The 144,179-nt window shown below is 38.0% G+C and overlaps 2 protein-coding genes and 5 long non-coding RNA genes across 11 annotated transcripts in view; 3 read left to right on the top strand and 4 right to left on the bottom strand.

The window, feature by feature from the left end:
• Nucleotides 1-3,748, bottom strand: part of LOC147653497 (uncharacterized) — a 6,784-nt gene extending 3,036 nt beyond the window's left edge. The window contains exon 1 of the long non-coding RNA XR_015285895.1: nucleotides 1-3,748. This exon is cut by the window's left edge and continues 1,860 nt beyond it. This is a non-coding gene — a long non-coding RNA (uncharacterized LOC147653497).
• A 27,026-nt stretch (nucleotides 3,749-30,774) lies between these two features.
• SAMTOR (S-adenosylmethionine sensor upstream of mTORC1) lies at nucleotides 30,775-65,528 on the top strand. Of its 3 annotated transcripts, none has more exons than XM_023938295.2 (5): nucleotides 30,775-31,231; nucleotides 43,999-44,140; nucleotides 53,994-54,167; nucleotides 57,558-57,672; nucleotides 62,232-65,528. In XM_023938295.2, the coding sequence occupies exons 2-5, from the start codon at nucleotides 44,070-44,072 to the stop codon at nucleotides 62,859-62,861; spliced, it is 990 nt and encodes a 329-aa protein (XP_023794063.2). In that variant the 5' UTR covers nucleotides 30,775-31,231; nucleotides 43,999-44,069; the 3' UTR covers nucleotides 62,862-65,528. The 3 variants fall into 3 exon arrangements, with proteins under 3 accessions (XP_023794063.2, XP_086743219.1, XP_086743220.1); XM_086887093.1 differs by lacking the exon at nucleotides 30,775-31,231 and adding an exon at nucleotides 31,641-31,842; XM_086887094.1 differs by lacking the exon at nucleotides 30,775-31,231 and adding an exon at nucleotides 43,256-43,398.
• Nucleotides 57,277-67,436, bottom strand: LOC147653498 (uncharacterized). Its single transcript, XR_015286275.1, has 2 exons — nucleotides 66,867-67,436; nucleotides 57,277-62,609 (listed from the first exon to the last, which is right to left on the bottom strand). It is a non-coding gene; the product is annotated as an uncharacterized LOC147653498 (long non-coding RNA).
• TMEM168 (transmembrane protein 168) lies at nucleotides 66,987-90,237 on the top strand. Of its 3 annotated transcripts, none has more exons than XM_023930359.2 (5): nucleotides 66,987-67,303; nucleotides 70,466-71,731; nucleotides 79,360-79,502; nucleotides 81,885-82,159; nucleotides 85,821-90,237. In XM_023930359.2, exons 2-5 carry the CDS (start codon nucleotides 70,538-70,540, stop codon nucleotides 86,366-86,368), a joined length of 2,160 nt encoding a protein of 719 aa, XP_023786127.2. In that variant the 5' UTR covers nucleotides 66,987-67,303; nucleotides 70,466-70,537; the 3' UTR covers nucleotides 86,369-90,237. The 3 variants fall into 3 exon arrangements, with proteins under 3 accessions (XP_023786127.2, XP_086743221.1, XP_086743222.1); XM_086887095.1 differs by having other exon boundaries at nucleotides 67,035-67,585; XM_086887096.1 differs by having other exon boundaries at nucleotides 67,287-67,692.
• Nucleotides 82,158-85,182, bottom strand: LOC147653499 (uncharacterized). The gene is made up of 3 exons (XR_015286276.1): nucleotides 85,014-85,182; nucleotides 84,170-84,315; nucleotides 82,158-83,826 (listed from the first exon to the last, which is right to left on the bottom strand). It is a non-coding gene; the product is annotated as an uncharacterized LOC147653499 (long non-coding RNA).
• An 8,192-nt stretch (nucleotides 90,238-98,429) lies between the features above and the next one.
• On the top strand, nucleotides 98,430-105,163 carry LOC111931663 (uncharacterized). Its single transcript, XR_002865707.2, has 2 exons — nucleotides 98,430-101,927; nucleotides 104,529-105,163. It is a non-coding gene; the product is annotated as an uncharacterized LOC111931663 (long non-coding RNA).
• A 27,311-nt stretch (nucleotides 105,164-132,474) lies between these two features.
• Nucleotides 132,475-134,183, bottom strand: LOC147653500 (uncharacterized). Its single transcript, XR_015286277.1, has 2 exons — nucleotides 134,048-134,183; nucleotides 132,475-133,727 (listed from the first exon to the last, which is right to left on the bottom strand). It is a non-coding gene; the product is annotated as an uncharacterized LOC147653500 (long non-coding RNA).
• Between the last annotated feature and the right edge of the window lie 9,996 nt (nucleotides 134,184-144,179).

Below are 144,179 nucleotides of genomic sequence, written 5' to 3' on the forward strand. Positions count from 1 at the left end.
TTTTCTGCTCTAGTTGCTAGCATAAAGATGTGCATTTCTTAAAATCCCAGCTATTTCCTTAATTTATTTGCAAAGCAAGATAAAATGGTAAAAAAATCAGTTGAACACAACAGTTTTATTGGAGTTCACCTGCTACAACAATGTGTACGAACACAAAGCTTCTAGCAAGACAAGCAAGCAATCCTGGAGCTGCTTTCAAAGATATCTGCTGTTTGCAGCAATGTAGAGTGGGCACACAGTCAGTTTGATAGGCTTCCTCCTTGATCAATTATTTAACCTTCCTTTTCATTTTCCTGAAAGTTTGGGTTGGTTTGTTTGTTTGTTTTATTTAGTACAATCAGTGCCTTTAATAAAGGGTGTTTCTCTGTACTTCTGCATGTATGAATTTGGAAAACCATATATCCCTGCTTTTATATCTCTGTTTCAATGGTTCCTGTCTATCCCCAGAAGTTTGTCAGGCAGGAGAAGGATAAGAAGTCAATACAAATTCCAGCAGATCAAAGAATAGGCTATGTCAGGTCTCCACTGCCTCCACATCCAATATTGTGTTGCAGTCCCCAGGGGCCAAAGCAGAACCTTTTATATGAGAAGCTGAACCAAAGAAGTTCCAGAATGCCAAAAAATGGATGAAAGCCAAATAAAGTCTGTAGGCTTGGGATTCACAGGAATAAGAGGAGAATTAAGACCATTGCACACAATCAGAGTTGCTGTATTAAAAAAAAGATCTAGAAGATATCTGAATAAAATTAATTAAAACTGCACTGTAGTCTTCAAGAGAAAAATAGATCATTTTAAAAAATTTCTCTCTAGAAATCTCATATCTTGTATTTATTTTCATACATTTTTTTGGTTTTTTTATTCAAATACTTTATATACACTTAAGATGCAATTGATATTTAAATTATTTTCAATCCCTATGGGTTTCTGTAGACAGTAGCAATTCAATCAGAAACAGTGAATGATGTGAAAAGCAGTGAGGGAGTGCTTATTCATTCAGTGCACAGAAAAATTAACATCCACAAGACAGCTGTTAAACAAGGAAGATTTTTTTCATTGCTTCAGTACTAAAAACTACACTGGTTTTTTACAAAGCAAGCATAATATGCTCAAGAAAGATGGGTGACAGAGATGAAATTTGCTAAAAGGTGGGAGGGGAGAAAATGGTCTACTTATTTGCAATGAAAAATACCACAGTAAACTACTAACAGCTGTTACTCACATTAATGACTTTTGGTTTTTTTAATACAAAAACAAAACAACTGATTTTGTCAATAGAACAATACACAAATCTCCTAGCTGCACGCTTGAACAGCAGACAGTGTTGAGTAAGATGTAATAATTAGTCAAACTTACAAGTTTATATCCCCAGTTAGAAGAAGGAAATTATCTTACCATTAACGATCAGCAATGAAGTAAATAGAAATGGCCTTCCTTAAAGACCACAGGACCAACAGTAGTGGAGGGAAACTAGACAAGCAAAGCAGCAAAAGAGACACAAGCACTCTGCAAAAGCTGCAAACCCACAGGAGCCCTCAAAACCCAAGCCAGGTGCAGGCAGGTGCTCGGTGCTGGACTGCAGGGGCAGAGCACGCCAGGCACCGGCCTCGAGTCACTCCTGGATCTGGACGGCTCCTCTAAGCTCAGCAGGGTCAAAGCTGGGACTAAAATACCAGATAGTTTCACTCCACCCTGTTTCTTGTCAGAGGAATGAAACAAGGTGCTGTAACAGCTAAAGCTGGACAGTAGGAACAGGAGAAGCCCCAGGCTGGAGAGGACTTTCCCAACACATTGAGCAGAAATAGAGTTCTGGTCAAAGCAACTGACTTTGTTGGAAACTGAATGATGACAAATAGCTGAAACTTTAACTATTCAAATAGCTTCATCTTCTAATGCATTGCCATGATACACCTTACTCTCAACAAGAAGATTCTGCATAATGACACCAGCTTTAGCTCCTCAGTACAACTGTCTGAAAAGAGAATTTACAAGTACAGGCCAGGAAAAATCCTCTCCACAGCTCCAGCACAAACTGGGGTAAAACCAAATTTTTTCCATGGGTCCCAAAACTTCTTGCAACATCGAGGTCATGTATCAGCCAATGCAACACACCAGATCTAAACTCTCCTCCCTCAAAGGGAGGACCACATTTTCAGCACAGTATAACAAGAAGTTTTATAACTAGTTTGAATAGGGAGGAGAAAATGGGCCTATTGTTCCTCATCATCTAATCAATGTTTCTGTCAGTTGAGGGCATTAAAAATATAATGTACTGCCTCATACTTGCATCAAAATATAAAGAAGACATCAGCAGAAAAAAACTTACATTCTTCTCCATGCAACACTAGAGCAAATTTCCTATATTATGGAAAAAAACCCTATATTTGCACAGAATCCACAATAATGAAAAAAAAATTTTGAAAAATTAGATTTTCCTCCTAAGACTAAAACTAAATATGGAAAAACAGTTGAGGGTAAGTTGAAGGGAACATTTACATGAAGTACTTTTTCTCAGAAAAGTGCCAGAAATTTAAAATAACATTTGAAATTCCACTCTTACAGCTACATTTCAGTTTCTCACCCATTTTGACATACTAATTATAGAAAGACAAGTTATTTTAATTTAAGCTTGCATATGAAAATTCCTATAAAATGTACAGATGTAACACCCTGATGTGTTACAATGGTTTATAGGAGTGTTGGCTTTGTGTACGGTGATGACATCATATATGACACTTATATTCTATTGAAGTGGTTGGTAATATTAACAAAGCCTATACAGCCCCAGTTTTAGGGTTGTTTTAAACACAACACAGTGTTGTTTTAAAAACTTTATAACGAATCTACATAGAGGCAGTGTGCTGCTGAAGAAAAATGGATATGCATTTGTTCTGTAGCAAAGCTATAAAATTGGGGTATTTTTTAAATCCTACTTCTGGGCCACACAGGCATTCTACTTTCTAGCTTTTCATTTTGTTACTGTAGGAATATACAAACAGGAAAAAGGCTTTTCTTAAGTACATTGTTTTCATCAATTTAAAGATGCATTAGTTATGAATATACAGTGGTAATACTGATAAATAAGTTATATGTATATTTCTTACTCTTTCACTAGAGAGTGGTTTTCATGAACAAGTAACTACTGGAAAATTTTCATTTTTTCATGTTTCCTAACCAGATTGTGGAAGAATGCAGCCATGCTGCCACCTATTAATTTTTATAACGCAATGGAAATAGAAAAAAAAGTTACAATTTTTAACAGGTAAGGAAAAAAAGCCACAATAAAAACCAAATCTATAAAACCTAAAATCCTGAATGCAGCTTCAACACTATGAAACCACTAGCCTTTTCTGACAGTTTAACATCTGAAACACAAGTGAGAAAAGAGAGCACATCACCTATAAGTAAGCAAGGGAAGATAACATAAGGGAAGCTAGCTGATGATTACCATGTAATCATGGCTGGCGAAAAAGAGGCAGATTTCACATCCAGATCTCTGCTGACTGGAAGACTCAGTGAAGGCTCATTTCAGTCCCAGTTAATGGGATCTGTAAGGAGGAAGAAACCACATGCAACACTGACTGTGCATGTCCCTGTTAGAGCAGAATGGCTGCTGAGCAGGAAAGGACAGAGAATGTTGGTGTGGCCCCCAAACCCCTTTTGCGCTGAGTGCTCAGCCAGCTGCCACAGCACAGCTGGACGTGGAGGACAGAAGGACGATGTGCAGGGTGCTCCTCACAAAACACAGAATGGGTGTGGCTCTGGGAAGCAGGTGTTTGTCCTTGGCAGGGAGGTGCCAGCATGGCTTAATGTGCTCTGTGCTTCAGCTGGCTGATACCAGAGGGCTCTGAAGCCTAACACCCATCTAAACCAGACCCTCACACACAGAGCCCATATGGAGATAGCCCAGCCAAGCTGGAAAGAGCCAAACAGAACAGCTAAGCCACCTCTCCAGAGCCACCAAGTTATAACACACCTCACAATCCCATAAATACATCACTTTTAACTGTAATTTGTAATGTAAACATATAGATTTACTTCATTTGCAAAAAAAAAAAAACCCAAAATCAAAAAAACTCGTCAAACTCCAAACTCTTTCCCAAGATTTCTGGGGTGTTATCTGAAAACAAACTGTAATTTTACTGTTCTATTACCTTCTCTCTTATGTGTCACACAAAAATGATCTCTGGATAATTTTTATATATTCAGTTATATATTCAGTTATATTCATATACCAAAATGTATCCCTTTGATGTACCCCTTTTGAGTTTCACTGTACTTTTTCTTATGAGCCTGGAGAAGTTAGAAACAAGGATATGCTCTTTTTAGAACAAGAATCAGCAGATTTAATATAACTGCATTGGAGTATTCAAAGTGCCTATTACCCACGATATAATAAAATATATGAGGTTACTTAATTCATTAAAAGCCAACAACACAGATCCAAGAGTGGGAGAGGTCTGAGCTGAAGAGGTATGGCAACAGTTGTTTATTAATTAGTGAGAAAACAGAGCCATTAAACCCCAGCAACCTCAGATTTCTATGCCAACAAAACCAACCCAGACAGTAAAGCAGGAAAGTTCAGTTCATGCTTGAGAAAAGTATTAAAAGTTCCAAAAATGGATTTCAGAAAAGTTTACTGTTAGATGGGTGATGGCAAAAAAAGGATTTAAATGTTTGAAGAGAGAGCCTAGCTGAACAGTCTTTTCCCAGTTACTTTTAGCTAGCAAGACATTCTGGCAAACTGGTGTCTGGTAGAATCAGATGTAAAATATGTTAATTCTTGAATTAGTTTTCTACACAAACTGAGGGGAATCTGAGGTACAAAACAAATGTTATACTACCCTTTATGAACCAGTCATCCTTATTAGGGCACAAAGCAATTTAGGTGATAGGCTGAAAATTGGCCAGAGCAGAATGTAGATAAGACCCAATTAAAACAAAAAGCAATTTGAGTCTACTGAATAAACTACAAGAGCAAATGACAAATTAAAAAAGTTAGAGAAAATTATATGTAGGTTTTGCTAGTAGTGCACAACTGGAAGTGCTGAAAGAAAACAAACAAAATAATACCAACTAATTAGAGTGGGGTAACTTCACATTGATTCTTCAGTAGTGAGGGATATAAAAGGTATCGTCAATTTAAATAGGTTTCAGCATTAAACCAGCTGGTTTTTTTGTTAAATAGAGGAAAGCTAGGACAAATCAAAATATATGAAATGGCCCAAACCCAAGACATCAGCCAAATGGTCTTACAGAGTTTATGCCAGCAGCACACCTGACCAAACAGGTGCTCACATGTCTGGCCACGCTTCCCCATGTCCTAACCCCACTCCAGGGTTGAGGATGTTGGTTTTCCTCATCTTCTCTTAATCTTTATCTCTGGCCATCTCCTTTCACCTTCTCTCAGACAGTGGCTGCACTAGAGCCTTCCAACAGGAGTGTGGGCACAGGACCAGCTCCTGCAGCCCCGGGAATCCGGTGGGCACCGCCGCGGGATGAGCGAGCGGCCGCCTGCAGCCCCCGGCACGGCCCCGGCAGGCGGCACAGGGGACACAGGGGGCACCTACAGCTTGAGCAAGGGAAAATAAAGACAAACAATAACTCAAAGCTGGGATTGAGTTATGCTCGTGCCTCGAGCTTCCTTTTCCTTTTTCCTTGTTGGAGACACGGGAATTCTTGCCATGAGAGAAATAACTGATCTCCCCCAAATCAAAGATTAACCAAAAAAAATTTGCAATTTATTTTTTTTTTTTTTAACTGGAAGATTTAGGCACGCCCATAACTGTGTGTCCTGGCTCTTGTGTATCTTTTCTGAGGCAACTCCTGCATGTTCAAGAAACACAGGCACTAAAATGAAGGTGATTTCTACAAAGACACTGAATTCAAATCTTACCTGCCACCACGAGAGAACATAAGTGTTCCATCAATGTATGACTTTGCTCCATCACTATTAACATTAGCAGTGCCAGTCTGAAATACCGTACCCCAATTCATCAGCTATGCACAAAGCTATGAAAGCTTATTAGCACTATTTACTTTTTGGCATCTACATTTCACAACATTGAAAGTAAACTCTGAGTGCTCAGCGGGCACTGCCTGGAATTCCCAGAGGCACTTTGGTGCCTTGGCTGATAACCGAAAGGATGACTTCACAGGTTTGGTTGCAAGTCAAGCCAAGAGTTATTCTTCAGACCCTCATGAAGATTGCTCCACCATAACACAAGCACATGTTTTCTCATCCAGCATTAAGTCTGCAGGTATAAGTACAACCCAGAGGGTTCCTTTGAACTTGCAAGGCTGAAGCATGACTAGAGAGAAAACAGAATAGGCTTTTTTCCTTCACAGTTCTGAAAACAAGTTCTAATAATTTAACTACTAGGTAATAAATTGATATAAGTGAGTAAGGATAAAACTTAAAAGACACAGAAAATGATGATTTGTAACAGGATTGTGATTGCCTGATTTATCTTTGAGTATACATTAGAGTAAAGTTACACCAAAGAACAGAAGTCCTTAATGTTAACATTTGGTACCTATTTCTCATGGGAAAGAAGCCGTATTATTATTGCAGTACTTAGTAGAATATTCTACTGCAGTTTCTTATTAAATTTCTATTTTAGGTAGGTCTTCCTTTACCAGGAAGAAAATATAAAAGACCAGAAGGATATGCTTATTAGGGCCAGGAGCTTTCTGGAAAGAAATGTAACATGTGAAATTAATTTAATCTCTTTTTGTTTTGAAATATGTTGCAAGCAGATTGTGATTTTCTTCAACACATTATACAAAACTATTCAAGGATTCATTTCAACAACAATTGACATCCTGAACCTCATTAATAAGCAGTTTGCTGCCAGTAGTCAGTATTAAAAATGAACTATTTCAATAGATTAGTCATGTTGTTTTGTTGGGCTTTTTTTTAAACCTTGATTGCACTGATGTAAATCAGAAAATAAATAATCCCATGTGAAGACAGGAATTCAGTACTACGCTTCACCAATATTTTTCAATATTCAGTTATTCTCCATTTTGGCAATTACTCCTACTAGCTAGATTAGTTGCTATTCCTGCAGAATTAAACCACCAAAACAGTATGAAAATAGGCTACACGAGTCTCTTAACAAATGGGGTAACTAAAGCATCAGCCAATCTCTAGTCACTGTAAGTTAAATTAATTTTTTGCTGGTTTTTTTTCACACTGTGTATTCATTTACATGAACATCATGGAGGTATTGCTTTCTGTTTGCACAAGCGACTGCAGTGGTAGAGAACGCAACACCAGGCTTCTCCACCTGCAGACCAGAGAAATGTTATCAAAAGCAGAGCAGGGCTTTAAAAGTTCCAGTGACAAATAAGGCAACTCAACAGAAACAGGAGCTCTCTAAGAGCAGTGTATTTCATAAAATCATATTTAGTTTTTTACTTTTATACATGTAATTTCTAGAGTGTCGTGCTGTGCTGGCTTTTCTTCAGAAGGAGGGAGGGAGCTGCAATACTTCACCTTCTCTGCTGCTGTGGCTTCAAAGAGCCCATTAAGGACACAGAGCTCTGCTTTGATACCAGTGCCTTGTTCTTGAGGACAGGTAGACAATGGTCTGCCCTTCAGGTCATACAAGCGGAGTCCCTCTGGATCACAAAGACAGACCTGCCCTGTGTCAAACTCTGGGAAATTGAACTCTGCAGCTTCTATTATAAATTGCAATTTTGCTTCTTGTAAAGTCACTGCTACCTTACTAAAACAAGCCTCAGCATCCTAAAAGTCATTTCAGTAGCATAAGACTTCCTAGGCTCAGCAAATGCACTGCCTATACAGGAGCTGTTTATAGGGCTGACAAACATAAATCCAAAATGTACCACAGGATTATGTTTTGGTTGCAGTTTAAACAGCTTCACAAGTAACAGTTTCCATCCTCTCTATTATTTAAAAAATTTAGGAGAAAAAAAAATGTAATAGGAATTTTCTTAATATGTAATTGTGCTGTTGGTTTGTTAGCAATTTTTTGCATTATCACAAACATCTGGAGCAACCATTCAGTCATGAAAACTTAGTAATCTGCAAAGGGAAAGTTGCCACATTTTAGTAGTCCTCCTTATGACTCTGTAGTACTCAGTACTTCAGGTCCGTTGTGAGCTGAAGTTCACAAAAATGAACTAGATGGGGTCACACAGCAAAAATTTTATATGACATTTCCCTTGTGATTTCCAGAAGGGAGCTCATCTCTTCTTGAAAAAACACTGTGAAGCTAAAAGCAATCTATCAGTCCTTACTGTTCCTTTCTGCTAAGATGTTTTCTTCTTCTGTTACTCTCTGTACTGGAAGACAGCAGTTGAATTTTGAGACATCTAAACACTGATGTCACACCAAACTGTTACATGAATTACAGCTGTTCTGCTGAAGAGGGTGTCTCCCCCTTCATCACCCAGCCCCTCTTTGTGGAAAGTCAGAGCTGCAGACTGGATTTCAGCTTCTCACAGTATGACTCTGCCAGCCCTCCCTCAGGCTGCAAAGACCTGACCTTTCAAAAGTAAAAATAGAAAACTGAATTCCCTGGAGAGAGAATACAGCTAGAATTTGAGCCAGGAGGATATTTACTTTGTTTTCCTATCAATTAAATAGATTCCTTAGACTACATATGCCCTTCAAACTCTCTTAATAACATTCAAATCTTAATTGCTAACCAGCCTCTTCTACTTCCCCCAGGCAATTACAACAGAATTAGACTCAGGTAACTCAATTAGACATCAGACTAACCCATCACTCTCCAAGAGGTCTCTAACCAAAATCCTCCATGAGCTTGATGAAAACAGTGTTGGGATTGCTTTGTTGAGGTCAAACTGCATATGCTTTCAATAATCACTGAAGGCAAAATGATGCCTCGTTGTTTAGTCTATAAACCTCTCCACCTGGCACTTGAATCTGTCATCCATTCCCACACAGAAATTGTGCTGATCTGCTAGGTCCAGTATGAGGTTGACCTTGTGCTTTTTTCCCTTCAGTCCTGTTTCTTCCCCAGACAGCACTGCTTCAGACACATACATAACACACAAGGGGGCAGGTAGCAGCAATCCTGAGCCTTATTTCAACAATCTGCCTTGCCTTTCTTCTTCTGCACATCCCCCCTTTGCCACCTGAATGCGGCAGCAGGGCTTTACCTTACAAATGAAAACACAACATGAACACGAAGGAGGTGTAAAAAAAGGGCAGCTCCAAATATCTGCATAGGCAAGGCCTCAGACCTCAGCCTAAGTAAATTTGTGGCCATTCTAAAATGAATCCTTAGTCCTTTGCCTCTAAAGGGAGATCAGGATAAGGCAAAGAATCATCAGTGCAGTACATTGGGAGAGGCAGGTGCCTCCAACCAGTTGTCCTGTTCCTGAAAACTTGGTATGTTGCGTGTTGGTTCACATCCACTACCTAAAACCCTGTGACTTTCTTGTTCTGGGGAGGCTCCCCACCTCTGTGTTACCACCCCAGACTCACAGCTATTTGCTCTCCAAACACCTCATGGCTGTGCTCCTTGCTCCCTGGCATCCCAGAGCTGCAGAAGGGGCAGGAGGTACCTCCCTGGTGAAACAGGCAGTAACCAGTGCAGTTTGACAGGCTGAGAAAGCTGATACCTTGGGCTTGCTCCCCTTCTCTGGGCAACTGCTCCGTCTGCTCAGCTGTTATGCAGAAAGTGGGAAGCACAACCAGACAGAAGGCAAGGCTTCTAAAATTATGTATGTTTGCAGACATCCAAAAATGGGTTGGAGTTCTTGATACAAGCTCACAACCTCTTTTTTGAGGCTAGACATTAAAATTCCAAAAAGGAGCAAAAGTTCACACATAACTCTGTACTTGACATCCCCCATCACTAAATCAGAGGAGATTCCTGTTGCACAAGGGCTGGTTCAAACCTCATCTCAGGCACTTAATTCTTCCTGCTGCCTGAACAAGGAGCTTGGATGCTTTAATACATGATTGCAATTTATTCCAAGCACTTAGAATTTGGGCACTGGAGGACCTAATTCATGGGTATTAAGCCGTTTATAATACCTGCACATCATCAGTAACTTACCGACACAAGCAAAATTGATATACACAAGGGTTAAAAGGATTGATAGAAGCCTACATTACAGATCTGCACCAGATGAACCAGATTGATTTTTAAATTCGCTTGATTAAATGGGTGTACTTTTTCAAGACTGATTCATTTAGCAATTTCTCCCTTTAAGGTTTCACTGGTATTTCACATACAGTGACTAATTACTTTTCAGAACACTGTGTACTTGTTCTCTGCTTCTGTGGACTTTAGTGACTTCTGCACAGTCACTATGTCTGGGTAAAGTGGGTATAATGAACTCTTCTGCTTGACAGTGTTCCATAGCACTCTGCAGGGGTGTGTGAGGGATCACAAAAGGGGCAAGAGAATGTCTGACAACTGCTATTGGAGGTGGAGCTGCAAACAGTGGGAAAATACATTGCCAAAGCCATTCCAGGTGGTGGGGCTGTCATACTGGCTCTGTAGGGTGAAAAATGCAGTCGTGGTGGGAGCAGAGCCTAGAGGTAGTTGAGCCCCTGCTATGGAGAGCACAGATGAGGAGGAGGAAGAGGAGGAGGAGGAGGAAAAAAGGGAAGAAATGCAGCCCTTCACCACCTGCCCACTCCACCACCGCTGTACCATAGGGCACAAAATCCTGTCTCCAGGATACCTGTACGATTTGTGACGGGCACAAATGACAAGTGGTGATTAAATACCTGCTCTTCTCCTTTTCAGCATTCTTTTTATGCTAAACTCTTGAACTCTCTGCTCTACCACTGTGCCTGGGGTTTACTTCCCCCCCTTTCTTAACTTCATAAGCAGTTTTTGTGCAGCTACTTCTAAGGTTTTCATAGCTCGCTTCCCCCCCCCCACCATGCTTCCTTCATGTACAAATGGATTTCAGTATAAAAGTCTGCCAAATTTTAAAAAATCTGCTGAACATTTACTCCTCAGTCAAATGCACATCAGTAAAAAAGTCTGCAAAGTCTTCTAAAACCTAAAACTTCTCCTCCACAGAAATTCCCACAGAACCTGGGCAGGTTTGGCTGGCAGTCATACCATTGTCCATTATTCTCGCTGCCAGCTTGTGCTCCCTGATACTTTTTTATTTTATTTCTGTGCTGTGCTTTAGCTTACACAGGAACTGCTTACTTCATGGGGCAGGGGCTGAATTTATGTTCAGAGAATCATATAGTCTTAAGGTATCTCCAGCTATGAAATACCTGGGTTTTACCATCCAGTTTCCTTATGTAAAAGGAGTGTGCTCAGATATTCAGGTGCTCCCCTCCAGAGGAAAACAGGGCTTGTGGACCAGTGTCAAAGCATGTTTGTAATGGACAATTAGTCCAGCTGAGGACTCACTGAGGCTGTGCCTGCTTTGACCAGCAGGGAGATTTGCATTCACTCCCCTCATTCTCACCCCAGTGGCAGAATACAGGATACAGTTCTGGAAGAGCTGACATAGCTGGACATGAGCCAGCACAGCTCTGGGTTTAGCCTATACTTGCTTGTCCACCATGGGCACAGTAACTGCCCCAGACAGGACTCCAACAAAGACATTCAGATGTCTGCATTCATCCAAGTTATGGTAGTCATATGCTGCCCTAAACTGGTCATCTCATTAAAATTAATGCACCATACTAATGTACTTATCTAATACCAACAGTCTTACGCTGCCAATGCTGTCATGAGCAGGAGGAAGAAAGCCCATGGCCAAAAGAAGTCCCACAAAAGTGTTTACAGAAGAGATCTTATTTCTTACATTTCACTACTTTGCTTATTGTAGTGGTTAATTTCACATGCCCCATAATGACAAGAGAAGCAAAACTGGGACAAAACCTCCCCAGAGATTTATCTCCAAAGCACTGAGATATATTCTTTTGCACTCTGTTGCAATGTAGGAAACCTAGCTGCTCTGCCTGACATTAGCACTAGCTCACCCAAGCTCACCCAAGAGGAATCTGGTGTTCCTAAGCCTTCCCAAGCCAGACTCATTTCAGAGCTGACCTTTGAGTTACTCTCCTGCTTCAGAATTGCTAGAAATATTAAAATTCACTTCAGGTGTGTTCACAGATCTCATAATGTTCTGTACTTAACAGACAAAGAGTTCTCTGAAAAATTCATTTTAGTTTTCTTCCATGTAGCCAGGCAGGGCTGAAAGGGCAGTTTATAGCTACAACTCCTCTGTTCCTTGAAGGCAACTTGAAACCAATTTTGAAATTTCCAGGGCTGTTAGTGCCACCACCTGCTCCTTGCTAAAGCTGCAGGAGCCACTTGTAAGTATACATAACCTCTATTCTGACCAGCAGACAGCTCAGTCTAAAGGAATAAACACTAATAGTTCAGTGAAGGAGACGTGTACCGAGACCCAGCTCCAACTGGACTCTGCTGCTGACAGAAGTTCCTGTTCCAGAGTCCTCAGCTACAGAACAAGGTATCTGCCCACACTGGGATGATGTAACACTTACAGAACAATGTAAACCCTTGTCATACTCTAATAACTGACTTTAACATTGATGGATAAGATGTGAATCATAGTGGAAATAAGCATTTCTAAATTGTTACAAACACTGAGCAATAGAAAGAAAGGTAACAAAGGTCATGTCTGACCTCAAAGAGACAAAGCTACAGAGACAAGGACTTTTCAAAGTAATGGAGCTAGAGAGGATGGGAAAGAGAGGAAGTGGATAAGGAAAAAAATAGTTTTAAAATTTAAGCAAGAAAGGAAAAAAGCCAAAAATAGGAAAACCTTTTCACAGGAGAAAATAACAGATTAAAAAAAACCAAACCCAAAATGTTGAGGAAAGCCAACACACACCAATTTAAAAAAGGAAAATCAGACCAAACAAAAAACCAAAACAAACAAACAAACAAAAAACCCCCCACTCAACAAAACAAAAACCCAGCACAAATAAAAAGAACAGAAATAAAAAGCTCCCCAAACATTTGCAAGTGGTTTTCCCACAATACTCTTTATTCCTCCTGTTAACACTTTGTGTTCATTCCTAATGTTCTTTTAAAATCAAACGATCTGGTTAATTTAATATGGAATATATAGCTAGCCTCCTTGCTAAACAAACCAGGAAAAATACTGTATAAGTTCTAGAATATGACTGGTATCTGCTTTTCCCATTAGTCTCACAAATTTGAAGAGTAAATTAATATGATTTTAATACATAATGATTTTATTCTCTTATACCAAACCAATCACCCATCAGAATTCCTGATTCATTTTGTCAGACACCACTCGTATGAGTTGAAAACACTTGATAAAAGAAGACACTCAAAACATTTAAATAATCACTGGGTGATTAATCCCAGTTTTGAGGTTGTTTTCCTTTATGATTGACAAGGTTAGCACTTCCAGGGTCCCTCCTCTTTGTTCATATTCTGATTGGACTAATGACTTTGACACGACATAGATTTTGTTGTCCTACTTTCTACTTTAGATAGTAATTCACCTCTTCCTCTGACAAGTAAGATTTATCTTGGAAAATTACTAAACTATACACTACACTGAACATAAGTCAAAACAATTTTCCATTCAGTTTGCTGGCCGCAGAGGAAACTGCTAGCATGTGCATATTGCACCCTCCATAAATGAATGCATGAATTATACATCAACGTTATACATCTCAATTCTTTTTAGATTATGAGTTGTTTATAGAGTACATTAAGATTATACAGAATTTAGCATGCAAAGTCACACAAAGCCAGTCTTGCTTACAGCAAGAATAAAGGTACCAGATCATATCTTCAGAGAATATTGCTATACCATTTACAAAACTAGAAACAATGGAAAGCTTCAAAAAGCAAAACAGAAGGAGTTCACCTGCATATCAGAAAAACTCCAAGGCCCAACTGACAGACCATCAACAGAAAACAGCAAACATAACTGTATCATCATAGGCCTTAGGTGTACGAGTGAGTATCTCGTCTAGTCTACTAAAACCTCTAAACCTCACATCTTTCCCTGGAAACCTGTGAAAGTTAACAATAGATGTGGAGATGTGGAATCTCCAACTGCATATTTTTTTCTGATCATGAGTCGAAGCTAGCATAAACCTTCAAGGTTACACAGGCTACAATTTTATGATCCTGGAATCAAAGATTTCGAGCAAGGGAGAATCCACCTTTCTGAAGAACTAATCCAAATTATCACCGTTTTCTTGGCATAACATGAAAAGTTCTATTTTCAGAATGCAAACAGCTATATTCCAAGAAGCAAATTTCAAGGACTTCAGAAAGAGCAAGAACATCAAAAATAGGAAACCATGTTAGTAATGCTGGGAAAATGGGTAAGAGGATTATGAAGAGCTTTACCACGTACATATGCGAAAGAGTAATAGGTTGAGGATTGGGGCAGAAAATAACAATGATTGAGAAATTATTACAGTTATTTGATATTGAACTGAGTCTGGAATCCAAGCATCATGTAAGAGAAAATGAGCCATTAATATAAGTAGAAAAATTCAAGTAAAGGCAAACATGAAGACCTTCACATTTAAATGATGCACTGGGAAAAAAGACTGCTTTTTGTGTATTTAGGGAGAGCAGTCATTGAAAGAAGGAATCAGAAAATAAATCCACCTCAAAAAAATGGATTTGAAAATTAATGTCAGGTAGAAAAAGACACTTTCAAACTATCCTCAAAGGTCTAATTTTAGCATTCATAAGAAGGACTGCCAATAATTTATCACTACCTTTAAAGTAAATGGACATACTGAACACTAAATATAGAAAACATTTTTAGAGATCGGAAATTACAAGCAGAAAGGCAAATCTTGAAATAATTACAACTGGTTTGAATTAAGTTTTAATGGTTTTTTAATTAAAACAATTGTCATTCCAAAATTACAGTTTCATTTCCAGTCAGAATGATACATTTAATGTGGAGTAAATCCAAACAATTTTAAATCATAAAGATTTAATCATAAAGATTTTTATGCTTGCCCCACAACAATATCCATTACTCACACAAGTCTGGTAAGTGCCTTTCATTCAGATGAAGGAAGGAGCAATTAAATATTCCCATGTATGATGACACCTGAAACAGCAGCTCCTGCCTAAGGTTAAAATTAATACTGTAAGCAGTTAAGCCAGCTCAGTCAAAAGGCTTCTCTGATTTCTCAGTTGATTGCCAGGCAATTGGTAGAGGCATAGATGTTTTTATCTCTGCATTATTAAAGGGTAAAAGCAACCCAGCAGACAGCACAAATTTTGTTCATTGGGAGCAAATGCAGGGCTTAGTGCTGTACAGAACCAGTTGGAAAGTCATACTTGCCTACCATAAGTTAAAAAGTTGCTTGTGAAAGTCTATTTGTATATTGTGTTAGGGAAATTAAGCTAATAGAGTTGCAAAATATAATGACCAAGGATTATCAAAATCTGATAATTATTGAAGGAAGCCAGAATAGCTTCCAAATATTGGCAAATGATTTACACCAAAGGACAATGAATGAGTATGAAGCCACTGTTCAGAAAAAAATATCCATATGAAAAGGCATAAAACCCAAGAAACAGAACCTCATCTGAACTGGCCTCCTAGGTCACAAGGCCTCCATACAAATGCAGTGTGAAGGGGGAGAAAGATGCACCCACATACCTAGCAGATATTTATACGTTTGTGTCTGCACAGAACCCTTTCTTCTGCCTTACACCACACCTTTGAAAAAAGAACTGCCACTACCAGTAGGCCTGGCTATGCAGCATCATTCAGGTTTTTCTGTCATTTTTTGTGCCATGCTTTCAAATCATAACACACAAGAAAAACAAACAAAAATGAAAAACCACAAACCACAGCATCTGTCATGTACACAGTCCATCCTATTTTTGCAATAAAAGTTGCATATGTGTTCATTCATCATCAGGTCCATGAGCTTTTATACATGAAGGCAGGCCTTGAGCTCCACATCTGTCTAGCACAGAGAGTAATGAGATCAGAAGTCATCCTGGACCAGTGTCCAGGAAAGAGCTGCCTTGTCCCCTGACTTTTCTGTTGTCATAGTCAGATTCTTTATACCTGGGTTGAGAGCTCTGTTGTCCTAACCCATAAAATGTCTTTAAGGGCCTTATAGGAGAGGAAGGTGACCTTGAACCTAATGTATTTATTTTGTGGTGAGAAGTAAAACTGTGAAGGTAAGATAGGTCACATGCTCATGGAAATTTCTGTACTTGATGAGATGTATATATCTTTCATGATATTATCCCTGCCTTTGTTGTAGCTTGTGTGTAATAGAGGAAATGTTGAGAAAATGATGGCAGTAGAGTTTGAATGCATCTAACATAAATGTTACTTCTCCTTATAAATAAGGTAAAAGAAAGCTTATGATTGATTATGTTCACAAATATTTGTTAACTAAGGAAAAATATCCTCCTCAAAAGGAGAAGTTGGTAATTGAAACTTTGTTCAGCTTTTCAACGTTTTACTTTTCTTACATAGAAACTTCTCACAAAAAGAGAGTTTTTAATTCTCCCATTGGCTATTTAGTGAGAGATTATTATTTACTAACTACTTAGGCCTAGAAGCAAAGATTTTTACTTCCAAATATCAATTTTTTTTTCAGCTCCTTCTTTTGGAGTTTGGAGCAAAACTCTGTTACATTAGCATGCAATTTAAAGACTGTATATTTTTATTGGCATTAGCCACATAACCTTTACTTGTACACTAAAGCAGCATCAAAATATGTCTGGCATCATGTTGGTGTTTGGCATCCATGATGTTTTTATCTCCAGAAGATATATTAGAGATGTATAATCAGACTAGGTAAGGGTCTGCTTTTACCAAATTATTTGTAAAGCAATTGGACAAATATAGAGCTTAGGTTTTTGGGGGTTTTTTTTGGTCTCATGTTATAGATAGATCCAGTATTTTTATGCATTACATATTAAAACCACTGTAAACAGTGATAACTGATGAAAGCCTGTGAAAACCTTGAAGCTGTTTGGAGTTAGTAGATGCATTCAATCTGGCAGCTCCTAATTACATCATCAGCTGATTGCCTGTTTTTAATCCACAATGTTAACATCCTACTACCCTAAGCCAATGGCTAATACCACAAGCTAGCAAACATATTGGTCTTTAGTATTCTACTAATACTAAATACAGTTCTAGATACAGTTCTAGACCTGTGTTTTTAGGTAAAGCACTTTTCATGGCTGATATACTGCTGTCTCCATGCATGGCTATAAATGGAAAGAAATATGCAGTCTGCATTTAGGTTTGCTCAGGAGTAGTAACTCACATGTTGTAAAATTATGGAAAAAGAATAACTTGTATTTTTAAGATCTGCTGGCAGACAAGCCGATATGGGGGTGTTTAGTGCCTCCTACCATCCTGGTTTTGATGCATCTGTGACAATTTTCTGTGATACGGGAAATACTTCGCAGGCTTAAAATGGTACAAAAAACACTCTTGAAAGAGGGCAAAATCACCAAAGCTCATTTAGAATTAAATGGTGGGACAGTTATTTTTATTTCAGGACATTCTCTTTGTTTTACATCAGCAATAGTTTCACATGACTGAAATATCGTAGGTTATTCCAGGATAAGGAACCAGAGCAAAACCTCAGCTTTTTCTTTTTATACTTAAATTCCTTTTTAATTCCACAGGAATGATTCCTCAAGACCTTAAGATTACTGTCAACTGTCCAGGATTCCATCAAATTTCCAAAACATTTTTAAGCCTGGACACAGTATTCCTAAGTGTAAGCAAAGTTGCATGAAGAAGAATTATTTTTCTGTCCTTATAAGTCACATTCTATTTATATATCTGGCACAATACTAATTTTTTTGCAACTTCATCACATTGTGAACTCCTGTCTCATTTGCTCTCCATCACCCTCAGGTCTTCCTCTGCATTTCTGCAACTTATGATTAGGGAACTGGCCTTAAGTAAAAATAACCAACTCAATCAACTCTTACCCAGAATTTTGAGAATTCAGACAATCCAACAGAATATCCCCCTACTCTCCCAACTCCATCTTTCTAGTCACACTGCAAATAAGCACATTTACTCCCACCACACAGTAATCCTATTATAATTACTTCTCAGAAACCCTTTGCTGTGGGTTGAGAGGAAATAGAGAAGAACATAAAAAAAAAGTCCAAAACAGAGCCAGAGGCTCCAGTGCTATCAGAGAAAGGTTAAGTGTTCCTTCAAGCACCTGCTACAATCCTGCCATTCTTTACACCTCAGAGGAGAAATAAGAACTACTGCTTTATTATCTTTTGCTCCAGAACCTTTTCATTAACAACTCCTATCTGAAGCATTTCATTACTATCTCTGGTGTCCCTCCAAGCCCCACACAGCTGGAAAATTCCTGCTTGGCACCAAGAGGACCATTTTCTTCTGCTTGGCAAGGGCACTATACTATTAAATTTGGAGTACACCAAAGTTACATTTTGTATTGTATTTCTGCAATCAATAACATCACAAACTTACACATAAAGCAGAGTAAGATGACATTCTTAGTTGATATGATTCTTAAAGTTGATGCTTCATGAAAATTAAGAAAATAAAACAAAACCCACTTGACAACATAATTTACTTTTTATGCACAAAGTTAATTGCTGCAAATTTAGCTTCCTGATTTGAAAGGCAGTCTCTCTTCTGCTGATTGCATTTCTACCAAGCAGCAAACTTGTGAAAAAGGAAACACTATGGTCAGCTTGTTTTTACTCATGTTATACTGCACACGCTAATAAAGGCAAAGGGATCCTCATCCCTGGAAGTTTTCCAGACTTGGCTAGACAAAGCCATGGATGAGCTGATTTAGTCCCAGGATAAGTTCTGCTTCAAGCAGGAGATGGGGTAGATGACATCCACAGGTTCTTTCCAAACACTCCTGAGAATCTGGTCTGTCTGTGAAAGTGGTAGGAAAGGCAGTTGTATCCCAGTGCTTTATAGATGTGAAATACTGAATAAGGCAAGAGGAGCAAATGTATCTAAAAATAAAAACAGAGTCAAAGGATTTGTTTTTCCTGTCTCACAACAGCAACAAGAGCCAGGAGCAGGCAGAAAATACAAAAAGATCTTTTTCTCTCTGGCAGCTTGGGTGGGTGACTCACAGCAAGTAACAAACTCTTTGCATACTGCTCCTGTCAGCATTGAGCGAATTCGCCTTTGAGCCCTGACCTGAGCCATGTAACTGCAGATGGAAAGAGGGAGCTTGGCTTCTTCCTACAAGTTTTGTCAATAAGACATAATGCCAAGGACAGCTGAGGACAGCAATCACTGAAACTTAGACTTTGCAAAGCAGCTAAAAACCAAGTGATGAGAAAGCGGGTTGAGAAAATCCCAGCATTCTTGTATCCCACAGCTGCTCTGAATTGCAGCATGCTTAGTCTCTCCCAAGACTTTTCTCCCCAGAACCCAGAGTGCCTTTGGATCCTTTTACACCTACCTACTTCAAGCCAGAAAAATGTATGATGTGTGTTCTTGTACTTCTCTAGCAGCTAAGCTCCCCCCCCCAAAATTTGCAACTTTCCTTGTGACTTCTAACTCACAAACCAAACCTAAAGATTGAACATAGGCAGCATTTGCTTGTGGGGAGCAGGAAACAGGATTTGAGTATGATTTTGTAATTAACTCATTTTTGTCCAGATATTATATAATGTAATTGCACTGATGAGGCACTGATGGCACATTTCTCTGAGAATGTCATATATTTTCACTGTGCTTATAAGTCTCAAGAAAGCTATTCACACTCACACTCTTCCACAGTAATAGGAAGACAAAGTCTCACTGTAAAGATCTGGGTTTTAATTTCCACTTGTGTTTTCAAGAACTGATGCACTTGTGTATCAGCTAAACTTGCTATTACATTTATTAGATACACACAGTGTAATTGTATTTCATTAGACCTTCATCCATGGGTGCTGGCTTTCAATCTCCATAGCTCAGACACCACCATCCCAGCATCTTGCTTCTCCATGTAAATAGGATTTTTCATATATATGTAAAAACAATGAGCAGTATGGCTGTGACATCTGCTCCAGTGCAGCTGTGGCTCCAGCTTATTTTCTTCCCCAGGGTAAATGAACAGCATGAGGCTTAGATTCTGGGCAGGAGGTGGTGGGAGGGTGAGTTTACTGTAGACAATATCTTTATAAACACCAATAATATCAGTTATTTGTTTTCAAACAAGTTGTTTCACAAGAAGTATAATTTAAGTATAATTTAAGAAGCATTTCCAAAATTTCTCAAGCTTAAGAATGAGAAACCTGGGTTTCAAGTCTTTAGCACACAGTCTGTTGCTGCTTGCATACCAGGCAGAACAAGAACATATTTTGCCTGCTTTGCACAGCTCATAGCTAACCACAACCATCTCTACATCATGCAGGCCTTACAGCTGAAAGTTTCCCTGATGAATTCACCAACACAAGGACCAAAGTGACTGTTAATAGTCAATGCAGGGCTGGTGGAAGTCTTTAGGTTCATACCCTGAAATGGATCCTTCTTTCCCACATTCTGGAAATGGCTCAGGAAGTGGCAGCTCACTTTCCTCTTTCCTGAGGATTTCCTCCTTTATATCAGAGAATAAAATATTTTGTAAAGAGACATGCTTTTATTCTGTGCTAGAACAGTCCCTCCTAAGAAGTCCCTTCCTCATTTATGCTTTCTAACCCCCTGCTTCAAATCTACTTCAGTTCCATTTAAAGAGCAGCAAACTAAAGAGTTGCACATGACTTAGGATGACCAATGGATGCTGAGAACACACGTATCACAGGCTCTCCTGTGACTGTGGTGCATTGGTCCTGCTGAACACAGTGCCTCTCTTCACCACCCCTTAAACAGCCTGCAGACACCATCAGTGACCCAGCTGCCACACAGGCGTTTACCCAGTTGAAACTGTCCCTGACAGATATGAAGCTACTGAAAATCTCTAAGAAGAAATTATTTTTAATTCCAATTAGGGTAGACCTGAATCTGGGACTTTAGCATGAAAGAGAATGAGTTCTGTGAACTTCCTACAGGAAATTCAAAGGAAAGCTGCGTGATATCAGCAGTTACCTCCTTTCTGGCAGCCAGTCTCTGTTCAAGGTCAGGTAAGGGCAAAATAAGTGAATACAAAAGCAATTGTTTAAGGAAAAAAAGAGGCAACACCGACAAGACTTGGAATTTTAACTGACATGAAAGGAGTTTATGCTTGTCCTAAAGATGTAAATGTTGGTACATAAACACACATTTTCAATGGAAGATAGAACCATTGATCTGTTTACCCTTGCCATGTTGTCTAATTGATCATATCTGGATGATTGGATTTAAGTGTTCCTGGCATGTGATCTTTCCTCCTCTTGGTTTCTATTTCTCCAGTTTTTAGAGTATATTAGAAATCAGTTTGCAACTCTTTTTTTCTGATTGTAGACCGCTCTTACATTATCTCATTATTTTAAACACATTATGAGCTTTAGAAAAATGTTCTATTCCTTTGTTTTCTGTCTTTAAGTACTGTATTTATTTGGTCACTTTCCATATACTGATAAGAAATCTAGTTTTTACTTACAGGAGATCTACAAATGCTACAATTCAGCATCAGCAGTATAAATCAAAAATATCTTTGTGAAAATACAGTCTCTGAATATAAGTATTATATTCACTTAATATGTAAATTTAAAATTAATCTGATGAAATCTAGAAAGACAGATATTTCATATAAGTTTTAATTGTTGCTTTTCTTCTGTGGTTCATTAGGTCACTTCCAATTGTGTACAAGGCACACTGTAAATTTTGGGTTTTTAAAATAATACTTTGCTAAAGTTGCCATTTCAAACTATGTACTCCTCAAAAATGAAGTACAAACTATGTACTCCTCAAAAATTAAGTACAAAGTATGTACTCCTCAAAAATGAAGTGCAATTAAAATACCAAATTGGGAGTCAGAAATATTAGGGTATCAAGACTAAAAGCCTGATTCATGGCAAGTTGCTCCTGCAGCACTCATGACCATATTAAACACAATTACATGAAAGGTAAAAACAGTGTAAAGTGCCAATAATTCATATATAAAATCGAAAAATTGGTTTCGTATTTTTTTGTTTTATTCTGTTTACAATTCTCTTCTGATTACAATGTCTTCTGGTCTTCTTATTTAAGGACTCAACTCTACAAGTATGTTTATAAATAAATTTACACCTACTTCTACCTATGTGAAATTATAAAACCACACAAGAAACAGTGAAGGACTTAAGTGAGAACGTACTGACTCATACTGTTCATAGTTTAAACACACTGACAACTATTCCTCCAGTCCAAATTGCAGCCTCTTGCAAAATTGTGAAGCTATTTTGCCTATTTATCAATCAAGATTTACACATTTACACACCAGATGCCAGCAAGTGATTTAATGACCATTACGAGTTTTGTGCTAGAAAAAAGATTGATTGCATTAGGCTGGAGCCAACTGTTTGTGAAAGTGTTGTAAAAAGAGTGTATGCAGAGGAATAGTGATCACAAGTGACTTACTAAGCATATTGACCGAGTCTTGCCACTGAGTTTAAGAGATTCAAATTTAGACCTGATAAGCACCTGCTGTCAGAAGTGGTAGCTGCTTATGTCAGTCTTCTCCAAGATCCAGCAAGTACATGTGAATTCAGCAATCTCCAGCAGCAAAAGAAGGCCTCAGACTATAGTCATTTACTTGTCACCTTCATCTTCTGCAGGAAGAGGAGTCTCAGAAACATTCACAGATGATCTGCTAACTTGATATATCAGAACAGCAAGTATAACAGTCACTGAGCATATACCCTAGAGTGGAGAGAAGGTAGAAGGTAGAAGGTAGAAGATAATTTGTTTAAAATAAAATTCCATTAGAAATGTGACTCATTGAAGATTAGCTAAGTCTTTCTGAAGTCTCTTACTCCATACCAGTAACAGGCATTTTGGAAAGTCTCTCTCTTCATAGACTCAAAAAGGAAATCCTAGCAATGAAGTCTCAGCAATGGAGAGCTTTAAAAGCTCACCATTGTGTTGGTATTTCTCTTATTCAGGATAAAAGAGGAAATTATATTGGTGTACAATTCAAAATAATAACAGGATCAACCTCCATATTCCTTCTCACCATCCCAAAGATTACATGTTCCCATTACCTTCAGGGTGTGTTAGAAAAATCCCTACTGTGTAATTGCCAGCTAATCTTCAGAAAGAAGTCTAGTTCCTGTCCTCCAAAGGCCTTAAGTAATGTAGCTTAAAGAACATCAAATGTAGGAGATTCACAGACAGGGGCAATTCACATCATAGAAACATTTATGTAGTGCTCTCAACTGCTAATGTAGGCAGACCCATTCAATCCCCAGAAGCAAGCGTTTCTTCCAGTAAAAGGAAGTTGGCTATGGTCCCATTCATGACCATCTGCATGAAACAGCTATTGCAAAACTTGCAAGTCAGGTATGAATTTGAAGTACAATAGCCATTTGTCTTGCTTCTCTCACCGCTCTGTCTCCTGCAGGTTACACTGGGGTGGCTACAGAAGCTGCTGTTCACAGCTGGACACATTGTCTCTCATTGAGAGGTTTCCCCTCCATTATTCATGGATGGGAATGGCAATGGCTGGGCCACTACAAATTGCATACTAAAATTAAGGAAAAACTTCAGGCACAAATCATAACTAAGAATGCATATTTGTCCTAGGTAATCCTAGGCATCCTAAGCAACATCAAGATCATAGAATAAATGAGATTTGTAGATAGCCTAAAAAGGAAACTGTCAACAAGGATTCATAGGATGCCTCATGCTGGATCTGAGAACAAGGTGAAAATACAAGTGACCCCAGGAGTACTTGCCAAACATGATTTAAATATAACTGGGGTCCATACCAAGTAGAAAGTCTTTCACATTCCATCTCATCTGAGATGCCTCTTTCATAAATGACCCTTCACAGGCCAACAGAATTCTATTTTCCCCATACAGCAACTTCTTTTGAAATAGCTAATTGTGTAAAAATAACTACTAACATGGACAGCCCTCCAACAACAGTAAGATCAGACAGATCTTCTGATATATCTGCTAGTCTTTAGACTTCAGTCTGAATGGTAAAAAATGGATGGGGCCTTTTACCAAAGGAATGTACCATCTGCAATATTTTTAAACCAAAAATTTCTTCCCACTTGTTCACACAGAAAGAAGAAGAAAAAGAAAAAGAAAAAGAAAAAGAAAAAGAAAAAGAAAAAGAAAAAGAAAAAGAAAAAGAAAAAGAAAAAGAAAAAGAAAAAGAAAAAGAAAAAGAAAAAGAAAAAGAAAAAGAAAAAGAAAAAGAAAAAGAAAAAGAAAAAGAAAAAGAAAAAGAAAAAGAAAAAGAAAAAGAAGTTAAGAAAATTACTGTCTTCAATATTATTCTTAAAATAGATTTTTGGTTGTGCTTCTGGTTCAGGGACCTTTCAGGTAATGATGGATAAAATTCACCTTCATGAGTACAAACAGAGCTTGAAAGGTCACAAGTGACTTCAGAAAACTGGCCACAATTTTTTTGATGCTTCAGATTTCCATGTCTCCTAAGAAAATGCTGTTTCTATTTATGTAGAAAAGCCTCCAGGAGACCATTCTACCTTCTAAAAAGGCAAGGACAGCAATACTTCAAGTGCCTGTCAGGCTGTGTGATAGGCCACAGGCTGCATTTTTCTGACCATGTTAAGCTCCAAAAGAGGAAAATACTTTAACTTTACAATATGAAATTATGTTCCTGCTGAGAATATGTCCTGGTAGCTGACAGCCATTTCTCCTGGATTTAAAGCAGTCATTCAGCAAAAATCCACTGGTCACATTTCAGCAAACAGGAGCGCGGTCTCTGATTATTGCATTACCTCCCATGTTATAATTTTATCTGTTTTGTAGCATGTTGTCATTATGACTTCCAAAATTAAGTCTTCTCCTTGGTGAGCAGTGCAGAGAAGTGAATAGCCAAAACAGACTTTTTTATTATTCAAGCATTCTTTATACCATCTCCCTGTCATGAAGTTATCAACATTTATAAAGAGCATTTGCATTGGTTCCGAAACTTTTCTGACAAAGAATATCACATGTAATTAGTTTCAAGAAATATGCAAAATGGCAAATGTGAGGACTTCAATACTGGATCCCCAGAAAAATTTAGCCTCTTTTGAAAAACAGAACATATTTTCTGTAAAGACAAGGGATTCACTAGATAACCACAACACTGAAGAAACTAAGAGGTACTTGGAAGAGCTGAAGAAATATGCAAACGCGGTACTGAGAGATATCATTAGGTGGTGAACTTGGAAGTGCTGGGTTAATAGTTGGATTTTATTAAATATGAGGTATTTTCCAGTCTAAAGTTTTTCTAGGCATTAATGAGATGGGTAACATCCAGGAACACCTTTGCACCTAGAGAGGGGAATAGATAATTTTATTAGCCAGAAATCTGAAAGACTTAAAGTGTTAACTAAAATCTGAACATCAGTATGAAATGGATGTCTCCATTAACTGCTACATACCTTTCTGTTCTATTTCATATCTTTTTAAATATAACAGTCTATCAATGTATCCTAAATAAATTGAAATGGTTATTTAATTTTATCACAACTCTACCTAGCTTAAAATAAGCACTTCAGAACTGCCTTCTTCTGCAGTCAGTAGTATAACTCATACCTCAGGGCAGCTGCTATCAGATCATTCCTAAGCCATAGTAATGGGGATAAAATATTGACAAAATCTAGTGTGGAGGATGCTCACTTCATAGTATTTATGTCACAGTTGTTTTATGAGATATTCTGGAGAAGTCAAAAGAAACCATTCTTTGAACAGATAAAATTTATCTGTGGAGCTCATATGGGAAAATTACTGCAAACCTATGTGTACTTGCAGTCAAAATTTCTGAAGCAGCATTAATATTAATGACTTCATTTTTCCAACCACCATTCTTCACACTCCTTCAAAACGATGAAGAGAACAGGAGCCCTTTTAATTTTATTGATAGCATCTTAGATACTACTGTCACTGAGGCCAGACTTAACCAAACCTAACACATGATCTGTGCACAAGCCAAATGCCATTTGTGCAGGACAAGATAGAGCTTTGGCATTCCTCGCTCTTCCTGAAGTATATCATACCGCCTGCAATATGTTGTCCTGAAGATAAAGCTCCGTTTGATGCTGTATGAATAGACTTTGTTGTTGTTCTCTCATCTGCTTAGCTGAAAATTGACTTGAACTTCTGTAGAATTCCAAATAAGCCACATGACAGCATTCAAGAGGCAGGAGAGATTAAAAGGAGTTGGGCAATCATTGGAACAGACAAGAACACTTTATTCATTCTAGAGATATTTCTTTTATAGGTCATATCTCAAGATACCTAAAATATCTTCTCTCACTCCTACCCAGGACTTAGAAGGGGAAAGGAGAAAAGTGAAATGACACAGCATACCCTGATCTGAACATGGCATCACAGAAATAGATTATTCCTCACAAATTTCTTTCCTTTCCTGACTCAAAAATTCACATGCACTTAGCCTTTCTCTGGGTAATTTTTAACATCCAATCCAATCATACTTTGAGGTCATCTTAGTTTATGAGTCAGGCTATCATACCTGCAGTACAAGGTTACAGGAAACTGCAGTGTTTCCCAAGGTGAAAATGACCTACTGTACACCTATATTGCTGTTGAGAGGTACTAGAATTATACACACCTGACCTGTACAAGAAGGCTGGAATTTTAAACCCAAAAATTGAGAACATCTTTAAGACTATCAGGTTTCTCAGATGCACAAATAATCAAACAAAAATTTTTCTAGTAGTACCAAACTTTCTTAAAGTTACTGTGTCTGAATCAGTTACACAGCAAGTTTCTACATAGCAGCTGACAGAAACATGAACCAGTGCTAAAACCACATACTATTTTGACTGACATTGGAAGAAAACCAGTTAGACCTGCTGGATGTTTTGACATCTCTTGCTAAATCAAAGCCATTTTATGAGTTAATCTTTCATGGCAGCAAGAAATCAGCTAAGAAGAAATTTGATGTAGAAAGAGTGGCTAGCTGGTTTTGTTAAAGAGATCATAATATTGACTCTGGTCATTGAATAATTCATACATTCCAAATAACAGGGGAATGTGCTCAGACTGAAATCTATTTTAAAAAACTAACAGATTTTTAAGGGAATTTAGGATTGATTTTTAAAAAATTATATTTATATTTAATGATCTTTGTTATTAGAGAATTAAGTGCGTTTGTGATGCTCATGTTGCAAAGAAGTCTCAGTGAATACAGCAATTATTAGAAAGTGCATTGTCCTCAGCATTAAAGGCTTGTTTTACTTTTTACTCATGCACATAATGTCCAGGATAATTTAGGTAAAAAGTGCTTTGCTGCTTTTCAGTACATATTTCAGTAGTTCCATGAAATTCAACTCCCACTTTACCATTACACAAGTGATAGTCTGAAGGGATTTATAAACTCTTAACTTTTCCCTCCTGTGTAAAAAGAAACAGCTCCTTTCCATGGACGGACACAGATGGTACCTGCTGGCCAGAATGGAGATAGAGAATGTACTGTTTATCAGAAACGCTGGCTGCTGTTAAAACTAATCCTGCCATTTTGCAACACAAGCTAGCAAGTAAAAGACACAATTTCAATTAATAGAATCTTTTATCAGTATCTAATTTTCATGATCTTAAAGATACTTAATTAGATTCCACAATAAGCGCCTCTGTGGGAAGTATTTTAACCCTTCTACAAGCTGGGTGTCTCTACCTACTTGAGGAGCAACTTTAATTTGTCCTGCAGCAGAAAAATCCTCTGCTTTCCAAAAGCAAAATGTTTATTTATATAAATATTGGGACTTCAGATGCAAACCAAAGTCAATATCAAGCCTATTTTTTTCCACTAAAATACACAGGGCACTAAGTAAAGGGACTGCTGGTGTGTACTTTTAAAGTTGTCAGTCTCCAGAAATGGAATCCAAGATCTGTAGTTATAAAATTATTGTTATGGGGGAGCAGTTTTAATTACTATGTAACTTTAATTACTAAATTACTGCAATGTATAGTCTGGAGAATGTAATAATGGACCGACTCTAAATAACCGTATCAGTGCAAATTCAGGGATGTGACTCCCACTTTTAAAACCAAATTATCTTATTTTCATGGCTTATAAGACTCCATGGTTAATGAAGAAGAAAATCTTAATTTCAACCCAAATATTTCACTGCTGCCTGTTTGTCTGCCATCAGATCCATATAGCAAAACCATTTCCACATTTAACAAAGAACATTTTATTCCTTTTAAATTACCACCATGTTTCAGTGTTCCATTAAAACAATTACATGCTTTCGGTAATATTTTTGCAGATTACATTGCATTAGAGAATCTTCTGATGATGTCATCACACTGGACAGAGTCTTCTCTTTGATGCCCTCTTTTGGGTTCTTTTTCAAACAACTAACATCTTTAAGATAGAAGAGATGAAGAGGCTGAGAAGACTTGATTGTCAAAACTGCTACCGAAAAAGATGGAAGCAAAGCATTGCTGATTCACAGCTCACAAAGTTTTTGTTACTTTTCCTCCACAATTCCACTGGGAGAAAGACTGAAAATATAGGCTGCTGTCACCCTTCCCTCAGGAAGGAAAAGCACTTCCACTTCATATAATCTCATAGTGAAGATGTGGGTTCAGATCCCTGCGGGCAGAGTAGAGATGTGAACTGGTTTTCCCACAGCCTCAGTGAATGTTCCAGCCACACAAGTACTGGAAAGTGCTGTCATTTGTCCTCCCAGTCTCTGAACCAAGACTTATGATTCCAATGCTATTCATGAAAAGTGATGGGCATTAAAATATTTCAGAAATGTCAAAAGAAACTATTTTAGTCTTCCCTAAATTGGCTTTTTTAATTAATTTATTTATTTAGAAAGCCATTATAATTTATGTAGAAAGCCATTATAATACATAGAGGATCATTCATCCATTTTCTACATTTAAGGTAGTAAGTCCTGCTGCTCAAAACTGTTTTTTCCCAAAGAGTGAAACTCCATCACCCCTATCAGGACACAAGTAGTTTATTGCTTTATCCCCTTGGAGTAAGTGCATGCGTCCTTATTGCTCATTCTATTCTTATGCCTCATGGACAAATACATTTATGTTCATCTTAATTTGTTCCTTGAGTCTTCCTGTATTGTGTTCAAGAAATGTATAGATCACACATGTTTTTTCTCCACCTTGACAGAGCACGAGGACAGCAGTTCCACCAGGCCTTAGAGAACCAATCCTGCTTTAATTGCCCACTCCATTTCCCACCAACACCTCCGTGCAGCGCTCTGGGGAAGCACCTCCTTCAATCATTTTGCATTTGAAGCCTGTCACTGGGACCCAACTCCAATCACATATTCCAGGGAAAATATCTGTGTGTCCTGTGAGTATAATGCCTCTTCGTCAAATATTCTTTAATTTTCGTGGCCAGAAAGACTTGACATCTGACAAATGCTCCCTACTTGTTTATTGAAACTAAACTTCTGTGTTACTTCATTGTGATAAATTAAAACTACTTTGTATTTAAAACCACTTTGCTAGTTTTAGAAAGAAATCCTGTGAACTGAAAAACAACAGTGATAACATAATTCAAATAGCAACTTATTCTGAGAGAGTATATTTCACATAAGTGTAATTTCACCCCAGTTTTCCAATTCTACAATTAGATTTCTCATTTTCGAAACCACAGGCACATTCATATTTTGACTGTGTAACCTACACTTTCAAGTCTGGAGGCTCATGACTGGGAGTGTTGATGCCACAGCAGTATTTGTCAGGCATCCTCCAAATGCCTCCATCTCTCTTCTGTCACTCTGATACTCCTACTCTTCTGAGATGCCTCCCTCAGTACTCCCCTAGTATAATGCCACACACACAACACTGGCTCATGCTTTTCCTCCTCAGCCTGTGCTTCCCCAAATCCTACACAATATAAAAATGTAAAGAACATTAATCACCATGTAGGCTCCCTGTTAACTGAAATGTTCCTAGTAATTATCACTCTAATCTCTTTTTACACTATCTTAATCCTTCTTGCATATAAAATTAGAAATAAAAATATTTCAGAAAGATATAATTAACCCCAGCATAAAGTTTTATTTCTGATTCAGATGTAACTTCCTGAACTAGTTTGATGAGTATGGAATACAATAAACCACACTAGAAGATGACTCTTGGAGGTTCTCCAAGTCAAAGTAAAATTAATATACACTGGTATATTTTTTTTCATTAACACATGATCAGTTATTTCAGTTTCAGAACTTAAAGAAAAACATAACTAAAGGAAAAACTCGGTCACTACATTTATTTTTTTCTTTCTTAATGCTGATGTTAGCAGCAAAAATTTAAATTCTCCTTCCATTTTTCTCCTGTATTTTGAGGGGAAAAAAAACCAACAAAAAAAATTTAAATACTCTGAAAATAAAATAGCACATAAATATAGTGATGAAAGGTCCAAAATACAATGAAGCTGTTTAAACACTCTAAAAAAATGTCAGCACAGAAAAAGTTGGACCTTTGAGCATTATGTGGGGACTTCAAGGTGATGGGCGAGATCAGTGTTTGCCTATCTCAGTGAATGTAAAAGGGATGACTTTGCAGTCAGTAACAATGAAAACCTTTTCTCTGGACATTAGAATTTTGCCTTGATAATTGCACCTCCAAAAGAATTTTATCAGAACAGCATTAAACGACCATGTTCTGTGATTAGCTGTAATTTTTTTTTTCTGGCAGGACCATCATGGTGCTGATAAGAACCTGTTACACGTCCCACACAAAGTTGTGTATCACGGACTTCTCATCAGGATGAAATCTCAACCCTACCTACTGCCAGACTTGTCACAGATTTACTTGTAGCCGCAACTACGCCCTTAATGTTTTTTAACATGTTCGAAGAAGACAATTAGCAGCTTCTGGCCGCGTCAAACAAGCAGCTTCATGGTATACTTCCCCGCTATGATCTCGTAAGGAATGAATGGCTTTGTCTATAGCATTTCCGACAGTCAGTAACAGAGAGAACTTAAGTCCTTTGGAAGTGGGGAAAGGCTGAGGCCGGGCACAGAGAGCTGCAGACAAAAGCGCCCGCTGTAAGGGGCAGTTTTGCTGGCTGCAGTGTTGCTCCTGCATCGCCACCCAAATCAGTGCCAGAAACTGGCCCAGCAGCTCCATGAAGACATCAAAAAGCTGAACAAGACTTGTGCTCTTCAAGCGCCCACACCACGGACACCCGGCCGCCCAGGTGTGTTCTGAATTCAGGTTTTTTCCGCAAGGTCGTTTGTAGGTGGGGAACGGGATTTGCCACTCTGCGTTCGACGGACTCCCAGCCGGCTCTCTCACGGGGGTCTCCAGGGAAGGCCGTGAACTGGGGTAATGCACACAAGCTACACGGGAAGTCGCACTGCCCCAGACGCTCGGTGTGTTTTCCGCGTCACAGTTTTGCTAAGCATCGCGGAGCGCCCAGCTCCAGCCGCGCTGCGTGGGAAGCTCAGCCGGCAATAGCCGGTCTCGCAGGCCGGGCCGCTGGCAGCGCGGCCCCGTGCGGAGCCGGGAGCGCGCGGAGAGCCGAGACGCGGGGCGCGGCCGCGGACTCCATGTCCCGGCAGCCCGCGCGGCGGGGCGGTGCGCGCATGCCCGCCCGGCGCAGCCCCGGCCCGGCGCGCGCCTCCCCCTGGGCCGGGCGGTGCGCGGCGAGCAGCGGGAACACCATGGAGGCCGCTCCGCAGCCCCGGCCCGGCGGGGCCGCCGCCGCCCCGCCGCCCCCCCCGGAGCAGGAACGGAAGCTGGAGCAGGAGAAGCTGTCGGGGGTGGTGAAAAGCGTCCACCGGCGGCTGCGCAAGAAATACCGGGAAGGTAACGCGGGGGAGGGGGCCGCCCCGGCCGGGCCGCCCCGCTGCCCTCGCCGGCAGCGGATCGGGGTGTCCCCCGCGGGCGGGGGGCCGGCCCGGTGCCCGCGGCCGCTGCCGAGGGGGTGTGTCGGGGGAGGCCGGCCGGGAGCAGCTCCGCGCTCGCTTCCTGCTCCTCCCCGGGAGACCGTGGTCGCCGCTGCCGCCGGCTTCCCGCAGCCCCGCCGAAGGCACCCGGTCGGGTCTGCCGGGGTGATGCCGCTTTCTTGGAGCTGCTGGCAGTAGAGCCCTCTTCCTGGCTGAGGAGGGAGCTTCCCGGCCGTATAGCAGTGTTTTCCAAACTGAGGATCTGCAAGCGTGAAGACAGTAGATGGTGAATGCCAAAAGAGATTGAATGGTGATCTGGAAAGGCACACGTCTTTGTGAATTATTTGTGCCTCCTGCCTTTCAGTCGTAGTGCAGTAGTTCAGGCAGGAGCACTAACTGAAGGGGTTGGGGTAAAGCTGTTGTAATTACTCGTCGTCTTTGCAAAATCTACTTTGTCATCAGTATTAATGCCCTTATGCAAGGTTTTTATGGGTGGTATTGGAATGTTTTAAAACCTTCCTGAAATGGTAGCACCGGTTACGGAAAATTCATCCACCCGTTCTTTTAGTGAGCCCACAGCTCACCTCCAGAAGAGCACACATGAAATGGGAGCTCTTCCTAATCTAGGCACAAGTTCTTGCCTCTCCTCTGTGTTTGCATATTACACTTCTGTTAAAGAAACAAGGTCATGCTGCCTTCTGGACTCCCAAAATCTCCCCTGGAGCAAGTTCATGGGATTTGGGCACAAATACCGATCTATCTAGATACTGATCAAAAGTCACTGTTTATTTTGGCCTTGGTGAGGCAAAACTTAAGGGAGGCTCTCCCTTCTTCACTCAAATGTTGGGAGGATGAACACAGTATATTTAAACATTCAAATCCTGGCAAAGCAGTCCAGCTTTTAGTAGTACACATTTCTGTGTTATTTCAGAGTGCCTGCCTATTAAGACAGACAAGGATTGGTTTAGTTAACTTTTTTTATTGAAGTGAGCAATCTCTGTAGCAACTGATTTTTTTTAGATGAGAGCCTAAATAAGGAGGAAGATTTTGTAAGCCTGCTTCTTAGCAAAAAGCAAGTTCGTACTCAAGAATAAGTTGTGTGTAGCTGGTTAAGTGAAAGAGCCAACAGTGTTTTTATTTACTTCCTATGGCTAAGTCATGCATTAGTGAAAACTTTACCGTGATTTTTCTGGTCAGTCCAAAGTAGCAACTTGATATGTCATTTAATTAAGGAAGTTAAAACCAAACAATTCATCACATCTATGCAACAAGAAGTTGCATGCTACCCATTACCTACCATTACCTACTCATCCAGTAGTAGGTGGTCCTTACAAGGACCACCTTACTAGTGCTTAGTAGCCAGTAGTACTTCCTATATTTGGTTCTTTCAGTTTAAGAATTTTACTTTTGGAGTATTTTCTACCTACATCTGCCTTTGTTTCTAAAAGAGGACTTGAGAATCTCCTTAAATGCCTTTAATGTCTTTCTGAAATTGTAATACCGGGGATATTGATCTCTGAAAGATCTTTCCTTGGAATTTTTTTTTTTCTAATACTTGGTGATTCTGACTGGCAAGTATGTTACCCTGACAAAATTAAAGTTGACAATTTGTTAAATAGAAGTAAAAAAATCAATATATCATCTGTAATTTTGCTGTACAATTTGAATTATGACTTGAGTATGTAAAAGCAAAGAGCAAAATCCCTTCATCCTTACAGCTTTTTACACTAAGAAAGCCTCTTGACTCCACAATTCTGTGCTCTCACCTCCATATGAAGCAGAAACATTATTCTATAGTCTTGTATTGGTTTTTTTTTCTCATTTTTTTTCCTACTTTGCCTCCTCTTATGTTTTACTAGAGTTCTATTAAGCTAGTTTCCATTTTGTTTAAATAAGCAAACACTACTAGAATTGTTTTTGCAAGGACTTCAGTGCTTTGTCTGCAGAAGCCAGAGTAGAATCCCATATTAATTTTGTTGGTAGATGAAAAATCATGTTCGTTATCCTGAAAGCTATATGATTATTTTGCACAGAGTTGGTATTGTAATATGATCCTAAGTTACTGTCTTCTGTTAGAAGTGTTGAAAGCAAATAGATGCATCCTTGAGACACTGAGATATGTGTTGATAGATTTTATTTGGACTTGATTTTAATAAGCTGATTTCTTAGCTATTTCATTTGCTTTGGTGACAATATCAAGGTTTGTGTTTTAAAGGGTAATTGTAACAGGCAAGCCAGTATATTATGTGAGTTGCTTGTAAGGGCACCATTGTTATAATTTAATTCCATTTTCTGCAATGGTTCCCCTCTTTTTTGAAGATGAGCCAGTAAAAAAGTGACAATATGCTCCAAAATTGCAAGCCAACATGTTTTTGGAAAAGTTGCATACTTGTCAGAAGTGCAAGAGCAATATTTCTTAATTAGGGAAGCACTGCAGCAAATTTTTTGCAGTTACTAGGGAATTACTAAAATAAAGTTTAGTCATCATGTCATGTAAAGGATTTGATGTTGATTTTTTTTTTTCCTGGTGAAAAACTGTAATTCTGGAGATTAATCAAAAAAAAAAGCTGAACCTTGATTTATTTTTTAATTTCTGCACTTGCTGAATCGCTTATACTTGTAAATATGGTGGATGGATTTTATATGTAGTTCTGTACTGTGCCTCATGTCATATCATAGCTCCATACCATTCATGACAAGCATTTACCATTTTGATGCAGCTGAAATGCTTTTAAGCTTGCATTGAAGTGCATTTTTTTTGTTTTCTTCAACAATTTTAGTTTTTTTGCTATGTGGCTAGTATTTATCTTTTCTATTGTTTGGATATTACCAGTGTGACTTATACTGGGAATATTTAATTTTTTTTTCTCCTCTTTTATCTCCCTTTTATCCTTCTTTATTTCCTTCTCTTCCCCCCTCTGTTGTTAAGAAGAAAATAAAGGGAAGCATGTTGTTTTAAATGCCATGGCAAATTTGGTATTTTGAAATTGTAGGCTGCTTTTTTTTTTTTTTTTTTTTTTTTTCTACTGTGGGTCATGCAGTAGTATTCTACATCATATTTTGAAATTATTTCATGAAGTTTAGCAAATGAGTGTAGGTTTTATATTAAAGTGATTGGTTCTTGTCTACACTGAGTGAATGTGTCAAGTAAATCAGCCAGGCATTAAGAAGTTGTTTCAGGCTAATTTTAGGTAGTGATAGAGAAAGAGTACCTATATAGTGATTCCTAAAAATAAAGATTCATGAGGTTAGCCTATAAACTTTATCATCATAAAGAAAACTTTAAGTGAGAATAACTCTGAGCTGTAATATGTTCACTTAGGAGTCTCTCTCATTACTATAAGGCTCATGGGGTTTTTTAGTTTTATTCCTGCACCCTGTTCAGACAGAGTAATTTAATCTTAATTATTTTACACACCACAGTAAAATCCAAAAGCTGAAGCTTCTCTCAAGTAGTGAATTACTCACTTATCAGAAATTTCAGGGTGGTTCTGGATGCTTGACACCAGCACTTAGGAAGTACAGAAATTAGGGTTTTCATGATGTTTGAATTTCTGTTACTATGTGGAGATGGGGAAAAAACAATGTTTGATTTAGTTGCTTCCTGTTGGTTCTGTTGCTTGGTACCACAGGTGACCCCAAGTTGTACAGAGCTTTCCTCTATGCATCTTTCAGGCACCTGCAGCCATGGGCTGGAGTGTGTTTTATGGGTTGCATATATGCATGAATGTTTCATATGCATGAATGTTTCATGTAGACTGTGTGTGTCAAGCCTGACAGACAGACCTGTAAAAGCAGATTTAGTGGTTCCTAAGGAACTGTGCAAGATCTACTGAACATCTGCTATGTGATCTATGTTTGTTTGCTTCCTGTTGCTTGTAGTAACCAAATAGGTTTAATTTTTACTGGGATAAAAATCCCTTCCCCTGATACAGAGGCATTCTGTTTTTCTCTCAGTTGTTTATTAATTTTGTAGTGATGCAGAGCTGTATTTATCAAGTAAACATTTTTTCTGTAGCATGACCCGCAGTTATAGATGGTTTTCTGTATAGCCTGAAAGATGATTTACAAGACTACTTTTCCCTTAAAATCTTGTAATAAGTGCAAGCAGAAAAAATTGCTGAGGTATCTGTAAAGGTATGTTATGAAGTGTTTTCCTGTGTGTTCACCAAAATAGTTCATTTCTCCTAACATATGCCTGCTAAGGCTGTTGAGACTTGGAGAATCAAACAGAATTGTTTTTTGTCCAGTTACTAGTTAACACATCACAGAAGCTGACAAAAACATTTCAAGGTGGCAGTTTGATTCCTTAAAAGAAATATTTCTTGAAACTTCAAAGAAAAGGAACTTCTTTAGTTTTTTTTTTTCAGAAAATTAGGGAAAATTTACAGGAACCTGCCTGATGATAATAAGTAACCCAAGTAGATAAGTGGTTTAGGCATTTAGACAGAAGGGTTGTTCTGAACTCAGTTGTTTCATGGTCTCTTCATCTCATGTTTTTCATGAAAAACCATGAGAGAGCTTAAGTTCTTCCTGATGTGAAACAGGAAATATTTTGAAATGGTGTCATTTTTCACAGGACAGGAAAAACTTTGTCATTGAACTCTACACAATAGATTAATAGTTGTTACTCCTTTTTGCTTAAATATAACTAGTTTGCAGTAGAAATAAACCTAAGTTTTCAAGATATTAATTTGTGTTTTACCACTTGCATTAATTTCCTGGAAGAGGAAGTAATTTTGTAATAATACTAACTGTTGAATTTTCCAGCAATAGAAGCTAAATTTTATTTAATTAAAATGAAAACTTATTCTAGTTTATGACATGAGCTTTAAGGTATGATTACCCTTACAGTTTGCGCACCAGTTTTGCAGCAAGGCTTTCATCAGAAATCACATAAGATTTATATTTTGGGGGATTTAATTATTGCTATCATTTAGTTAGCCTGTGAATCTGTAAATGTACTGCCTTCAGCATGGGCCTGCACTCACTGAACAAACAGGTCTGTGTCACCTTCTCTGCTTCTTTGTTTCCCGGGCAGGGAAGACGGTGTTCCTGTTAACAGGGTCAATATAACAAAATCTGTACTTACGCATCAGCTACTTGTAAATTTGCTCCTGCATTTGCAAAAATTACCAAAATCAGTAGTTTCTGTTGAAATATTCATCTCTGTGTTAGTTGTGTTAAGGTACAGCACATAGTCCGTGCCAGAAAGTCAGGTTTGGGAAAGAGGAGAGGAATGAAGTTTCCAGTAGAGTCGATCCAACACCTGGGGGCAGTAATTGCTTAAACTGTCACATACATGCTGTTTGTGTGACAGCCATCAGAGATTTATAGCAGATCATAGACAAAAATTATTCTTCAGAGAGATCTAAACTGACCCCAGTAGATGCTGAAATATCAGTCAGTTGGGCCCTCAGAGCCTGTTTCATGTAAACAGATGGATAGGAAGTTTACCTGAGAGGTCAGATATAGAAATCCACATTTTGTCAAGTGAATCCTTTCCATGTAAGTTGAAGGGAGGAGCATTGATACTGAGATAGAGAAAATTAGATTCTTGCACTTGAATTTTTAAAAAAATATTTTATTCTGGAATAGTTGCAGTAAGTCATAAGAAATGTGAAGCAAATACTAGTCAGACATAAGAAGGAAAATATTAACTCTGATTGCTTGAACTTTGTCCAAGTTGAAGTTCATGTTCTGTATATAGACATGTAAAATTGGAAAACAGACAAGCCAAAAATACCTAGTGTTGTTTGCAAGGAATGCTGAATATGCTTTTAGTAAGACAGATGTTCAGTAAGCTTATCTTCTATACAGTGAAAATTATGAATGTCATAATATTTGCTGATATTCCTCATGTAATTAATTTTTCTTATCATTGCCACAGCATCCATACATTAGTAGTACAGCTAAATTTCAACTGACAATGTTAATGAGGAAATTTTGTCAGATACTCATAGGAATTTGATTTCAGCTTTAGCCTAGTAAACAGTATAGGACTGCTTTCCTCATTTATTATTTAGCATTTTATAGAAGCTAGTTTATTGTTTCCAGCAAGTGAGAGGTGATCTTAAGAGACTGAAAATTAGATGGATTCTTTTCATTCTGCAGTCCATTGCCATCCACAAACAAAATAGCCTCAAAAATCCTGCTAGGCATTGCTATGGCCAGCAGCTGGTCATCTGAAGTTATCCAGCATTGTCATAGACACTTGTTAATTGTGGGGATAGGTTTCCTTTTTACAATAAACAATATTTATTTATTTTTATTAAGGTAGTGTTAATATTGTGGAAATATTAATGTGTCGGTTTTGGTTTTGCCCTTTGTTGTTAGTCAATATATTAAGGTTATTTTCTCTTCTACTAGAGCCATCAAAGTTCTGGTGGATGAGAAAATAGGAAGGCAGTGTGTTTTTAAATAAAGGTATTGAAAAGGAAATGGATTGACTATTACTAAGTTATACCAGTATGTAGAAGACTTCAAACCTTTAAACACTTAGGGGTGGGTTTTGGTGGGTTAGGGCGGTTTTGGGTTTTGTTGTTGTTGTTTTGTTTGTTTGTTTTTGTTGTTGTTGTGGTTTTTCCAATTAGAACTACCTTGAATTGAGAAAATTTTAGTTTTCCAGAAGAAAATAATGACAGTTCTAATTACCCTTTTCTCAAGTGTTTTTTGTTTGTTTGTTTTTGGTGGGGTGTTTTGTTTTGTGTTTTGTTTTGTTTGGGTTTTTTGTTTAGATTTTTTTATTATTATTGTTGTTGTTTTTTTGTTGTTGTTTTGGGGTTTTTTTTGAGGAAGTTGTTGCTTAAGATCTAAACCTGCATTATATGTACCTGAAGACTTAAATGCACAATATCAGTTAGCTTTTGGTTTGCAAGGTCTTGTTTGGTGATGGATGAAGTATTCTGTAGTTAGGTTTGAGATTGTACTGGAAATGACAGTGCTGTTTTTCCAAAGAACACCTGTGGACCTATGGAAAATAGTAATTACAAATCTCTTGTGGGTGCAGATAGTACTTTTATAGCTGTATGTGACAGCTGTTGTGTTGCTTGATAAAACCAAGTTGTTCAAATCAGTTATTTTGGGTTTCGTCCCATTCCAAAATGATAAATACTGCCTTTAGCAGAACTGAGCTATATATCTTTTCTATTACAGAAGATTGTGTTTTCTTAAAATACCAGTAGATGTAATTTTTTCTGTCAGAAGTTGAAGAAAAACTGCCTAATTAATTTTTTTTGTTTATTTGATAAGCATACCTTAAATGAAAGTTCAATTTAATGCTCTAGAAATAAATGCCTTTTTTAAATAAAATATTTTTTTTAAATGGGATAGAAGAAAGCTGGATTTTTTTTTTTTTTTTTTTTTTTTTTTTCTTAATGGCAGACTACTTGGAGAGAAGAATTATGGTGTAGGTTTCTCTCACCAGGAGTGTCAAACCTGATCTTCTCATGCTGTTCTGGGAACCTCTGATAAGGACTTGTAAATATATGTGGGACAAGGAGAGTTCTTACAAATTTTGTATGATTCTTCTCCATTAAAAATGTTTTTGGTTGTTGAAAATTACAGCTAGCATTTGGTCTCTATTGCTGTTACTCACAATTAAAATTATCTTGTAATTAGGATCATTTAAAAATAACTTCTACGTGCCTGACCTGTTCTCTCTGTGACAGTATTCAGCAACTGCTGATTAGTCTGTGGTTGAGTTCAGGGTTATGACTTGGCTATTCTGTGGACAATATTAATGTGGGTGGAAATTGCTTAGAAGGATTCATCTGTTCTAGGTAAGTAGTATTGGCTTTTTGTTACTGTAAAGTCTGTGTTACAAAGAGCATGTTGATCAGTCATTTGTTCAGCGATAGAATTCTAGGAAGCAGTGGGCTTTGACCTTTTTTGTTTTTAAAGGAATAATTAATCTTCAGGGTGAAGATTAGGTTATTTATTTTCTGGGTAATTCTGAATGAAATAGAACAAGCATTAATTAATTTTAGAATAGCATGAGTATAGTGGTTTGAGAGGTGTGTGAAACTCCTATTATGAGCTAGTTTTGCCTGTCACATTTTTCGGCTGGATAGTGGCATATCTGGCTCCTTGATGGAAATCTCAGGCCTATGAAGATTTCTAAAGGATTGGCATTCAAAAGAGGTTTTAAATTGCGTAAAAGGTAACCTGTAAGTGTAGAGTAGAAGTGTTTAGTACCTTAAACTTTATGTTTGGTATGGTCATGAGTACAAAAAGTTTAATACACAAAGTATTAACTTTTAGATGTGTTCAAAGACTCAAGACTTTTTTTCTATTAGATTAGCCTACCACAAACTGTTGTTTATTTAATTAAAAGTGTTGCTGACTGCTTAATAGAAGACTTTATCTATCTTATTTCTCTAGTAACTACTAGTTTCATCATGAAACCTTCCTGCATATTTTGCTGCCTATTTGTTTACATAGGCAAAAATTTATTGATTCATAAGTAAGTGTTTAGAGTATCAAGTTGCCATATTTGCACCTGGATTATAATGTATTGCTTGAAAAATTAGTACACAGTGGATTATAATATACTGATTGAAAAAAAAATAAAATTAAAAAATGAATACCTGTGTTCTGGATGTCAGTTTGAAATTGAATGTTACAAGACTTACTGTAGTTCCTATCTCAAGGTCTCAACAGATAGGAAGGCCTGTTTACATTTTCAGCTCATTGCGGAGAAAAACTACGGCAAAACAGTGCTCTGCTATGCTACTTGCTCAAATGAAATTAGACGCCAGACCCTTTGAAAGGCCCTGCACAATGGTGCCAGTACCTTAAGATGACCTATTGTCTGCAGTGGGTTGGAGCTTGTATTCATAAAAGGGCAGAGAAATGGGCATCATATCAAAAACAGTACTGACAGTGGGCCAACAGCAGATGCTTGGACAAGAATAAGTGAAAAATGCTGCTGGAGTATCACTGTGTGCTTGCTTACCATTCTGTCTTTCAGTGATACTGTGCTTTAGGAGCTTCTGAGTTAGAAATCCCATCTTTCAATATGGAGTTTGTCATGGATTTTCTTCCCATAGTTTGTCGAGCTGCATGAACTTTGTGAACTTCAAGCATACATTTTATGGGGAAATAACTTTTTTTTTTGTCTTCTAAGCTGCTCTTTCTGGATTTCTCATATTCTTGGAGGAGCCAGAAGTTGTTCCATATTTGCCTTCCCTCTGTCAGTTGTGATCATGTGGAAGTTGTCCTCTCCTTGTTTCATCTACCTTTTTCCTTCCTCAATTTCAGTGTTCCTCATATAAAAGCAAGGCTGAATATCTCTAGTGCAGACAATTTCTGTGTCTTTGTATTGGTAAATGAAAATAAATCAGAAGTGCTCACAGAGTTTATTTAATATAGGATGTGTGACCAAATTACTCTGTGTTGATTTTTTTCACTTTTGTTCTTCATCTCTCTCCTCATTCAATCTGTATCATTCAGTTTTATTTTCTTGTCATCTCAGAGCCAAGGAGCTGTTACTGCTATAGGCATCTCCATTGTAACCCAAAGTTCATGTCCCAGTGTGCTGGTAGTCAGGTTTGGGTCTGTTGCTATATATCTCAGTTTGAGATCCCTTATCTGTGGATGCTTTTAACTCTCATCTGACTTCCAGGGAGAGGTGCAAATCTGTGCCTTGTTCAGAAGGAAATCAGAGCAGCTGCTATGAAAGCAGGATTCATTTATAGACTGCATTACTGCTTTGCTCTTACTAAGGGTAGGCTAGTTAAGAACATCTGGTCTTTGCATATTTCTTCTTTCCCATCTGTCTTACTTCTTAAGTTTTAAGGAAAGGGGGCATTTGGAAGTACAATAATTGCTTCAGGATAGACCAGATAAAGTGAATAAATAAAAGAACATTAATAAGCTTTAGATTTTGTATTTGTGATATTTTCCTTCAGTAAGCGTTCATTCATTTACTATTTATCTTTCTAATCAACCGTGTATTCAAACAAACCTTTAGCAACTGCAATTCATTGATGAATTTCACAGTTGTCTGGAGCATGCAGTAGGATTCAGAGTATTGTGTCAGAGAAACTATGACACTTTATCTAAATTGCACCAGGATTAATTTGCTATTGAGAATCACTTTGAACTTTGCTAATGCTTTCTGGCTTGGTGTTATATAGGTTCTGCACTTTGACACAAAAAATATAGATTGCTAGGAGTTGTCTTTTGTCAGTAGGCTATGTTCTGTTCTGTGTGTTTGTTACTGCAGAAGGCTTTCCTGAAACCTCTGGAAAAATGCCCCACAGGTTTTAGCAGAAGCCCCTGTGGGGACTTGTCTGCAACTTGGGTGTTTGCTCTGGTGGTCAACCTCTGACCTTGCTGATACCATTTCTTATAAAGCATACCTCTCTGAACTTGATTCATTTGGAAAATAATGAGGGATGCCATTCAGTATTATACCCTTTTCTTTTTGTCCAGTGTAATAGCTTTCTTATATATGCTTGTTGAATAGCAAGTAGAACACATAATTTATTGCACAGCTTTTCCGTTTTGATAACAAAAACATTAACATTAAATTTTGGCCACTCCCTTCCCGTCCATCTCAACTGCTATCTCAGACAAGGGAGTATAAACACCTAATTTTAAATATGACTCACTTTGATGATTGTACAAGTGTGCTAGATGCTATTTCTGAAAATTGCTGACATCCCTAAACCAAACCTAAGTAGGGAGTAACCTGGATGGTTGATTTAAATCTTTTAAGTATACATCTATACTTGTCCATCAGGGCCAGTCTTTCTGCAAGTGGACGACAAATGAGGTGAGGATTGTTGCTGCTTTGCACAGGAGGGAAAAAATAAAAAGGTTGCCACTGTAAAAAATCCTTCATTTGCTGCTAATTAAGACAAACTATATCAAAGAAATTGCCATAAGAAATCTCATACTGGTGTGAGGACAGGTTATACTGTAAGCTATTTTCAGGCTTTAACAAACATTAATTGTTAGCTTATGGCTGATATACTTTTAAAATATTTCCTTCTCATATAAAGATGCTACAAGATGGAACCATGTGAAAAGTGTGTTGTTTGTCAGTTAAAGCTTAAAATATAGCTGTGTTCTTGAAAAGTTATTTTTAGCTGTATTAGCTTGTAAGTTCAAAATCAGTACGTATTTTTTATTCTGCAGATTGACATATATTCTACATATGTGCACACATTTGTGATTGAGAAACACAAAATAAATTTATGAACACCATACCAGGAAAGTGTTTTTCTTAGGGCAGAAATACCCTTTGAGTAAGGTACACCAAGGGTTTGCATGCTGTATAGGAATTGGGGCTAGCCGTGACTAGCATTTATCTTGTTTTTGTTTAGCAGCACATTATGTAAAAGCAGGCTAGGAGAAGTGGATACTTAGGAGCAAAGAAGGAAAATCATTGTTTAATTCAGAAGGAAAATCAAAGTTTAATTACTGTGCAGTGCCAGAACTTAAACCTGCAAGACTTCTTTTCAGCAAGGTGAGCATCATGGAAATACATCTGTCCCTAGAGATCAGCAGAGGAGTTTGAGATTTCCCTATCATAGTTGGTTTGATTCTTCAGTACTATCCTTAGAAGCTAATTTACTGAGCCTGGCTAGATTAGACAGCAGTCAATGAGAGTTTGAATTTATTTTTCTTTTTCAGTATACTCAAAGAAATCTATATTGTGGATTTAACTTTCATGGCTTTTCATATGATGTCATCTACAGTATTTGCCATGGATGTGAATGCTAGTAGAAACCTTTAAAACTTTCACTTCTAAAATGTTTGTCATGTTAATGCTCATTCACAGAAATCTGAAAGCAAAACTTCCCAGGGACTTTAATTTCACAGAACAAACTGAACAAAATCCATGTACTGATATTTCTAGTTTCTCAAGTACCTGACAGCCCCTTCCTGTCCCAAAACTTGGAATTTTGTGTTTATGACTAGAGAAAGGAGGGCTTGTTTTTGTTATGTGCAGGTAAAGTAGTCTCTTGGTGCATTATGCAACTTTATAACTGGATGGGGATTTTGCTGTGTAGATAATGAGAGACTTTGTATCTGATGTGCAATTTTTTTGTTTTGTTTTGTTTAGTGGGAGACTTTGATAAGATCTGGCGTGAGCACTGTGAGGATGAGGAAACCCTGTGTGAATATGCTGTGGCAATGAAAAACCTTGCAGATAATCACTGGGCAAAAACTTGTGAAGGGGAAGGCCGAATCGAATGGTGTTGCAGGTAAATAATGTATTTGAAACATGCAACTGCATGCTTTTACTTGCAGTTATTTATAATACAAAGCGTAATTAGTTTGTTTTTTTTTTTCTTTTTGCCCATGTTTAACATTTGTCCTATAGCATACTAATTGTTTATTGCTTTCTTAAAGAAATACCTTCTTAGTGTTCCAGCTTACTAAGGAAATAGCTTAAGAAGTGGTTTGGTGATCCTTTTTTGAAGTATTTTCAACAATTTTTTTCTCAAATACTGAAGCTGTTTGCAAATAAACCTATGAAGTAATTTTCCATGCTTTTGAACCTAAGCTGAATAAATGCAGTGAGTGTAACTTGAGTTTAATTTCAATGGTTTGGTTTGATTTGTACATATAATAGTGTTTGATCTCTAAATGCAGATCTCTCTCTGCTGCTTAATTTTCAATTCCAAATCTCCTGTGACAGACTTTAGCGTTGTGAAACTTGTTTTCAATGTATTTAAAACTCTAAAATTCCTATTAGTCATAAACATCTAGTTTTTGTTGGGCTATCTGAACTGTAAAGTCATGAAATGAGGAGCTAAACTATTTCAGTCCCTGAGGAAAATAAATAGGAAAAAGAGGAGAAATGCTGGTCATTCAGAATTCCTGCATACAGTTGGCATCCAAGACATGCTATGGAATCTGTACAGCAGAATAAAAAAAAAAATGCTCTTGAGATTTAAATGGGAAGAGAGTGTATCCATGGTCTTGCCATTGGGAAGGGAAGGACTTCAGAAAGCCAAAAAGTAATCCTGTGTGCAAGTTTGTGGGTCCTGCAGGTGAGTGTTGCAAAGTGCTGAGCAAAGAATAGGTGTGGTTTTGTTAAATTTAAATTTTCTTGAGCCCATAAAACAAAAAAAGACAAGAGGGAATTGACTGAAATGGTTGATCTTGGTGGCAGCTTCAGCTGTTCTGTGCCTTCTGGAAATGGAGCAAGTAATAATAACCTGAGGTTTTTTTCCCTAACATAAACCCTTAAATATTTTAAAACCATTCCTTTACTTACCTTTGTTTTATCCTTTAGCTTAGAAAAAAACTGTCATAGTGAAGTGTTTCTTTATAGACAATCTTCTTTGTGCTTTGGGTATCTATATCCCAATTTCATGAGAGGTGTCTCAGTTATAAAGACCTAAACCCAAAAATGGACAGTGTTTCAATGGCTTTGTCAGGGATAAATAAAATAGATTTTATTGAGGTTGTAGTAGACTCTCATTTATGCTATTGACCTTGGTGGTGGTGGTGGTTTGATATTGTTGGTTTTGAGTCTTATTTGGCTTTTTTTGTTGGTTTTGTTCTTTCGTTTGGGTGTTTGTTTTGTTTTTTGGTGATTGGCTTGGCACTGACTTTCACTCCTTTGTGATCCCCAGCAGCTTATTTCTGTGTTACAGGCTTCCTGAGTTGTTAGTTGTTTATTTGTATTTGTGCTACTCATTACTTCTGTGGAAATGCTGATACTTATATTTCTCTTTATTACATTGCACTCCTTTGAATCGTACTGAATTCTAATACAGTGATTTCTTGCAGCATCTTCCTCCCACCCTGCCTTGATTTGGCATCATTCTCAGATCACTTGTAAAGGAACTGAAACTGACTGTTCCACAGTTCAGGTTATCTGTGAAAAAAATAGTTGTTCTGGACCAAGGGGAGATGTCATGGAACATTGCTTGGTATTTTCTTGCAGTTTGATTGTCAACTAATATATGAAACATTTTCAATAGAGCTGTGTGTTCTTTAATTTCAGCTAAGGAGTAATCCCTTAGTTTGTGGCAAGTTTCTGTAACCATATAGGACGGGATAATGTTTCTTCGGACAGTGATGACTTGTTTTATAGAAGGTTTGGGGCTCTCACTTGGTTTCTGTTGTAGATCATGTACAAAGTAAACATTGAAGTAAATGCCCAGTTTGGGCTTTGCAGCCTGAGCTCATTTTAGGAAGAGAATCCACCCACTAAGAGACACTAGAATGCTCTGTCTTAGTATAAAGCTTTAGATAAAGCACATAGCAGCTTTCATTTTGCAAAGTCAAGGGATCAGGAGTTTTTACAGAAAAGGAGAGTGTACTTGTCAGTTCTCAGATTTTTCTGAGGCCTGGATTGCTATATACCAGAGCATATCAGATTGGTTTTGTGTTCTGCAATTTTTTGTTCCTTCCCAGGGGGCCAAGAGGTGTGCCAGACTGGTGGCAGGTCCCATTGTTGTTACTCCTCCTTGTGCCAGGGTGCAGAACTGCATGCAAGAGAACTGTGAGACTGAAGTGAAAGCTTTTGCTCAGTGCTTATTACTATGTTACCATGACAGCAGGAAGGTAGCTGTTTTGTATTAAGATGAATTTTAGTTTGTGAGTGCAGTGCTGAAAATCATTTGGAGCCACCAGTGTTTACCTCCTGAAGAAAGGAGAGACTGTTTTGTTTTAATTTGAAGGAAGATATTTTCAGTGATTGGAAACTGAGAAGTGCTTTTTCCATTAGTTAAAAGGGGAAAAAAAAGTACAAAAGACTTTGTGTGTTTTTGTTCTTTCCTTCATTTTCCTTGTATTCTCCTAGAATCTGATAAAATAAATCTGATAGTGTAGAATAACCACTAGAGAAGCTGTGTGTACTTCTCAGGATCAAGAATAACAATTTTGTTTTTCTTTCAAAACTCTTTCTAGCTATTTAGTTGAAGACAGTGGAAAAAATCTGACATTAATTCTTAAACCAGATGACATAAAACTTACTGTTTTACTTCTTCATTAGTGTTGATTGAAAGAACATGTACTCTAGAAGGTGTAAAAGATGGAAAGCAGTACATGATAGACTGTGCTGGTGGCCATATGCTGAGTTGTATAGGGCCAATTTTGTTTATTGTTTCAGGGAAACATTACAGAACTGTTAAGTGGGGAGAGGTATGGGGGAAGAGGGATTAAAACTTTATCCGCTTTCAGATCCAGGTTTAGGATCCCGAGTGGTGGTGTAAATAGCCTGGGCAACACTCAACTGTTTTTCCTTCTTTCCTTTATATATATTTAGAAAATTGAATGTGAGTAGCAAGTAGTATTTGCAAATTAACACTTCTGTTTCTCATTTATTTATATTACAACACAAAACTTAAAACAGGTTAAGATGGTGTTTACCCTGAATAATTGTAACTCTTTAATTTTTGCTGGCATAGATAGGCTGGTGTACCTTTGTACGGACAATGAATGCCAGCCTGTTCTGGTTCTAGTTAAAACAGAATAAGCTAGACCAGCAGGTTTGTTTCTTTCTGTTGCTTTTGCCTCAGTGTTCAGACTTGTGTTGACTTGACTGTTTTTTTAAAGGACAAGAAATAAAGTCTGCTTTTCTAATTATCATGACAAAACACTACCTAGACCTGCATTTAAAAAAAAAACAAAACAACAAACCCTTCTGACTGCTTAATGAGCAAAGAAATACAGTTCTGATGAAATAAATGACAGGCAAGTACAGAACTGTTTGGAAACATTTGCAGAGAATAGATGTGAAAAGATTATTTTTAAAATATTTTTAAATATATTTTTTAAATTTTTAAATTCTATTTTTAATTTTTTTACTGAGAAAGATTCTGGCAAGGTTTATCCCTGTATCCATAACTAATCAATACTTTTATTAGCAGTCTGCTAAAGTGTATTAAATTTGGAAATGAGACCAAAGAGAGAGAACTGTCACTCTGAGTGCAGAATTAAAATTAATACAGTTATAAACTATACTAAACATTATCTACTGTATTAAATATCAGCTGTACAAATAAAGGCCAGGGAACAATTTATTGTGACAGTCTTCCAAAAAACTATTTGGATTCTGAAGCAGACCATAAACTGAATATGAAGTGGTCATGGGATGCTTTTGCAGAAGAAGCAAGTATCATACTTGAGTGTGTTAATGAGATTGTCCACGAGATATGTAAAGTACTACTCTGACTTTATTTAGCATTGCTCTTAACCAAAATATCACCTCGGCCACTGCATTTAAAAAATAACAAACAGTTGACCAACTCTAAGAAAGATAAAGAAATTATCAAAAACCTTCTGTTTCTTCCACAAAAGCTTTGATGTTCTTTTCTAGAAACTGGAGCTTTCTAGTGAAAAGAAGAGAAGGCCAAGTAATCTATTGGAGGATCTTTGAGAGTAACAGATCTCTGCTAGAACTGGAAAGCTGATCCTGTTTAATTGGAAGATTGAATGAATGTTTTCAAGTCTCTTTAATCCATTTTGCAGGTTTTTTTGTTGAATGCAATTAGTTGAGCAATTCACTGCAAGGAGAAGGGAACTGAGGAAGGTGGCAGAAACAACAGGAGGGGAACCATTTAAAATGGGAAAAGACAATGTTCAATGTTTATATTTATATGACAGTCTTAATTTTTTGCTATTAAACGCATTGTTTGCTGATGATACTAAATTGTGAGGAACTGTTAACTCCCTTGAAGGCAGACAGGCTCTCCAGAGAAACCTCAACAAGTTAGAGGGCTGGGCAATCACCAGCTATATGAATTTAGCAAAGACAAGTGCCAGATTCTGTAGGTGGATGGTGTAACCCTGGATGTATGGATGGACTGGGGAATGAAACACTGGAAAGCAGCACATGGGAAAGGAACCTGGGGGTCCTGGTTGATGGCCAGTTGAATGTGAGCCAGCAGTGCCCTGGCACCTGGGGGGCATCAGGCACAGCATGGCCAGCTGGGCAAGGGAGGGGATTGTCTGAGCTGGGGCAGCCTCACCTCCAGTGCTGGAGGCAGTTCTGGATGCCACAATAAAAGAAAGATACAAAGCTGTGAGAGAGTGTCCAAAGGAGGGCAGCACAGATGGTGAAGGGCCTTGAGGAGAAGCCTTTTGAAGAGTGACTGAGGTCACTTGGTCTGTTCAGCCTGGAGAAGGGAGGGTCTCTGAGGGGAGACCTCATTGCAAGTACAACTCCTTGTTGAGGGGAAGGGGAAGGGCAGACACTCATCTGTGGTGCCCAGTGACAGAACCCAAGGGAATGGCCTGAAGTTGTGTCAGGGGAAGTTTAGGTTGGATATTAGATAAAGGTTCTCCACCCAGAGGTTGGTTGGGCACTGAACAGGCTCCTCAGGGAAATGGTCACAGCACTTGGTTCAAATAAGAGGTGTTTGAACATTACTTTTGTGCATATGGTATGACTCTTGGGGCTGTTCTCTGCAGGTCCAGGAGTTGGACTTCAGTGACCCTGGTGGATCCTTTCCAACTCAGGATATTCTATGACTACTTTGTTCTGAAGAGAGCATAATTTGTTCGTTGAACACTAGAGCTAATTAAAGCAATGATCATATGATAACTGCTGACTATTTTCAAGTTCTTGGAATCCTCTGGCAATAAAAGATGTTTCCTTCAGAAACTGGCTTGGGGTGGCCACACCCCAAGAGAAACATATGATTACAGATCTAGTTGCGTTTCTCAAAAGGAAAATGTCTCAAACTCCTAGAATTGAGACCAAATATCAAAAAAAAAAGGTGGAAAAATGTATTATATACAAGTTTGTCAACTTGAAGTTTAAAAATATATAATTATGCTGATAAAAAATTCCAGTACTTTACACTGAGAAACCTGGTGTTCTTACCTATGCTGAACACTATTTCCTTAACTTGAAGCTGGATTGTTGCACATGACAACCACAAAATATTTTTAGTCCAAGGGAAACTTGACTGCTCTTCTAGGTATGATTAATGTGTACAAGCACAATTGAGACTCCTCCCTCCCTTCACTTTGGAGGTTGGGAGGTAGATGGTTTAAACGTGCAGAAGCATTTGCAATTTTATTTTTTTCAAGCTAGCAGCTCTGAGAGTAGCCATTTGTGAACTTCTTCCTCAGTGTGTGGAAGGAGGAGATATGTTTTGCAGCAGAAACCATGATGAGAAGTCCAGACATTCCTTCAGCTCTGAAGGGAAGTTTGCTATTTCTCTGTACCTTCACTGAAAGCCATCTTTAGTATTAGCTTTTGGTTAGTAAATGTTCTAAGGAACATAAATCAAGCTCACCTTTTCCTCATGATAATGCAGAAAGAAAGAGTCAGTCAATAAAATTGTGTGCTTAAAATCCTCAAGTATTGATTACAGCTATCAGAAACTGCTTTTCGCTGTGATAAAAGCTGACCACACCAGCTTTAATTTAGTTACTTGTTATTACTTGAGCAGAAGAATTAATTAAGGATTCTGTTATGTTTTTTAAATTTCATATGGTGTTTCTTGGCAATGTCCCTCTCTTTTTTTTTCATTTTATATTCTACTGAAAGTCATGGATTTAGTCTTTCTTTTTGAAAACAAAGCTTCTCTTTTATTGCTGGTGAGTATTAACAAAATCATGTGTATTCATATTGTCTTTTCCTGAGACTTCTTTTATGTGTCCAGCCCAAGTGGCAGACAGAGCAGGGGAGGCAACTGGAACAGGTTATTTACTGTTTGAGATTTGAAATACGGAAGATAAGTTTCACTGAGGAAATACAAAGATTTGATTTTTTGATGTTTGTTAAAGCAAAGACATGAACTGCACACTTCACCCAGAAACCTAACCTGTCTCCTCATCTAGGAACTGAAACAGTTTAGACCTGCAATATTTATTTCACAGTTTGTGTGAACTGTAGCAAGTGTTAGCTCAGATAGTATTTACATTGCACAATTCTTCACAAGCAAGTATGTTATTTGTAGAGCTAATATTGTGTCATCAAACTGAATGTTTGTCAGCTAAAAATGGAGCTGTGTCAGTTTTTAGAATTATAAAACAGATTGCTTAATTTTCGCTTTGTAGGTAATTGAGATGCTCTGTTCCTTACTTGCGACAATTGTTTTGTAGAGTCTTATATAACTGCATATTCAAAACCAGAGTGATCTATGATGGATTTTAATGGCTGTGAAGTTAAACCTCTGGCTACATCAGCAAGTTACCATGAGGTAAACTACAGAGTGCATTATCTCTGCTAACTGCCAGTGCAGTGAGTGTCAGTGTACTCACTGTTAACCCACAGGAGGTGTGGGGGTCACTTCTACAGAGGAAGTACATAGACAACTCCTCTGAGAGCTCAGGAGCCAAAAGGGCAACATGTAGTAATCATGCCAGAATGACTGTGATGTCAGAAAAGTGTAAAGGGAAGATGACCCTCAGTGACTATGAAGTGCAGTATGATCTGAGGTTTTTTTGTTTGGATTGGATGGATTTGGCTGGGGGTTTTTGGTATCCCTTGGTACTGAACCAGTAGGCAGAGCCTGGGATCTGAATGTGAAGAATTTTATCCATTCTTGGGCCTTCCTGTGGCACTGGCCAGATGTCCACCAGAAAAAATGCAGAAGTAGATGGTTCTCTTTGTGGTTGACTTTGATAGTGTCTTACATGCAAATGAGGAAGGTCTGTTATGAAGAATATAGAATTAGGAGAACTTACTTGACATGATAGGGGTAGAAGGATGGAAAAAACACTCACATCAATACCAAGAATGAGGAAGAAATGGCTTCTCAGTGACAAGAAGAATTTGCACTTTACAAGTAGGTGGTTCTCCTGTGCTCATTAAGTGTTAAGCTGGGTAGCATACCAGCTTCTAGGGAATTAAAAGGTTGATAACATGAATAGTTGAGAAGAATGAGAACACATTCTTCCAAGGCTGAGAATTCTCTAGTGTCTTACATGTCAATGCAACACTACTTAAGCTGCCGTTGATTTTGGATGTTTTAAGACATGTAATGAGAAAAAAAGACTTAGAATAAAAATAAAGAGACTGCAGGGTGATAACAAAGTGGTGCAGTAGCTGATAAATGGACAAAAACAGTTTTTCTTCCCAAGTTTAATTTCTTTGACTAATTGATACACAGAACTAAATTGTTCTAAATTGATCACCTGATTATAAATAAATAATAAAATGTGTAAAATACACTTTAATTAGCATACTAGCAGTAATGTAAATGTTTTTTTCTGGTTTTCTCATTTGTTTATTGATCTCTTTAAAATCTCTTTCCTGCTAGTGACTGGCTTCTTATACTTAGTTAATTTTAGAATTGTTGTCTTTCCATACATGCAGTCTCTAATGGATGCAGCTGCTATAATTTTGCAGTCTGTATGTCTGGTAGTATTGCAGATAGACTGGAGCATCTGTTTTATGAGGAAAGGTTGAGGGAGTTGCACCTGTTCAATCTCAAGAGAAACTGAGAGGGGACCTCATCACTGTCTATCAGTATCTGAAGAGAGGGTGTCAAGGGGATGGATCCAGGCTCATGTCAGCCAGTGGGACAAAAGGCAGTGGGCAGAAACTGATGCACAGGAAGTTCCACCTGAAAATGAGGAAAAACTTCTTTACTGTGCAGGTGACTGAGCACTGGAACAGGTTGCACAGATAAGTGGAAATTCTCTTTGAAAATATTCCAGAACCCTCTGGACACAATCCTGGTCCATGTGCTCTGGGATGACCCTGTTTGAGCAGGGAGGTAGGACCAGGTGACCTGCTGGGGTCCCTTCTAACCTGACCCATTCTGTGACTGCACATTTCTGACTCAAGGTGCTTCTTTCCTACCTGTCTTGGGGTAAGTTACTTCTATCTGTACCTGTTAGTGTGTATCCATCTAAGAAACTCAGTGCCACTCCAATGACATTTTTTTCATTGTCCTTCACATCTTATATGATGGAAGAGACTGGGTATATTTGATGCCTAAATTATTACCAAGCCTTAGATAAGCCCTGTGTATTCCAAGTCCTTGTCACTATTTGTGATTTAAATGCACCATTATACCACCGTGTTCATCCTTAAGTCTGTGATATGAAGTGTTACTATCTTGTTCCTGCTTTGTATAAGATATTTTGTATATCTTTGTATAAGATATTATTAAACTACACTTGAATTTGTTTTTTTGTGGAATGTTGCCTTCAAACTTCTGCAGTTTTGTTAGAGGAAAATGAAGTGAATTTCAAGAAAGCATCATAAAAACGAGTTGTTCAGAAAACATTATTCAAATAAGTATTATTTCTGTTAAAATTTCCATGCAAATACTTGGATGGCATATTTAATTTAAAAAATGGAATTGTTCAGGGTGAGTCCAGCTTTTTAATTTCACAGCAACTATTTTTTCCAGTTCTAGTTATATTTTGTGGATGAAATTCAGTTATTCTCAAACTTAGTGCTTGCTTCTCGTACACTAATGCTGACTACTGATTGAAGAACACAAGTGCTCTTTAACTTCTTTTGTTACACTAATTTCTTAAAACTGGATAATATTTCTGTTCTAGTATGATTAGATTATTTCGTTCTGGTTCCTATGAGAAAAATAAGTAAATATGGGGAAAAGCTGAAAGCTAAAATAAGTCTTCCTCAATAATACAACTACTAGCTGTTACTTAAAACCAAAATCACCCAGACAAACTCAATTAAAAGTGAAAACTGTTGGATGTAAGTTTGCACATAAATCTGGATTAGGTTTCTTTTTCCCCAGCTTATGTGCCAGCAAGACACACATTTCAAAACCTTGTATTGATGGGGATCTAGCTGATAACTCCTTGCACTATAGTGGAGAACTGAGCTGAAATTTACTGTCTGGTGATGTTCTGACAAGACTTCTTCTGTCTTACTTTAAAAGTCTATCCAGATAAAAATATTCTGAATCTGTTTTCTCAGCTGTGATTTACAGGGTAATTCTGGAGGGGGGAAAACCCCAAACAACTCGCCACTCAATTTTGCGTCGCTGGGTGTACTGCATCTTTTTTAAAGCTGGTTTACCAAACTTGAAATAAAACCCAGATTTGTTTAAAAGCCGACAGCACTTGTATCTCTTAACCCTCTGGTATGTATCTTAGCTATAGTAGTGACTAAGAAGAGCATTCTGTTTTCCTGGGGAAATTTTTTTTTTGTCTTTTCAGTGTATGCCGAGAGTATTTTCAGAATGGTGGAAAAAGAAAAGCACTTGAGAAAGATGAAAAAAAAGCACTTCTTGCTTCTAAGACCACTCCAGCTTTAAATGTTCCTGAGACTCCCAGGATTGAAGATCCTTTGCCAAACTTCGGCTTGACAAATCATGAAGCTATGACAGAAGAGTAAGTTTTACTTGTTTTGACTTCTTTCCCCTTTTTTGAGTGTTAAAACTTACCATGACATTTTTTTGCCGTGACATGTTAGATCAGTCTGATGTATTTTTAATAGTTAAGAAGTGGAATTTTCATGTGAACATATGCATTTCAAGAGCTGTTTATGTTGTAGTATATTTTGGTGAATGCTATAAAAAAATTGCTAGAGAATGACAACTTAGTCATCTTCATTTTAGTGCTAGAGCAATTTCACTTTAGTATGTCATTGGTGTGCAATGCAATTTATATTAAACCTTGAGGTGAAATAAGGGAGATGTTAATTAAGTTAGAATCTAATGGCTGTTCAGCACTGTTGAAAAGTCAATTGCTTATGTAAGTACTAAGTGCCAAATGTAAATATCAGAGTACTTAAAACTTTCTCTTCATAAATAATTGCAGAGAAACTCTTGATTCCAATTACACACTTCAAAAGCAATTTGGAATTACAACCCTTAACTTTTAATGTGCTAACTTTCTGATGACTGGCTCTGCAGAACTTGTAGTATCCTTGAGGTATTTTCCAAACAACAGTTTTAATTTTGTTTTTGACCTTCATTCAAGTAAGAATTGTATTTTTGGCACCCAAGACTAACTTTATTATTTCTGGAATGCCACCCTCCATTTTTTTTTTCCTAAATAACATGTCATGTTTGTGACTGTTCCATGTGTGATGGAAAAAAATTCATATTTTGCAAGCACAATGAAATAATGAATGCATAAGCATAGAATCTATAAAAGTTATAACTTGTTTCACGTTCTTTATGGGTAGTTGTTATGACTTCCTGCAATAGTGTTTTTTCTGTTGCATAGAGATTTTTTTCCTTTACTTTAGTATGTCTGCTGTGATCAGCTATTACTTGAAGCTAGGTGTAGTGTCAATTAGGGAAAGAATGACATGTTATTAATGTAACTAGTAGGTGTGTCTGTCCTTAGGACCTGGTGCCTTTTGCGTGTCTCATGTTTGTTTAAATCAATAGGTTTGATGATCATATATGCTTTAAAGCATAAAGAGACATTAAAGAGACATTGTCAGGATAAAGCATTGGTTCTCTCTTTGCATTTCTTTGCCCTCTCTTTGATCTGTCTTCATACTTTCTGCAGTTAAGAGTGGCTGTTGCATAGCTAGCTTCACCTGCCTTCTTGCTACCAGTTGTTTGTAGCCTTCCTTTTTGTTCTAATGCGTACAGAAAGGAGTTAATAGAGAATTTTTATGAATTATTTTAAAAGTATTTGTTAGTATGAGTGCTGATAATTTTTATTTTCATTCTCAAAACTTTAAAAATATACTCACCCCTCAAGACATACTTGGCAAAGGCAAGTTTTATAATATTTACTTGAATAAGCTGCAAATAATAATAATAAGTTCTTAGTAGCCACACAGACCTTGAAAAACAAGGCATAACTGGTCTAAGTTACTGCCCAGAGAAATCAAAATTCTTGGGGTTTTTTTTGATGCCTTACAGAAGAAATTACAGAGTTTATCAGAAAGAAAATGGTCTGTATATTACACATAGCAGAGATCTCTCCTGAAATGCTTTGTCATGTCTACACTGATCTAGTAGTGAAGTCTCAAACTTGTATCCCTTGGTACAAGGGATATGGGGGAACCTACACAGTGTTTAAATACTTTCGCTCCGTTTTGGTCATGTAACACTACAAGTAAGAGTTGTGGGTTTGGCTGTCGGTATGACTAAGCCTATGACTCTTTGTTTTACTTTGCTACGTGTAAAGACAATAATTCTGTTCATCCCATATATAATCCTCTCTCAAGTAACATATAAATATATATCATTAAGGTAGCTTTTGTAAATAGGAAGAAAGTACACATCATAGTGATTTTTTCAGTGTACCATAGGTGAAGTGGCTGTCCTGGAAATTAGAGGCTTCTGGGAGTTGCTGCTTAATTTTAATCTGACAAGTATTTCATTCAACACTTAAAAGAGAACATGTTTAGATCTCTAGAGGCTCTCTCTTTTTTTTTATGGGAAGTTTTCTCTGCACTGTAGCATCCTGTTTCCTCTTGTTATGCTTCCTGTGGTCCCATGTGTCCATTGATTTGTTGTTACCATATTGGACTCTAATATAGAATGCAAGCATATATACAGGCATACATTTTTGTGTTTGAATGAGAAAGGATCTGCTATTGATGTCTCCATTTGCTAGACCAGGAGATATACTGGTCTGAGAAACCTCAGGCTACCATTATGTAGGAAAAGATACTACTTGACTTCAGTCCATGTTTGAGATTTATGGGTACTAGGATCTGTATCCAAATCAGTATCCAAATTCCTGTTCCAAGTCTGGAAAAATTGTTGCTTTCATCTTCATTTTGAGGTCTCACTCGGTACTGATTGACTTACAGGGTAGCTTGGTAATATTTGCAGCTTTAACTTAATTGTTACACTGTTTGCCTTGGTCATGGTGGTATTTTGAGAGAAGTATGCCCTGGGTATCTTCTGTTCCATGTAGAAACAAAAAGCTTAAACTTGCCATTATTATTTTGCTGAATGCAACAAAACATTTTCTCTTGCTTTTCCAGCATCCTCTCTCAGGTAGGTTACTGGAAGTCTAGAAGGAGCCCAGAGAGCCTGGATCTCTTACTGCTGCTTAGAGGTTTTTCGTTTTCTGCTTTGCTGTTGCTATGAGCACAGCCATGGCTTGGTTTTATTCCATCGGCCCTGCACCTCTGTTTCTGAAAGTCTTCGCAGTTATCTGTCTCCAGAGCTGAGCCTTTCCCAGAAACAAAACAAGTTATAATTTGGGGATGTTTTGGCTACAGAAACTTGAAACAAAAGAACATTTTCTTTCTGGAAGGTTATTAGCATTCTCAGCTATGTGAAGTCCCTGTGAAAGCTGTGACTTTGTCTGCCCCTGTTAACAGATTTTGGATATTCTAAGATGTTACAAATCATCATGGGACTTTTTTTAGATTGCAGCCCTGTAAATGATGCAATTTATGTAGTTGTTCTCTGTTTCCCTTTTCAACTCATGAAATTTTAACTCTGGTATCTAGTGTGACTTCAAAATCAGTAAGTACTGCAAAAAGTTAAGTGAGAAACACAATATGAGAAAGCCTGTGTAGAGGACACACAATTTGCCATTTTATTTACTTACTACCAGTGCACAAGTTAATAGTACTACAGCTGCTCTGAACAAAATTCTTCTGCTTGAGGACCATCTGCTTTTATTGGATGGAGCTTGGTTCTTTAGTATCTCAGCAATTGAAGTAAGGCATTCATGTCTATTAGTCACTACTGTGGTGTTCTGTGAGAATCTTTTGTATTAGTTACCTGAAGTTGTAACTCAGAATACAGCTTTAAAAGTTACATTTGATAAAATTTAATTCTTGCTGCTTCTTAGGTTCCTTCATTCCTTGGGAAAGATCAGATTACTTGATGTTGGTAGCTGCTTTAATCCATTTCTGAAGTTTGAAGAATTTCTGACAGTTGGCATAGACATTGTTCCAGCTGTTGAGGTATGTAATGTTTCCTGTATTTAGTATAAACTTGATCCTCAGATTTGTGGAATGCCTCAAAATGACTGTAAAAAAACTACATTGAATAGTTAAATGCTTTCTAAATATCTGTTTTAGTAGGAACTAAACATTGCATCATTTCCCATAAACAGGCTCTAAAGTTCTAGTGTTTTCTTTTAAAAATAAGATTTTTTTTCCCAGAGACATCTTTATAATGGTGTTATTAATCTCGTAATTGGAAAATTTTAGTAGCCGTCTTTTAATGGTATTTCAGATGAGTCCTTGCATCTTAGAAGGTGCAAATAACAATTAAGTAGGCATATGCTTAGGCAAGAACCTGTCAGAAGCTGCATTCACTGACAGAAGAAAATGATCAGTGACTGTATTTGGTGAGTTCTTCTGGAGAGATTTAGTAATCAGAAGTACACCGTAAGGGAGCATTTATATTTATTGCTAAAAGTATTCTTGAGCTTCCAAAATCCAGAGGACAAATTTATCAGCATATTTGGGGTAAATTGCTTCATTTTCCCTAGGCAGTGAGGTTCTCAAATGCCCTAATTCTGCTGTAGTCACATCTTCTTTGTGTCTTTTACTCTTGACCCAACTTCTGTCATCACTAATTGCATTTATCAACCACACAAAAGGATAAAATGGATTTTTTTTTTTTTAAAAAGACACAGAAGTACATTTCTGACAGAAAACAGAAAAGCCTTTGACTACACACACCTTGACTACTTACAGTTAAAATTCAGGCACTATTAAAATCTGTAGCCTAAGATAACCCTCCTTAGAAGTGGAGAACTGAAAAGAAGTATACAGGTGAAATAATGCAGTTAACTGGAAAGTAATGTCCTCTTATTTGCTGCAGTGCTATTTACATGCTAAATACCTGGTAGTTTGTTGTTGTTACAATGTTTAGTCTATTAACACCTCAATTGTATATTTGCATATATGCTGAGAGATACTGAAAGATAGTCTTTAAAAATTTGAGTCTGATTAAATTGCTTTCAAAAGCAATTCAATGTTAGTGCCGTCTAAAACACAAACTTTGAGTAGATTTTGTCTTGCCTAATTTGAAACACAGGCATCACAATGGTTTTCCAGCACTTTGGAGGCTCAAGGACTGTGTAGGGTTGTTGGGCATGACACAGGAGGTAAAAAAGACACATGCCACTGAAATGGCAGCCTGTGGCATCTAAAATAATAATACATGGGAAGTGAATTTCTAGCTATGAAATTTCTAGCCTCAGTGTCTACATCTCAGTTTATAAGTTCTAATTACAGTCACTGAAGATCTATTAAAAATAATTATTAATTAAACCTAAATATCTGCTGTTCAATGGTGTGATGAATTGGGTTCTGTATTGACTAACAATAACATTACATGAGTTGAACCTCAACATTAATTTTTGAGTATGCCTAGTTATTTTTTTTCTATCTTCTAATCTCATATAGAAATAATGCTTTCATAAGAAAGCTACATTTGTTCTCATGAAAATCAGTTTAACTGTACAGTGACCAAAACCTTTATTGGGAAAAGTCCTGAAAAAGTAACATCTGTGGATTTAATGAAAGAACATATGCAATTTCTATGTACTAACCAGTTCCTTAGATTCTCTCCCAGCAAAAGGGAACAATAAGACAATTGATTTCTGGTCGTCTGACATGGTTAGTACCATAGCTTCATGCCAGGAGCTTCCCAGAGTGCTAATTTCATGCTTACTCTGAGGCCTGTCTCAGGCTCACCAACATCTTTGATTCTCTTGGATGCTTTGGCTTGTTCAGGGCACCTTGAAGCCTGGCTAGCGAGTGTTCTTGGAGGGACAGGGAGTACAGTTTGAGCAGTCAAACGCATCGACTAGAATAAGCTTAGTCCTACCTCCAAGACAGAATTAATGATCCCTGATGTACTGAAGATGACTCTGCTTTGAGCTATATCAGCACCATAACCTTCTGAATAAATTTATCTTTAGGCCAGCAGTTGCCTGGGCTGATTTAAGATTTTCAGAGTTAACAGCCAGAGGTTTATTGTGATAGGTAATGTCATCTCCTGACTTGAAAAATGTATCTTGGTAAGTTGTGGTAAAAGCTGAAAATAAAATAAACTGGTAAAATTCTCAGATTTAGCAGATTTCTTAGGTAAGATACTAAAGTACCTTTTAAAACAAATTGAAGCACAGAGGCTTCTTAGAAAGCCAGTTTCTTAAATAATGTTGATTGGGGGTTTAAATAGTTCCTTCTTTAATAAAAAAAAAGGGTTATCCACTTTCATATAGAAATGCTTTGGATATAGACTAAGTTGAGTAATACTTCCATTTATTTGGAGGAATAAGAGGGATGTACTTGTGGAAATACAAGAAAAGGAACTGAAATGTTAGTTATGTAATGAAAGGATAAGTGTCTTCAAAGTTTTTAGAATCTGTGTTTTACATACAGAGAATACAAACGAGGATTCCCTTTGAAGGTGTGTATCACACTGGAGTGTGAAGTCACTCCAGGACAGAAGGGTTCTGGGTTTTGAGACAGAGGGAAACTGGTTACCAAGAAAAGATTAATATTTTCGTTAGTTAGGCACTATGCACTCATTTCCAGTGTCCTGGTGTCAAGTATGCTGAGGGAAATGTGCATTATTAGAAGCTGGGGGGATGGAAACTGAGACTGTAGTGTGCAGCAGATGTTGTATTGGAGTGTAAATATAGTCTGAGACAAAAAAGAAAAAGAGGCTGGAAGGATACTGGAGTTAAAAATTAAAATATGTATCTCAATACTTGAGGGTCCCTTCCAACTCAGTGTATTTTGTGAAATACCTGTGCACATTATTCACATAAGTAGGATTGTGTTCTTAAATGTCAGTGGATGCACCGAGATGTAACTGCTGCTTCCATGGCTCTGAGGACTTAAACATTAGTTCAAGACTTGTATATCAAAAGTTTAGTAGCAAATTCCACTTCAATAGCATTTTTGTACTAAAGCTGATTACAGATTCCACTTGAAACCTGTCTTAATCTTGAAATTGTCTATAACATTATTTCTACGTTACTGATTTGTGTTTCTCCACTATTCAGAAATACCTGCAGTCTAAATTGTTTTTTTCAGCAGGGTATGTGTGACCGCTAACTTTTTAACTCTTGAAGTTTTGAAGTTCTAAGTAAAGTTAACATGCCACTCTGAGCAATCAATTTTCAAAATGCTTCTTTCTTTTAAAACTTACTAGAGGATATAATGAAATTGCTACTGTAATTTCCTGTTCTCAGTATTACAGGGAAACAGAATATAGCCCTACAGGTATAATGGTTGCAATTAAAATTTCTTGGTTATAGCCACACAATGCAAATCTTTTTCTGGATCTTTGCATATCAAAGGGCAAGATTAAAGCTAACAAAAAGCAAATCAAATTTTTTTGAATATTGTTTACATTTTGTAATTTTCTCCTTACTCTTGGAAGAGAATGTGATTTTATATGAACAGAAATAACGTTCTGTTCTGTGTGAAAACAATTGTGCATATTAGTTCCTTTATGAATACCCTTGCAATACTGTTCTAGTAATCTTTGAATGCTGCTTCATAAAATACATTTTTTCTACTATTTTCATGGTATTCAAATGCAACATAGTTAATTTCACCTTTCAGGTGTGTTCCACAGAATGTTTTGTGCCTGCTTTCATATTTGCTAACCTATTTAGTGTCTGTCATTCGCTGCACATTCTCTAGGCATTAAGAACAATTTTTGCTGCTATCGGATTGCAGCATTATATGTTAATACCATTTTTATGAAAAGTCAGTCCTAGATTATGATGAAGTGTCAAAACTTAGATTCACTAAAGCACATGCATTTACTTTTTGAATGCTTTGTGATTAAGGATGTTAAGAATTTATTCTTCTGTATGTTGCATTGTGGTGTGATTTCTAGTCTTCGACAGCTTGAGCGCACAAATGATTAACAGATGATTTGTAGTCTTTAGCTTACTTTGATAACTGCCTAAATGTGTACCACTACATTTTACATTTACAGCAAAGCTAAAACACAGATCTACATTATTGCTGCAAATCAGTATTGTAACTTCAGAATCTATATTGCCTTGTTATTCCCTGAGTCTATACCAGTAAAAAAATTACACTTTTTTCCAAGTGACCAAACTAGTGAGTTTTTTGGATTCTTTTTAAAGAACTGGTAGAAATTCTGAGGTATTAAATTTAGTTTCTAATTACTTATTTCAGGTTTATAAAAACCTATAAAAGGCTTTCAGCACCTGTAAAAACACAAGCAATGTTCTGAGTTCTTAAATAATTTCTGAGATAGTTAATTCAATGCTTTTTTCTTTTGGGGATAAGTTTGGTTTTTTTTAATTAACTGTTCTCAGCTATCAAATCTCTAGTAAAACATCTAAAATTTTGCATATGTACTAAATTTTTATTTTAGATTGATTTAATAGCAAGAGGAATGTTCATCAGGCTTGACATTTCTTTAAGGGAATCATTGATTTTTCTGTGGATTTTGGTTGTTTAAGCTCTTTAAGCTAACCTTGATGTTTGGTTTTCTATTTTTGTTACTCCACCAGAGTGTATACAAATGTGACTTCCTAAATCTTCAAATTCAGCAACCTCTTCAACTGGCACAAGATGCTATAGATGCCTTTCTTAAGCAACTGAAAAATCCCATTGATTGTCTACCTGGAGAACTGTTCCATGTTGTTGTTTTCTCGCTCCTCCTTTCTTACTTTCCATCACCCTATCAACGATGGATATGCTGCAAGAAGGCACATGAACTCCTCGTATTAAATGGCTTACTGCTTGTAATAACTCCTGATTCATCTCATCAGAATCGCCGGGCTATGATGATGAAAAGCTGGAAAATTGCCATAGAATCCTTGGGTTTTAAACGCTTCAAGTATTCCAAATTTTCTCACATGCACCTGATGGCATTTAGGAAAACTTCCCTGCAAACAACAAGTGACTTAGTTAGCAGGAACTACCCAGGAATGCTGTATATCCCACAGGATTTCAACAGTATAGAGGATGAGGAGTATTCCAACACTGCCTGCTATGTTCGGTCAGACACAGAAGATGAACAGCTAGCTTACGGTTTTATGGAGCTACCTGATGCTCCCTATGATTCAGACTCTGGAGAAAGCCAGTCTAGTTCCATTCCTTTCTATGAGCTAGAAGATCCTATATTGCTTCTAAGTTAATGTAGTCGTTGAAATGCCCTTTCAGTCAAACCTCTTGCTTAACTAATTTTGCTATACTAACATGGGCTCAACACAGAAAAATGGTTTGCATAAAGAAAATGCAAAGGTTTACAGAGTTTGCTATTTTTTTCTACTTTTGAATTTTAAAATTTATTCTTGTATGAAAGTGAAAAAATACAAGTTTTATGCAAATGACTCATGTCATAGCATAAATTGCTGTTACTTTCTTTAGATTTGTATCGCTATTTTTTTTCCAGAAAGGTACCATTCTTTTCTTTAGTGCTGTGAAGTGTGAGTTCTATTTAATTTGTTAAATGTTGTTTCAGTATTTTAAGTCAATGTGGTTGAGCTTAAGGCACTGGAGTTGGTGGGCTTCTGAGAAGTAAATGTAGGAAGAAATAATTTGCACTTTAATTAAATGTGCAGATAGGTTAAGACACTTGGTTACAAATGTCCCTTCTTAATTATGGAACAAAACTTTTTTCTTCCAAAATTTGTTTCACTCTGGTTAAGCCTGGGCTGGAGAAACGGTAATGCTTGCACATTTGATTTTATGGTTATTGCAGCCCTCTTGACGTAACACCAAAACACTGGAATATATTCATCCACAGTTATACATACTGTGTAATTTCATTATATAAATAGCAGTTTCTGATGAGGCTTTTCCCCCAGAGGAGTATGGTACGTCTAGACAATTATGTTTCACTTCAAAGCTGGAACATGTTTTGCAGTTTTGAGTATACAAGCACTAATATATATCAGTATTTCCGCAACTACAGTGTTCTGTATTCTCTTCCAGCTGTGTTTTTTGGGGGACAGGATGAGTTTTGTCATGTTTTATAGTAAATTATTTATGCATTTTTAAAAGAAACAACTTTTTTTTGAATTGTCCTTATTTGTAGACCTTCAAAGTTAGCCAGTGACTACAAACTGATTTTGTAAGAAGGAACATAACTGTACAAGTTTTTCAAGGATACACATATTTGCATAAAGCCATGAATTCAGACCACACAAGTGAAGTTAACACATGCTTTTTGTTTGCTTATTAGGACCCAAAAATCTCCTGTTCAGTTAAATAAAAACTGACTGAAAACTGGTCTGCGCTGTAAGGAGATGAAACATCTGTTTTTACATCTATAAATTTTTAATTTGTGTAATGAATCTGTGAGTTTTTGCAGGAAAAATCAATTGTGTTCAGTGGTTAGAAAAAGAGGATTCATTATTGGTTTAGCTTAGATTTTCCTCCATTTAAAAATAATGGCCAGAATTTTCTAATTTGGATATTAGGCTCATAAATCTATATGTAGGTGCCTAGTAGTAAATGATTTGAACTAGGTGCCAGATGATGATTTATTTCTGACTGCTGAAAATTGGTAAAACAATACTAATACATTTTCACAGGTGATTGTGATGAAGTATCTTACATCATAATAAACTGCCACATTGTATTTATATGAAAGTTGCTAGATAAATTGAAGTGTAGTGTGGATTTTACAGTGGTTGCTACAAAAATGAAACTTACTCCTTCCATTTAAGTTTTGCACTGAATGTGTCACAGTTTGACCTACCTGTTTTTCTTTTATAGTATTTCTTACATAGAGTAATCACATTGGTCCAGCTTATGCTCAAATGTGATCTGGACTGTGGTGCTGTATTCTTTAACATAAGCTTTTTGTATCTCTTTTTGAATTTAAAGCATTCCCAAATACCTAATTCAGATTCGTTATTCAGTCTGAATGATTGAGTTATACAAACCAAACAATTATATTTGATGTGTACAAAAGAAAAGAATTAAGGTTAGACATACAAGAGTCATGGCTCACTTGATAATTTTTGTTACAGAGAATACTTCTCTAATGAAATACACAATGGCTTCAAAATTGGCTTCAAGACACTATTTTCATTAAAATGTTTATCATTGAAAGCCTTTTTTCCCAATTAACCACTGATTCCAGCAGTGCTCATGTTAAAATATTGCTGCTGTAAATTCAGCTGTTTATGGGAGGCTATTATGTGCATTCTTCAAAGTATACCTAATAACCGATTAACCGATACTCGATTTAAAAACTAGTACACCATCAGGCATATGTGTTTGCATTGATTACTGTAAATTGGTTTGCAATTCATACACAAAGAAGTGCAATTCAGATGAAGACTTATCCCCCAAAATAGCTTACATATTAAGATTCAAAGTTAAATTCTTTTTGGGAGGTTGGTGACAACACTGTGGTTTAGGGACCTGAGATTCATAACAGCTTGGTTTTGTCGCTGATCATTCTAAATGCCCAAAGTGGGTTTATTGGTTATTTGGTTTTGTGGGTTTGTTTTTGGTTTGGTTTTTTTTTCTTTTTTTTTGGTTTGGTTTGTATTTTTTTTTTCACAAGGGACAGGAGATTGTGGTGGAGGAGGAAAGTGATTTACATAAATACTTTCATCTCCCTTAATAATAAAGTGGTGATATCAGGAGTTGTATATTTGACTTTGGTGCAAGAATATTATTTCTAGGTTATGAAATATTCAAAAATTATGACTGTGCAAGACATTTTTCACTCTTAAGGTGCTGGAGAAGAAAAGGAAGAAAACATGTATTGGCATCTCTGTTGTCTTTTATGTCACTACTTTTGTGAACAAAGCACATTTATTAAAAAAAATCTGAAAAAACAAAAACATTCTAAAAAATTCTTTGGGGTCGAGCTATTGTCTTTTTTCTTTCTGTGCCATCTGTTAATGCTGAAATCCAGTGAAATCAATGCAAAGCTATTTATTTTCAAGAAGATAGTTGTCTTGAGTTTATTTTATAACCCATAACAATGTTAAATTTGGTACTTCATTTTCAGCTTCTTCATCTCAGTTGTGGTCTCTGCTTTCTGGAAGGGTTTTTTAAGTTATTCCAGTTGATTCTATTACCATGTTGCTTTGCCTGCCCACTTAGATGTGACCACTTTCTAATCCACTTCCTCTCACCTATCTCTACATGTTCTTAATTTCTTCTCTGTGTCACTGAAATACTTTTAGAGCATCCATTGTATGCTTGTCCTTTGATATCATTATTGTATTTTTCTACATTATGATTCTGGAGGTGTTGGGGAAAGGATGGCACTGGGAAAAGAAATCCAAAGAACTGATAACTGAAGGCTCCTGCTCAGATCCAAGTTCTAGGAAAACTGGATTTCAGCAGAATTGAAGTGTGTCCCTAACACTGCACAGCCTACCTGGTATATTCTGGTCTCTTAAGTGAGAGTGAAGATGACTAAATAGCATTTCACAGCTGTGCTTAGTGTGTTGCATATCCTTTCTGCCTCATTCTGCTTCAGGAAGCTTGCCTGACTTGCTTTATAAGCATCATCATTCTAAGGCTTTTTAATCACATCTCCATGAATCAGCAGCAGGTTTTCTGCTCATTTTTTCCTCTTCTTTCCCTCAATTGTTTTTGACCTAGAACAGCAAGGTGGCTTTCTAGCAAGGTTTCATTTCACAAACTTGCACAGAAACTTAGTAGGGTCATTTTACTCTCTATGTAAAACACTGACAGAGAAGTTTCCATAGTTGCTTCCAATTGCGATCGTGGTTGGATCAATACAGTACCAATTAAATGTTGTCCGTAATGCTGGGAGAGCGTCTGCAGCATGTGTCCCTCACTAGGCAACTGGGATTGTACTATAGTGCTCGTTAAAGAAAAACCTCTTAGCTTGGGGATTATTTTGTTGGGTTTTTGTTTGTTTATTTGGGGGGTTCATTGGGATTGTTTGTTGTTGGTTTTCACCCCTGTAACTTTTAGGCCTTTGGGTCAGTTTTAGCTAATATTTAAAGAAGTGTAATAATTTGGGGGATGACTGAGGTTCTTTTGAGTCGGTTGTCTGAATAATTTAGTCAGGAAAGAGGGAGGAGCAAGCTTAGATGTTTAGGCTGCCCTAGTGCGTCTTGCTAAGGGGCAGAAGGTGCTGGTTGTGGTGAAGGATTTACAGGAATAAAGGATTCGTCTCTGCAGCAGCCCAGCCCACCTACCGTTCAAAGAGCCCCTGAGCAGCGCTGTCATTCAGATTCCTCTTGTTTTGCCTCTCTCCTCGGCCAGGGCACGGAGTTACTGTGATCCAGAACCTTCCCGCTATTTGCTCACCTGCCTGCGAGTTTCCAACACCGAGTGCGGAGAAACGCACTGCGAGGCCGCGGAGGCGCACGAGTTACGCCGGACCACAGGATGGGATGGGCTCAGTCTGCCTTGCAGTTCTGATTTAAACACAGTTTTCTCGCTCCCATGCCTAAGCGCCAGTTGACGCTGTTTGTGGGTTTGGTTAGGACTATTGGTTTCCTCAGAACTCTATCCGGCCGCGCCCTGGCGCTGTTTGAGCCTCGGCGCGCCCCGTAGCGGGAAGGGCCGCGCTCGGCCTCGACATGGCGGCGGCCGGCGCGGGGGGCGGGAAGGTTCCGGGCTGCCTGTTGAGGTGAGAGCGGGCCGGGCGGGGTGGAGGTGCCGCGGGATCGTCACCGAGGGCGGCCGGGTGGACACCGCCGTGGGAAGTGGGGTCCGCCAGCATCGATCGGCGGCGCGGGGAGGCTGCCGAGGCACCCCGCGCCGCCGAGGCCGATGCCGTCACTGACCTTCCCTGGCCGGGCCGGCCCCGCAGGGCAGCTCCAGCCGGGAGCGCGCCCTTCCCCTCAGAGCGGCGACCCCCGCTGTGGACGCGGTGTGAACATCTGGAAAGTAACGCGCTCCTTCAGCCGGGGTTAAGCCTGCTGTGTTAATGTATAAATTAGACTTTTTGGTTTTTTGAAAGAAAAACTTACAGAATTGCTTTAAAAAGAAGAAAAGTGCTGAACGGGAAGAATTAAGGTGAAGGAAAGTTGATTCATTATTTTAGATAGGTGTCACTTGGGCTTAACTACTGAACCAGCTCTGGGGTTTGGTTGTTTTCCCAACTTTCTTAGGGTAAAAACTACATTGAGAGCAGTGTTTCTTGACATATAGGAAAGCTATTAGATAGTTTGGTCTCTGAATGTTAATAAGGCTCCATTTTCCCTGAAATTATATTTGCAAAAGTTGACAAATACTTCAAAGTGGGTGTCCACATTGTTTTGAATCTTAATGTGATTTGTTGAGATCTGTAAGTCGTGTTCAACCTGAAACTTTAAAGCCATTAATTTAAAACAAACACAACAGCACTACCTCCCCACCCAGAACTTTGAACAGTCCTTGTGTAAACAAAGTATTGACAGAAATTACTAGCAAATAGCTGTGTTTTAGAGAACAAATCAGTTATTGAAATTTCTCTTTAAAATTTAATTGCTGTTGTCTTTTTATTTGGTAATAGCTGTGTCGTGGGATACATTAATCATGAAGATGCACCTTTTCCACGTCACAAAAAGTCGACCATGTATTTTGGTAAAAAAATGCTAAGTGTGGTTTAGGAGTACCCATTTTTGCTAATTGGCTAGAAGGTGGGGTCAGGAAGAAGAGATTTATTCACAGTGTCAGCTGTCATTTTGCAAATCCTTTGTGCCCAAGTAGATTTTGTGTGTTTGCAGTAGGAACAGACATGTTGCCCCATTTGTTCCCCCACCCTGCAGCCAAAGCAGCTGGTGGGGCCGGAGCAGAGGAGTTTCTCTTTCACATTTCACTTGGTGTGCTGGCAGCAAAACTCCAGTTCTCACGAGCTGACCCAGTGAGAGTTGTGCTCTGTCAGAGTGGCTCCTTGCTTGCCTGGAAGGAAGTTTGCTACTGTTAATGATCTCACAAAAAACAATTTAGTGATCGCAGCAAAATTTTAAGCCAGGTGTGAGACATGAGCTTTGACATTTGCTTATATGCAGAGGGCTCATTCCTGCTGGCTTCTGGGGCTCTTGAACGTTTATAAGGTTAGCCCCTTGACTTGGAGGGGCTCCAGATAGGCTCAGGAATCCAGATAAGCAGGATGGCATATGTTCTTCAGAATAGCAATAATCGCATGTTAGTGCTGTGGGTTGAAAAGAGATGGGAAATAATTTCTCTGTATTCATGGTTTGAGCTAGAGAAAGCTGGAGGCAGGGGAAGAGCATGTGTAGCAGCTGAAATAAATGGTTCAATTTGTCCATAAAAACTGGATGTTGATTATAGTACAAGAAACAGTGAGGTGCAGTCAGTGCTATGAATCCTAAAGTACCATGACCTGGAACATGAAAGCTAACTTGCATTTGTGTTTATCTGTATAGTGGAGAAACAAAAGGGTGAGAGGAATTGGAAGTACCTTACTAAGTGAGGGGAGAGATATTGTGAAATATTAAGCATCCAAGCAACTCAGAATTAAGTCAATATCTGTAAAACACTTGTAATAATGAATACTATGAAAATGCACATTTTAAATCTGAACAACTTTTAACTTACATTAATTTCATGTAATAGCAATTTGCTTTAAATATATGGTATGTATTCTGCTTCAGGTAAATAGTTTTTTCATGCATAGTTCTTCCAAGTAATATCTGCATTGTTGTTGGGTATATAACATAATTTGGAACTCCATGTTACCAAATAAGTAATTTAAACAATAGTGTTTCTTGGGCCTAGTTTTTTTCTTCTGCAATTATTGAAGCTGGTTTTACACTGCATGTCAGTCTTTGAATCTGCCAAAATTTACAGGCAGATCAGTCAATCTCTTTATCATTTGTTGTTTACTGGTTAAAAAAATGAGAATTTAAAAATCAAGAGAGAATAAAGTCTGAATTTTGCATTTGAGTCAAGGTGTCTTGTAACATTTCCTTCACCATTATAAATAAAAGCAATAAGCTATAACTTAGCACTGAGTGCTCTTGGCATGCTGATTTCTCTCATATCAGTAACTCTTCAGATGTCTCTGTAAGATGAGCAATTAGTTAATTATTTAAAAAATTATAAAGGCTGCATATAAGTCTTTTTATGTGTTATGTGTGAGACTCTGCCCAAAACATTACAAAATGCCCCTTAAAATACTGCATTCCTAACTATATTAAAAAGAAAATCACATTGGTTTTTCCTCCTCAGAGGGAGGAAACTGGTTTGAAGGGGTGCAAATGAAGGCTTTGATTTTACATTAGGAGAAATCTCTACAAACCATGCCAAATCAGTTGTTACATCTGTGTGTCCACTCTCCTTTTGTGAAATGGAAATAATGATACATTTTTCACTGTGGGTTATGCTCATTAACTGAGTGGAAGTTCTTTTTGTAAATCATATACTTATTTGACTCCTAAAAGGCAGTCTTGCAAAGCATGCTGAAAAGATTTAATATAAAGTGAGAACTTACCAAATGTAATGGTGAAATAAAACAGTCTTTTAAAATAATTCTAAAATGTTCTAGAAGTAAGTGACTATTGCAGAAGGGTTTTGAATATCTATAGATATCTAATACAGATACCTAATCAATGAGTTTTGTGGAAAACTGCCCAGGCCAGGATTGTTTTCCTCCCATTTAGTTTATGAAATAGGGTTTATACAGAACCCATTTTATATTGGTTTTCGCACTTAATTGGTCTTTATTATGTGGTTTTTTACTCTACATATTAAACTTCTTTGTGAGATGGGATGGGTCATGTTTATGCTCTGTATGTTTAAAAGGAATTATGTGCCACTAAAGCTTTTCTTAATTCTCTTCCAGGACATCAAGGATTCTGGACTCCTGTTACTGAAATGATACTACAGAAGGCAGCAATTGCATTGTGTTGGTTGGATGAAACCTGAATATTTACTGTCAGTCAAGTGGGTGAAACCCCTAACTGCAGTTTACATGTGTAGGTCACTGCGTTACTGTGTTAGTCACTGTCTCTATGCAGCAATGACAAGGCTAGAAGAAGCAAACAGAGAAGTGAACATGCACTCATCAGTCAGATACCTTGGCTATCTTGCCCGAATCAACCTACTGGTTGCCATTTGCATGGGCCTTTATGTCAGGTGGGAAAAAACTGCAGATGCACTCATTTTGGTAATATTTATTCTGGGGCTCTTTGTTCTTGGAATTGCCAGCATACTGTACTACTATTTTTCAATGGAAACAGCAAGTTTGAGTCTCTCCAATCTTTGGTTTGGTTTTTTGCTTGGCCTTCTCTGTTTTCTCAATAATTCTGCCTTCAAAACGGATGTGAAAGAAGAAGCCACAAAATATTTGCTTCTCTCTGCCATTGTTTTAAGGATATTATGTGCTTTGATTGAGAGGATTTGTGGTTGTGTCCATCATCGACCAACTCTGCTGACAACAGTTGAATTTTTGGAGCTAGTTGGGTTTGCAATTGCCAGCACAACTATGCTGGTAGAAAAATCTCTAAGTATTATTCTGTTGGTCTTGGCTTTGGCCATGTTGATTATTGACTTACGTATGAAGTCTTTTTTGGCAATTCCAAATTTGGCAATTTTTGGGGCCATTGCATCCCTACTCTTTTTTCCATCACTGAAAATCCCCACAAACCCTTTTGCCTTGGCATGTTTCTTCAGCTGCCTCATTTCAGATCCTCTTCTAGACGTTTACTTCAGTGGACTTTCCGTTACTGAGCGATGGAAGCCCTACCTGTACCGTGGTAAAATTTGCAGGCGGCTTTCTGTCATCTCAGTTGGAGTCATTGAACTAATCTTTTTCATTCTTGCAGCCTTTAAACTGCGTTATTTGGATCTCTGGTATTTTGTGATACCTGGTTTTTCTATTTTTGGAATTTTCTGGATGATCTGTCATGTTATTTTTTTTATAACCCTTTGGGGATTTCACACAAAACTAAATGACTGCCACAAGGTGTACTATACTCACCGTGCAGAAAACAACAGCCTGGACAGAGTCATGGCATCTAAAGGAATGCGTCACTTCTGTTTGATCTCAGAACAGCTGGTGTTTTTCAGCCTTGTTGCGACTGCTGTTTTGGGAGCTGTCTCTTGGCAGGTAAATAATAATAATCTCTTTATCTTGATCTCCTCTTGACAATAATCTTGAGAATTGCTGTCTCCATAAAATTCCTAAAATTTGATGGTGTGCTGTGGGTTAGCAGTTCAAAGTTGGAATGCATGGTTTCACTGTCGTGTGCTTTGAACATAACACTTTGAGCTGCCTTGACTGTTACAGAAAGTGCAGCTTCCCTATGTTGGTAGCATGGGAAAAGGTAATGCTTCCAGGGCAGAAGAGGTGAGCAAAGTATTTTGCATTTATCTACTCAGGAAATTGTTTTGCTTTTGAATTCATTGTGTCATAAAATTTGTTTCCAAAATAAATCACTGTGTTTAACCCTAGTAATGCCCAGTAAATCTAGGGCTTTTGTTGTGAACTATTTTAATTAGATTGAAATGTATTAAATAATGTATTTTTCAGTAATTTTGCCTGGCTTTTAATCAATTAAATGGACTCAGAGATCAGCTGATAAACTGATTGCTGGTATAACATGAGCTTTAAGTGTCTCACTTTCAAGTCTGGTTATGCACCCCAGGATATGATATCTGAAAGACCAGCCATTAAAATCACATAGTGTCCTTTAACTTTTCTTTCCATTTATGAGTTAAGGATGTTGTCTTTTCTTTAGCAAAAAGCTTATATTTCTTTCAAAATGTTTGTTCAGTGCCCAAGACACATGGTGTGTTGTCATAGTTGCAGCAGGACATTCAGAGTCTGTTTTCTTTTTCAAACTGATGTAAACCACAATAACAATTTTGTGTCCATTCACCTATTATATGAATTACAAACATAATACATATATATATAATATATGTAAAATATCAGTTACAGTAGATCAGATTTACAGACATTTCTTTGTAGGATTTCCAGAACAATTTCCTGCCCACTCCTGTAGAATTTCTAATCCTGCAGATTTTTTTAGATTAAATAATCTTGTGGATGAGTGGTATTAGAGATGTTAGTGGAAGATGAAATTAACAGTTAATTTGTAAGGTTTTTTGTTGGGGTTGGTAGTTTTGCTTTTTCTTTGGAAGATTATCAGCAGTCATAGCTATAGCATTTGAATTTGCCGAAGGGACAGAAGGAAATGGAGGCAAAAAAGTAGAGATAATAAACAATTCTGAAAATAAACAATAAACAATCATTTCAGTGCAAAAGTTGAGGGGAATCAAGTTGTCAAGAAGCAGGTTGGAGCCAGGTAGGTAGGAATAGCTCCCCATATGGTCTTGAGCTCTGGGGCTGTGTATCATAGCATGCCATGTGTGCCCCATGGTTACTAAGGCTCAGGAGGAAGCTGGACAAAATTCATTGGGGTCTGAGGACTATCTGGAAACCATATCTGGCTCAGAAAGTTCTTGAGCCACTGGTGGTTAAAGTACTCGGGAAACATGTTTGGTCTGTCCTTATAGTCTTTCCTAGGCATCCATTTGGGCTCTTTAGAGACCAGACATTCTTCTGGATGGACATTTGGTGCAGATTAATACAGCCATTCATACATTCTTATATTATGGTATTTTTTTTTTACATTTTACATTTACATTTTTAATGTAATTTTCCTTAGAGTTTCTTAGGAATGCCAAGTATTCCTTGGTCATCAGTTCCTGAAAATGTGTTTGCTCTTCTAAATATTTTTTTTGCATGTGTAAGATGAACAATTTTCAATCTTTGTAACATTAGTTTGGGATTTCTGTAGTTTCAGTATGTGTAAATTATGTTTGAATTATATATTGTATCTATATGCAATAATATATTAAATATATTATTATATATCTGAATTATATTTTAAATCTGTTAAATGTTAAATGCTTCACTGGAAGGTGAAGCATTTTTTGTTTTTTCCTTTCCTCACTACCGAAAATTTGTTTAATGAATAGTGCATTTGGTAAGAGAGGTGGCTTGAAATCACTTTGTGGTCTGCCATTTGACCTCCTATGAATAGATTTGCTAAAAATCTGAGCCTTGGAAAGGTGCTTCCTAACAGTCAACCATAAATAATTAGCAATAGCTTATAAAAAAATCTCACAGCAAGAAATGGAGTGGTGGGAAACAGGGTTGGGGGGGGGGGGGGGTTCCCTTCAATGGAAAATGTTTTGCAAGCATTATATATGCCCTCTTAACATTTCTAATAACTGCAATATTTGTGCTTCAGGTGTATGAAAAGTCAAGACCTAAAGCACCAGTTGTCTGTTACTTAGTGTCTAGAAGTATCTTATTAAAATTGCCAGAAAAATATCAAATCTACTTTTGTGGAAAGGTTTTTAAAGTGAAGTGAATTAACTGGCTGTAGCAGAGACAGTGGTTTTCTTAACTGGTGCAGAGCTGTTGAGGCTAAAGGTGCTGTTAGACAAGGCCCTTTCTTTAAGGGGAACACAGCCTTTGGTAAGACAAGGGTTTAAAGTCTCTGTTCATGGTGTTTGGGGAGAACTGTAAGAGTGACGTGGTGAAGTTGGGTTCATTAAAAAATGGAGTAACAACTTTTCTTTCAGTGGGGCATGTTTCAGCTGGGACATGGTCTGCTTCTGAGAGTATTCCTTGTTACAGCTGCAGAGGAAAGATATCTTGTCCTCTTGGTAAAAATATATGGAGATTTTCTTTGCAAAATCTGCAGGAGATGGTCAGCACCTGCCTTTGCATTTGTGTGATTAATTTCAGTCAGATCAATGGACTCTTTAGCACCAACTTATTTCAGCAGTTAATCATGTGCCTGTTCATAATTAGGCCCTTGGATTGGACAAGATCCAGAAGAAGCCATGCAAATGACTCAGATTTCTTCTTTGAGAATCCAATAAAATGATGAAAAATTTGCAGATGGGGAGCTTGTAATTTTCAGACAAAGATCTTGGAAAGGTTTGGGGCACTCTTTTTCTCAGAAACTTAAAACCAAATTTTGTTAAGTGCTCTATGCCAAGGTCTTCTGTATAACTGGCCAAAGATAATTATTATTTCTGGAAGGCTTGTATTTAACATTACCAAGAGAAAAATTAACTATGTTAGAGCAAGCAAAGTAATGGAATGAAGTACTTTCAGTACATTATTCTTGGTTTTAGCGAATTTTATGGGCTAGTAAAATAATAGTATTTGTTACATGCTTGAGTACTCATACCTAAACAGAAAGTACCATTTAAGTTGAATTATTTATAGGAGGCAAAATGAGCTTGCTGTATATGTGAGTACTTTACTGATTGGGGAAGAGCTAATGATTTTCTAGTTTTTATTCTGGTGCAGTTGCCTGTATATATAGTAACGTCTATATTTACTTAGACATACTTTTGGTAACATCACAGGTTAAATTACTTGAATGCAAATCATGTCCATTCTTTCTCTCTTTACCCTTGTTTACTTCCTGGCTTCTATTTTTAATCCAATCCTCCTCAGGCTTTGTTTGTTCGGGGATATTTTTTGTTGGGTTTTTTTTTTTCCCCCCCAGAGGCCTGCTGCATCCTCTGGCCTCTTTCCATATTTTCTCAAATATCCATGCCACTCCTGCTTTTTTTCATCTGTCTGGTCATGTTTTTGTCACTGACAGTTTTTTCCTTTCTTACCAATTTGCCTTCAATACCAGTGCTTTGCTGTTATTTGAGAGTTTTCTGTTGAGTTTCCTTTCTAATACCTTTATTCCCTCTTTTCCTACTGTTCCATCAGCTCTTAAGCTGAATTCTAAGTCCCCATTGCTCACTGCTCACTGTTTCTTCTCAAACTCACCCTCTGTTGTGTGTACTTTTGCTGCCTGTCTGCCTGTCTTTGGTGCTCAGCTGTCCTTGGCTCTCTACCTCTCCAGTCCTGTCTCAAGGGCTACCTTAGGCTGCCTGCTGAAATCACACTGGCAGCACACCTTGCTGCTGTCACCACCACTTCCAGAGCTCCTCAGTCCTGAGGAGGATCTCTGGTGACAAGAGAAAGTATTCATTGTTAGTCTAAAGAGTCTATTATGTGTTTAGCTTGCTGTCAAAATTTCATTAATTTCAGGATTCACGTTTTTTTATTTAAAAACATCAGAGTGTTTAGTATGCTTTTAAACTGATAACTGTTTGTGGTTTTGCTGGAACAAATGCACATAGATTAAAGCACAGGCTTTCCCATGGGTAGAACAGGAGTCAGGGATGGGGAACACAGCACATTAAATCCATCTGCCAGTGATTGTGACAATAGTTTTCTGCTGAGTCTTTTCTAGATTTTACCACTGCTGTTCTAACAGTCAGAAGTAAAGGATTATTTCTTGATCTCCCTAGACTGTCCAATCAGTAACTTGTTATAAGACTGTTTCCTCTGGTAGCTGATGTACTGTGTAGCTTTACCAATTTTTTCTTTAAGCTTTTTTCTACCTGTAATATACATATCTTGTCCTCATTTGAAATAAGCTATTCATCAAATGTTTGTGGATTAGTCAACATGTTACCCTTTTTCTCCTGAGGCTTCTCATATAGGGTTTTCTTTTATACTTATTTTGTTTTGGGAGTTTTGTGAATGTCTGTGTGCCTGTGTATAAAAACATAAATATTCAGTTTGGATAATGTAAAGCAGGGCAGTATTTTTGCTTGGAAATGCACAAAGACATCTTTGTAAGCTGTCTCAGTTATTGGTCTGTTAGATGCAATCCCAGGTACCCTGGTGTGTGAGCAGTGGTTTGTATGAGACAATTTCTAGAGGCTCCTTCCAACCCCAACCATTCGGTGATCCTGTGATCACCTCAGTTGACATGTTTAGTGTTTCATTTCTGTTCTAAACAGAAGGGCTCTTCTATAGGTCTTCGTAACTGGCTTCCAATTTAAACTAATATTTTATGCATTTTGGGGTTTTTTTCTTCAGTCACACATCCATAATTAAATACAGTTCCAGAGTTATTCAGCTTCAAATAGTTGTTATTTTTTGGGATGTAAGTTGTCCTGTCCATGAGTATAAAAAGACATCTTGACTGTAAAATACCTCTGAATTCTTCTGGTGTTATAACTGTTACACTTAACAATAAACAGTGCTCAAAAAAAGAGAAAGGGGAAAGATACTACTGCTAGTAAAATCTGAGCAATCTTATTGTCTGTCATTTCAGTCATCAGAGGCAAAAAGTAGATTTTTTTCTTTTACCTTTTCTATGTTATTTGAAATGAGACTTCATTGTTAATTCCTTTAGAACAATACAGACAGAGGGAAAAAACAACCCAAAAAAATGACAACAGAACAGAAAACCCCAAAGATTAGGAGCTAAATGATTTCTCATGTTTTTGGGGTTTTTTTTAGTAGTAGGATTGCCTAGATGGTCCCTGTCTTCTGTTTGCTTTTTGAGCAATCTGTCTGGAATCTATGGGTACTTGGAGCTCAGGGATGTACTGCAGGCTCACGTTGCTAGTGCAATCGAAAACAATGAAAATGGGCTGAACAGATGAAAGAACAAAATCCCTTTCTGGCTCTGCCTGTGCATCCATGGCCATCTGCTGCATTAAGGACCAGTCATCAAATCTTTGGGATTTAGTAAAGCACTGACAGTTTCCACCTGGAATTTTAGCTGTTTATCTTAAGGGAGGAACCTGTCTTCAGTTTTACTGCAATTACTAAGTCTGATATTTTTTGCTATTTGAAGTTCTTATTGTTTAGGTCTTTTAAAACGCTACCAGTCCATTTTTTGCAATGCTGGATTAAGATATTTTATTATCCTACTATAGATTTCTTCTAATCGTCATAAATAATTTTTACATTTGTGACATATTTCTTCTAAATTGAAACTGTTGAAAAAGTGCTAACAGCAAGTGCCAGCATCTTTACATTAGATGGTTGTCTACAAATGTAAAACACAACATTTTCCTATTCCACAGCATGAAATGGTCACTAAAAAATGACAGAGTTGAAACCTCAGATGGAGCTGAGTTGATTCATAACACTGCAGAGCTTATTTCCCATTTCTGTTGTAGTATTTGGTACAAACTCAAAGCAAGATAAAGAGCAAGATGGATCACCGAGATGATCCTTAGTATTTCTGTGCGACATCCTTATCTCACAAGTACTCGGGAATTTTCTTTGCCAGTTTGGTACCATAATACCAATTACAGTGTTTTAAGCTTTCCTGTCTTCTGGTGATTTCAGGTAATTAATGCTATCAGTTAATAATGCTGTCAGTTAGTTATTATTTAATACCAGATTCAGGTGTTTATTTGTGATTAGAGGTATTGCTGTCACCATTTCAAGGACACATAGGTGAGATCCTTCCATCAGAAGTGTGATTTCTAAAACCAGGACAGGTAGCAATCTATTACTTCCTAGCATATTAGTCGGTAAAGCTGTTCTCTCAGGCTAGTTGTGTTTAAAAGCTGAATGTAGTTGAGCTAGTGCCATGTGCCAACAAAATCTGGGTTGGTTTAGGTGTCATTTTTTTTCAGTATAATATACTTTCCAAGTTATTAATAGTGTTGACTTTGTGTTAAGTTGAACTACCAGTACCCATCAAGTCACTAAGTCTTACACAGTAAGGCAATATCCATATTAAAAAAACCCAAACCATTAATATTGTAGATTTGTACAAAGAGGGTGAATAAAACATAGAGGGGGTCAGAGACCACAGGATTCTTCTCAAGACAGAAATCTCTAGCTATGAATTTACTTCCTTTGCTACGTAGCAAACGTCAATATTTAACAAATGCACCATGGATATTAAAGTTCTTGTTTAATTGCATACTATAGTACTGTTTCTGTCTTTCCTAAAGCATTTAATACCTCATTAAACCCATTCACATCACGCTAAAATAATTAAAATTAATCTTTATCTGCTCTGCCTCTCAGAGACATCTGGCATTTCAGAAGTCCATTTTTATTTTACTAGTACTAGTGGTTGAGATGTAATTGTTGAAACTTCTTGTTTGTTTGTTTTTTACAGAAATCAGCTAGTAAATGTAATATTTTCTAAAACTGCTTTTCAGTTCAATATAGGGTATTAGCTCTGTAAATGCTGTGAAGTCCTGTAGAGAACGGTCCTTTTCATGTCTGGTAGTTACATAACTGACAAAGAATTGTCTTTTTAATTGAAATAATGCTCACAAATTATCTTAGAATTCATCTCTTGTGTGAGATGTAGTATTCCACAAGTTAAATGTATATTTTTAATGATGATAGAATGCTTTAAAGTTGGAATTGACCTCTACAATCATTACATCCAGCCATTAACCCAGCACTGCCAAGTCTGCCACTCCCAAAGTGTCACGGGTACAGGTCTTTTAAGTACCTCCAGGGATGGATGCAATACAGAGCATTGTCATCTGATGCTAGATACATAATATCTGTGCCTTACTGATTAAGGTCTGACCCTGCAGATGCTTACAGATCTTATTTTATGCACACAATTAGTTTTGTGGCATTTAATTTTCTTGCCTCTGTTGGTAAAACTAAGCTATGATGAGTTTTTACAGCTGAATTCTGCGCTGTCAAGTGTTTTCAAATGCGTTCTTTCAGAAGAGTGATCATTGCTTACCAGCCACCTTCTCCTCCCCAAGCTTTTCATTTGTCTTTACAGTAATTCACGATGTAATACATGGAAAAAGAAATATACATTGCCAATAATACTTTGCATGTTTCAGGATCCAATTATGTAAGATCAAACAAGAGGATTTTCATACAATGCCTAAATCTCTTAATTTTCTTTTTAGCCAACCAATGGGATCTTCATGAGTGCATTTCTCATTGTTCTACCTTTGGAGTCCATGGCTCACGGGCTTTTCCATGAACTGGGAAACTGCTTGGGAGGAACGTGTGTTGGGTACGCTATTGTGATTCCCACCAACTTTTGCAGGTATGGTTTCAGCTTCACAGTGTGTAAATGTACTGTTTGCTCATGGAGGCAATGCAGTGCTGTTGCTTGGATTTTTCAACAGTCAAATACAAATTCAAATAATAGGCATATTTTCTATTTCTCCTTTTTCTCACCCTGGAATGAGTAACTCCAGCTTTCTATCTAGGTAATTTGCTTTTAGAAAGTTGATGAACACAGACCAGCTGTGCATAGGCAGATTTCACAGTCAGTATCTCATACAGAAGAGGATTGGGGCATTTGGCTGAGACCAGGTATCTTACATGAGGAGATTTAATAAACCAAACAGATCGGTTCAAAATAACTTTGAATTGAATTAAATGAGGTAGTGTCTACATTTAAAGCTCATTAAAATTAGATTTGCAATTGGACTGCATGTCATGTATTGGTGTTGACAATTCGAAGCTGATTTTTGTTCCAACATAAATGTTACCATATGAGAAATGCGTGATTGTAAAGGGATTGTACTATTATTATTATTTGCCCATTTGTGTGTTTTTCTTATAAGCTTTAAACTTGCAAATGCTGGTTTTGCAATAAAATTTGTATCAGTGTATGCACATTTTTTCTATAAATGATAAATAGGAGCTATATAAATTATCTTGTCATGTTACAAGAGAAATAGAGTAGTAAGTTGAAATGAGAGGCTTCAAAATAGAACTGCTCAATTTATGAGAACTTCACAGCTTTAGTATGTGTAATGGTTTTTGTGGATAAGGAAGAACTTAACATCAAAGAAACCAAAGATGATGTGCTAATCTTAGATAACTGTATCTTAAATATTGTAAAAAACAATTTTTCTGAGCTTCTGATATACAGTCCTTCAGCTGTGCACCCTTAAAAAAATTCATGTCAATTATTATTACAGATTTGAAAAACAGATTTTCAAAATTTCCATTACAATAAAAATAAATTTATTTTGTTTCCATGGTAACAATTCATTCATTGTATTATATTCTTCTGGCACAGGCAGTTCCCTCTAATTTTGAGCAAATGAGATACTCTTGAGCAACTCTCTAGGACCTGACAGAACTAAACTTCCTTATTAAAAAAGCCTCACTGTTTCAGTGATGGACCCAGTCTTCAGTTGCTGAGACAAACAGTAATGATGAGCTATTCTGTGTAGCTATACCAGTGGAATATTAATTTTCATAAAAGCCATAGACAGGTGAGATGGTGCAATATTTAATTAGCTAGGTCAGTAAGGAGGCAGAGCTTTACACATTGACTTGCAAACAAAATACATGAAGAATACACACATAAATACATATATAGGGAAAAAAAACATAATGTCATATTTTGTATTAGCAGAGTAAGATTTATCTCCATATTTTCACCCACAAAACCTCTCCATGTCTGTAACTGAGTATAAATGAGGCCAATTTGGCCCAGCTGTCAGTCATGTTCCTTATCATTACCCTTATTACATCAGCTGAAGAGTGATGAATGCTTTTCTCTTTCTGAAAATACATTCTGAAGGGCGCTCCCCTAACTGGGTGTCTTGCAAGACCAAATTTCCTATTATTATGATTAATGAATAGCTGTGTAGACCTACAAAAAAAGTGGTTTTATTCGATATTTTATATACTGTATATATTAGGATTTATTATATATATTTATCTATATTTTAGATAAAATATAACAATACAAATAAAATTAATTTTGGAACCCAGGAACTCTTTTTTATTTTTCTTATATATGCATATTCATATCTATGTAGACATAAATATAAATACATGGTTTGTTCCAGGTTTAGTTTGTAACTTTCTTAAAACTTTGATTTAAAACTGATTTTTTAAGCTGTGAATACTGTTATCTAAAATACATTTCTTATGCTGAAGGAACAGCATCTGAACAGCACAAACAAGAAAGAATTACTTTATTATTTGTGTGAATTCCATATTTCAGAGTATCTGACCAAAGTGTGTATGTGGATTTCTCTTCTGTCCATTATTGGAAACTAGTTTGCATTATGGTTTGTTCAGATTAGCACTCATTTTCCCTGCGCTTCTTTCCAGTCATCCATGACAAAGTGCCTTTGTGAAGGCAGTGCTCCTCAGTGGGACTTGATGAAATTGTTGGAGCTTTCCTTCTCCCCCTCTGTCTCTCAGCTGCAGGAATAGTGTAGGGCTGAGTAAGGACTATGCTTTGAATTGAAGTGTGACAAAAGGGAGATAGGTAGTGGTCCCTCACTCAAATACAGTAATTTGTAAATCTGTAAGTTTAAAGTAAATATGAATTTAGAACAGTGCTACCTCATAGCAGAGAAAATATGTGCAGGGGAAAAAATCACCAGTTACTAGAAGTCCACTGAGCATGAAAAAATTATCAACTATAATCATTAGCTGTTCTCCTTCTCTTTAGTCCTGATGGCCAGCCAACTCTTCTTCCACCTGAGCATGTCCAAGAGTTAAATCTGAGGTCTACTGGCATGCTCAATGCCATCCAAAGATTTTTTGCATATCACATGATTGAGACATATGGTTGTGACTACTCTACAAGCGGACTGACCTTTGATACCCTACACTCCAAGATCAAGTCTTTTCTTGAACTTCGGACTGCAGATGGACCCAGACATGATACCTACATTCTGTATTACAGTGGTCACTCACATGGCACTGGTGAATGGGCACTGGCAGGTAAGTGGTTTGGGGTTTTTTGGGGTTTTTTAATTGTTTTGGTTATTGATAAACTTTCCAAATCAATTCATTAATTCTGTAGAAAATCATACTGTATTGCAAAACTTCTCAATGTGCCTTCTGTCAGATTGTTCAGAATGGCAAAGAACCATCAGTCTTTGGAGAACAGGCTTATACAAGTTGCTGGCAGGGAGGGAAGAAAGGAAAAGGTAGTATTACAGAGCATGACTGTTAAGAGATTCAGAGACTACAAGAAATTGAGAAAACAAGCCAGGTTGAAGGCTGATTTCCTCTGCTGGTAGAATGGAGAAATGCAGAAGCCCCTTTGGTATGCAGGTAAGTTATTGTTAAGAGTGGCCCCTTTCTTCCCTTGCATTGTATGACAGGTAAATTACTTCATGAACTTTGTCTTTTTAGTATTTACTGACTTTGAAAATACAATTTTTACAGCCAGCTAATCTTACACTTATTCTCAAAATTGTCTAATATTGTTGACCTCAAATGTATTCTTTCAAGTTTAAACAGTTTCATATTCCCCTGATTTCCCTCCCACATTATTTTTGTATTCAATAAGTTAACTTTAAAGATTCCTTTTGTTCCCTGCATAGAATTAAAGTGCAAATTATACACTCCTGCTCTAAAGACAGGTTTTTCCGTGTATTTTGAGGAATATTTGTTCACTGTAATGCTCTTTGTCAGCAGTGGCCCTCCAGGTGCTTCTGCCCTTCAGTAGGGCATGGCCTTCCATGTGTGCTCATGCTGAGGTGGGTGTTGAGGCACAGGTCGGTTTCCATCTGGGGGCTCTGTACCTGTTTTGGTGCAGCTCCATGCCTGAACCTTTAGATCTACTGAAGAGCAGTATGTATTTTTTCCTCAAGGGCTTTATCTGTATCAGAGATTTTAAAAAGCCACAGCTGTCTTGTAGCTTAGTGCAAGTGGTGAGCTACAGTGTATATAGGGTGGCCAAATGCCTTCTCTGAGAAGGGGGTGGTTTGTCCGTAAGAGCAGCTGCCACCCCGTGCAATTGCCGAGTGTGTCCGCACCTTGTGTGGAGCAGACTATCAGCAAAAGTCCACCTCCCACCTGTGCTCCAGCCAGCAGCATAGACAAAGTCAGCTTTCTTGCATGTGTAGAGCCAAATGTTGCTGCAAAAATAGGACAGCTTCCACCCCAATCCTAGGTTACTATATCTAGCCACCCTGGAGTGTGACTGGAGAGCTCAGGTCTCTCTATACTGTGTAGGTAGCGAGAACCTAATTAATGTCTAGCTTTTAGGGGAAAGGCCAAGGTAACTGTTAAAACTTTCAGTGCTGAAAGATACATTGTGTAAATGCAGTGGTATTCAACTTTCTCACAAAGCTCCTTTTCAGTTCTCTGTCCAACCACATCTTCAGCTTCTACTTGGATACATGTATAGTCACATAAAGGAGAAGAACAGGCAGCTGTCACAGGTCTTGCATGCTTTTTTTGTGATTAATTTTAGTTAAATTATGGAGTGTAATGTGATCCTCCTTCCAGATATCACTGCTCCTGCATGTAACTTGAAAGTATAAACTGAAAAGATAAAGGCTGTTTGACTGTAATTGTGCCCCATGTATTAGACACTGGCGTTTTGTGACAGATGAAACCTTGGTCATCGGTTCCAGTAATGTGTACTAGCCTCTGACCTGTAAAGAGGATGAAAAGAGATGGCAACAATGAAACAAAACATTCATCTGATTGAAAAAGCAATTTCTTACTGCTGGCTGGTACAGCGCAGCAGTAGCAGTGTAGTCTTTGCTTTGTAATGACATCTTTCAAAGGAGGCTTACTGAATTTAATTCAGTAATTATGTTTCTCTGTTGTTGCAAGTTGAGATACAACACAGTGGTGTATAAAAGAAACTGTTAACTACTCATGCATAAAGTATGAACAATCAAATGAGCTGGGAGGTCATGCTGTCTGAATGAAGGCAAGGGCATGAGCTGGGCTAATAAAGCTTTGTCTCTGTTCCTGAAACTGTTGGCTTACCTGTTGTCCTGCTAAGCCTGCCAGAGAGCCAGAGGTAGCCAGACACCTGTATTTTTTACACAGCTTGGTGCCTAAATCTTGTGCTGGGTGATAAGCCCACGTGTTTGATGTTCCTAGCGTCGGAAGCCAAGCATGTTTGCTTGTGTCTGTAAAGGATGAGATTATTTTCTTTGCGTGATACTGTCTAAAGGTGTTTTGAAATCACCTGCACTCCTACATAGATACACTTAAATAGTTTATTTATGAGCCTTTAAAATGTGAATAAATAAAGAACTTTTTTATAGAGAATTTGCATGGAAGGTGTGCCTAGAAAAGGGAAACTACTTCAATAAAATTTTCTGCTGTAAACAACTAAAGCAATTTGAGGATCATGTACCAAGACAATTTACTACTTTAGGTTTGTATCCTAGAGATTTTCTTTGGTACTAAATTTTCCAGTTTTTTATTTTCTTGGAGAAAGGTGCAGCTCTGTAATTTTGCTTTTACTTTAACCACAATAGCATGTACAACCCTTTAATTCTGAGATATTAATTTGAAGCACTTTCTTGTCACCCCTTACAGGTAGAACTGTAAGTGCTGAAATATGCAGCTAACAACTTTTTAAACACTGCTTAATTATATTCCACAGTGAAAAATCATTCAGGAATTAAAATGCAGTAACTTTAAATACCTTTCTTCTTCTTCATTTTTTAAAGTTAATATTTTCAAACTGTTTTTGTTGTAAACCTGTATCATGGCTTCAGCTAGCCAAAATTGAGATATACTGGATATACTGGTTCTTTACTTTCACTGGGGAGACAATGGAGAGTCATTCACTTGTTTGCAAGATGTTTTCATTAGGTACCTGAGTAAGTAGTCTGCTTTTCAAAACTACACAGATCCTGCAGCATGCACTTAAGCAGAAGGATTTCCCACTGTATGTACATTTCAAGTTTAATTACATTATCCTCTTTCAAAGTGCTGTTGGAGCAGGAGCTGAGACAGAACGTGAGAAGTTGGACACTAGTTGCAACCTGACAGGAAAAAAAAATATTGTGGAAAAATTCCAATGAGGCTTTTGTTTCATTGAGCTGTAAATCAATACCAGTTTTCTTGAAGTACTGAAAACAGCTGTCTTTATAGAGAGAATCTCTTCATTTCTGGTCATGTGAATTTTTGTGCTTACGTGTGGCTTTCTCATTGTGCTTTGAAACTGTTTTGGTTTCCGGCATTTGAAATTTAAAATTCATCTCTTAGAGGAGCCTTTTTTTAATATTCATAAAAACATATTAAAAAAGTGTCCTATTCCTGTTCCTAAAATTATTAAGATTTAATACAAAATAAACTATTTCAATTTTTTTTCCTTGTTTATCTGTATTTTCGAGACTTCTTCAATCTGCTATAATTTCTTTCACTCTGTAAAGGAATTCCTTTTTTGTTATTGGTAGTGGGTTTTCCTTCTAACCAAGGGTAAGTTAATGGCAAGTCAGCAAGTCATTTAGTACCTCTATGGAGATATGCAACATTTAAAGACAGGATGAATTGAAAACATCTGTTTTATCTGTCCAAATTGTTGAAGTAAGGGATTCTTAGAACCAGTCAAAACAGTTAAAGTTCTGCAGAAGTTTGTGTTTCTTCATCCTGATGTTAAATCTTTTTGTCCTTGTGGCAGGGGGTGATGCTTTACGACTTGACACGCTGTTGGAGTGGTGGAGAGAAAAGAACGGCACTTTTTGTTCTCGACTGATCATTGTTTTAGACTGTGAGAACTCTCAGCCTTGGGTTAAAGAAGTAAGAAAAGTAAATGACCAGTACATTGCTGTGCAAGGAGCAGAAATGGCCAGAGTTGTAGACATCGAGGAAGCAGACCCTCCACAGCTTGGTGACTTCACCAGGCAGTGGGTTGAGTACAACTGTAACCCTGACAGCAACATCAGCTGGTCTGAAAAGGGCCGCACGGTGAAAGCGCTGTATGGGGTATCAAAGCACTGGAGTGACTACACTTTGCATTTGCCAACGGGAAGTGATGTTGCCAAACACTGGATGATATACTTCCCACGCATCACCTATCCATTAGTACATTTGGCAAACTGGTTTTGTGGTCTCAATCTGTTCTGGGTCTGTAAAGCATGCTTTAGGTGCTTAAAAAGATTGAAAATGAGTTGGTTTCTTCCCACAGTGCTGGATACAGGACAGGGCTTCAAACTTGTCAAATCCTAATCAGCAACCAAAGAGATAATGAAGTGAGAGCTCTGTGAACTTTCTCACTGTACCATACTTACAACTTTTTCTACAACTATTTTTCTCTGAAAAAGTCTTCTCTACTCACTTTATTCAGCTTTTTGAGCAGCTACAGTATATGCAACAGTTAGAAAATGCAATCTTAAACAGAAGAGGGTAGAACTATGATATTTTTGAATTTTGTTACATGTACATATGTAAGAGATTTATTTAATATGACCATGCATTTTGGAGACAGGTCACGTGTTCATATGTCTTACTTAAGGCAGCCTTTGTTTAGAGACAACAGTTTGATGGACAGGAGCTCTTGTGAACGCTAAACCATGCTGATCTGTCATTTATGTTCACTATACGGTTTAAATACAGGAAAGGAACCAAGCTAAGACTCCAGCCAATTTACATGTCATATGTGGTGGGTTCACTGAGCATATACAGCTACTGTATGTAAGTAGCTACCAAGAAGCATTAGTTTTATTTGCTTTTACATCTTGTGCCCTGCCTCAGTTCTCTACTGCCATCAGTGGAAATTTGCCACAGAAAACAACTCATACTTCTCAGATGGTGTGTTCTGAAGTGAGTTTTAAAAACATTCAGTGGTACTTCCAACATTAAATATCTTGCTGGTGATCTTTGAGCATACATTCCCAGTAGTTAATTCATATATGGAATGAAAACTGCACTGAGCATTTTTCCCTCACCTGTTAGGTGATTCTGAATTTTCCAGGTTCTTGTTAGTTTGTATTTTGAAAAGTTACTCTGAAGAAAACAAAGCAAAGCAAAACCCAAAGAATTTAACAAGGAAAATAATCCATAGATAAAAAATGGGAATACAAGTGTTGCCTTGTTTGCATATTTATCTGAAGTCTTTGGCAGGCCTAAGATCTTGATTCTGTGAAATTTTGAGTAGAGAGTTGGACCAGTGAGTTCATAATCTATTAAAACCACTAGCGAAGTTTGTTTGGACAGATTATTCTCTTAGGAGAAGAGAGAATCCTCAGTATTCCTTAAGGTTTTCTCCAACCCACAGGATCCTTATTTTAATCCTTCCAGAGCTGGGTGAAACAAGTTAAGTGGCTAAGACAGTACAGTTTGTGGTGGTTTATTTGCATATGTGTGTGCAATTGACCTACAGTTTACTGTTTTTTGTTTCCATCAGTATTTTAATAAAAGTGTTAGGGAGTAGCTGATACTTGTCTAAAATATAACTTCTTTTTTTTAATTTAAATACATGCAAATAGTATGTAGCTCTTAAAGTCTTTGCCGTCATAGCTTTTTCTAATGCTGTTTGAGCTTTTTAGCCAGCCAGGTTAGAGAATCTGCTAACACTGAGACCCATCAGTATCTCCTGAAATAAGTAACAAGAGCTACAACAGCCAAAGCAATTTGTACCCACCAACTTCAAAATGGTGATTTTCTCAGCTCTACAAGTGGCAGCCACTAAGTTTCTTCATTAGTATTTATTACACTGTGTTGTTCAGGAAGACAACATGTCCCACACCGATTCCCCTTTCTCCATCCCCTTCTGTAATGTGAAAAGGGGATAAAGAGATAAGAGATAAATTATATCCTATGAAGACTCAATGCCTTTGGGTCTTCTCTGAGTAAATGCTGTGGTTGCAGCTCTGTCAGGGATTTAAGAGGTGGCTGTTGTCAGTAAGGACAGAGGGTTCTCACACCATCTGACTTCAGGTATCCAACTTACGTTCCTAATGTGGAAGCCAGAGGTAAGAGTCATCTTAGTTAAATTCAGATGTCCAAAAGCCAGATCTGAATCCATGCTAGTGACCTGAAGTGCTCCACTGCTTATTAGCAAGGAGAATTAAATATTTCCAGAGGAAGACTGATTTGGTCTCTGTTCCAGGATGGATTTTCCTGTGATTGAGGGCATTACTTTTTTGTTTGTTTCTTTTGCTTTCCTGTGCCAAAGGTCAAGCAGACAAATCCCTTGTGTCTCTTGAATAATCTTAGAGCACCTCTAAGCTATCCTCTGGAGCCTGAGCTGGGTACCTAAACTCTGTTCAAGCACATGAACTGGATAGTTGAGGTTGGGTTGAACAAGCATCCATCAGTTTGCAGAAAAGCAGCCCTGCCCTCTGCAGAAGTCACTGTCTTCCACTCCTGGTCATCAGCTCTTGTGTATAGATTCAGAAAGACTGCCTTTACATTTGGTTTGTAAAATCACCATTGTTTTGGCTTCTCTTTCAGTAAAAGTTCAAGTGATTGCATCATAAACTGGTACAGCTTGAGCCTTAGAAAATTTTAATTAAGTCCCCATAAACACCTGATAGTAACCCTGTGAATATTTGAAGTCAAGAAGTTAGTCCTTTCTGTTCTGGAAAAGCTTTAAATATCAACCATAACACTTGCCATTAATTATAATGGACAGATCTTAATGGGTAAATCTTTACCTGCTACTGTTACATTTTTATGGACATCATCTGTATCTTTCTTTTTGTACCTGAAGGGAAACAAGAAAAGTGTGGGATTCCTGACCTCTTCTGAGTCTCTGAGCAGGAATCTGCTATGCAGTGCAGTGATGGACTTAGCTCTGGGCAGAATAAACACAACAGTTTGTCCTGCTGTTTTGCTTCTGGATATTCAATGGTTTCCAGCTTACTTATCAAAGTTAGATTTTTTCTAGGGTAGACTGGGTGATATTCAGCTGTTTGCTGAAAGGCAGATAGAGCTGAAAAATAGAGCAAAAATACTGTTTGCAAAACCAATCATGTGTTTGCAGATTTGTTTCTATTTTCTCAATTATAGAGCTCTGATTTTCTGAATTTGAAGTAGTTCTAACATGAGCTAAGGTGTTCCTACTTCTGATTTTGTTACTGTTTTAAACATCAAAGGCATAGTGAAAATGCTAACTTCAAAAGAAATGTTTACAGCTGTTCAAATTATGAGGCCTTTCTGGACAAAGAGACTGTCATGTGTTTCAGAACACTATCAGACCAGGGCTGTGGATGATGAGGAATTCAACTGCATCAGTTCTTCACTTCTGCACTGACTTATATCAAAGCATCCTACAGTGACCCCCCATTCCCAGGTGGAACTTTTCTCCAGCTCCTGATGCTTACACCTCTCCGCAGGTCTCTGCCCAGCCTCGGGCATGTACCTGAGGGACAAACACTGGGAGCATCCAAGTGAGGAGTTATCCTCCTGCTATTCCTGTATAAAAGACAGGGCCTGAAAGAAGTTAAAATCTGTTTCCAAAGAGTGTTACATATGCTATCAGTTGCATATACATTGTTTAGTGGTATTGTGTACAAATTTCTGGGGAGAGAAAAACTTTTCTGCAAGGGTTGTCGCTGTACTGTATATTCAGACATTTTGCCATAAAGTTTTTTATAAACTTGTGTCACAGCATGATTTTATGTTGACTTTGTTTCATTTACATCCTGTATAGCATCAGCCTTGCTGAAACATACAAATGCACTGAGTTCTACAAATGTAATTCTTTTAAAGGGGTTCAAATTGCTTATTCACAGTAGTATTTTTCTCTGAACAAGTATTGGAGAGGGAAAAAAGCCATTATTCTTCATTTCTGCACTACTAGAGTTATGTATTTGCAGTTCCTTATGCTTTGTATGCCTTGTAATTGTTGTCCAGTCTTCGGTTCAAGATTCTCCTAGAATAATTTTATTTTGTAAAAGCATAGTTAAAGCTATGCTAGCAGTAAAGCGTCTCTGTTGCCAACAGTAGGCAATGAAATTAGATTAATTTTCTTGTTTATAAATACCTTTTGTGGGAGGATTTTTACTGAAAATATGGTTTTTAGATATGTAAATAGATTTTTTTGAGTGTATTTATGATACTACTTAAATATATTTTGCTGGTTTGGATGCTTATTTCCATTTCATTTTTTTTGTTTATGTCTTGATCACTTTCCAGATTTCTGTGCTCCCTCTTGAATTACATGGGGGTTTGCTATATAGCTTGCTTCACACATTTTTTATAACTAGAAATTGCAACAGAGTTTATGGAAAATAGAGTATTTTGAAAATACTCTAAGGAATATTTTTAGTTTAATAATTTAATAGAAATGAGAAATACTAGCTTAAATTATTGATGCTTTTCACCTTGTCTTTTTTTATCACTTACTCAACAAGCTAGTAAAAATGCTGCTTATACTTCAAGACATAATTTTATGGAGATGTAATTGAAGGCTTCCTTTACATGAGTACTTCTAGTTAGTCAAACTTCTTATCTCCAGTAAGATCAAGTTAATGGAGGGTTCCTGTGTGAGATCAAGCCTGGGAGAAGAAGCAGAAGGAAGCTGTTGCTGCAGAATGGTGAGGAGGACAAATGTGCACATCTGCTTCTCAGAGAAGCTGCTGAGGAGGTTCCTACACTTGGTCCTTGTGGGACAGTCCCAGCATTCCTCTTAACAAGCCTGGTCTTGTTCAGTGAAACTTTGGTGGGCCATGGAGACGCAGAGTGGTTACTGTGATAAGGGGTGATGGGCATCTCAGTGATAATCCAGTGTCCAGAGCTACACTGACCACAGGCAGTTCTGGCACGTTGACTCACTGAGTACAGGGACAATTCTGGCACCTTTTGGTTGGTTGGGGTTTTTTCAACAAGAATTTAATTTTGGCTCTTGTACTTTGTGATTGAATTCATTAACTTTGCAATTTACTAATCAGTGTTCTTTTCTAACTAAACTTGTGTAGATCCTTTCCTCTCAGTCACAAATCCAGAGGCAGCCTTCGAGAACAGCATAGCTCACCCTCAGCCCTGCCCTCCTTATAATTCTATGGCTCTTTGAATGGAGTCAGACAACCCAAGATATGTCTCCATTCATGGCACTGGGTTTGGGCATTTTGGTGACTGGTTTTGGTTACCTTGGAAATAACGGTCAGTGCAAATAGCTCTGTCAATATTGACAGAATGTTTCTTCTTAGGTGTTGTTATACAGATACTTTATTATTGTAAAACAAGTGTAGCAAAAATTTCAACCCATTAATTTGGAATAGGAAAGGCACCAAGGCGTTGAACAGTGTTACCTGCTGCACCAGCACCACCCTGAGCTGGTCTCAGCTCTGTGAAGTCAAAATCAAGCTGATACTGCTGGATTATACTGGAGACCAGGAAACTGGCACTGTAAAGGCCCTCAGTGTTATAGAGCTCACCTTTGCAGACTCAGGCCTTGAAGGAGTTTAACTTCCTCACACAATCATATGCACACACCATAGGTGTTTGTGAGGTGTTGGTCACCCTGCAAGTAGTGGTGGAAGTCTAGGATTACTGAGGAGGAAGGTGTTCCCTAGAGGTGCCTGCAACATCCAGCTACTTACTGCTAGTGACATGAAAATTTAAAATTTCACTCCTTGCCAACACTGAACTGTTTTCTCTACATAGTAATTATATAGTCACTTCAAGGTGTAATGTAACATTCTGGGCTCTTACCTCAGATACCGCTCTGATGCTGGTGGACAAACGCAGCCAGCTCTGCTTATTACAAATAGTTCAGTAGCTAATAACTGCTAAAACAAATCCCACTGAACCTGTTTTTACTATCCCAAATGCAGTACCAGGATACTGTAAGTCTGTGTCAAGAGTATAAAACAGGCAACTTGGCTTCCTATGCAAATCAAAGAACAGCTCCAGAGATTGGCAATAACCAGAAGAGGCGTAGAAACTTTTTGCAAAAAAAATGTTTGTTCCATAAATTCTTTATAAGGTCCCTAGATACTGTTGTACTGACTACATTATAAATGCATAAGAGATCCATTAAGAGAGATGGGGGGATGGGGGGGGCGGGGGGGGAACTGACAAGTTAGGTTTTATAGCTGAAAGCCCTAAAGATTCCTTCTGCCTTGAAAAAGAATATAAATATTTTTATCCTTAGACAAAGCTTATTTCCTTTCTTAGGAAGAAAGGATACTTCCTTTCTTAGGAAGAAAGAGAGGGACTGAAGAACAGGAAGAGTGAAGAAAACAAAAAGCCAAGAGAAAAAGCAGTATTATCAGATAGGTCATGTGCAGCGCTGTGGCCAGAAGAATGGGAATCATGGATGTAGAACTAGAGAAAGGCTTCAGAACTGATTTCAGAACTCAGAACTGAGTTTGTTATGGAGGCAACCTGTGTAACCTCACATCAGAAGTATGCTGTGGCCCATCCTAAGAAACTGGCAGGATGGACAGGCAAGTTTCTATTCTGGGCTCATGTCCTGGCACCATTTAACATTCTGAAGATGGCTTCTAAAAATTATGATGATTATATGTGGAGTGTGGTGCCTGAAAACAGGTAAGGCTGCATCACTACTGGCTGAGCAGTGGGGTTTTTATAGTACAAGGCAGTATAGTGGATGTTACCTACCTTTGGGCTCATTCCCACAGTGGTATTTGTGGATAAAACATCTGCTGCAGCACTGAAGAAGGTTCCATCTTCTGCCATGGCTTGTGAGGAAGGTAGCTCAGACCACTGAAGCTGGGTCTCTGTTTCATTTTTATTCTCAGGTGAGTCTCCAGATGATTCTCTGGATGAGGAAACATGGTACCTTCCAGCCTGAATTAGAACCAGGTTTCTAATATGAAAAACTGCTCACTAAACGAAATTGTTAAAAGACTGTGGTAAGAGATTTGATGAATGGAGACAGAATACAGTGCTGGCATACATGGACAAGGTATGTGGAGTGGAGAGGGACAGAAAGCAGGGCTGGGAAGAGAGCCCTATAAAGGATCCTGCTTGTCTTGCATCCAGACATACCTCAAGAGTGCTTGAATTAGTTAGGTATTTTGTAATTCCTGCTTGTTTGGCATAGGTGTGTAAAAAGATATAAAGGTGTATAAAACAAAGATAAGTACCCGGAAAGATTCAGATGATGGACCTGCAGCCTACCTCAGCTACAAATGCAAAAGGGCACAATGGGCCAGGGCCACTCAGGAGCTTGCCCTTATCTGAACAAGCCAGAACGGACTGGTACCAACCACAAAAGAAGAAAGTTTATGGACCAGCCTGCTCTTGATGCACAAAAAGGTGTACATATACATCAGGATTAGCTGTTGGAGACTTGTAATAGATGTAGAGAGTTTTTCAGGCATCTTACCTTCAGGGGAAGCAATTTGGGGATTCTAGACTTCAGTTTGGTAAGTGTGGGGCTCCTGAACATCTGCTCTAAAATGTCTATTGGATATTACAAAATTGTTTTATTTAGAGACAATTTCTGTGAAGGGGGTAAAGAATACCAGAAGCCAACCATCTGAAACAGTGGTACTTTTCTGCAATTCATTGCTGTGCGTCAGGTGCCCTGTGGCTCTTTTGAGGAAACAAAAGAAATTGATGGCAGCTGGGATGTTGCTGCTCACAATTGCACAATGAACTGTTGCCAGAGAAAAGTAAACAGCTCTCACTTGTGCACACCCTGGAGAGAAGTTTTGTTGGTCATTGCATGATGCTGGATATCAAGTTGCAGCTGGAGTATTGTTACTGCTGTTCATTTTCCAATTTTTTTACCCAGCTGTTCACTAAATTAACCTTAATAGAGTTAAACTGTGAGTCCTGCCAGAGGATGGTGCAGATGCTTGTATTGATTTGAGAGATCTGGAACAGATTCATAGGAAAAATTTGTACCCTGGGCTCTGAGATACAAAGCTAGTAACTTAAGATCAGGACTGTTTGAACCATTCTTAAAGCTTGTCCCATTTGGTCACACTGAGAAACATGGTGCTGGGCTGTATGGGGCTCTGACCAGTTCCAATGCAGCTGCTCTTATTTTACATCCTCCTCTCCCCTAAAAAGCCTGCTGCCTTCCTGTCTCACAGTGAGCAAAGTGTGAAACAGCCCCCAAGACCAGCACGCTGCTTGGTGGTTGCCAAATGGTGTCTGCAATGTGTCACCTCACAGCTGAGGTGCACCAGCAGGTATCTGTTTGGGGATCCCAGGATCTTTAAGATCCATCAGTAAAATATCTCTAGGCCCATATTAGATTGTAGGACAGCCACTGTGTGACCCTAGATACCCGAAATTTATCTGCATGCCCGTTTGATCTGTAATGTCAAAACTGAAGTAAATACCCAAAACCAGCACTTTGAAGAGAGAACTCATTCCCTTCTCACTGTCTCTTGTATTCTATTTAGTTAATGCTCTTTGTATTTCCAGTGAACCTGGGATGATTTTAGTTGGGTTAGTTAGAGTTTTGATGTCTTCAGAATTTATGAGGCACTCAGCTTTAGACCACAAAAAGAAAATAAGTCAAAACCAGTCACAAAGCTGTCAGTTCACAGCTCATTCCATCTCATCCATCTTTCACTTCTCATTTATTTTTGTGGTAGTATTTCCCACAGCAGAAATCCCCAGTCTGAGTGCATGGTTTAGGTACCTCTCCTATTCAAGCTATCACAGATTCACCCCAAACCCCACTCAGACAAAACCATGATGGGAATGGCACCTGCAGAGTAACCACTGAGCTTGCAGGCAGCTGTGTGAAGCATCCCAGTGCTCTCATGGGAGCATCCTGTATCTGTAAAGCTCTGGACACCCACGTCAGTGCTTCTGCCTACAGGTTGTACAGGCTAAGAAACACTGGTGTATTTATTGACAAGTGTAAAGGGGACATAACTCAAAATCCCCTGATTTTGTGGGATATGTAGTAGGACCCAGCTAGCACTTTTCAAGTAAATGTTATTCTGACGCATAAACAAATTTGACTCCTCTTTCAGCCCTCCATATGGCTTTCCTTAGTGTACAGAAACATCCTCTTCCTTCATCTGAGCTGTGTACAGCCTCACATGCATTGCACAGCAAGGCTGCACCTTCAGGTCTAGAGAAGAGCTGCCCTCTGGAGAAACACTGCTGGCCATCTCCCCTGCTCCAGAAGAAGGGGGTCCTGCCCCAGAGCCTCCACCTACTATCAGCACATGGTTTGAAGGTGCAGTGCTTCCCACACCAAGAAGAAGGCAAGGTGTGCAAGGGTCTCTGAGGCCACCAGCAAGACAGGACGAGGTTGATGAACTCTGAAAAGATAAGAGTGTCTTTTGGTGGGCACTTGGCCTTCAGCCAGAGTCAGCTGGACACAATCTCTTTATAAAGCTCAAGCTTGTGGGTGTGATTAGATGAGACCTCCGAACATGAGCTCTATACAAGGGCTGGTGAGAGGGGAAAGAGACTTTCCTATTTAACTCAATGACAGGTTCCAGTACTCTCTGAGGACATTGGAAACTGGCTTTGATTGCCAGCACTCCAGCTAAATTAAACAGTGTTTTACGATACTTAGGATTAGGCTTCCTCACCCAGGAGAGTGTGATGCTCCTGAGTACAGCACATCACCTTCCTGGGTGAGCCAGCCCACCACACCATGTGAAATGAAACACTTCTGCGATGAGGACTGGAAAAGATGCTCTGCCAGAGACTACTGTAACAGCAGGTGGGAGGTACTGTTCTCACTGAGCAGCCTCAGGAAGCGAACTGTGACCACCCACTCCATTGGGGATGAGCTGTAAATACCAGGTTTTGGCCAAAAAAGAAAATTCCTATCTCCTTGCTAAACAGCTGTTGATTTAGTAGGATAAGGGCAAGTGTAGGATTCCAGAAGCAGCTTGTCCTTGTGTACAACAAAATCCCATCCTATACAGCCTCACAGTGTTCACAGGAAAACTAGCAGTGTTTACTTACCACCCTTCATCGCAGGAAACTGTGCATGAATGCAAGCACGGGAAGCTGCATTTTAAATGTTAAAATATGCTTTAAAAGCTCTGTATCAGCTATACTTTTTCAAACTAGAAGAAAACCAACAAGAATAATACAATGCAAGAAAAAATTAAATTACATTTTTCTCTTTTCCCTTCATAAATCACACTCTTCTGAAGTCCAGCAGTAATACATTAAAATGTTTTTCACCAGTGGCATTTTGCACATCAGGAAGAGATCATAATTTTATTCTGAATTGGCATTTGCATATTCAGTTAGTGAAATCTATTTCCTCTCATGATTAAGCATGCTGTATAATTGATATTCTTCTTCCCTGTAGTGTGACACAGCATGTGACTCAAAACTTGCCTTCATAAAGATTCTCATGAATGCTAAAGAACAGCACATGCAGAAAAATATGTTGCATTCCCATATGCTCAGGCTGGAGGAAAATAGCTGTAGTGCTCCCTAACTTAGTTTTTTTCAGAGGACTTTTTTCAGAGGACTGGGTGGTAGCTTTGATCTGAGACAGAAATATTTGCCATGAAATACCAAGAAAGTTGTCTCCACTTGTAACTTTGAGAGTTTGAAGAATGTTGAGGAAAGTGAGCTGATCAGGCTGAGTATGTGTCAGTTTCTTGTAAGGACAGCAGCTCCAAAGACTGTTTTAGGCTTCTTTTTCATGGTTTTTGTTGGGAGTGGTTTTTAAATACTGAATTTGCTTTAGGAAATGAGCCAAACTTATACTTAGAGAGTTGCTCCAAAAGTGCACAGCCATCCCCGTGAGGTTTTTGCCCTGTACAGAATATGGAAAACAAGAGCAGAGCGCTCTATTTCATCAAGCATTTAGAGAGGTATCACATGCCCAGCCGCCTTCTCCCTGAATCTTCCACCCTAACCCAGACTCTTCAAACTTTTGCTAATTGAAAAGTAAGCCCCTGGCAAGTATAAAATTTTAATAATAACCCACCTGAGACGTCCAGTGAAGAAGAAAAGTTTCTAAAGAAATTGAATCTGAGGAAAGGATAATTGCTGAAGCAACCCCTGGAGTAGGTGAAAACTTTTGCAAACCAGGACCCAGGTGCTGACCCAGGCTTGGAAGCAACTCTGCAGTGCAATGCATTCTTCACAGGCCTGTGCCTACCAGCCCTCAATGTCAGCTGTATGTGTTTCTCCACTTTTTAGCAAGCCTTAATTTCTTATTCAGATCAATTTCTCTAATTCTAAAATGATTCATAATACCAGGCAATGTCATTATATTACAAGACAGCTTAATTTACAAGTTCATTCCATGCCAAGAGCAAGGCAGCAGAATCCCTAATTCTAAATAAGATCTATTTTATGCCAAATATCCTTGCCAAAGCACTCTAATGAGCTGGCACCAAATGGTTTCACAGGAACATCCTACTTGTCAGCAGTGTTTTGTGTTTTCCAGGCATTACTGGTGCTGTATGCCAACTCTTCTTCCTGCATGTGATTGTCAGTTTGTGCTACCCTTCTCCAAGTAGTAAGCATGTGAATTTCCTCTCTCAGCCACTACACACACTTAAAAAGCAGGTCACTTCAGTATATTGTACTTCAGCTTTGTTATGTCTGGAAATATTTAACACTACTATTAAATATTTATATATTGAAGCAGTTCTGTGACTGATAGACAAAGTGGTCAGTGTTGGAGTCTGAATCATAAATACCAAAATAACACCTCTCATTCCTACACAGACAGGAGAAAATGTGGGATTCAATTGCTTCAGGTGCTTACATTAATTATCCTGAAGACTGCTTAGCCCAAATGCTCTTTGCCTGTGAAAAAGACACTTACTGGCCTAGTAGGAGCTGAGAATAGAATATTTTAAAGCCTCTCTTGATAAGTATTTTCCTCTAAGGAGGGACCAAAAAATTAAACCAAAACACTGTTTTATCTCTTTTATTTAGTCATAGTCAGACATATTCTAAACTAGTTTCTTACAAAACTGCCATCAGAAGAAATTTTCCCTAAGAAGTAACAGAATAAACTCCAGAAGAATCCCAGTGTCTCTCCCCATTGCCAGCAAATACAACACATCCCTGTGGTAGCAAAACACACATCCCAGTGTTTTAACATTACAGGTATTGTTACTCATGAGTAGTTGCACACAGTAATTGGTATGTTTTGTACCGTATTGCCATCCACAAACATTGGCAGCTGAGTATTACAAAGCATTTTAAAAGGAGAAACAAGGAGCGAGAAATCATTTATTTGGATGAAGGGAGGATGTGTTTCCTCACACCTGCCCCAACTGAAGAACTTCCTACTGGGACAGATCATGTCTCTAGAGGTACAATAAAAAGCCAGCAAAGCTGGGGAAGCAGCACACCAGTACTTGGCTCCTAAGCTCTGTGAAAGGCAGGCACTCACACCACCCAGAAACCTGCTACTTCTGCTCATCAGCCAGCACTTGGGCCTGAGCAAGTTACTTGCTGGCTGGGGGTGGAACTGGCTTCTGCTGATGTAAAGAAAATTCAGTTAATGCAGGTAGAACATGATATGATTTCAAAAGGGTGGAAGCAATTAAAGAACCTTATTTACTCCTCCTTGTGGTTCTGTTGTGTCTGTGTTTTAGTAGAGTCCCTTACTCCAGATCATTGCTTTGTGCAGTGATGTTTGTCAGCACTAATGCCCTTTGCTGTAAAGCACCTACTTCTTCCCTCAGCTTCATTAATTGCTATAATGGACAACTTTCCCTCTGAAGACCCACCTTGTCTTTCACTTCCCTGCTCAACAAAGCCTTGTACTGAATGGCTGATGAACTCATGTCTAATTAGCTGCAAGGCAAGGATGAAGTATGAATTTAGAAAACCAAAAGGCAAGTTGTAAGGTTGGAGACTTCTATTTAACAGACTTTAGTGTCAAGATTTTATCCTTGAAGGCACAGAGGTAGAAATTGTGAGTAACCAGAAGGCTGCTCTCTCCAGAAGAACTTTATGCAGTTTCTGATCAAGGTTCTCATATCTCTGCTATGATGGAAAGGGGTTATTTTTAATAATTAATAATTTAAAATAAATTTCAATGAAGCTGCAGCAGTGCTGTCTTCATGCTTTCTGTAATTCTGAATGGCCAGCCTAAGAACAGCTGGTGAGAATTTTTTGTGAATCTACTACAAAACACTGCTAGTCTTGCTTTAACAAAATAAAAGAAAAATGAAGAAAGAGGTCTGTTTTCTTGCAGATTGGAAGACAATTTATATTCCTGTGATTTATTAAGCTTGTGGCTTTGATGGGGGTTTTTTATGCTTTAATATTTTATGCACATTGCTATTAAATGTCATGAATATTGCTATGAAACATAATGAATATTATAAAATATGGGGTCTGAACAATTCATGAAATGCAGCATACAATTTCATGACAACTGGGCATGTGTTGTCTTGGAGTATGCCCAACTTAGAACATATTTCACTGAGATCTTAATTATTTTCATTATACACTGGCATCTATATTTTATGAAAACCTCAGGGAGTCTTTTTAAAATACTTTAGATATTTCATGAAAATTGCTGAATATGAGAGGAGAACTTCTTTGGCTGAAAGTTATGTTTTCACAGAACTTTTTTTAATTATATAGATGAAAAATACTTCTTCATTTTAGAAAATGAAGCAGTGATACTCACTCATCTTGTTTTTCCACGTCTTTTTGTTTATGGTGAGATTTTCTTTGGTTGTAACATGGATAACCCCTCATCTTTCTCTTTCCTACCTTGCAAGGTCCTGAAAACAACCTTGAAAACACTCTGCTGTGGACAGGGATGCCTCTCACTAGACCAGCTTGCTCAATGATCCATCCAGCCTGGCCTTGAACACTGCCAGGGATGAGGCATCCACAACTACTCTGGGAAACATTTTCCAGTGTCTCAGCACCCTCACAGTAAAGAATTTTGTTCACATATTTCTAACCTTAATTTCTCCTCTTTCAGTGGGGACCCATTATTCCTTGTCCTATTACTTCAGTGCCTGATGAAGAGTCCTTCTCTGGCTTCCCTGTAGGTCTCCTTCAGGTATTGGAAGGTTGCTATGAGGTGTCCATGCAACCTTCTCCAGACTGAGCAGTCCTAACTTTCTTAGCCTGTCCCCATAGGACAGTTGCCCAATTCCTTATCAACTTCGTGGCCCACCTCTGGACTTCAGCTACTTACTATATGTTGTTCAATCATTTCCTCCTTTGATTCTTCTCTCATTCTTGTTCAGAATTGCAAAGAAGGAGAAAAATGTGCTTGACAGCACAAATGGCTCATGTTGTATTACTGTGAAAAGCAGGCAGACTAACATGAACTTTGTATTTGGATGACTAAAAGATGCAGTGTCCCACACCCTTCAGTTAAGAGAAGTTTGCATCTTTTTTTGCATCATTTCCTAGACTGGAAACAAAATTTGTTTCCCCACTTTGTTTTCCACTAGTATGCCACCATGTGATCAGGAGTCCTCTCTGTGTGCTCCCATGGCGTATGGCCAGCAGGGGCAGGTGGATGATTTTTTGTGGTGGGCCATTGATCAAGGAGAGCTGACCGTCAGCAGAAACAGTTCCCATCACTTCAGCAGGAAAGGGAAGGAGAGCTTGCAGAGGATGTTGGCAGGGGAATGCTTGGGAAGGCCATGGAAGAAATGTCATGCTTTGAATGCCTGCAGGAAGTAAGCTAACAATTGCTTGGTGGTTTCCACTTGCAGACTGTATCCAGTGTTAAAAAGCACAGATGTACTTGTTCAAGAAGGCAAATGGAAACTCAGTGAGACACAGGCAGATTGATTCCCTCACAGAATGCTGCTGGCATGAAAGGGTACATCTCGATGTAGCAAAGCAGATGAGAAGGGAATGCTGCCTGGCAGTGTTACAGGTGTACCTTCAGTGTATCCTGCTGATAGGTACAAAGTTCATTCACCAGTTATAATAACCCCTGTAGGATTCCCTTGTAGAATTACTTTGCTAGGCAATTAAATGCTCTATCACTCTGGCACAACTCTGACTCATCTGTCATATGTGGCATCTCAACAACCTAATGAAAAAAGTGAATCAAACTGCTTTGAATGATGCTTTGCTTCTAGACTGGTCCATAAAATTGCTTCACTGTAAGGTTCTATAACCCTAAATCTAGCAAGCGGCACACTAATAATGCTCTCAGGGTAGATATGTTGGCTGCCAATGCAGTCTGATCTTGGACCTCTCTCTCATCAGCCCTGTGCACAAGAAGCTGTCCTCAGTTCTGAGGGCCTGGCTTTGTCAGCAGCTGAGAGAGGCTCACTGTGGGCTGCTCTCTGATGAAATGCCACCCAGTTTGTCACAACAACAATGAAAGTGCTGCTGGACATCTGGGCTCTGCCCAGCTTCCTATGGCAATGACACTTAGTAATGCTGTGTATGTTCTCAGTAATCAATATAAAAATTGTTTCATGTCAAGTTAGAGATGGTAGGTTCCTACAGGTTTCACAAAAGTATGCAGAGGAGATGGAGGGGGACCTTTCATAAGCACCCCTAGTGAATGAAAGGCCAAACACACATCAGGTGCTGGTTATCGCATAGAGGAGAAAATACATCCTGAATATCCTATTGCCATAGTGTAAAACATGGCTAGTGTTATCAAATCATCAGAGGGTCCAGCTAGGAGATTCAAATCTGCAGGTAACTAATTTCTTTTTGGTTTTGCTATTCATGAAACCTGCTATTTTTCTGCTTTTATTTTTCTTTAGATATTCTACAATTTTCTTTTACCTTGCTGGTTAATAAAATGGGCTAACTCCCTTGGTTCGTGTACCCCTTCATGGGATACTTCACAAGTCCAGTTGGAACCTTCCCAACTTCTCCAAAGTCACAGAAGTCTGACCTTTGCTGGCTGACACAGTGCTGGAACACCACTGTTCCTGCTGAAGCCAGTGATACGCAGGTAAAAATGCCCACAGTTTTTTCCACAGCTGGATAAGGCCTGAAGGCAAAAGGACTACTTGGTCCTGTTGTGAAACACAACAGAATGGCTGCCATGCTTTAAAGCTTCTCTTTGCTGTACTACATCAATAAGCAGTGAACTGAAAGTACCTTCAAAACAAACCAAAGAACAAACACTGTCTTGGCAGTCAGTACACCCTGACTGGTTTGCATTTTTAGTTCGCTGCAGCTTCTTTTGAGTAGTAGCTGAGCTTAATGCGAAATAAATACCCTTGTGAGGACACATCTTTAGTTTTGGAATTGTCATCTCATCCAAAATGTTGCAGTGTCATGGGAAAATAGCTTATTTTAAACATTCATTCTCTATACCACTTTCTTAAACTGTTTTGTAAAGTGATCTTCAAGGCACATTTGTGTGGTTGTTAATGGTATCCAGTGGAATGACTTAGCCAACACAAAACAGGCACCCTCAGATGGGTATTTGTACAGATGCAGTATCACAGGCCCAGCTCAGGAGAGTCCAGAACAGCCCCCATAACTCAGCAGCAGCCCCCTACCCTCCACCCCTCCCAGCTGGCTGCTTCTGTGCTGAGCACCTGCAAAGGAAGCAGGAAGCTGGAGTCTGCCAGCATTATTCTTTACTGACGAAACAAAAAGTGGCTGGCAAAAGTTGAAAATGCAACTTTTTCTAGTCTAGTCTATTGTCTAGTGCCCTCCTCAGCTTGCTCAAGGTGGAGTCTGGGACATGGAGACTGAGCTGATCAGGGGGTTAGTGGTTCTAAGAGGCTCAGTGTCAGGTCTCACAGAAGGACACCAGGTTCACAGGCTCACGATCCTGGTACACAGTAAGAAGCAACCAGCCTCTATCCCCTACAAATCCAGTTCCTCCTGTTTCTCCAGTTTTACATACCTGATCATTCTCCCAGAGTTGCCCCAACACTTCACCTTTTCCCATAATTTGTCTTTCTCTTTGTTGCAACCCCACGTTTTCTCTTCCCCAGCTTTTGATCCTGTAGTGTCTGCCCATGGCAAACATTCACAGGCAGTTTCTTTTTGAATTATCTGACTTGTAACTCATATAAAGCAGATAATTTCATGGAGTATTTCCTTTAAGTAAAAAGAAGAGATAGATGGTTTCCTCCAACAGTCCTTTCTAAATTCAGCCCTTTGAATTATTTCTGTCAATGAGAAGCATAAATGTTACATAAACCGGATGGTGTTGCAGTTCAGTGGCCACCCTGTGTCGCCACCAGAGTCACTGACAAATGGAAACTTCACAAGGCCACAGTTTATTGACCCAGGAGACCTCCCTTATCTCAAAATAGAATTAAGTCTCCACACAAGTACCCCAGAAGCACACATGGTGCTTTGCTCTGGATAGGATAAGTGTTAAGCAAGTAAGAGTATTTGGGATATAAAGAAATTAATGACTTTCAGTTCACATCTTCACAAAAGATGGGACCTTAACTCACTAGCACTTAAAAAGTCATGTTTTATGAAATGGAAAATGAATCTGTTGAGTGCTGTCTGTATTTAAGTCACAAGTGCTATTCCACCTAAGTACAGGACATGCTAGATTTCAAGGTACATGTGTGTATTTCAGACTTCCAAAAAAAACACTCTTTACATTTGAAGGGCATATCAGCTTCAATCTAGCAGTCAGCACTGTAATGTGACTGCAGATGAAGCTGAAGACTGTAATTCATGGATGCACAGATAACTTATTATGGTGACTTAACCTCTTGGAAGGTTAAGATGCCCTGCTTCAGGTGTGCCTCTGCAACAGCTGCTAAAATGTCAAAGACTCACAGAGATTATCCATGAAATGCAATCCTTCAGTTGCTGGAACAGACACATCTGAGACCACAACAAAAATGGAAGAAGCAGGGCAGAAACAGGAGCATGACAAGTCCCTGTATTACAGCAACAAACTGGATTATACTGACCAAAAAGATACATGCATTTCAAAGAGGTTTTCTTGTGCCTACAGAATCTCTGGAAACTAGGTCATATGTTTTAGTGGCTAAATCTGAGAATTCAAATACCCTCAGTTTAATTAAATTAGACATGAAATTTTACCTTCTTATTCTAAACAAGCCCAGCACAGACCTACTGTCTTAAGATCACCTTCTCTGGTTGCATTTTCTGAGTGCAGGCTGACTTGGGATTCTATCCAAAATTGCTGCAATGTAGTTCAGAATTTCCCATTTGTATTTCTGAGATCCCATCTGGGACAGATGAGGATGAGTATAAGGTTGTGTGTGCACCTTCATGACATATCCTGGTAGAATGCTTAAGCATGAACCAATACATGCAGAAAGGCAGCTAGACTTAACTTCACACTGTGATATCCAAGATTATTATGATGTTCAAGTTAGATTAAAGCTTAGATGAAACTTAACAATACTAAGATAAGACTCATAATACTAAGATAAAATCCTTTTACTATAAATTTTACTGCTGATTTAAAAGAAGCTAAATACCTGAAATGATTTGAGGTCTGTTAATTTTTTGTAAGTATTTACAAAAGCATGAAACTATGCATATAACTATGCCAAAATTCAATTTAACTTTGGTTTCTTTTTCTTTTCATTAACTGCAGGTTTGCCATGTAAACAAAACTGGTTTCTAGTCTGTGAAAAAAGGACAGTAGGAGCTTTATAATGTCAAGGTGAGAGCCATGCAACATAGCTTCAGAAACTATTCCACCTGGACCAGGCAGAAATCTCCAGAGCAAGAGCAGGGAGCATACAGAAGGTGGCCACTGAGTAGCCACAATAGTTACCTGAGTAATTTACACTGAGAAAATTAAAATAAAATACTCTGGTGCTACAATAATGTTTCTTTTTAGCGAAGTTAAATAGCCACTAAGCATATGATAGATTGACAAGAAAAATATGATATATCCTTTGTAAATCTGTTTTCTTAACATTATTTGTTCTCTGAAAGAACAGAGGATCACAATTTTGCTGCACTATGGTGATAACTTTGCATGTTAAAAATGAAGTATGTGCATCTAAGGCTTGGATAAAAAGTGACTGAGATGATTTTCTTGATTAGTATCATCATAGATGGACATCTATGTCACAGGAACTGTTAAATGCAGTTAAAGATTCTGGAGTTCTTTTGTAAAAAGTCTTCCATTTTCTACCAAAAGTGCAAACATATATATATTTTTTTATATTAACAGCTAATTCTTAATACTGTAACGGTGCTACAAATAAAAGTGAAATAAAAGGAGAAAATTGTAATGTTTTAAATACTTTGAATATAACGAGTACAATGCTTTTATATAATGAGTATAATGCTTTGTAATGCTTTTGAGACCAGTTTTTCAGGACTGCTCAGCTTCCCCAAGTTGTGTATGAATAAACAGCATTAGGAGGATAGGTCCCACAACATACAGTCTGGGAATACTGTAAAGCACTAGCACCTCCCAGAGGATGCTGAATGCTACCAGCTCTGCAGCACCCCAGATAGTCTGTTCTCCCAGGCAGTAATCTCATTTTAGGGGTGCAAATGTTGATACAGGTGTGAATTAGGGTGTGACATATCTTGAAAATGCAACACAGGAAGACCTCAGGTGAAGCCCTCACACAAGATAAGGTCATGCTGCCTTCAGTCACAGCCAGGGAATAATTTTCTGGTGCAACAGAGATGTTCCCACTCCAAGAACAAGGTGTAAGAGCCTCAGAAATCCAGAGCATTCAGCTCATGTTGAATCAGGAATATAAAGCAGACAGTTCAATTTCTAAATTGGAAATATTTTAAAACAATTCAGTACTCAGAAACCTCAGAGGAACTTTTGATATTACATCTTACTTGAGTTATAAGTCATACATTACTTTTGCAAGAGTGTAAATATGTCAGAAGCTAAATCCTCAAATTTTTAAGGAATTAGGTTAATTAAATTGCATTTAAAACTGGTGTGTGAGTAAGCATAAAATAATCACAGTCCAGAACTAAAACTGACACATATTACTGCAGGAAACTTATTTTTCTAGTAATGACTAGACTTGAAACAGTTAAAGTGCAATTATTTAGAGTGCTACAATTCTACAGTATTAAAAAATCTTAAAATCTTCACCAGATTATCCATGCCAATAATCCAGAAATTGTTTTTTTTTAAAATGGTCTATGATCATCTTTAGCTGATGACTGCTGGCACTGTACCACACACGTCAACATATTCCCCTCTTTCCTTTTTGACCAGATGGATCTAAATTAAAACATAAGCTTGATGAGATTAATGGAGTATTTATTACCTAACCCTGAACTGCAGGAAGCATATTCCATGGTGAGATAACAAATACTTCCTGTTAGTGGATGGTACTTCTAAGAGTAAATCTACTAACTTTTAAGCAAGTGCTCTAAGAGCTTTGAAAGCCAGCAAACCCTAAATGATCCAAAGGAGTTCAAAGGAATTTGTTTTTTCTTTAACATCAGAGAAACAAATTTCTCATAATTCAAACAAAACATGGGAACATTCCTATAGCCACTGATTTAAATAGAAATAAGACAGGAAACCTGAAATACAGGGTGTTATATGCTGAAAGAATACGAGCTCACAAGAGCTGTCTCAAAGTTAGGTAGAAGAATCAAAACATCTAATGCTAATTAATCAAATCACATGCTTGAGCTAAATTGAAAAACAGTATAAGATTATAAATAGCCCCACAGACCATACATATGTGCAATTGCAAAATTTTGGTACCTCCACTGTCTTCAGTGCCAAGGCTCAAAATTTAAATTCCTAAACACTCATTCAGCTGTTGTCTATGTCAGGAAGTATTGAACTCTTGTTTCATAGAAGAATGTAGAATGGAAAATGTAAAGTGGAATTTAAAATCAAACACGTGTACTTAAATCCAGCAGTGCCAGTAAAAACAACAGAGCCCCACATCTCTACCAGTACAGGAGATACACAGAGTTCTTCTTGACAGAAAACAGTGAAACAATCCAATCACAGGGCATTAAGCTTGAAGCCTTGCCATATAAAACACATTCTCTCCTTATGGCCCAAAAAATAATTAAGTATTCCATTTTAAAGTGGAACAACTTCAAGTAGAGATTTTGAGCACTCCTTCAATGTGGAAAAATTCCCTTCTTCAGGAGTTATGTCCTGTGAGTTCAAATCCTCTTCAGGGAAAGGGAAAACTGAAACACTTCTCCAAGATCTGAAATGAGTGGCCTGAATCATGAATTCAAACATTTGACGTTTTCAAAATGTACGATTTTTTCTTACACATTTCTAATATTCCAAAGTGTATAAATTTCTTACTTTCAGGGGAAAAAACTTTGTTTAGTAAATATAAAGTTATGAGCATTTATCAGTGCCAAAAATATATATATTGTCTTGGAAAAACCACTTGATTTTTTGGAACAGGGTAAATGAAAGATAAGCATACTTCCTACAGAAACATTAAACCTGCTTTAAAGTAAGAGCCCCAGCCTTCATTTCCTCTAAACTGAGAAATGCAGGATGAAGTCTCATGTTAGTGCAGGTCAAGGGGAGGAGGTCCAGAGGACCTCAGAGGGTCCAAGTCTTTATGTCAGATTACATTAAGCACTGGCAAATGCAAGGTAATGTGTAAAGAAAGGAACAATGTGTTGAGTTCTAAACTAACTTTACATCTCACCAAAAAGAAATCTTGAGATTTAAACTGCAGTTCAGTGTGCTGTGATAGTTAACAATGCAAAGTCTTAGAAACAACAGACACTGAGAGAAAAGAGGAGTGTATTTCAACATTTTTTATCTATCACTGAGCTAGTCTCCTACAAGACTAATCTTGACTCACTAAGTGAAAGAACACATAAAGAATATACACTTGCAAAGACAGGAGAACTGGAAAACAAAGTTGGGGAGGACATCTGTATGAGAAAGACAACCAAAGGATTGTAATAATTGGAATCAGAGAAGAATAAAAATACAATAGAGGGACAAGAACTAATGATAGAAAGGAGGAAAGTTGAATGTTTCTGCCCACTTATTCTTAGAAATACAAGAAATAATGTATAATATTTTTTATAAATATCATCCATAAGGTTTTCCATTTCAATGTAATAAACCCTAAGTGCTTGTCATTGGATTTTCTTTGGTTTGCAGCAGTCAGGAGGAGCCCCAGCGGAATTCTAAATGTCTTTATGCCTCATATTGGAGCAGTCCTGTTCCTCTTTCATTATATATTATTATACAGAATTACAGTGGAAAGCTGTTTTAGCCATGGAATCCATAGTGTATCATCTTCATTTATGTAAAGCAAATACCTATTCTCTTTTTTCAAATATGTTTCTTCATGAATAATAAGATCAGCAGACAGCAGCTACAAAACTGCTATTCAGGTTAGAGATTTGTCAGGGGAAAATATTTTTGCTTCTATTAGTGAATATAACAGAAGCAGTTCAAATTATAATGGAATGGGGTTGTCTCATAATAATATCTATCACACAAATGTAAGATATACATTTAAATAGTATTAAACATAAAAATCTTAACCTCTAATCCATTTGTAACAAGCCACAAAGCCATAGTGAGTTCCAAAGGATTCTGTCCGGTCCAGATTGTCTCAAAGACCCCTGATCATGTCACAGTTTGGGACATCAGCATTTTCCTAGGTCAAATTGAGCTTGATCAATGAGAAAGTTAATTAACAGTAGAAGCAAAGATTAAAGATTATCTTTGGTAGGTGTCATGGGGTAGCTTTACCTTTAAGACAGCTTGGAGGGAGAGGAAGTTGAAGCTGCTGGTGGCTGATGGGAGTTTTTCCCTCCTGACCAATTATCGGTCATTTTCAAGAATTGACAGCAGATCTGACCATTAAAAAGTGAATTCAACTTGTAAACACCCCCTTAAGAAGTACAGACAGAATTCTCTTGCTCTCTTTGGTTTCTGGCTTCGGACAAGGTAGCAGGCTCTGTCTTGGCCTCCTCCCCCCCTCTCCAGGCCTACAAGGCCGCGGGGTGGAGGGGGGGGGGGAGGGAGAAGAGAAGCAGCGCTGGCCAGCCGAGCTTGGTTTTCAGTTTTTGCTGCTAGACTGAAACTTAACACCATGAACTCTTGCAGTTTTCCTAAAGCTTTTAATTCTTTTACTACCTGGATAAACATACAGATTACTCCTTTTCTCAGAAAGACAGAGAGAGAGAGACAATCAACATAGAGGAGACATCATAGAACCACCAAAAACAGTGAAGAAAAGAGTTAAGTTTAAATAAGAAAGAGAGAATAAGGAGATGCTTTACAGCTGAAATCTTTCTGTTAAAGCTATGGAGATGGACAATAATAGTATAAAAAGACTCCTTTAATTCATGATAAGAGTATTAGGAGGAGTGAGATATTCAAAGTGTAACTTTTGAGCAGAAGAGAGACAGAGAGAGTGCTTGTGATACTGTGAGTTGCTGGAATTGAGTTGAGTGAAGATTTTGAAGCTTTGAGGGCAAAGAGAAAACTGTTTTCCAGGAAGGCTCACAGAGACAAATGAAGAAGACTTCTGCCTTTGAATAACTTATCCTTAAAATAAGATTCCTAAACTCTGTGACCCATACACACCTTGGAGATGTGAAATGGGAGGAGAAGATCTAATGACAGATTTCCGGGCAGCTGGCATTAGAGAAATAGAAAACTATGATGAAAAATAGTTTTCTCGTGAGAAACTCCGTAAGCTAACAGAAAGAGACTTCTGTTTCTCTACAAAGACTGATGAAAGACTGTAGCAAGAATTAAGACTGTTTTTAACCACCAAAGTCCTAAAGTTATTTGTCTCTATGTTGTCATGTGTACAGAGAAATAGTTAAGATGTAGAAGATAAGGAGGTTTTCTGAAAGTTTATTCTGGTATTCTCATTCTTGTAGTTTGTTAATAAACTGTCTTTATTCCTTTAAGTCTTAAGCCTGTTTTGCTCTTGTTTTAATCCATATCTCACAACAAAAAAATAAGTAGTTTTTTTAGTTACTGGTTTAAAACCACGACAGTAGGATATAAAAATACTAAATTGTTTAGGAAGAATTAGCTTTGCAACTAGCAATGCCATTTTCCCATAAATTTATGTTAATTATAGTTATACTTTCCTCCTTTAACTATGTATTAATCCTCACTTTTATCAGCATCCCTGGTTTTGCTCCAACCACTGTCAGAAAAGTCTTCTATGCTCTGCAGAATGTTCCACCTAATGAAATACTTAACAGATATTACCTATACCTATAAATGTTCATTTCCTTACAATCTCAGACTACCAATCCAGTTTCAGAGTCACTATTACTAGATAACAGTCTGCAAAGTACACCATTATCTTTAAAGAATATAAAGCTGTAGGGTCAGAAATGAGAAAGATCTTGGTCGAGCTGAGACATGTAAGACTTGGATATAAAAAGCCTGAATAGAGTAAGAGATGTCCTAACATCTCACTGGGGCAGCTGTGAGAGGGAATTGATGGAGCTTTAGCATTGATGCAACACAATCTCGTCTGCATTTCAGAGATGCAAGCTGCAGCTTTAGAGATGTTGATCTGAACAACTGAGTTGCTTCATTGGAATTTTTCACTAGAAAGAGAGAAAAAACATTTTGAACAAACTAAATTTCAGGCATTATATTTTGTCACGTAGTTGTTGCATATACTATTTGGGTAAGCAGGTATGGACTTGTCTTGTTTGTCTCCTCCACTGATCATTACATCTTGTCACTATTCCTGCACTGAGAAATAGTGCAAACTGTAAACCAAAGAAACAGTTCTTGCCTGCAAAACCAAGATGGACCAAGAGAAAAACATGACTCTTCTTCTGAATTACTTTTACCTTTTGAAACTTACATATTTCTGATAAGCAGCCTCAGACAACATCCATGCTCATAGTACAGGGGCCTCTGGAGAAGCCACATGCACTACAGTAAACCTGAATAGTCATGACTGATGTTTACGTCTAATCAGCCTCACAGATGTGACAGGATAATTCAGCCTGAATTGTTTACTCTCAGCAGTCTGAGTCATATAAGGTGTCAATTCTACTGAAGTTAATAAAAAGATATTTCATTTTCTAACTGCAAATTCATATAATGAATCAGACTGAAGAAATAGGATTAGTTAAAAAACAACAAACAATAATTGCTTGTATTTAAAAAAAAATCACTCTAACAATTTAAAATCTAGCTCAGTCTTATTTTCCACATGCCATTCAGATTAAATTCATGAATAATGGATATATCTCTTCTGTGATGTCTTGTTGCTTTCTATAGTATGAAAAGACAAGCATTATGCAAATGTGGTATCTTAAAAAAGTCTCTTGTCAAATAGTCATCATTTTAATTTTATGTTGCTAATATAATTGACAAAATACTTGATACTACTGATTATGCCTTTTCTTGTAAACCACTTATTTGATGGGCTTAAACAGCTGTGGGTTTGCCTCTATAAGTTTGTGAAGTTGTAACCAGGCTAGAAAAGAGCAATAGACAAAGTCTTGGGCATACCATCCTACCAGCTGGTAAACAGCATTTCATAACAAATTGTAAATGTACAATTCAATCAACATTGTTATATTTCCAAAAAAAGAGAAGGTTACTAATATTCTCCACTCCTCCTTCCCAAGTAGTCAAGCCCACGTGAAATAAACAGAGAATTTATTTGCAAATCTGAATATAGATATGCTTGATTTATATAGAATAACTTCAGAGATCTGCAAACATCTTTCACTGTTAATCAATCTGCATCTCACCCTGGGACCCCTTCAGTCAATTCAGCTCTTCTCAAAATTTCTTACAGTATCCATCAAATCTGATATAAAATTAGGCCGAAGGCTAATTCAAACATAGTGGCTTCACTATGAGAAAAGAAGGTTAGAGTTAGGTCTTGTTTGTCAGTACATTACACCATTTCTGCAAGTGGAACCTTCCAAAATTCCACTGCAACAAAACAGTTACAAGCAAGAGGAAAATTCTGGCCTGAGATTTTGTTTGGGAATGCTTACTACGAAGTTATTTGCCACTAGAGTACTTCAAACTTTACAAGTACCACTCCATATTAATTCTACATTATTACAGACACTGAGTGAAAAATTTTCTTCTCAAAAATATCACTTTTAGTTGGACGAGACACTGGGAATCCAGCCAAAAGAAATATTCATTCAGCACCCAAGACAGAGAGCTCAGAGACAACAGGAATCCAACAGACTGAAGAGCGACTCTGCTGAAAAGCTTCTGGGGTCATCGTGGTGGGTCTCAGGCTGTACCCAAGCCAGTAGAGTGCACTCATAGAAAGCAAACAATGCATGCATTGGGAGGAGTATGGACACCAAACTGCAGGAAGTGGCAACATCTCCCTGTGCTTGGCACTGGTGAGGCACATGTGGAATAGTGGATCTAGCTTTGTACCACCTGGCTTGTGCAGAAAATTAAGATAACTGGAGAAGGTACAGGAGAGGGCTCGTGAGGCAGAGGATGCATGGGCACAAAGAGAGGTTGAGGGAAAAAGTCGTGTTTAGTTTGACAGGGAGGAGAGGAAGGATGAGAGGAACTAACTGCAGCCTACAGGAGGTATCTGAAAGAGGTTGCCAAAATGATGGTGTCAAAATGATTTAAAAATGGCCTCAATTGTACATTAATACTGGACACTAAAAAAATGCCAACACAGGTACATTAAAGCTATTTTGAATTTTGTCTGTGTTCCCAGACAAAATAATCCCTAATATCTACAGACCTGCCTGTTGGTCTGAAAATACAGGCATGGATTATTACGGCCCAAAGACTCACTTCCTTTCATATTTCATGATGGTAAAACATGGAGGAAACATCAGGAAAGGAATCGTATAAAACTGCTTATGTCAATTCTGGTATTTTCTCCTTCTGAACAGCAAATTTTGATGAGATTATTTTAGGTTCATGAAAACAGAAATCTCATCTTGCCTACACATTATTGCTTAGATAAACTAACAATGCAAAACATTCTGTAGAGAAACAACAACCAGAAATGAGTTTACATTTGCACTTCAATTAGTTTACATTTTTTTCCTCTGTTATTTCACCCTTTTACCTATGTATGCAAATATATTCTGTACTTGGAGAAAAAAAATCTGCTTTGAACCTTCCCTGTGCTTATCATACTTCTTCCTCATGCCTCAGACTAAAAGATATTACTATTCTTTAATTGTTTTCATTCAGTTTAATCAATTTGACACATTCAAGGAAAAAAAAATCTTTCTCTGCAATTGAGCTTAAGAAAAAACTCTACCTCTTCTAATCAGCAACTCAGTATTTCTGGTAAGTATCACTGAAAAGCATTAATTTAGGTGCCAGGATCTATGCCAGATTTTGAAAGTCCTAACTTGGTCATTTGCCTGCAGTAATTTTATTTTTAAAGTTTTACACATATTATATTTTACAGATTGATCAGGAAATGTAATCTACGTGTCTTGAAAACCCACAGCTATAAGTCTTTCATTTCCCTCCTGTCCATTCTTTCCATATTGTCAATTTAAAAAAAACCAAAAAACCGACAACAAAACGAACTCCAATAATAACAATAATAAAAATTATAGCAATGTTAATTTTAAAAACGCCAATCAAAAAATTCTCAGCTCATACTTTGTGTAGGGGCTAAGTAGAGCTCTGCTTTATTTTCCACAAAACCACTATGTACTACTATATTTACCTAGAAATGCTTCTCAATAAAAATAACAGAGCAGAAATTTATAGGGGAAAAGAAATAGGTCTTCTGATGCTGCACATCAGCATCAAATCTGTTCCTTCATTGTCTGCACATCTGATAGCCTCCTTAAAACAGCATTGTTGTCCCGATATCTATTTGAACTACTGCGCTTAAAAGGCTGCACTTTTTAATGCAGAAGTGATTCAATTGCATGCCTTCTCCTTAATGCTACACTGAAAGAAAACAGGCTTTCTCAAAAAATGGAAGAATTTAAATATTTCAGTAGAACATGTTTTATGATTCAGAAACACGTTCCTTGAAAAAGCATGTAGTAAAATCTTGAATGCGTTCAGAACTATGGTGTGTAGGGAGTAGAGAATATTACATATAATATATATATATTACAGGGAATAGAGAATACACTGATATGTATGGAAAACATTAATGACTAGAAATGCAGTAATATTTTATACTGACACAATTCTACCTCTCTCTGAGCACTCCTGAGGCTGCCCCACAGCCTGAGCTGCCTGTGACTACAGCTCCAAGGCCCAGCTCCAATACAGCCAGGTGTGTAACCTTAGCTCTAAGCACTCAGCAAACTGCAATGTAAGAAAGAGCAGTGAGAGGATCCGCAGAGTGAAGCCAGGCAAGGTAAGAAAGATAAGAAAGGTAAAAGTACAAATAGAGGATTACTGAGATAAGGATCCTTAGGAGTTTAAGGGGAAAAGAAGAACACATATAAATATATAAAAAGTTTCAGGGGAGAAACAGGGAATCAGAAGATGAAATTCAGCATCATCAAGGATCTGTTCCAAGGAGGAACAGAAGTCAGCCTTCCCCCTCCTGAATTATGTCAGTCTGGCCAGCATTTATATCATGTTTGCAGTAATAAATACATGTTTCCTTGTGAGATTGAATCATCTGATAAATACCAAGTGAATGATGTGTCTTAATGCAGTGTTCAGTTTGGGGTACTTTGTCTGTTATTCATATTTTATGGCTGATATTCAGATCACTTAAATTTTGACTGAACTCTAATGCAAGAGGACTTTGAGTGACCAACAAGCAAAACCGTAATAGATCAAAGCTTTTTCTGACTGGTCATTTCAGATAGGCTCTTTATTCTCTATACAATCAAATGAGTTCTCACTTGTCATAGAAACATGTCGTTTTAAGACTAGAGGAGTCTTCCTTATCAAAAAACTGGTAACTTTTCTTGGACAGTTGAAAGGTCTGTTAAGGGAATAGAACTGAAATTTTACCTAGACTATCAACAGACAGGATTAGAGGTATAACAACACAGCGATGATTCCTTGAGTAAGCTTGAGCATGTGGAGAAGCTATAGATACCAGATTCCAAAACTCCTTATTCCTTGAGGGATTGATATTAAGAACAAGGTGTCCACCCAGACAGCTTTAATACACATGATGTCAGTGTTGATCAAGAATCACTTAATCTGTGAAGACCACCCAATTGCCTGAGCAAGTCTTACAGACTTCAGGGGTCTTCATACAGCACTGGCACTATGAGTCTCAGCAATTCCACTAAAAAGCTTTTTATGGTTTGACCTTACATTTCTACATGTTCTGTCTCCGGAGCATGGACAAAGCTTAATGGAAAGGCATTTTTTTCGAAGGCAGAATATATGCTCATTATAGTATATTCAGAATAAACAGCAGCTCAGAAATTTATGAAATGCCTAAACTAAAATCAAATTTCACCTTATGTTTTCCTTTTTTTTTTTTTAATAGTGCATGAGAAGCAAAACAAACTAAAATTCCTGTACATTTTCATGGTCCTCATAAACATTTTTTTGTACCACGATTACTTACAGGGTTTGCAGGGTTCAAGTATACAGTGTCATTAGCATCATGTATTGCTTCTTTCCAATTTTTTATTACCAATGCAGAATAAGCAACAGAGAGCAACAAATAAACTGTGTACATTTTTCTTATGAATAGAAGTTTTTCATAATGACATCAGAGCATTTAATACATACAGTATGAGTATGCAATATTATAATTTTTTTAATATATCCTTGATCATTTCTGAAAGTCTTCTTCTAAAAGTCTGAAATTTGTTTTATTCCAAGTTCAAGATGCACTGAAGTCCCCAATGTGAAAAGCATTTCCCCCAGAAACTTTTACACCTCATGCTCATGCCATCATGCTGATGGCACTTCTATCACTGAAAAGTACTGCCATATTATACTTGCAGCACATAAATCTGTGTAACAGACTGCACAAGTCTAATCTTGCTTCAAGATTGGTTCAGAAATTAATAAAGAGTAAATACCATTAAATTTTAAAACAATGTGTTCTAAAGGCTGTGTTATGCAACAAACATTTTACATTCATTTTTGCATAAGCAGAGGATGCTTTCAATTATACAAGTTGCTTTACATACAAGTTCCCTAGCACCTACAAAAAAATAATCTTGTAGAAGATCAATTTCTGCTCAAAAATATATTGGTTTAATTTTTTTTACTATAATTTTATTCATATGATATTGCTGAATTTATTCTAAGGGAATATATTTTCTATGAAAAAGTAATATTTTTGAAATATTTTCTACTATGTAATTCATACACGTTAAAAACAAAGATTGAAAAAATCCCTAGAGTAGTTCATTTTCAGATCAACGGTTTTCATTTTGTATTTTAAACTCACACTTTACTTTCTCTGCATGTCAAGGAAGGGAGAATAGCTTGGAGTATCGATAGGAATGAAGTACTGGTGAAGAAGCTACTGCAAGAGAAGGAGACAGTCTCTCTTCCCAGCTGCCAAATTCACACTGTGCTCAAGCACAAAGCAGTGTAAGACCCCTCTTGGACCCAAACACCGCTGCTACTGAATATGGATGACCAGCAAAGGAAACTATTTCAATATCCAAATTCCATACTTTTTCTAACACTCTGATAATGGCAAGAAACAGAAAAGTAAAAAATATAAAAATTATCCCCATTGGCAAATTTTTGTACCTGAACTACTTCAGTATATGTTGAGTAAATTTAACCAGAACTCTAGAGAATCTCAACACATTTCACATGTACGTGTGCTTTCCGGCCAAGTGTTGGACCTTGGAGGACAGATGTGGAAACACAGCCAACCTGACACACCCTCTGGAGAAAAGAGACAGGATCATGAACTATAAAGTTATGATTTAAGCAGCAGCATTATACTACATGAGTCTCATTACACCAAGTAAACAATTCCATTGCAAACTTAATGATATTCTTGAGACACCCGCATTAGCACCACTGGTCTTTTATTTATTTCAAATTACTCTTCTTATTTACCTCAGCAGGGCTCTATGCGATTAACTCCCCAGACTGCTCAGACTCCTATGGTGATGATTTATATTGTCATTCCAATATAATGTTTCCCATAATTGTACTGTGTTTAAAAAACATTAGAACCCAAGGGGCTAGGCAAGGAGTTATAATATTAACAGCATGTTCATATAAATCAATTTACTCCCTTGGAGGGAAAAAAATTGAAAAAAGTTACTAAGATTAAAGTACAAAGCCAGTGCAACTGCTTTAAGTGTGTTTAATCAATAACTGTAAAAGCATCACAGATAATACCTGAAAATGAAAACAAAAGCAGGAATCCATTTCCACATGTAGTACTACTGATGTTAGTAGACAGATCACAAAAATTAAAAGAAACATCATTTCACTGAAAAGACGCAATCCCAGAAAAGAGTGAGTTCCCCAGTACCTGCACAGTATTTTCAAGCAGTCTAAGACTCTTGTAAGATCAGCTTGACATTAGTGGAAGACATAGATTTATAAATGCTTCATGTTAAATATTCCAAGTACATTGCAGGGATCAAGAGGTAACCCATGACTTCAGACACTGACCACTTAGGATAAAACCTAATGATAAGGGTTATGTAGGTAGAAAACCAGGGAACTTCAGGCTCTCTTTTCCATTACTCATTAAAATATCTCATTTTCTTTTAAAAAAATCTCACAATTCAATTTGTAATATGCTTAATGCTATGTGCAAGCAAAAGATAACTTAATACATTCAGAAGATGGATTATTTATAGCTCTGTCAGACCTGAGCCTCTAGATGTGGTATTGTGTATTATATTCACTGATCTAACTTTGCTGTACTGTAGCTATACTCTAAGACGCAGCTGCCAATCACTTTAGAATAAATTGAGTGTAATAAAAAACTACAAGACTGAAACAAGACAACAAATATTAAAAAAACCCCACTTTTCTGATATACTCGCTTATTGAAAATGTAGCAGCTCACTAAATCCAGGATGTTCTTCTCCCCACAAAAAACAGGTTATTATGCAATGAATATACCATAAATCCTACTGCATATGTACCTTTAGGATAGACAAAACTTCTACTGCTTCAGTGAGTTCATCCAAAGCCTCTTTATGTATGTAAGGCTACAGCTAAGTGATCAGAATCACAACTGCTTTTTGCAGTTTTAATCTTGTTTAAGTTTTCTTTACCCTAATAAAAACTTCTTTTGATCTTTTTCTTGTGCAGTTATTAAATCCAAGCACCTGTCTACTTCAAATGCTTCCTCTAAGATACTTCCAGGTAGTGTCAGTCTTAGGACAGACACTTGCTTTCTTTAAAGCCCTCTGCTTTACAAGATTAAATAGAAATATGCTGCTTCACAGCAGCTGAAAACATAATCTCTCACTCATTAACTAGAACAATGAAACTTGCTGCTGGTGTAAGAACTAAATTATTATCTCACATTACAAAATCTTCAGAAATAAAGGAGATGGTTTATAAATCTGACAAGTTAATTTAAATGTTGCAAACTTATCATAGCTACATAAAAAATACTATTTACTTTAGGCTTGTTAAAAAAAAAATTGTATTATGAACAGCAAAAGAAAGGACCACTGCAGGGGTAATCCTGGACCTAATGTAAGAGATAAATGGAGTGGCACTAGAGCAGCTCAGACAGAAGAGGGTAACAAATTAATTGAGTGTTGGTTGGTATCAGCCAATAATGAAGGAAATTGGGAGTTCCTCCTGCACAACTGTCTTTTGAAGTTGGGTTAAAAATTTGGCTTGAAAAAGAGTGTCCTTCTGAACAGCACAAAGACATGTTCCTGTTTCAGCTTGCCACTGCTCCATCTTGAGAAAAATGAAAACACAGCACAAGACTATTAATAAAATACAAAGAACATCACGCATATGTTGGTCAGGTGAACATGTTACCTTCCTTAAGGAAGAGACCAGATAAAACAGGTGAACTAAACAGATGTAACATTTATCCCAGTCTTTTTGTAGTGGGATTTTAATTTTTCCCAAATCAGTTTTAAAAGACAAATCCATTTATAAGCATGGCGCCATTCCTTGGAAAATACCATTGTTCGGTGTTATCCACGGGTTTCGTGATTCCTGGCTTCTGGCTACCATTAAAACAAGAAATAAAGACCACATCTTAGCATGAAGACCCATAACAGATAATTTAAATCTCTGAATAATTTAAAAGACATAGAGTATATTTAAAAATTTTACATTGCTGCAGTGGATTACAACTGCTTAATCATAAGCTCCTCAAAATTATTATCTTTATTTTATTTTTAAAATGCTTCTCTAAAACTATTTCTCTACAGTGAGGATGGAAAGAGGTTAGAAAAATATAGAAAAATACCATTTTTCTGTGTTTTTTTCTAACTTTTTTTCTCCTGTATCATGTACTTGTTGTATGGTTAAGCATCAGGCAGCCATGGGTTTCCCAAGTGCAGCTGCACACTCCTACAACAAAGGGCTGCCACGTTAAAAAAACAACAAAACAAGTCTTAGCAGGGAAATTATTCCTGTTTGTTCATATTTTTTTTGCATATTCATGAGCTCTGACAAGTCATGAATGCATTTGGTCTCTTGCCCTTGTCCATATTTAGTCACTGTCAATGTATCCTGGGCACATCAGAGCTACTGCAGAGGCTGTGATGCATCCAGGTGTCAGTGCTGTTCACAGCGAACCATCCTGGAGAAGTTGTCTGGACAATGCAAGAGGTTCTGAGCTTTCTTACTGAATATATGACTGGTGCAGTTGTCTCTAGTCTGGATAGCTAAAATTAGAGTTTGACATGGCAGAAACATAATTCAAAACCCCCTATGCACAAAAGGGCAATTTGGGAATACAGCAAACGTATCTTGTAGATATCTGCTGCCAAAAGAGGCAGCAGTCCCACTGCCTTCCCCAGACTGAGCACTTGACCCAAAGCTGTCATTTGTCTAATGCCATGGTAAGGCAGTTCATGGAACCAGCTTGGCAGAAAGTTGGAACCATGTCTCTGCAGGACCAGACGCACACCAGTGCCAACTGAGACTGTAGCACATAAAGAAGGAAGCAGAGGTGGAAAAAGAGTTGTCTGGACTTGCAGCAGCTGCTCCAGTTTAGCCATACCACCCTGTAAGCAACAGAGTATCAAAAACTGACTAGAAAAATTAAATGCAGATTAGGAAATCCAATATCCTATTACCTCTGCAGAGTTTATGTTCCTGAACTAGCTTTCATCCACAGAGGCAGCAAAGGCTAAGGCATTCTCTCAAGAGTTGGTACTTACTAATGCTATTACCAAGAACAGAGCAGGGCTTGCTATACTTTTTCTTTTTAAATCACAGTGAGATATATTTATTAGTGAAAGCAGGACAGTAGTATGTGAAAGACCAATATGGAAACCCCTTTTGTTCATGGAAAAGTTCAGACCACATCTTCCACTATCTTAAATAGTACTCTCTCCATCAGGCCCTAATCTGAGCAGAATAGTAGACCAGCATCTACAGCTCACAGTTCCCAGGGAATTGCAGGCTCTAATCCCAAGAACAATAAAAATTTCATCTTCTTCAACTGGCCAGAGCAGCCACTATAGTACACAACAAGCCAGTTTGAAACTATTAGCCCATTTAAGTTCAGAATCATACCATTGAAATGACAAAATAGAAGTCCTTTTAAACTCAGGCTGTAGAAAACATAAAAGTCCTAACTCATAACAAAATGACATTGTATGAAAAATAACCTTCATCACAGCTGTTATCTTACTGTTCATAGGTGCTAGAATTATCCACAAAAGAGGTAGTTCAATAGAGTTACATAAAAGTGAACAGTTGCATATAGCAGCTACCTTTAAAGATGAAAATGCTGTTGCTTTTACCAAAGACAGGATCTGTAGGAAAGTCACATTTCCCCAAATTGTAATGTAGAACTTGAGAGCACAGAAACAGATGCTGTGAAACATGGAAAGAGTTTGCCTTGGAGCCAAAAAGGTAGACAGTAATGACAGCCATTTTATGCCCCTGTGACTGAAGAGACGATCAGGTTAAAAAAAAAAGTTATATAATGGTTAACAGAGGCTCTGAGATTGGAGCTTTACTTCAGGCTACTGAAAAGGTTCTTTGAATTATCCTTTCTCTCCCCCATTCATATTGTTCCCACAGAGAACAAAGGGAAACAAGCAGGTAAACATTCCATGCTTTCTGCTCTATTCTGTGATTGATGCTCCCAGTACTTAAGACACAGTGTAGCTTAAACTCTCATTTCCAAGCAAAGAGGAGCAACATTAAACATATATTTTACTCCCAGAACAGAAGTTTAGGGGGAGAAAAAACAGCTACCTCATATAAACAAGGAGAAAATTTTGATTGTTCCAATTCTAAATTGCTGGCAGCTGATGAATCTGTAAGTGTATTTTGAATAAAAATTATTTGGTGAGATTTCAGGTAAATCCAGAGGGAGAACATGGGCACTAAATTCTATGTATTCACCAAGTGACAAGGGCAATGGCAGGGGTGCTCTTTTCACCATCCACCACCCCTCTTGAATGTGTATAAATGTGCAACAAATGCATGAAATTAGCATTGGAGTAGATGTATGAGCATGAGTCTCATGAACTGATAGTTCGCAAAGCTGATTTGGAAGGAGACCTTAAGGCTCTATTCATTGCAACTAAAGCTCAGATTTATATTTTCTGTATTTTATTTCACATAATTAGATATAAGGGAAGAATCCTAGGTGCAGAGACAAAGAATCTGGAGCATCACCTGTCAGGAGAATGTCTTAACTTCAGAGCCTTTTCTACAGTTACATTTATGTGATCTCTCAGGGAGTCTGAATTTTTCTCTAGATGTCTACAGTTTCAGTGAATGAAACAGAGCCACATGCAGTAACCCAAAGGCAACTGAACCTTTTTTTCTTTTTTGTTTCTTTTTTTTTTTTTTTTTTGAGATGGGAGATAAAGTTTTCGCATTTCTTATGCCTCAAGTGGGAGGGAGACATGGAATTGGTCTTCGTTGCTAAACAAATACTACCTGTGCTTCAAAATACAGCCACAGTCAGCTTCATGTGTGCTAAGTGCTGTATTACACAGCCTTCTGAAATCAGCCACTCTTGGGAATGGAGCAGGGAAAGCTCAGTTTCTGGTTAGGGCAAGGCCAGAGTCATTCAAGGAGCTACAACACCTGCATGGTTCTGACCACCTCTGCAGGTATGCAGCAATCCAGGTGCTGGTATCCTCTTTAAGAAACACAAGCTTATACTTAGGTACCTAAACTCTTACTGAGCCTTACTTCCAACCCCTAATCCCTCTCTCAGATGGAGCAAATTGTTGTGCTATGAAGATATACAATTATTAAAAATATATCCACAAAAAAAGCAAATTTTTATAAAACTGAGAGTAAAATGTTTTTTAAAATTAAAAAAACATTCTAAAAATTATAGAATGCTTTTAGTTACAAAATCAAACATTTCAAGTCTTACAGTTGATCCAACAGTTCAACTAAAATTTGAGCATCCCTAATTGGCTGTATGCTACATTCTCCCTCTTCCTCTCCATGAAGAATTAAGAGAATCAGGCCTTTGACACTGAATCCAACATAGAATCTACTATGAAGAATCGGCTCATTCATATTCTGCCTGAAAAACAGGCATAAGGCCTTGTGCTCCTCTCTATGAATCAGCATGTTTTTCTATTAAATCTTAACACACTGAATAACTTCTTCTGTCATTTAAAATGGACTAAAAGATTACAACTCATAGTATAGAGAGTAGATGGCTAATTTAAAAAACTGAAAACCAGTACCTACATCATTTTGAGAGATGCTGTACAGCACAATCCAATATTGAGCATTGTATACTTTTACTTTAAAAACATAAACACCTTCCACCCCTTGTCAGTTTTCAAAATAGAGCTGCATAACATGTTTTATTGATTTATGGAAGTCTGGTCTGGAGTGTGATGAACATGACATCTAGCCTATTTTCAGTATGAAACATAAATGCAAGAGCAGGTAAAATGCTATCATACCTTTCATCCAACAATATAGAATAAACAATTCTTTCACTTTCTGTGACAAAAAAGAAAAAAATTGCAGTTTTTAGATTTCCATTATCCACATAGATCTTGGAAATGCTGTCAGAGGCAAAGGCCATCTGTGCAGAGACCTTGTATTCCCATACAGCTGCTCTGAACATGCTTTGTCAATCAGAATTAGAGGACAATAAAGGTACTGTCGTACATTCTAGGTTCCCTTGTCTTATAGCAAAGGAATCACATAATAGGATATATTTATACCTAATCCCATTATCAAGTGGCAAAAGCCTAGTACTGAACTAATAATCCTTTTTTTGCCAGCTTAATTATCAGTGGATGCTGGTATTTTGCTTCCCTAAAGGGATGCTAGTATTTTGGTCCCCTGTTAATGAGAGAAAGAATCAGGTTGCAAATCTGAGAACCCTTTACAGAAAACCTTCAGCTGGCTGGTGTTTGTGTTTTTAAACAAGTAATGTTACACTGTTAGTGCTCTCACTGTCTCAGCCATTCCAGGAGTTTCAGTGCATAAGGACACAGGGAAAAGTCCCAAGCTGACACAGGAGTTTTTCAGCTCAAAGCCAATGCCTCAAACTGCATGGGGAAATAAACAGAATTTCCACATCATGAAGTACTTCTGTTATATGCTCTTGGAAAATCACAGTATCACTTTCTTTTTCAAGACAGAACAGTACAAAATATATCACAGGCCAGTATCTAATGTAAGAGGCACCAAGGTCTTTCTCCAAAACAAATATTCATAGCTTACTGGGCAGCAGAAGCAGAAAACTCCTACATAAATCCTGCCATGCTTAGCTAAGACCAGCAAGCAATATGCAATTTTCCATAAATTAGAACTTTAATCACAGCTGTCAATAACACCCCTTTAAAATGCAGATGAATTGTTTTTCAATACCTTCCAGCAGGTCTCCTCAACTTCGTACCATTCCTCAGTCCAGAGTAGTGAACTGCATCCATCTGTGCCCCAGCTCTGTCCTGGTCAGAACCTCATAATAGGTGAAGTGGTGAACAGCATCATGATTATAAGAAGACATTAATCACCCACCTCCAGTTCTGGCTATTTTCTCTAGTGAGAAATGGAGGATTAACTGTTTCGGCCATACTTACTGCAGTGGTTATTAGAGGGTGAAAATAGTTCAGCACTATTAGATGATAAAACTAGCAGAAAATGTAAAAAGTATTGCTTAGACAGCAAGGAAAAAAGATACACCTATTCACATTGCATTTCAGTTAAAAGGTGATGAAGAAATATCAGGATAGCAGTTATCTCACACTATACTTCTTTCAGGTCAGTTTCTAGTACTGGATGTCTTTTTTTTCTTCTTGAAGTGTGTAAGACTTCAAGTGTAGAAAACTATATGCCAAATTTCAGACTGAATTTCATAATGCTACATTGTAGAAAGCTCTTGTCTCTTCAAAGCATTGGTATCTAATCAGATCTGGATCAGATTAGATTACTTGCAGTTTCTATTCCAAAGCACAAATACTGAAAATTCAGGTCAAGCGTAACGATCCACCTCTATTTTTTATGAGCTTGGCTATCTGCCATTTCATACTGCAATCGTCTCAAGGCACTACAAAGAAATTTCAAAGTTAGATCGACCATGAGCTGATGAGTGCACTCAATCTCCTAAATTGTTATGTTTCCTTGCTTCCAGGTGCCATGTCCAAGAAAATATTTAGTCATATACAACATTCTTTCTTTGTGACACATCTCTACTATGATTTTCCCAATGACATTGCATCACAAGATTGTTTCTCTCAAGAATAATCTTCAGTTCAAAATTCTGAGAACCCCTGCTTGGTCATTTTTGGTCTGTATTGTCACTTAGACTAACAAGGCTCAAACTGAAAGATGTCTCTCAGAAATGTAGGTATTCAGAATTGTCTTGGGTTGCAATGCAAGATGTAACCAAAAGTATGTATTCTATTACCATCTGTTGAAACCAGGTGAGGTAGTATTATCTCTTTCACGACCCATTCCTCTTAACTGGGGGATATCTTCTCTTAATGGGCCAGCTGTTAAAACCAGGTGTGGCAAAGTTCTTTATCTCTTCCATGATATCTTTATCATTCCATCTCTCTCCAGGGGGATATCTTCTGTCAATGAGCAATTGAGTATCACTGCATGACTGATAAAATTACATCATCCCATTGTGAGATGCTCCACCCAGAGGGAGGAGCCAAGCATTCCTACCTGGATATAATCAGAGACTCAAAACACCACAGGTAGCCTTTCTCCACTGAATTCTCGGAGGAAAGACTGGACCTATCTACACCACCAACTCTTCAGAGGACAACTACACCCTTCCACAGGATCATTGCTTCAACAGAACCACATCTGCTACTCCAGGGGGACTCCAGTCACCATTAGATCAGATTGCTACCAACAGGGTTTCTGGTTGTCTTCTGACTGTCAGTGGGTTGGTTTTCTTTTTTTTTACTACTGCATTTTTATTTTAATTTCCTTAGTAAAGAAGCATTATTCCTATTCCCATATTTTTGCCTGAGAGCACCTTGATTTCAAGATCATAACATTTTGGGGTGGCAGGGGCGTGGTTTACATCTTTATTTTTTTCAAGGGAGGTTTCTGCCTTCCTTAGCAGGCATCTATCTTTCTCAAACCAAGACAAGAATGCTTATTGAAGATGTAACATCTGCCTAAGGAAGATTATCTCTAATAGACATTTTTAGAAAGCATGTAGAGTCTCTGAGAGGAAAATCTATAGTGACGCACAGCACTTTTCTCTTAGTACCCTGATCCTTTCTTTCTTATTAAAATTCTTTTTAAATCTTTGTGTTTTCCATTTCAGGAAAAACTGTTCAGCTTTATCAGTACTGTATGTGTTTTTTCTTGTCCTTTCAAGGATTAGAAATGTATATCTCCTATGTTTGTTCACAAATGAAAGTTTAGATGTTGAAAAATAATTTAATAGCTATATCTGAAAGTCTAGGATAAGTAAATACACAAGAAAATCTTCCATGGACTAAATAGATGAGATCCCAGTTAGAGATAGTAGATCAGACTCCATATTTCCTAATGTTTTTACTCCAGCAAGGCACAAGCAACTGTGTTAACTTTTTTTTTTAAAGTGCAAAGAAAGCAACATGTTGCCTCATACCCAATTCTGATACAGAAGCAGTAACCTGATTCTGTTCTCATTTGGAGATAAAAGCCATTTTTGCGTAAACCGTGCATAACTTTCCTGAAATCAATAGGTTTAAAACAGTGCAAAACTGGGATGAAAAAGAAGACTTATATCTCTCAGCTGCATAGAAAAACCATTTTCATTATATATTCCATAAATTTGTAGGAAGCTTACATAAAATTTTCCATTTAGGCAATTTCCTGTAGCATAGCTAATTACTGTCATCTAACTAAGGGGAAACATGTAATTGCAATATGACTCACTAGAACATTAAACTACTCTGCAGAAGATATAGTTTGCATAAACAATCTCAGCTGCAAATTAATCTTTGAACAATACTGTCCGCTATTTATTTCAATATTTTGCAAAGATGTTTAAAAACAGAAAAAACTGTTCTATGGTTAAAGTTGAAGACCAGGAGAATGTGTGATGACTTCTTTTCTCAATGTCACTGCCAAGTTGCCATAGTAAATGCAGGATTTTAAATATAAAGTTTTCTGCACTATCTCCTGCATACTTCAGTACCTGTTTCTGAGAGGCAGGCTGAGATATGTCTGAACCTTGACAGAACTCAGAAGCTCCCACCTTTTAGGGACCCAGAGACAGGCATTTCTACTATGCTGTCCATTGGATGACTTGCTGAACATTTTGACCACAACTGCCAAGTCAACACAAGGTGGAAGATAGAATACTTCAGTGTGTTAGACAGACCCAGGGATGTGGAACACCTACCTAGGCTTTTTGCCATGTGGAGAAAAGGATGTCATTGCAGAGCTCCAGGATGAAGTTCTACTCAATGTAGGAGTACTGATAGCCCTCCGATCACTGTAAAGCCTGTTGGTGGATATTCAGTTTTTCTTAAAGGGTAAGTCACCTCTGTCAGTTGAAGTTTCCTCAGATCATTACTCAGACTTTTCCAGATTAAGTTGTGGCACTCTCAGTTATTCCAGCTATATCCAGTCTGTTGATAAAAGATGTCACTTTTCCCTGCAAGCCTTGCCTACCTCATAGGGCTGTGATTCCTGGCTGTAACAGTACTGCAGTGGTGGGGCACATAGGGAGCATAGAAGCACAGGACTGCAGAGCCTGTTTGGTGACAAAGCACTTTAAAAGTTTGGGTATAGTCAGATACAGTCAGAATATTAGTGATGTCTACAGACCAGAATTCCCTTCAATACTGGAAGTGAACAGAATTGTCCTTTAAAGATGTTGGATTAATTTTGATGCAGTGCACAGACTTTGAGAATTAAAACTGTTAACACAGCTCTGTCACAATATGAAATTCAATAGTTGCTTATAATCTGTCAGTTCTGCTAGTGAAGCCTGCTTACTGTCGACTACCATTAAAAATCTTTTGTTCTCTTTATCAAAGCACAGACAGCAAAGGGGAAAAATGAAAGCACTACCAATTGAAAGTATTAAGCATTAATTATATGCTTTCTTTTCAGTTGTCTTTTAGAGGGCAGTAGTTATCCTATTCATAGGGCAATAAGGAAAAGTTACAGGGATTGCAATTGCTGCTATTTTGTATTGTGAAGATAAACCAAAACAAGCATGTACAAAGCAGTACAGAAAAGCTAAGATAACCTGCAGCTTTTTGTTCTGTTATTGATTGGTTTTCAGCACTGAAGCACCTGGTCTGACCTTCCCTCAATATTAGATTTCTCCTCTGGTAGCAGTTCCTGTCTGCAGCCTCTTCCGATATCTGAAGACAAATTCTGCTTTCTAACTCTGCTTTCTGAACTACCCAGGTATGTATGGATCCTCATCTTCTGGATGAGGACCAGAACCATCCAGCTTTGCCGCGTGCCTTGTACTGAAGCTTGAAACATGAGCCCTGCCCTCTTCTTCCCTCTATCAGTGCTCAGAAGGACACAACTCAGACTAAGCCACGTAAAATGAAACTCAAAAAGAGTTTCACTTAGTAGAAGACTAACATATTCTTTGTCCTACATATTCTTTGGTTAAGGGGCAACCTGCCAGTGCAAGTAACCAAACAAGTAACCAAACAGACAAATTAATTTGTCAGCAGGGGACTAAAAAGATATTTCTGAACAATTTGGATCAGTATCCAAAAAGGCCTAGCAAACAAAGGAACTTCCACAACTGCTGCACTAGGCCAAAAAGTGGATTTCGATTTATTTCACTAAGAGAGCCTGGGAAGATGAGCTAGGACAACTGGACCGAATCCTTTCTAACATGGTAGGTACTTTTTTTTATAGCATAACTGACAGAGCAAAAGAGTAAACATTCTTAAACACTGCTTTAAGATAATGTTGCCAGAGCCTTTTGTTTTCCTATTTCACTGCCAGATACATGTCACTGGACACTTAAGCATTGTGCCTAAAGCTAAGAAGGTTTCAGTGCTCTGCTATCCAACTTTGGTCTGCTACATCTATTCAAGTACCCAGGCTGAGCCTGGGCTCATCTAATGTGGCCCTCAAAAACCATGGAGATGAGGGAACCTAACCTCCTTTGGACATGCCCTGGACATCACTTGATGCTGATTATCTCTGACTGGTACTTGCTTATTCCTATAGTTCTTGTATGCTTGTCTGATATTTACATCTATATTGTTTTCAGAATATAACTTGATGTCTGTAGGCTGACATTGGGAGGAAAGAAAAAAAAGTAATATGAATTTAATACTATAATCAGAGTTAAAAATATCTGTAAAGTCATTCAATAAATATGCTGACACTTTTTTTTTTCCTTTAGAAAGTTTGGCATTTTTACTGAAAACTGTTTCCTTCTAACCCCCATGCAGATTTGTTTATCACAGACAAACTAGTGACTGCTTTGTTCTTTAGAATTACAAACACAGGAATGTTTAACCTGATTTATGGATATACTTTGAAGCTACAACTATTTTTCATGTATAAAAACAAGTAACATTAAACAAATTTAAAAGTGTACCAATTTCTCAAGCATTCCTACAATTTTATCATTAGTGTAATTCAGAAATAATACTAAATATAACCACAGAAAAAGAATGCTTACATACAAGTATCAGAGTTTCTAACTCTGTAGTGTCAGAAAAATTTTATTGGAAACAGAATGTAACTGTAAATAGAATAAGCATCAGCATAATTACCATTAATTGCTACTAGATAGGCTTGCATTTTTCTCACACAGATCAGAGAAGTGTGAGGGTCAGCAGATGTTATATATGCATCTGCTAAGATGACCATGTATTTTAAATTATTTCCTAATGTGATTAAACACTGAAGACCTCTACCAGAAAAATACCAAAAAATGGTTTGTTTTTTTTTTCTGAATATCCTTGTTCTTTGAGGAGAGGTATATAAAGGATGCTGGGAAATGACCAGGGATCAGCTACTAAGATTACTGGTTATATGTCCAATAAAATATAGAAAACAATATGAATTGTTGTATTCTATTCTCCTTGCTTACAAAATGTGATTAAGTCAGTGCTTTCCTCAGGAAAAATGGCACAACTGAAACTCAAACTCATATATTGTAATATGGAGATAATTCTTCTATTATAGGACATTCTCTCCTACCTAGCCCAAATGTGGTTTATATAACCCACACTACCCTTTCCGCCTCAGCGTTTCCCAAGGTGATCTGCATGGTGTGAGCATAAAGTGGTAACAATCAACATCCATTGGTACTGAGCAAATGACTACAACTTACAAAAAAGGACAATGAAGAAAAGGCCTTATTTTATATTACACATAATTATGCCTTTCCCAAATTTTCTAAAGTAAAAACAAACACAGCACCATTCCTTAATATACAAAAATACCTTTTGGCTGTAGCCCCTCTGTTCAAATCTAGTCCTTTCATAGACACACTAAAGTTACAACACCCAGTTCACACCTGTTGCTTTTGTTTCAGTGCAGCTCCAGTATTTCTGCACATAAAAGTGCAATTACACTGGATGTTGCTGCTGCAAAGTGAATAGAGCCTGTTCTTTGGCACATCATCAGGGAATCTCATTTATTGTAACTCCACAGGCATCTCCATAGCTGTTCTACTCAAACTGTACTCAGTGGAAGTGTTTGAGGAAGATCAACTTTGGCCTGGCTAGTTACCACCTAATTGCCACAGAGGATACATTAAAAAGGAAGAAGCTTTGGTATGTAAGGACAGCTTTTTCCTCAAAACATTTGTTAGGAAGCAGGAATTGATACCAAAAATGGAATTTCAATTAAACTATGCCATTTGTATTCAGCCTGAGGTTGCTCAGGATGTTTGCTATGCAGAACATTTTTAGATCCTTCAAACTGCTACATTAGAGGTAGTTGGCATGGAGAAATAATAAAAATATAAAACTGAATCAGCTCTTTTCGTCTGTTTGTTGTATAAAATTCAAAAGGCATTTCTAGGCTCATAGTGAGCTCCTTTCTCATAACTTTTGCATAACTTTCTCTAGAAAGTTATTTCTATATAAAAAGTCATAGATGGTAAAACACTGTAAAGCAATAACCTGCAGCTAAGTTGTTCTTCATGCCTATTTTCTCTCTTTTGTAACAGTTCACATTCTGTGACTGAGTCAACATCCCATTCTAATATAACTACACTTTATCATTTTTAGCCAATAAGGTATAACACAGTATTGGATAAAAATCACAAAATACCACTATTTTAAAAGTAGATTTGAAAAAGTAGAATCAATCTCAGCCTACCTTGATTTCTTTTTTTTAGATTTGAATAACAGTACTTGATATAATTTCCAGGACTTCTAATGTATAATTAATTTACAATCATATATAGATCTGGATATTTCAAACCTTTAGAAATCTTTATGAAATAATTTCTGGCAAGATATCTATAAAATGGAAGCCTGAAACTACAGTCCCAAGTGAGATTTCAGAATGCTAAAATATTCTCTTAAGCACTGAACATTTTAATATATTTTTAACATGCTCTGGGTTTCAAAACAGCAGCAAATGGGCAAAGGTTCAAGCTTCAGATCAGAAGAATGATTTTATTTATATAATCAAAATATTTTTTATTATTAAAACTTTCCCCCAAATCACATCAAAAGTGATTGGAGGTCTTCCAGGACTTGCAGCTCTTGCAAAATATTTTTATCAGATGAGCTGGTGCACTGCAAAAGTACTGTAAAAGTTTGGTTTAAGTCTGTTCACATGATGAAACCTGCTGCTTATATCAGAGTGAATGATGCTAAGATCCAACATGAGAGCTGACAGTGCATAAAACAATTTGGGCTGCACTGAAATTGCTCTGCTCCTCTGTTTCACATGCATGTCCCAGTAATTCAGTCATATTCTTCATTTCACCTTTGCTGTTGGACCCATTTTATTTCTCTTTCCCACTAGCAGTGTTCTTTTTTTATAGTTCTCATACCATGGGCGTCTTAAGAAACTGTAAATGTCGGCCAAGGACAGTGGTCCAGAATAGGATTCCTACTTTCCCTCGGCAGATCTGAGGGCAGAGTTCTGTGGGGTAAGCCTAGAAACCTCCCTCCCTGCTGCTGCTCCAGGTCCTAGGGGAGTTGTGGCGCTGGGCAGAGCACTCACCCTGCAGCCCATCCCCGAGGCAGCAGGGCTCCCCCCCGTGCCTCCTGCACTCCTCAGGGACCGAGGAGCAGGGGCAGGCAAATCCAAATTGAGCTCTTTGCCTTCAGGGTGTCAGGAGCCCACACACAACTGAGTGCTGTCTCTACAGGGCTACAAGTAATCTGCACTAAGGGACATTCTCCCTTCTTTTTTGTGAAAATGGACACTTTAACCAAGAGTGAATATTTCATTATTCATATACAAATTCAGAACACAAGACTGAAAAGAAATATATACAATCAGCAACCTAGAGCATTGCTAACAGGATATGGAAGGTCCAGCTCTTAGCCCATAATCCTCAACAAGGAGTTGAGAAGTTTTTATGTACTGTATTGTCTCAACTGTCATTTTCCGGTATCATTTAGGGAATACAGTATTTCAGACAGAACTAACATTCCCAGGAGCCACAGGGAGATAGATACAGCTCTAGTCACTTGGCAAGTTCCCAAGAGGTTCTGGGTACATATCTGCACCTAGTTCTAGACGTAACTGGGTGAAAATCTCTGAAGTCAGTGCCAAAACTCACATTTGTATCCATATGGGAAAAACATCACAGGAAAGAAGCTGTGTGCTCAGATGAGCAGATGATTTTACTGATTCAGATGTAACAAAATAAAAAAATATAGTTCTCACCACCACAGAAATTTACAGAAGGCTTGATGCAATCTTGCACTCACTATTTAAGCAAATGGTATCAGTAGCCTTGTCTGTCCTAGCTTTGTGTGATGGTTGGTGACTGTGATCTTACACATGACAGAAATCTGTACAAAAAAGTTTCAAATTATTGTTAGTATTTGTTGAGAATTCATAGAAAAAGACAGAAAACACACTGGCTCACCTGTGAACAGGTTAAAGTACTCTTGCTGTCTCTGGGTACAGATTTTTCTCTTCATTTCTATGGTAAAATTAAAATCAGGATGGCTATTAAATTGAAAAAAAATTCTTCGAATCAGCTTCATGGTAGAAAGAAAAATGGTAGAAATTAGAAGACGGGATATTTTCAGTACAAGAACAGGTGAAACAATTTCTTTTAATCATAAATTTAGGGAGCCTAAAAAGGGATTTATGTGATTCTGGACCTTGAAATATAGGAAAATTGCTCATATAACAGGTTCAGTCTGCAATTTCCCATCATTTCAGCATCAGTCACTTAACACTTGGAATTTGTCTCATGCTTACCAAGCAATCTTCCAGTCTAGTGTAAAATTGCCCCCACTGGATAGAAGCATTTTTTAAATCAAGAGTAAATGTGACCACTTTTCCTTAAAAAGTACATGTTAAAATGAAATATTACATCTGTATGACTTTACTTTTCTGGGTTTTTTTAAATTTGGTTTTGCAACTGTGTCTGTAAGAACTAAGGCATTTTAGAGGAACAATAGCATTTTTTAAAAATTTTCTACTTTATGTGCTTAGCTGTATGTGAATTAAATAGTTTGCATGTGTGCACTTGAGCATGTCCATACCCATGCATATGTCTGTGTGTAACCTAAAAACTTATGGCAAAAGAATATTTCAGACATTCAGAAATCAAAAAATGCTAGAAGGGAAGCTAGGAGCAAAAATTCTAGATGTGTTGGTGCACCAGCATTAGCTCCCTCATCCAGATGTAACAATACTAATAGATACTTTTTCACTTTTTAAATGTTATTTCTGTTTCTCCCAAAGCATCACAATGTTCTTCACAGACACATACAGATTTCTACTGGTTCCACTCATGCAGAAAACTCTTGTCAGCCTCTTAATAAACACAAGCATGCACACAAATTATACAATTGTATTATTATTATTATTGTTGTTGTTGTTGTTGTTGTTGTTAACTCATTTCACACATTTATCTTCAATTCCATATTAATAGTCTTATTTAAACAGGTATTGCCATTTTCCTTTTCACACATGGACAGCCATTTAGAATATAGGAATTAGGAGAGTACAATTACTCCTCCATCAAGTTTCCTTCTCACTTTCTACCTGAACTTTGGTCATCTTCACAGCTCTGAAATTCCTCTTTTGCCATAGCGGTATGAATTACAAAAATCACAGCTCTTAAGCAGCCATCCAGAGTGATTGGCTTCGTAGTATTCTAATATATGAAGTGCCCTGTCCTCCAGGCCTCTTGTTTACCTTGCTCTCCTCCTTCTTGCACTAAGGGAATTAAAACAGCTTCCAATTACCATTGATGCATGGATGTGTTGTACATGTTTCTGACTTGAATATCATTAATTTGGTTTATTATTATTATTTCTAAGACCATCTGAATTTGAATTTGCTTTGTTCTAGTCAAAGTACAAGATAAAAAACCCAGCACCTACCACAAAGAGTTTACACTAGACACAGGGAAAGGGAACATATGCAGCACATGTAAATAGTTTGAGCAACCACTTTATGTTAGGAGCTACACAATCACACCAGTAATACAAGAATGGATAAAACCCCCAATTTCTTCAGATTGCTGCTGTGCTTACCTCTCTTCAGAGTTACAATGCTAGGGCAAGAGAAATCCCTAAGAAGACTTTCCAACAAATCGTCTGATGCCATGTTGAATTCAGTGATCCACAATCTCTTGGGAATATTTCATCCTGGCAAACACTGAACACCTGTCTTGTGGTACATGTAGAAATTAATAATGTCAACAATTGTGAACAAACAAAATTATAGTGTAACTAGGATTGGCAGAGGTCTCAGGAGGTCTGTAGTCCAACATTCTTCTTGAAGCAGAGTCACCTGTGAGTTCAGAGCAAGTTCCTTAAGGTTTTATCTAAATAGTTCTTGAAAAACTCCAAGACCGAGATAGTGCAGCCTTTCTAAGAAGCCCATACCAGTGCCTGACTGTCCTTGTGAAAAAATTTCACCTTTTATCCAGTCAGAACATCTCTCATTGCACTTCGTGCTCCTTGTCTCTCATCATCCTGCCACACACTGCTTTGTAGAGTCTGGCTCACTCTCCTTGACTCATTCCCCACATACACTGGCAGGATGCTGTTAGGTGCCCCCAATAAAGCCATCTCCTCTCCAAATAAAGTTGAAGAAAAGTACTGTAACTCCTGCATTTTAATAATATTGTCCTGGCTGGAAGTCACCACATAGAGAAAAAATGGTTTGGATTGCTAATGTGATTCTGTGTAATAGAAGTTTCTAAAATAGCCTTTATGTAAGTGATACTATATTTTTGAGGGTGAAGGATAACATTGCAAAATGAGAGACCTAAAATTAGGTGCAACATTTAATGAATAATAGATTTCTGAAAACTATTAGAGAGTATCTGTGGAATGCAGAAATTCTGCTCCTTATATTTAGGCAGAAAAGAAAATGAGGCCATCTTGAGCTCTTGAAAAACTTAACTTTTTGAATGACACTCCAGAAAACGAATAAAAAGGGGATATCCTTCTCCTTGATTAGAATTTTCAGTGTATTATTTGCTGTGGTTATTAGTGGTCCATAAAAAACACTCTGGGGAAAAAAACCCCAACTTTAATTAATAGGAGAAAAGTAATCTAGTTATGATCACACCTGTCTAAGTTTTGCTAGCTAGCTAGAGATTTGCTGTCATTCATCACTATAGTACTGCATTTCAGGTCTAACCTGGGCATGCCAATTTAGTGTATATGTAGCCAGCACACTTGGGTTAGACCTCAGTTGAGCAGCAGTACAATATTTATCTCAAAAAAACCCAAACAAACCTCATCTCTAGAAAAAGTATATCAGCTTCCATAACCAGGCAAGTCTGTGAATGGTTAATTCATTGAAGCGTATGTTATGCTACTTTCAGAATAACCACTGAGTACCAGTACGCCCCACTGACGTCTGGCAGTCGGGTAGGAAATGTAGCCAGGTATCCTGGTGTACCAATGTGTGGACAGAAGGACCAGCACTCTCTGGTTACAAGGTTACTGGGTGTGAAGCTAGTCTCATTCTGCACAGCCTCCCTGCTTGTAACACCACTACATAAACCACCATCAGAAATCACAGTCTGACTCCAGAGTAAAGGAGAGCAGGGTGGAAGAACAGTGCAGAAGCAGGTATTTCAGAAGAAGGCAGGGAAAATGGTGTTAGTCAAACTTAGGAATGTAAGACCTCTTCAGCCGTAAGAGCAAAAACCACAGCCACTGCACAGATCAGTGGGTACCCACGCAATGTGGAGGATGCTCAGAGATCAGACAGGCCAAGGACAGAGATCAAACGGCAAAATCATGTTCCCTGGCAAGCTGTGGAGAAGCAGATCTGGTATGACCCTCATTGGCAGGACCAAAAGAGTATTAGCTGATTAGCTGATTCTCAGTAGCTGAAGGTATCTGGTCACATTTTTTTTTTCCAAAATGTTGTGTTGATGACTTCACCTCTGGGATGTGTTGCTGAGATCAGAGCCATGAATTTCAGTGAAAACAGTACATCCTCAATGTCTTTGAAAAACTGTGATAGTTGTTTTCATCTTATAACACAAATCATATGTCAGGTATGGCTTGGGTGTAGCTTTGAAGAAAAATGCACGGAATAAAGTCAGCAACAGTTGTCTGTTGGTGCTGGATTAGAAGAGTTACCAAAGCCTTCTGTGATGTTAGCACCAGAGCTTTGTGCTTTGTCCCTGCTGTTTCAGCCATGAATCATGCCAAAAACAACATAAAATGGTGCGATTTTCAAATCTGTTGTTAAATAATTGATTGTTTTACTGCCACCGTGAGGACACCTTTAGAAACAATGCTTGCATGGTAGCAAGTCCTGAGCTGTGAGAGATCTATGATGCATGTTAATTAAAACTGCTAATTTAAAAAATATATTTTGGCAGTTGAAGATAAATAAATGCATGAGAAATTTGTTTCCTGAGTTCCTGTCTCTGAAATTACAGATGAAAGTCCTTGTGTAAAGGGTGAAAGAATTCATTTAGATTGCATTATCCTTTCATTTCCTTTTCTAAAACATCAGAAAACCTCCCTAACTGACATTTTTGCCTTTGTGTCGGGGATAACATTAAGAATAATTTTCTATGATTGTCTCTTAGACAGGCAGAGAACTCATTTTAATCGATACATCATAAGCTGTTATTACAGCTATTTTCTATCTTAATTCAGCCTGCCCTTCATAATTATGTGGGTTTTTTCCTGTTTTTTAAAGCTCTGGATGGTGGCAGATTTCCACCACCTAGTGGGAAAAGTGTGTACTGTCTCCTAAAAAGCTCTGCTCAGATTTCCCCTTAGTGCTTGTTTAAACCTTGCCATTGTAAGCCCCTTTTACCAGCAGTTACTACCAAAGTACTAATCTCTTGTTTTTTGTTTTTTTTTCCACAAGCTGGTGATTGTGCCAGGAAGGTATAAAACCTTCCTTGAAGCTGTCAGACATTATATACTCCACAAAAATACGTCTCAATATAGAAGAACTGTGTGTCTATGTTTTCCATTCAGTGATTTGTAATGTGGAAGGAAAACTGAAAAGCTCAAAGGCATTGATGAAGATCTGCCAATAAATGCCACTGCTTCCCTTCCGCTGCTGCACAGGAGCCCCTCATCCTCACTCAAGTGTGTCCTCAAGTGCAAGCTATGCCAAACCCCACTGTATTCATTCAGGCAATCAATCATCTGTGTCAAGATGCTCTATGTTTTAGGTGCCAAGATTTGATTTGATTTGCCAAAATGCCAAATCAAATCAGGAGTTAATGAAAGGCAAATGCAATTACTATTATCAGCTCTTTCTATTTGCTGCCAGGAAAGCATTACACACCTAAGGAGTATCCTCTTCCTTCCCACCTCTTTCGAAGTGAGCAAGATGCTTCCTTTGGCCTTAGAAAAGATTAGGTTTTAGATCCAGCTTTGATCAGCAGTAAGAGCAATAGGGTTAAGAAGCTCTCTTCCTTTTACATCATACAGTTAGAAAAATTAATCAGAAGAATCCTCTGCCCATTGATCCTAGTAGGACTTTTCCTACTGTTTTCTCTGGGGGAAACCCAGAACAACGAACCCAAAAAAACTACAAACAAAAACAAAAAAATAATACCAACAAAACCCCACACGAAACCAAACCAAACAATGCCATTATCTGATTCTCATCACTAGATGCCTCACACTACTTAGCTTATCCTGATAATGATTCTTTGAATGTTATCATCATGCAGCTTTTGCCAGCACTTTATTTCCAGCTGTCACTTCATTCACCTGTGTTCAAAACTGAGATCTTCAAAACTCCGGCTAATTTGCCATGTAACTTTGGAAGTATGCAAACACACCTTTACAGCAGAATATCTTCCTGAGCATCTAAATAAACTCTCCTGACAATAGTGGTCAGTCAGCATGTAGTTCACAATTCAGAAATTAGTTGTTTCCACATCACTCTGTCCTACAATACCCAGTCGGATCAGGTGTTTAGAGCACTTCTGATAAATAATGAAATCAAGAAAGGCATAAGGAGATTTTAGCTATTGCTTCCTATTTCCTAGGTGAAGACTACAGCTCTCAAATTATAGGGCATTTAAATGTAGCTCTCAGTGACAACTGTTAACCTTGTACCATTTACATGGAAAAAGTACATTTGAGAAAGAAAATGTTTAAAATAGAAGTGTCAGCAGTTAGAACTGCACCTGGGTAAGAATAACCTCAGGCACCAGCACAGGCTGGGGCTGACCTGCTGGGGAGCAGCTCTGTGGAGAAGGACCTGGGGGTCCTGTAGACAACAAGCTGTCCCTGAGTCAGCAGTGAGACCTGGGGTCCAAGAAGGCCAGTGGTATCCTGGGATGCATTAGGAAAAGCACTGCCAGCAGGTCAACGAATGTAATCCTACTCTACTCAGCCCTACTGAGGCCTCATCTGGAATGCTGTGACCAGTTCTTCTCAGTACAAGAGAGACATGGAGCTCCTGGAGTCCAGTGGACAGCTACAAAGATGAGTAAGGGACTGAAGCATTGCTCCTGCAACGAGACCTGGGGGAGCTGGGCCTGCTCAGAGTTGAAGATATGACTGAGAGGGGACCTCACCAATATTTATAAATTTCTGATGGAAGGGTGTCAAGAGGATGAACCAGGTTCTGCTTGGTGGTGACAGCCAATGGGACAAGAGGCAATGGACAGAACCTGATGGACAGAAACTTACACCTGAATATGAAGAAGAACTTCTTTACTGTGTGGGTGACTGAGCACTGGGACAGATTGTCCAGAGAGGCTGTGGATCCTCCCTGACTGGAGATATTCAAGAGCCATCCGGACACAGTCCTGGTCCATGTGCTCTGGGATGACCCTGCTTGAGCAGAGAGGTTGGATCTGTGGTCCCTTCCAACCTGACCCATTCTGTGATTCTGTGACATTCATATGAAGTTGGTGTTTTTGCAGTAGGAACGAGAAAAAACAGTGCATGAATAGCTGGCAAGAAATTGACAGCAAGTGAGGAGTACAGTCTGTGGTACTCATAAAAGAATCCCCCAGGAAGCAGCAATTTAATTAGAAATGAGAAACCCCATTGCTTTTTTAGATATCTAACAAAGAACTAGAACTAAGCTATGCAGCATAAATTGTTGGAAACTACCATAAAGACTTTTTACTTGTCAAGGACACCTGGAGCTGGCAAGGAAAATCTGGATGGAAAGTTTTCCAAATGGTTATTGCATGCCAAGTAATGGTATTAGTACTTGCTATTCCTAAGTAAAGGATAGATTATATCAACAGTTTGGGAAGGGTAAGTGTTCCTTCCAATTGCACTGTGTAATACTTTTGTGGCTGCAAAAATATGAAGACTGCTGTCCTTTAAATGGAAAAAGAGCTCTGCATTGAGACGCACAGAATCATCATGGTACCTCTTACAAATAAGATGCTTCGTTTCCTGCCAAGATGGATAGCTAAACTGACTATAAATACTAGTTACAATTCCTTATATACTAGGATGAGAGCTTTAAGGAGACAAGCAAGAGTTTGTCTTGAAATATTTTAAGCTGCAACAGGTTTCAATTGCTCAGAACAATGGAATCAGTCTGATGGCAGTAATACAGTGAGGACTGAGCCCAGACTAGAGGTCCCCTAGGAGGAAATCTGAGGAGACGCAGTATCTCAGAAATGAGAGGACTGGCCCATTTTAAGAGACCCAGTTCACTCTGTAGTGTTTAACTACTCCTTCCAAGAGCAGAAAGAGGCAGTTTGTTGGATACTTTGGGATGACAAATATTGTATAGTGATATCATATTGAGACAGGCAGTGTAGTTATTTCAGTAGGATGATAGAAATTCAAACTACAAATTCCAGATTCTTATAGAAAGGGAAATGTAGCAAGGATCCATGAAGAATAATGGAGGAAATTTATTGAAGGAACCCATCATTACTAGCCTTATGGTGTACTGGGAAGGGTTCTTAAAGTGGCATAAGAAATTCAGCATCTCAAGATGAGTGAATAGATCATGGATATAAAATTGCCCCTTTATGGTATTATGGTAATATTCCAGAGGGACTACATCTTCTCCAAATCAACGCACGTGCCTAAAAGCATGTGCCAAAGAGTGTGCCTCCATGTCGATGATTGTCTAACAGGCGTAGCAGTACATTCTCCATCAGCATATGAATGGCCATTCCAGTCACTGGCAAAATGTCATTTTACAAATTCATTTTACAAATCTAAAGAAAGAAAAAAATTATTCTGAATAGGCTAGATCCAAGGTAACCACCTCTCAGAAAACATAACCCCAGCTCCCAGGCCTGGCCAATGCCACATGCTGAGCACAGGGCTCCTGCCTTATCTGCCCCTAGACAGGGCCGCATTTCACATACCACATACCATTAGACCTTCCCCATGCACACAACAAAAATGCCCATTCCCCACCTCCAAGATGGGACAAGGTTCCTCCAATGACAGTCCCTAAGCCATCTGTGCCCCATACAAGGCCAAAGCAGAGGTACATGTTTTCCAGGATTGTCAGACACAATCTCTGTCCATCCTCGTCTTCCAGTACAGGCCTCACCTGCCTGCTTGCTTGCGTGCTTGCTCGCCTCCTTCCCTCCTTCCCGTGAAAGGGAATGCTGAAAGGCTTGGGTACATTTCAAAGGTCACTTACATTGTCTAATTCCCTTTTTAGACTTGATTTGATCATGACCCCCCTTGGTGTGCTGCTGTAGTCCCCAGCAAAGTAGCTTCACCAGCCTTGGGTGAGAGTCAGCAGTGATTGGATTGCAAATATTAAAAGGCATACCGACACTAGTACATACTCATGGTACATATTTACACGTGTACTAGATCATATTTCTCTTCAAGGCAATGTTTTTGACCAGCTGCACTCTTGCTCTTTCTCCATCTGCAAACCTGGTGAGTACACGACAACTTCCATCAAAAGAGCAAAAAATAATTCATTACAAAGGCATTGGCGCTGGTGGCAGGGAGTTGGGGGCGGGGGGGGAGGGGGCGGGGGAAGAGGGAAAAAAAGAAGGCGAGAGCCACTGAAGGAACCTGGCTCCTCTGACCACCTGACAGGCGCCCTTTCGGCCGGGGAGCGCGACCCCGACTCGCTTACCCTCGGCCCACTCCGCGCCCGCAGCCCGCCGACCCGGCCGCACCGCTCCCCGCCCCTTCCAGCAGCACCGTCCTTGCCAAGTGGTGTCACGGTGGTGCCACGGTGGTGCCACGGTGGTGCCAAGGTGGTTCCTCGGTGTCGCCGGGGTCCCCCCGCCCCGCCGGGGCCGCCCGGCTGCCCGCGGCCGCCAGGGATGGCCCGCGGGGCGCTGTGAGGGGAGCGGGCAGCGCGCGTTTGCAGACCCGAAGCACTGAGCAGGATGGAGGCCGCTTCTTGAGGCAGACACAAAAAACGTCAACAGTGTTAGGGAACAGATTCCAAATTCCAGAGTCTTTCCGCTTTTATCACTTTATCTCGATGTGTTGTCAGGACCACGCTTCCTCGAGGAGAAGGCCTTAAGTGAGTCCATCAGTATTTATTTATTTATAGGTGCTGCACCAGTTCCCTGGATTTCATTCACTCCCCGTGCACTTCAGCAAGCTGACTCAGTGTCCACAGCTCGGAATCCTCCTGCTGCGGGTTTCTGTGTGAAGCTGAATGTAGTTTCAAGCCAGGTCCTAAACACTAGGAACTCAGGGAGCTGAAGAATCGGTTCATCATATCCATGCAAGAAGTGTAACCTAAAAGCTATTTCAGATCAAAATAGCAACTCAAGCACACTAACCTGAATGCATGAAAAGAGAGAATCCATGTCATAACTTCTGTTAGAAAATCACTAAAAATATTTTTGTTAATATCTACATATAGAATCCTAGAATCATAACATAGTTTGGGTTGGAAGGGATTTTACAGGTCATCTAGTTCCAACCCCCTGTCATGGATGGAGACACCTACTACTTGAACTGGTTGCTCAATACCCCATCCAACCTGGCCTTGAACTCTGCCAGGGATGGAACATCCACAACTTCCCTGGGAAACCTGTTCCTGTGCCTCACCACCCTCACAGTAAAGGATTTCTTCTATATATCTAACCTAAATTTTCTCTCTTCAGTTTGGACCCATTACTCATTGTCCTATAACCTTAATTCATGATGAATATCCACTCATATAATAATGTGTGCTTGGGGAGACTCTGTCTGAAGAAAAGGTTTGTGTTGCTTTAAGAAAAAATTAAAGCTTAAAAAAAAAATCCTGAAAATGGGAAGTTAATGAATCATCCATGAGCTTTTGCTGAGGAGTAAAGGGTGTCTGGGAGTTTCAACATTTCGTGTCACCTTGTAGACAGACACTGTTTTCCAAAGTCAGTTATGTGATGAAGAAGATATTAAGATTAAATGAGCAGTGCAGAACTCAAAAGCAAACCCATAATTATTAATAGATATTTAAATTGGCAAGCAATTGATTTTTAAATTGTCCTTTCACCCTTGTGTGTAATGCGGCTTGCCTCACAGTGACAAATTAGCAGCAGCACTGTGCTGTGACTGTTTCTACTGGAAGGTTCTCATTACCATTCAGGGGTTTTGCTGGCTCATCAGTGAATCGTGGACAGCATTTCGATCACTGAAGTGTGGCCCAGAAACCAGAGAAAGGATCGGAAATAGAGTCTATAAAAGGCTTTTCTTAAATTCTAAGATTGATTGGGTTCTTGAATAGGACTAAGTTCTTTGGCTTCAGTGTTATTATTTCTTATGTATCCCAGAGGAAGTGACAGTACACTCACCCCCTCCATCCCTCTCTTTAAATCTTAGTATTCTTGTTTATCTGTCAGGAAAATAAGAACAGCAACATGTAATGGACTGAATGTGCTTTTTTTTTTTTTAATTGAAAAGAACAATCCCCTTAATCCCAGTAGCACTGGGCTGAGATCTAAGGTTTTGATCCAACTTTCATTATTTGCCAACATCTGCAAGATAATTATACTATCAGCTATAGAAGGATCAAGTTAAGCATCTTCTTGGACAAATGATTTTCAGATACTAGTCAAAAAGTAAATCTATTTTTTAGTTGCTACTTGGCATTTGTTTTATCTAGGTTTTGATTAATCAGAGTTCTAATTAGAATTAGTTGCAATTTTGACTGTCAAATTAAATATTTTTAAAACAGTAAAGGTTTCACAGAGCACATTGCTTTGCTACCATTTCCAATGGGGTAGGTTCTGTATCTCAAGAACAGAAACTCCAATCAGCCAGGATAACATTCATAAGAAAACCTAGACTTTTGAACTTGAAAATTCGTATTTGCAGGCAGTCTTGCGTAATTTTACAAGACTATGCTTTGATAAAACAAAAGCAAGTATTTGATCTTCAAAGACTTCAAAACCCCACAAAGCGGGATTTTGCTCTTTGTATACTTTGTGTTCTGACAACAGCTCTTGTCTTTGTTCAACATTATTCCATTCTGCTCATTTTTCAAATACTTCGACCATATTTAGGTTTCCTGAACAGTTTGGATTGTGTACCCCACACAACACATCACCTTTGAGAGAGTGTGATTTAACAAACTTGTGACAATCCTGTTGCCACTTCTGGTATTTTCTCTTCTCTTTTTCCACATTCAGAGTTCACACCTCATCATTATTTCTTTTTATAACCCATGTTCATCTTTGTATTATTACCAGTGAACAAAGCACATGAACCGAACTCACACTAGACTTTAAGAATAAATGTTAGATTAAAATTCCAAGTATCTCAGAGGGCAAAAAAGCCTTCTCAAGGTTAAAATTGCTTTGCTTTGTTAGTATAATATAAAAAAAAAAAGAAAAAATGTAAGGTACAAACTATTTTTCATGTTCACAAGGAATTGGTCGGTTGATAACAGGCTTAAATTTTATCAGGGAAAATTTTAGTTAGACTTCAGGAAAAATAGATTTAACCATGCTCGTTTAGTTGAACATTAGAAGGACAGTCTGTTATTTGAATATTTTACAATGTGAATAGACAAGCCTCTGTCAGGGATTGTTTTAGTTAATTGAAGGCTACTGTCAGGCAAAGGGATGGATTTTATTGCTCCTTCAAATCCCTCTTTATTGTATGTGCCTCATTTTCAGTTGAAGGTGCCCACTTTTCAGATTTATGTAACCTTTGACATGGACAGGTGTCTATAAAAGATTTTTTGCCCTCAGCTGTTACATGGTCTTTGCAGATATTGAGCTTGAGCTGTTTCATTCTAGAGCAGCACAAGGCCAAGTAC

Source organism: Cyanistes caeruleus, chromosome 4 (genome assembly GCF_971803275.1).
Source record: "Cyanistes caeruleus chromosome 4, bCyaCae1.hap1.1, whole genome shotgun sequence".
Classification (NCBI taxonomy): domain Eukaryota; kingdom Metazoa; phylum Chordata; class Aves; order Passeriformes; family Paridae; genus Cyanistes; species Cyanistes caeruleus.

Coding starts and splice junctions, on each gene's coding strand:
- SAMTOR (XM_086887093.1), top strand. CDS start 31,698: ATGGAGGCCGCTCCGCAGCCCCGGCCCGGCGGGGCCGCCGCCGCCCCG. Junction 44,141..53,993: donor CGAATCGAATGGTGTTGCAG/GTAAATAATGTA, acceptor TTGTCTTTTCAG/TGTATGCCGAGAGTATTTTC. Junction 57,673..62,231: donor ACATTGTTCCAGCTGTTGAG/GTATGTAATGTT, acceptor TTACTCCACCAG/AGTGTATACAAATGTGACTT.
- TMEM168 (XM_023930359.2), top strand. CDS start 70,538: ATGAAACCTGAATATTTACTGTCAGTCAAGTGGGTGAAACCCCTAACT. Junction 79,503..81,884: donor ATTCCCACCAACTTTTGCAG/GTATGGTTTCAG, acceptor CCTTCTCTTTAG/TCCTGATGGCCAGCCAACTC. Junction 82,160..85,820: donor TGGTGAATGGGCACTGGCAG/GTAAGTGGTTTG, acceptor TCCTTGTGGCAG/GGGGTGATGCTTTACGACTT.